The sequence below is a fragment of the Haliotis cracherodii genome, unplaced genomic scaffold (assembly GCF_022045235.1).
Source record: "Haliotis cracherodii isolate W230 unplaced genomic scaffold, xgHalCrac1.p SCAF_7, whole genome shotgun sequence".
NCBI lineage: Eukaryota > Metazoa > Mollusca > Gastropoda > Lepetellida > Haliotidae > Haliotis > Haliotis cracherodii.
The window spans coordinates 33,358,498-33,502,676 of NW_027266330.1; the positions used below are offsets into that span (position 1 = coordinate 33,358,498).

At 41.4% G+C, this 144,179-nt stretch overlaps 5 protein-coding genes across 7 annotated transcripts; 2 read left to right on the plus strand and 3 right to left on the minus strand.

Moving 5' to 3' along the window:
- Window positions 1-7,257: 7,257 nt before the first annotated feature.
- Window positions 7,258-12,250, minus strand: LOC139448309 (zinc finger Y-chromosomal protein-like). Its single transcript, XM_071229859.1, has 2 exons — window positions 12,177-12,250; window positions 7,258-10,113 (listed from the first exon to the last, which is right to left on the minus strand). The coding sequence occupies exon 2, from the start codon at window positions 10,081-10,083 to the stop codon at window positions 7,750-7,752; it is 2,334 nt and encodes a 777-aa protein (XP_071085960.1). The 5' UTR covers window positions 10,084-10,113; window positions 12,177-12,250; the 3' UTR covers window positions 7,258-7,749.
- Window positions 12,251-13,157: 907 nt separating this feature from the next.
- On the plus strand, window positions 13,158-83,127 carry LOC139449133 (glycerophosphodiester phosphodiesterase domain-containing protein 5-like). Of its 2 annotated transcripts, XM_071230617.1 has the most exons (14): window positions 13,158-13,214; window positions 15,673-15,903; window positions 55,637-55,740; window positions 56,889-56,982; window positions 58,640-58,798; window positions 60,491-60,584; window positions 65,056-65,201; window positions 65,840-65,922; window positions 68,124-68,274; window positions 69,977-70,195; window positions 71,679-71,827; window positions 72,370-72,517; window positions 73,147-73,229; window positions 75,184-83,127. In XM_071230617.1, exons 2-14 carry the CDS (start codon window positions 15,775-15,777, stop codon window positions 75,464-75,466), a joined length of 1,842 nt encoding a protein of 613 aa, XP_071086718.1. In that variant the 5' UTR covers window positions 13,158-13,214; window positions 15,673-15,774; the 3' UTR covers window positions 75,467-83,127. The 2 variants fall into 2 exon arrangements, with proteins under 2 accessions (XP_071086718.1, XP_071086719.1); XM_071230618.1 differs by lacking the exons at window positions 13,158-13,214; window positions 15,673-15,903 and adding an exon at window positions 37,618-38,335.
- Window positions 83,128-85,156: 2,029 nt separating this feature from the next.
- On the minus strand, window positions 85,157-95,314 carry LOC139447369 (uncharacterized). 2 transcript variants are annotated; one of them, XM_071228685.1, is made up of 6 exons: window positions 95,205-95,314; window positions 92,132-92,422; window positions 91,304-91,455; window positions 90,007-90,402; window positions 88,963-89,181; window positions 85,157-86,363 (listed from the first exon to the last, which is right to left on the minus strand). In XM_071228685.1, exons 2-6 carry the CDS (start codon window positions 92,415-92,417, stop codon window positions 85,971-85,973), a joined length of 1,446 nt encoding a protein of 481 aa, XP_071084786.1. In that variant the 5' UTR covers window positions 92,418-92,422; window positions 95,205-95,314; the 3' UTR covers window positions 85,157-85,970. The 2 variants fall into 2 exon arrangements, with proteins under 2 accessions (XP_071084786.1, XP_071084787.1); XM_071228686.1 differs by lacking the exon at window positions 95,205-95,314 and adding an exon at window positions 94,738-94,823.
- Window positions 95,315-98,124: 2,810 nt separating this feature from the next.
- Window positions 98,125-105,973, minus strand: LOC139448082 (uncharacterized). Its single transcript, XM_071229592.1, has 5 exons — window positions 105,689-105,973; window positions 104,418-104,554; window positions 103,339-103,737; window positions 100,088-100,306; window positions 98,125-99,570 (listed from the first exon to the last, which is right to left on the minus strand). The coding sequence occupies exons 1-5, from the start codon at window positions 105,846-105,848 to the stop codon at window positions 99,178-99,180; spliced, it is 1,308 nt and encodes a 435-aa protein (XP_071085693.1). The 5' UTR covers window positions 105,849-105,973; the 3' UTR covers window positions 98,125-99,177.
- Window positions 105,974-115,051: 9,078 nt separating this feature from the next.
- Window positions 115,052-136,936, plus strand: LOC139447502 (apicoplast pyruvate carrier 1-like). The gene is made up of 11 exons (XM_071228903.1): window positions 115,052-115,328; window positions 116,905-117,094; window positions 118,653-118,779; window positions 119,448-119,587; window positions 120,597-120,711; window positions 121,436-121,518; window positions 124,181-124,310; window positions 124,871-124,993; window positions 132,585-132,794; window positions 133,694-133,793; window positions 134,592-136,936. The coding sequence occupies exons 1-11, from the start codon at window positions 115,241-115,243 to the stop codon at window positions 134,636-134,638; spliced, it is 1,353 nt and encodes a 450-aa protein (XP_071085004.1). The 5' UTR covers window positions 115,052-115,240; the 3' UTR covers window positions 134,639-136,936.
- Window positions 136,937-144,179: the final 7,243 nt, after the last annotated feature.

The window sequence follows — 144,179 nt, forward strand, 5'->3', positions numbered from 1 at the left end:
GCAGAATTTCAAACTAGGACCCGACCGCCTGGCGCTCGGCATTAAGGGGTTTAAACAAGGACTGGTGATCTCGGAGTCAGTACACTGTGTTTGAGTGTGGTATTCATGTTAAACTGCGGCATGGTATCTCAGTGGGCTCGCAACATAACATCGGCATTAGTCCGGACTAGTACAACCAGCCACACACACACACACACACACACACACACACGTGCCTGCACGCCGCTACATAAGTGCAATAATCTTCGACGCGACGTTAAACCCCCTTTAACCTCACCTTAAACTAGGACTCAGGGAATGCCGTTCAAGGGTCCCCAGCAACCTGTGCTGGTCGCAGGAATGGACACAATGGGTTGGGTGGTGAGGCTACGTGACTTAGCCGACTGTGTATTGTCAAATCCAAACAGCGTGAACATTGCTCATCATATTGATCACTAGTTGTCAGTTTCAGATTCGTTTATTTACACAACCATCCGACCCGTGAAGATTCCGGGGTAGAATAGCAACCCATGCTTGCTGTAAAAGGTGACTATGCTTGTCGTAACAGGCGACTAACGGGATCGGGTGGTCAGGCTCGATGACTTGGTTGATGCATGTCATCGATCCCAATTGCGTGGATCGATGCTCATGATATAAACCACTGGATTGTCTGGTCCATACTCGATTATGTACAGACCGCCGTCATATATAGCTGGAATATTGCTGAGTGTGGCGTTAAACAACAAACCAACCAACAACCAACAACACAACCGTCCAATTGTTGGAATTCTGCTGAGATGAGGCCTTCAACAAACAGACAAGCAATTACATGAAGCAAATGTTCAATGTGTCATGTAACGCCCGTTTGATTGAGTATAGCTATGGACCCGTCAGATGCGGGTTAGAATGGGTCTCCAGCAACCCATGCTTGCCGTAAGAGGCGACTAACAGGAGCGGGTGGTCAGGCTCGCTGACTTGTATGGAATCCTAGAAGGGATATTGTGGCATTGTCGCCCTCACAAAAACAAGAAAAAAGTGTCAAAATTAACCAAAGCGCGACAATGCGACAACACGACATTTTGGCCATTTGTCGCATTGTCACGTTGTCGCGCTTTGAATAATCTTTCTTATTTTACCAAAAGTCGACAAAGCGTCAACGCGACATTTTTCGCTTTGTATCACCTTTCTGAACTGCTAAAATTTCGAAAAAACTTCCAACGTTAAGATTCATTTGGACATCACAGAAATTCAAAAGTATCCATTGGCTAATAATGATCATCAAAACTAAATTGAATGATATTTATCAGCTGTATATATTTGTTCTCTTTTTTTATTTAATGTGTGTTACAAACCCAAGTTCAACATCACAGTTTCTACTGTATATAACATGTACATATAATATTGTATATATACTGTATCTCTTATGCTGCCGTTTGCAGTCAAAACTATAGTCTGTTTCAGGGTTTAAAATCATTTTAAAAACAGCTAATCAAATGGCAGTTGACTTAATTACTACGTATCTTTATGCAAATACTGCGGAATACATTTATATACTAATATTCAAAATAACAAAGGCCAAATTTGGTCCAATTCAGTTTGTATGCATAGGATTAAGATCCAATGCACGTTTAGCCAATCAAAATAAACCATAATTCGATACTAAAGAGCACATACGAAAACTTGCTTCGTTTTGTAAAAGCGTGACAATGGATCGATGTGAAATTTCATCAAAATGTCGCATTGTCGCGCTTGTAACGATTACTGCATATTTTAATATTTCATCAAAATGCCACCTTGTCGCATTGTCGGGCTTTTAATAGTCACTGCTTATTTTGAAAGAAATAATAAAACATGATCTATGGTTAAAGGTGAATGCTGACCAGTGATCAAACTGAGTAATAACAATTACAATTGTGCATACACAAGTCCTCGAAGGAGCGTCCGTTTACTACAGTCTGTGGTATTAACTCCGATTAAGTATCTATGACTCAAATAAAGACACCGCAAAAACAGTATCGTGAAATTCGTAAGTGAGTGAGTGAGTATTGTTTAACGCCGCTCTGAACAGTATTTCAGTTATGGCATGTCAGCTAGATGGGGGCAGGAAAGTCAGAATTAATGTAGGTCCAAAACAAGAAACATAATCTGGATGAACCGCGAATTCGAACACACGCTCATAGGGTTCTGACACGCCTAGGGGACGCTACTCTGCACAGGTCGATTTGAGCGGGTGAATGAGTTTATTTATAATAACAGTGGATGCCCAGCTTTGCACCAACACAGTATCTTAAGCGACATGATGGAGTGGCTCGATCATTTTATTACCGTCTTCGCCATGCTTGTGATATTGACACAGAGGTCCATCCACGGTATGACCCGGAATATGTAGAGGGCGTCATGGACAATGATAAATACAAAATTCCCTGGAATAGGACAGTTTACAGCCTCAGACGCATCTAGGCCAACAAACCTGATCTGGTTCTTTTTGATAAATCAAATGAAATCATTTATATTATTTATATAAATCCAATGAAATCATTTATATCATTTATATAATTTTCTGTCCCTTTTGACACTAATGTGATTGACAAGATTCGGGAAAAACATGGCAAATATGCGGACCTTGCTTTCGAAATGTCATGCTTGCATCCCAAATACCAAGTTGTTCGACTCCCCACTGTTCTCGGTGCCTTAGGTTTGGTACCTCCCAATCTGCTGACTGACATTTGGAGAGTACCCGGGTTTGATACAAGGAATACAACCCTTCTGACAATCTGGGTAATGCAGATGTCTGCAGTGTTGGGGAGTCACATTTTCCTAAAAGTTCTTGATGGTTTTGACTAGGCAGCGCTTCCTTGGAGAAGTCCCATTCGCTGTCTGGGCTGCGTGTAGAGGGGACAAGGGCCCTGAGCTGATGATGAGCCTAACCAGACTGACTGTGCGAGGGGTCACCCAAACCCTCTTTGCTGCATTTTTAAAAATTTTAATCTGTAACTTATAATAATAACAACAACAATGATAATAATAATAGTCCATTTGTATGACACTTTTTCCATGCTGAATATCATGCTCTTATGATGTGATTTCGAACAAAGTCACTTGCCCAAAGAGACACCACATGTACTACGTGTGCTTCAGGAACGAGAACCAAGATACGCTCAGGAGTCAAGCAGCCGAACACGATTACCAATCCAAGGACTCCACTTGACTAACGTGACCTGTGGGTTAACGCCACTTTGATCAAAATCTGTACTATTTTACAACGTTTCAGTGTGATGTGTCTAGTAGTGAGTGAGTTGGGTTTAACGCCGCTTGTAACAGTATTCCAGTTATATCACGGCGTGTCAGCTTAATGTGGGAGGAAAGCTTGAAGTGATGCAGGTCTCGGACATTTACCACTTAGGTGAAAAACACGAGTATAGTGCTGACAAACCTAGAAACATAATCGGGGCGAACCGTGAGAAGGCGTACTTACCTATTATTATTATCTCCAAGTGAACATAACTATAAATTAACACGGAACATTGACATGCACTATTTTGTAATGGAGCTGGAATTTGTATCGAAATTACATTATTTCAGCTACAACTACAAAACCAGATAGTTTTGTATTTAAAACAATGAGACTGAATATTTATTAAAATAACAGCTTGCAACAATGCAAAGTTTTGTGGCAGGCAATTTTTTGTCTGTAGCACAGTTGGAGGGGAAGCCTATTGGTTAAAGCGTTCGCCCGTCACGTCGAAGACCCGGGTTCGATTCCCCACATGGACAAAATGTGTAAAACCTAATTCTGGTGTCCACCCTCGTGATGTTACTGGATTATTGATGAAAGAGGCGTAAAATCACACACACTGACACACCTCATTCTGTTCAGATGTCAAGGAAAGACAACAGTCATGTTTAGCCCGAACAACCCCCTACTGTTTAGATGTCAAGGAAAGAACACAGTCACGTGTAGCCCTGACAACCCCCTTCTGTGTAGATATCAGGGAAAGACAACAGTCATGTTTAGCCGCACAACCCCATTCTGTTTAGATGTCAAGGAAAGAAAACAGTCATGTTTAGCCCGAACAACCCCCTTCTATTTAGCTGTCAAGGAAAGACAACAATCATGTTTAGCCCGAACAACCCCCTTCTGTTTAGATATCAAGGAAAGACAACAGTCATGTTTAGCCCGAACAACCCCCTTCTGTTTAGATGTCAAGGAAAGAACACAGTCATGTTTAGCCCGAACAACCCCCTTCTATTTAGATGTCAAGGAAAGAACACAGTCATGTTTAGCCCGAACAACCCCCTTCTGTTTAGATGTCAAGGAAAGAACACAGTCATGTTTAGCCCGAACAACCCCCTTCTGTTTAGATATCAAGGGAAGACAACAGTCATGTTTAGCCCGAACAACCCCTTCTGTTTAGATGTCAAGGAAAGAACACAGTCATGTTTAGCCCGAACAACCCCTTCTGTTTAGATGTCAAGGAAAGACAACAGTCATGTTTAGCCCGAACAACCCCCTTCTGTTTAGATGTCAAGGAAAGAACACAGTCATGTTTAGCCCGAACAACCCCCTTCTATTTAGATGTCAAGGAAAGAACACAGTCATGTTTAGCCCGAACAACCCCCTTCTGTTTAGATGTCAAGGAAAGAACACAGTCATGTTTAGCCCGAACAACCCCCTACTGTTTAGATGTCAAGGAAAGAAAACAGTCACGTGTAGCCCTGACAACCCCCTTCTGTGTAGATATCAGGGAAAGACAACAGTCATGTTTAGCCGCACAACCCCATTCTGTTTAGATGTCAAGGAAAGAAAACAGTCATGTTTAGCCCGAACAACCCCCTTCTATTTAGCTGTCAAGGAAAGACAACAATCATGTTTAGCCCGAACAACCCCCTTCTGTTTAGATATCAAGGAAAGACAACAGTCATGTTTAGCCCGAACAACCCCCTTCTGTTTAGATGTCAAGGAAAGAACACAGTCATGTTTAGCCCGAACAACCCCCTTCTATTTAGATGTCAAGGAAAGAACACAGTCATGTTTAGCCCGAACAACCCCCTTCTGTTTAGATGTCAAGGAAAGAACACAGTCATGTTTAGCCCGAACAACCCCCTTCTGTTTAGATATCAAGGGAAGACAACAGTCATGTTTAGCCCGAACAACCCCTTCTGTTTAGATGTCAAGGAAAGAACACAGTCATGTTTAGCCCGAACAACCCCTTCTGTTTAGATGTCAAGGAAAGAACACAGTCATGTTTAGCCCGAACAACCCCCTTCTGTTTAGATGTCAAGGAAAGAACACAGTCATGTTTAGCCCGAACAACCCCCTTCTATTTAGATGTCAAGGAAAGAACACAGTCATGTTTAGCCCGAACAACCCCTTCTGTTTAGATGTCAAGGGAAGACAACAGTCATGTTTAGCCCTGACAACCCCTTCTGTTTAGATGTCAAGGAAAGAACACAGTCATGTTTAGCCCGAACAACCCCCTTCTGTTTAGATGTCAAGGGAAGAAAACAATCATGTTTAGCCCGAACAACCCCTTCTGTTTAGATGTCTTTTTGCTTTTTGTTTGTTTGTTTAACGCCGCACTCAGCAATATTCCAGCTATATGTCGGCGGTCTGTATATAATCGAATGATTGATATCATGAGCATCGATCCACGTAATTGAGATACAATGACAGGCATCAACCAAGTCAGCAAGCCTGACCATCTGATCCCGTTAGTCTCCTCTTACAAGCATAGTCGCCTTTTGCGGCAAGCATGGGTTGCTGAAGACCTATTCTACCCCGGATCCTCACGGGTCGAACACCGACTGACCTCACACACAGGTTGTTTCATGCTGTTCATTCCTCTACACAATGATCACAATGCAAAGCCATAATAAGACGAAATTTCCTGTTTTTATTATCGTCTATCAAACCGCAACAAAGAGTTTTCCACTTTATTACCATGGTTACATTTGTGTAGAATTGAACACACGCCATCCTACCTGCAACGAACACCATCCTATCCTACGTAATACTGCAATACGTCCATCGTACAGGCTTACATAGCACAGTGATACCAATAAGTGGTGAGGTGAAATTGGGTTTAACGTCGCGTCCAAGATTATTGCACTTACATAGCGACGTGCATGCACGTGTATGTGTTTGTGTGGCTGCTTGTACTAGTCGATTGCCAATTTATAGTGCTAGCCCATTGAAATACCATGTTTAACATGAATACCCCACTCAGACACAGTATACTGACTCCGGGCCGACCAGTCCTAACAAAAAGTACCATCTTTTAACGTCTTATGACGTCTTATGGTATGACGCGGCCGGGGATCGAACCCCGGACCTTCCGCTCTCCGGGCGGACGCTCTACCACTAGACCACGGAGGCGGTCTCTACCAATAAGTAATATTGTAATACGAACACCATATTATTCATACGTAAAACTACAGTACCTACAATTGTTTACCAGACATACGTTATATTCTAATACGCATTAATATCCATTCGTAATGCTGAATACTGTAATACGAGACCCGTCAAGATCCGGGGTAGAATAGGTCTTCAGCAACCCATGCTTGCCGTAAAAGGCGACTATGCTTGTCGGAAGAGGCGACAAACGGGATCGGGTAATCAGGCTCGCTGACTTGGTTGATGCATGTCATCGTATCCCAGTTGCTTGGATAGATGCTCATGATGTCAATCACTGGATTGTCTGGTCCAGACTCGTTTATTTACAGTCCGTCGTCATACATAGCTGGAATATTGCTGTGTGCGGCGTTAAACAACAAACAAACTGAAAAACGTATCATTGAGCAAAATGTTGGAAAGTACATTGGTTCTTCAGGGTCGCCGTGAAACCATGCACGCAAAGACGTCCTCATTACACAAGTAGATATCCAGGTACAGATCACTGCCGAGTAAGTGACCGACGATTCAAGTTTCTGGAGAGGGTCAGGAATGCAGAATTTGTTTGTTTGTTGTTTAACGCCGCCCTCAGCAAAATTCCAGGTATATGACGGCGGTCTGTAAATAATAGAGTCTGGACCAGACTGACGTCTGGCGATTGACGTCATGCACATCGATCCACGCAATTGGGATACGATGACGTGCATCAACCAAGTCAGCGAGCCTGATAACCCGATCCGGTTAGTCGCCTTTTACGACAAGCATAGTCGCCTTTTACGACAAACATATAGTCGCCTTTTACGGCAAGAGTGGGTTGCTGAAGACCTATTCTACCCCGGAATCTTCCCTCATCATCAGAGATGCAGTTAGTCCTGTTTGACAAATTTGACATTCGAAAGCACGCAAAACTTCAAAGAATATCAAAGGCTGGCACAGTTATTGATGGGTTTCCTGAGTAATGGGTTTGTGTCACTATTACGTCTGTACTGATCTGGTCTGTGTCACATGATACCGGAAGTACATCTGACAGTCAGCCTCTCTCCTTAGCCCCACAGACCCGTGAAGATTCCGGGGTAGAATAGGTCTTCAGCAACCCATGCTTTCCATAAAAGTCGACTATGCTTGTCCTATGAGGATCGGGTGGTCAGGCTGTCATCATATCCCAATTGCGTGGATCGGTGCTCATGATGTCAATCACTGGTCCAGACTCGATTAATTATATGCTTATATGTACACATACTCGGCAATGGCGTCACTCCCCCAGTCTCTCGATCTTCAGTGTCAAGTGTAAATACGAGGATGCAGAATTAACTGTCTATAAACAATAGGTCATTGTCCCTAAGGCTGTCCAGCAACTGACGTAGGTGTGGACGAGGTTATTCTTTAGACTGGTCTTCTCCTGTATCCATGTTATCCTTGTGCATCTTCTGGAGGTGTCGCTGCATCAGACTCCGCACCGTGAACTGCTTGCTACACACGCGGCAGGCAAACGCCTTGGTGAATCGAGGCACCCGGACCCGTCCCCGAGCCCGCCATTGTCTCACAGAACCAGTCTGTGTCATTGCCTGCTGTCTTATCCTGGTTGGGACAGGATTACTAATGAACTGAGTTCCGTCTAGTGATGCGAGTCTACAGTCAATTTGGGCGGTTCTGTTGACCTCTTCCCTCTGAACGTCCACTGAATGTTCAGGGTGTGTTTGTAATAATTGTGGATGTGACACTTCTGAGTTTTGTTTCTGAACTCGAAATCTTGCAGACTCGGGTATTGGGTCAACATTGCATCCAGTGAGATGATTCTCCACGTGTTTTGAAAGAACATGAACACTTGTCGAACGGAAGAAACAAAGAGCACAGGCATAAGGCCTCCTTGCAAAGTCGTCAAAGTCCGAGATGAGTCTCGCAAAGCGACCAGTATCAGGAGGATGTGTCAGTATGTCTCCTGGGTTTGATGGCACATTGTGTGACTGGTTGACATGCTTTTGCTCGCGTTGATCTACCCCTGGCGACGGGTCTTTCATCGGATCTGGAACAAGGGTCTTCATGTTGTCTTGTTGCTGTTGAAGAACAGCATCAGATGACTTAGTTCTGTTTCTTGACGACCCAGGCTGTCCGAACTTTATCCTAACTAAGGAGTTCGCCACTGCTCTCCGACAGAAAGGTTTGTGTTTGAAAAGACTGGTTTCCTTCAGGAAGGTTTGATCGCAGCATTCACATCTAAAAACTGCCGCAGAATGTTTGCTTCTGTGTTTCTGAAACGTCAAAACATTGCACGTCTGGAAGGAGCACAGACTACAGCGGTGAACTCTCTGTGGAGTCTTGGATCCAAGGCAGGATTTCTTGTGATTTATCAGCTCCTTGACCGAGGCGTATACACCATGACAGTTCTCACAACAGAACTGCCTGATAGGCACAGTAACGGTGGCCTGCTTGCCACTGTTGAGAGACAGAAGCTCTCTGACTCGGCTCTGTCTCTGTAATTGACTCTTGTTACCCACTTCCGGTGTTTCCGGTCGACTTGTTGTTCCAGTTTGTTTCGCTGACTGACCAATCAGGATGTTTCCCTGAGTGTTGCCCTTGACAACACTCGGTACTGGACGAGAATGGATGTAATCTCGTTTCTTTAGACGATCGTTAACAACATACTCCGAGACAAGTAACTCAGGGTTAGGTTTAGCTTCCTCCCGTTCATCATCATCAATAACCACACAGTCTTCGGTCACAGCATCCCCATCACCGTATGGCACATCTTCAGGTCTGTATTCAATCTGGCGTAGAACTTGTGCATCATCGAAGGCGAGTTCTGTGCTGCTTGTATCTTGGAGAAATATCACATCCGACTTCCGTGCTGTCTCAGCACTCGGTTGGTAATAGGGGTTATAGAGTTGAACCATCGAATCGTAAGTCCCTTCACTCCCAACATCACCAACATCACCGACCACAATGTTATGAACCGTCAGTCTGTGGTGGTCTACCAAGGCCTGTACTTTGAAAGGCTTAAGACATACATCACACGCAAACTCGTGTGTGTAGTGACTCTTCATGTGACGGGTCAGGTCCGACTTGTAGGATGTGGAATAGGGGCAGATCTCACAGCTCACCGTCACATTCCCCGCTGTGGGGCCGTGACTGTTCGGGCACTTCATCTGATGGAACACAAGCGTTGACTGGGACGTGAACGAGGCATGACAGTCTCTACACGACACAAGCTCTCGACCGTTAGCATGACGCCGCATGTGTCTATTGAGATCAGACTTGTAGCTGGTCTTGTATAGACACAACGCACACTTGTACTTCTTGGGGAGGAACTTGGAGTTGAGTTCCACCTCCCCGCGGGCTATGGTGTACGTGGGGAAATGGGAGTCCTGGTAATGCTTGCCCCGGGCCCCGGGATGACCCTGTTCCCTTCCCAGTAATATCTCGGACACTGCACTGTGATGTTTCTCCTGCACCGGTTTCATCTCAAGGGTCTCCTCCTCAAACTGCTGGTCGAGGTGAGCGTTCTGTAAGAAGCTCCCTGACGTCGATGCAATGATGGCGTCAATGTCGTTGTTGATGTCTCCGGCCGTGGCAAGTGGGTTGTTCTGCTCTGTGTGAAGCGTTCTATCGTTAAGGGTTTCATTCTGAATTAGCTGCATGGGAAAGACGGACCCCTGATTTGGCCTCGATGTCGCCTCTCCTTCAAGCTCCATTGGTTCCGGTTTCATCGCCATGGTAACCGGCCTTCACAAGTATAGGTATACCTGAAGTCAGAAAAGACAAACTTTATCATTCAAGATTATGTTCAAATTTGACATATGTCAACACAAGACAAGTACGTGAAAAAATAACTAAAATAAAAAGAACAGTACAGTAAACTACTGTTATAACGAACTCAAAGGGACCACTAATTTTAGTTGGTAATAACCGTAGTTCGGCATAAGCATATATTCAGCATATATACAACAAATGGCCGGGACTAAAAAATAAGTTCGTTATATCGGTAAGTTCGTTATAAGCGTGTTCGTTATAAACGTAGTTTACTGTAGTTACATACTGACGATCGTCACAGTTGATATCATCGTGATCATCCCGTGAAGAATTCGGGTTACATCAGTACCCCAGAAATATATCAATCACTGGATTATCTGGTCCAGACTCGATTGTTCACAAACCGATTGTTTAGCTGGAATATTCCCGAGTGCGGCGTTAGACAACAAACAAACAAACAAACAAACACACTCTTAATACATTATTTTTTATTAGAGACTCTAATTTTCACAATTCGTCCGTATAATTAGCCAAAAATAGCTAAAAGGATTATTCACAAAACTAGCACTAGATTGTGTTTATGTTGCAAATTGTCACTTCTGTACCCTTCAAGATTTAATGTTTGCATGGTGTATATGGCGAACTTAAATTCGCGGACACTACAGATTGTTGTTTAACGCCGCACTCAGCAATATTCCAGCTATATGATGGCGGTCTGTACATAATCGAGTCTGGACCAGACAATCCAGTGGTTGATATCATGAGCATCGATCCACGCAATTGGGATCGATGACATGCATCAACCAAGTCAGCGAACCTGACCACCCGATCCCGTTAGTCGCCTTTTACGACAAGCATAGTAGCCTTTTACGACAAACATATAGTCGCCTTTGACGGCAAGCGTGGGTTGCTGAAGACCTATTCTACCCCGGAATCGTCGCGGGTCCTATACTAACTCGGCTTCTTTATAATCAAACGGCAACTTGGAGCCATCTTCCCGAGACAAGGGAGTAAACGGACTACAAAAATCCCGTCTCACCTTTTATAATCAGTTAACTCCCTTGCCTCGGGAAGCTGCTTCGAGCTGTCACGCAAAACATTTATGACACTGTTTCATTATGGTTTCCTGTGAAAATAAATGAATGAACTGTTCAAGATTTAAAAAAAAAATGATAGAAATTGGTAAATGACAGTAAAGACAAGATATTTTGTGGATGACAACTTCTTTATTCTATTTTGGTGCGACGATTCGATATAGATCCTTATCAGATTGTTTCACAGGATTTGTACATTGTCCCACATAATATTGTGATTGGGGCAGTTGGTGATTTTGTCTCAGATGGCTGATTTTCGGTCTTCCTTGGTGGTAGATGTTTTATGTTCTTTTATTCTGACGTTCATGGGCATTGACTTATTAGATATAATTCTACACTCTGCTGTCTTATTTCACTCGCCGTCATACAGCTGGAATATTGCCGAGTGTAGAGTTAAACAACAAACAAACAAACAAAACAAACAACTTCACCCTTTGCTTGACCACGGTATAAGGGTCTATACCGAAACGTCGCATTATCATTGAATAAAGACGTAGTTATACATAAACTATCTTGTCTTTACAAATAAGTGAATTTTTGCGAGGTCAAAAGGTAAACACCACTAAAAATTGTCACTCCAGAATAAACGAACTGAACCTGATACCTACACGTGTGTTCTCAACCCTGATAGGGCCTCATTGCTGTGTCGGTCACGGTGACCCAACAAAGAGCTTTGATGGCGATATGGTTACAAACAATATAATTACGTAACAATGTAATTAAACGACCGCGTCTTTCTTCAGGAATATCCGTTTCAAAGGCACACCTCACAGCTGTTGTTACGGAGTCTTTATAGTTATACATGATGTAAAGGAACCGTACTGTTTCTAAAAGTAGGTCAACTAGGGCCTCGAGCAAAATGCTCGTGAGCACTGGCAACAGCCATTGATCGACACACCAGCAATGCTTATACCGCTTAACTACAATATTCACGTGAGAATCAATCCTTTTCCAATACATACCAATGCTTTCACAGACAGTGGCTGAATTCCTTTGGCGATTTACTCTGGAAATGTCGTTGAAGCAGCTCTTGCTTGCTTTGTGCGAATGGTAAACAAACTCGCTACCGCTCTGAAGCTTATGTCGGCACGCTGCGTGGAGCGAGCAGTCACTTTCCTCGCTTAGGGTTGTGTGGTTTGGGCTTACTTGTGAATCACCTCCGAATGTGGAGTTACAAAGAAGTAAAATCATATCAGAATGTTTTATGAATGATTATATTAAACTGTGACATTTTATAAGATGAGTTCATATTATTTAGGTATGAAGTTAGTAAACATGTTTGTGTAAATAGTATATTTGGTATTTATTTATTCTAAGTTGTAATATGTTTTGTGTACAATACAAGAAGATGAAGAATACATGGACGCAGATAATGAATTTAATCAACACCTTAAAATTATAAACTATTTTGTCTTAAAAACCCTTAAGTAATATTTTTCAACATGCATGCTGAAAGCAAAAGAATGATTTCACAAAATATGTGGCTGTTGTTATATTCGTTTCCACTCATTCATTTTGGTAATTTCCTTAAAAAATGTATTATATAAATTAAAATAAAGGTGGAAAAAAAGGATCATGAATCATTCTGATTAAACAAAAAATATAGAACTATTATCAAACCAGGATATATAAAAAATATATTTCCTGTTTGATAATCTTTCTTTTATGTTTATTTTTTAATCACATGTTGTGTAAAAAGTAGGGATTTCTGTTTCGTTTCTTCAGAGACTATTACCGGTTTCACCATTGTCTTCTTAATTCTTTCGCATGCATAGTTTGTTTCGTGAAATAACACAGATTAAGATAACTGTCGCAGCTTAAATTTTAAAGCAAGCTTCGTGATTGTAATATGTGTATAAAAACTTGTGGTTTTGAGTGTCATTGTCCGTATCCTTTGCGTCCGTGGTTTTCTATTCAAGCACTTGTCATGACGTGACCTCTGACCTCAACGACATTCCAACATGGCGACCCGCTGTGTTTGTGTGAGTTGTGATCGTGTGGTAAGTCACATTCTGTTTATTTCAGGAAACTGTGTTTAAAAAATTGTAAGGTGACCAGACGGCCATACATTTGTTAAGTCAGCATTTTAATCTCATTAAATAATATTAGGTCCTTGAAACATAGACATTCGTTTTACATCTTCGAAATGTGTTCCACCTGTCAATGTCATTGTTGTGCAGAGAGTATCGTACGAGGAGCCTTGTCAACCACGCGCCACTCAGAACGTGACTGTGAGACTAAATATAATATGACTTAGTTCACTAGGATTCCTGTCGCAACTGTGTATTCCAAGGCCCAGATAAGAGATACCTAGTATTTTACGCTGATTCATTGTTGTTACGGTAGGCCTAAGGCTCGTCGATATTCCGGGTATATTTGGTCCCTCAGTATAGACTGTTTTAATCCTTAGAATTATAATATAACACTTGGCAAGACCCTAAATATGGCAAATTTGTACTTGTCCTTATGATACCTTAACTATTGGCCAGTTTGGCAGGGATTATGAGACAAGTGCCAATGTCTAGCTGAACCTGTGTTGGTCATAAGTGGACTAAATGGATCGGATGGTCAGGCTTGGTGACTTTGTTTATTGTTGTCATTGTACCCGGCCACATGGATTGTTGCTTACAATATTGATCACGGGATTGTCTTGTCAGAGCTTGATTATTGTAGGAATTTTGCTGAGAGCCGATTTAACAAACTGAAACCAAATGTTCAATGATTTGTAATTTGTAAACAAATAATAGGATCTCTGTAGGCGTCCATGCCACCCGGGTTAGAATACGTCTTCAGCAACCTGTGCTTGTCATAAGAGGCGACTAGCAGGTCAGGCTCTCTGATTTGGTTGATGCATGTAATCGCATCTCAAATGTGTGGATCTATGCTCATGGTGTCAATAATTAGATTGTCTGGTCCAGACTCGATTATTTATAGACCGCTGTCATTTATCTGGAATATTGCTGAGTGCGGCGTTAAACAACAAATATAAAAACAAACAAAACAACATTCATGCTGACTATATAATGACCGGTATCAATGTATGTGTTTTAAGACTGTTTCTTTTAAATTAGTTGAGTACACATGCATTTACCAATACCTATGGTGCAGTGTGTGTTTGATGCTACTAATATGGTGGTATGTATCTTGATGTTTTACTTTTAAATGACAATATCCCATAGTTATTCTTGGCTCATGGCTCACCATTGCTCACAGGGACTTGGCTGTGTTAAGAATGAGTCGCCAGCACTCTGCACAGCTGGTCACAAGAGGTGAACAATTTTAACTTGGTGATCCGATTAGCTGACTTTGCTGTTTGTGTATGATCATATCAATCACTGATTGCCCAGACTTCACAAGCTAATCAGATATGGCTGGAATATTGCTGACTGATGTAAAACAGCAAGCAAACAAAAAGCAACTTTTAAGTGTGTATCTCCAGGACAGAATAGATATTGAGCAGTGTCCGAAATAACTGCCTGCCTGCCTGCCCATGGCTGGTAACTTTTCTGACAGGCTGCATGAAATTTTCCTCCGACTGTCTGGCTGAAAATTTTAAGTCTACTTACCTATTCTGTTTTGTAATAACTCCTTCTGGATTCTCAAGTACTTGTGGGCGGTCGGGTAGCCTAGTGGTTAAAGCGTTAGCTCGTCGCGGCGAAGACCAAGGTTCGATTCCCGACATGGGTACAATGTGTGAAGCCCATTTCTGGTGTCCCCCGCCGTGATATTGCTGATATATTGCTAAAAGCGGCGTAAAACCATACTCACTTACTCACTCAAGTACTTGTTTGAGTTATTTCAACTGTCTTATTCAATTTTTTCAATTCAATTATTTCAATATGTTTCTTCCTTCTTCTTTTTTGCAATTTTTCAAAATTTATGTCTTATGTGACTTTGAAAATGGGCAGGCAGAACTTAGGGGTCACCTGCCCAACTGTCTTGTTGGGTTTTAAAATTATTTCAAACACTTATCTTGAGTATCCCATGTTTGCCGTAACAGACAGCATGGATTATTGCTCATGCTGTCAGCCACTGGATTACCAGACCCAGACACTATCACCTACAGGGTGTCATGATACATCTGAATTATTGTTGACTCAGTGTAAAACAGCATCTCCTCAGGTATGGTATGTTGTTGTCTGTCTGCTGGGGTCAGCGGGGGGGGCCCAGTCGACTAACGCGCAGCGATTCGCTGTGCAGAGTTGCGCCCCTTGGGCACGCCAGAAACCTATGATTGTTGGTTCGAATCCCGGTTCGCCCCGATTATGTTTCTAGGTTTGTCAGCACCATACCCGTGCTTGTGGGTTTCACCGTATGGTAAATGTCTGAGACCTGCATCACTTCGGGCTTTCCTCTCACATTAAGCTGACACAAGCTGATATAACTGGAATACTGTCAAAAGCGGCGTTAAACCCAACTCACTCACTCACTCACTCACTCACTGTTGTCTGTCTGCAGATGTCGTGAGGCTGTGTCTCCCACCTGCCTCAATGCCTTACGTCTGTGATATTGCCTGTGTGAGCCACACCCCAACAAGTCTGTGTTGCCTGATCACCCATAATGAAAGGCAAACTAGTAAGCCACGCCAAACTCCAGTACTACCGGCACAACTATTGCCTCGTCTGTATGACGGGGATGCTGGGATGTCGGTGGCATCGATACAAACAGTCCACAAGAGATAGTCGAAAGGTAAGGAGAAAATTGTTTTATCATGTTTACACTAGGGCGGTAACGATTCATGGATACTTCGGTACACACGATACTGAATTGTCAGATTGTGGGATCAGGATACACTATAAATGGAACAGGAACTAACAGAGTCAGAGTTTGAGTTTACGGTGTCCCACATATAAAAATGTGCACTAAAAAAAACTGGGATGTAAAGAAACCAAAACCTTCACACAATTTTCATTTTATTGAAAGTTTACTTTTCGCATAACACGTTGTTGTTTTGTTTTGAGTTTCTCTTACCTCACAAAATTCATGTGATACACACATAAAGCAGACACTTAAGGATTTAAACCAGACACTTTGTTTATGCCCAGACTGGCTGAAAACACACCATTTCAGGTCTACATTTGAAATATATCTTAGGGGGGAATCCACCAAACCCTCCTAGATAGCCTAGCGCCTGCGGCGCTCGTGGCTGCAGCATCCAAGGGGACCCCCTTATTGTGGAGACCAATGCAATCACCGAGAGTTACCTCCCGCAATAGCAGAAGTATCATTGTGCCACCTGGAACCATGGCAGAACATGAGGACGTGGTGGCTGAGGACTACCCTACTTACTGTTACATTTAATAACCATCCCTTCTTTTAAGACTTGGGTTGGCCGGGTAGTCTAGTGGTTAAAGCGTTCCCGACATGGGTACAAAGTGTGAAGCCCATTTCTGGTGTCCCCCGCCGTGATATTGCTGGAATCTTGTTAAAAGCGGCATTAAACCATACACACTCACTCACTCTTTTAACATGTGTTTAAGACTGTTTTCTTCTTGTGGTTTTCTTTGTTCGAGTTTTTGAGATAAATGTATGCAGAAAGAGGTTTAGAGATGTAATTAATCATACTATTTGATGTGGTGTATCATGGTACCAGTAGTATCGTAGTCTGTATCCTGATAGCGATACTCAGCTCTAGTTTATACCATGCTTATGTATACAGTATTTGAAATTAAGCATGAATGTCAAGGGGTCCTTGTCAAAGGTTGCCTCAAAGGAATTCCAGGTTAGTAATTATTTGTATAGATCCTTAGCAACCTATGCTGGTCATAAGAGGCAAGTTAATGCATTGGATGACCAGACTATGCACCGTGGTTGTGTGTCACTGGACCATATGGTTGATTGTTTTTTATTGTATCAATCACTGGTTTATCTGGTCCAGACTTGATTATTTACAGGTCACGGTCACATGGGTTAAATATTGCAGAATGCAGCATTGCACAGCCAACACATGAACCAATGTTAGAAGATGTATATTTAATGAGGTGGTCTAGACATGCTGGATTCAAATATATTAGAAGACCTCAAGGACCCACGAATCCTCTTGATGCCATACACTGTTATATAGTACATGTGGGATTGGGTGGTCAGACTCGCTGATTTGATTGATGCATGTCGTCATATCCCAATTGCGTGGATCAATGTTCATGATTTTAATCACTGGATTGTCTGGTCCAGGCTTGATAATTTACTGACCGCTGTCATATAGCTTTAATATTACTGAGTGCGACGTTAAAAAACAAACAAACAAATAAGTGCCTGTTCCCTGTCTGCTGGGTCAAACATTGCATTGTATCTCAGGGTTTTACCATGACTTACAAAAATGGGAGTCCAGGTGACCCAGTAATAAATTTTAAGAGTCTTCGCAGGCAATATGAGGGTCCAGTAATGTAATGAAATGGGGGTTATGTATTGTATGTGTTGATATTACATTAGAGCTGGGAATGAATCAATGATCATATGGACAGTGGTCATGACTGATGGATAAAATAGCTATAACTGCTTTTGATGCGCTGTAGATGCATGGATATTATTGTGTCCCTTGGGAAACAGTATATATATATATATATATATATATATATATATATATATATATATATATTTTTGCTTCTATTCTGATTTCTCTATATTTGTGTGCACTCGATGCACATTTGTGCATTTCATAAAATCCAGGTATCTACTTTGTATTTAAGCCACAGTGAATTTAGTATTCGATTATCATTTATGGTGGGCGACATGAAGGCTGGATAGGACTACGTGTAGGGTGTCATTCATCATGTAAAGGCTCCAGGTATCAGGGACAGTGAAGTGATGTTAGTAGATCTATGATAGTCTGATGATTAATTCATGATGGTTTACCTGCCTTATACTGTCACATCGTGTATGCTGACCTGTCATTAGATGACAGGCTGCCATATATTTATGCTGTATTCACTGTACTAACTGCCCTGCTCCAGGAAGTGCCCCCTGACCTACCTTTTGACCAACCAGCAAGTACTGTAAACTACGGTTCTGCCAAACTCAAAGGGACCACTAATTTGAGTTCGTAATAACCATAGTTCGTTATAAGCATATATACAGCATATATACAGCATATATACAACAAATGTCAGGTACTACAAAATAAGTTTTTTTTATCGGTCAGTTCGTTTTAAGCGTGTTTGTTATAAACAGGGTTTACTGTAATCTGATTCTCTATAAGTGCCGCTTGGGTCGGTGATAATGCCTACATGTACATTAGACCCGTGAAGGTCCAGGGTAGAATAGGTCTTCAGCAACCCATGCTTGCCGTAAAAGGCAACTCTGCTTGTCACAAGAGGCAACTAAAAGGATCGGGTGGTCAGGGTCGCTGACTTGGTTGATGCATGTCATCGTATCCCAGGTTGCATGGATTGATTGATGCCCATGATGTCAATCACTGGATTATCTGGACTGGATTATTTACAGACTGCTGTCATGTATCTGGAATATTGCTGAGTGCGGTGCCCCAGGATTCCCTTAAGCTTGAACAATATAAGCATGGTACCACACAGGCAAACTATCCCCACAAATATTCCAGTTCCCCAGAGGGCATCTCTGAAGGCCGGGTCTGTGCTGCAGTCTGTATGTAGATATCATGGTGCCTTGTGTGAAACTGAAACAGAACCTTTGTGTAATTCGGGCAATCAGTAACCATGGAAACGACTGGTGACCGCTACATCAATATACATCATGAAGTTGGCAAAGTATGAATCACTTGACTGACAATGTCTCATGTGGCTGTGTCTCGCCTATATATCAAGTTTATGTGTCAGCCATATTATGTGTATGACTCGCACTATTGACCCAGTATCTAAATGATATGCCACAATATAGATATAAATCCGAAAACATCAATTCGTCTCAAATGACTTGAAAGTTATTTATTTGTCACCATAATTTCAGATATTTTCATGAAGTTGAGAAAAAGTTTTTTAACAAACTCTCATGTAATTGTTGTGTTTCAATGCCTTTTGTTACAGTGGGGTCTGCGCAATAAACATAACAGCTGGGGGGCATAGGGGTAGTCTCAAAACTTCTATCCTGAAATATATTCATTGTCACTGTCACTGTCAACTGAAATAATGATTTGACCGACAGTTGCATGATCTAAACCAACTCTTTTACAATATGAAGCTTTAATTCCGGTCACAACTATGTGTGTGCCCCCTCCGACGTCCAATAATCATAACATGAAATACCAAGGTTTTCAAATCACCTGTGAATTTCATCATGTACTGTATTTTATCATCCAAAACTGGCTCCCACAGGAGATATTGCTTGGATGAGATCAAGCGATATCTACACTGTAGATATCGATGCAATGAAATTACATCACAATGCTTTGCAGACCATTGTGACGTCACTGGTTACCATGACGTCACAATCAAATGACATCACTTATAGCTCTGCTGTGGAAGCTGTTTTCAGTACTTTTTACACTGAGGACACTGCTAATTACTGTCTACAAATTAAAAAAGTTGAAAGAATGATGTTGGTTGATAAATAAAATCTCACCTGAGTGTCTTTTGATATCAAATATATCAACACCCGTTGATAAAAGTGTCAAAAATCCTCGGAAAGCCTCGGAATTTTTCCACTTTTATCAACTCGTGTTGATATATTTGATATCAAAAGACACTCGGGTGAGATTCTCTATGTAATGATACATTGAGCTCGTTCTGTTTATTTTATTATCTGCTTTTGAAATTAGCTAAATAGCAATACCAAGAACATCACAAACATTGCTTTGAGAATATTTTACAGATTCTCATTGTATATTCCATTTTATAACTACTTCAGAAGGATACGCTTCTGATTTAGGCTTTTCATTTGACATGATTTTATTACAGAAAAGACAGTAGTAGGTTGCCCTAACACTCGCGATTTCACGTGCAAATGTAGGACTATTCTTTTTACAGAGCAGACCCCCTTGTAACAACATGCACTAAGACACCAGCAAGTACATGTAGGTTTGTTAAACACCTTTTTCTCTACTTCATGACAATGTCTGAAATTATAGTGACGTGTTGGTATGGACACATCGTTCGTGCCATTTAAGACGAATTGTTGCTTTTTGATTTGTATCTATTTTGGATTTCATCGGTAAGATATTGCAGCAAAGGGATTATAGTGGCTGTATCATGGTCGGCGGACTTGTCCGGGTGTGGGAGGATGTTTGAATGATCATGTAGCACACTCAGGTGTTCTGGCTGAAGGCAGTTCACTACTATTGTTATCCAAGGCTATAGGGTCATACAGATCACAGAGATCATTATTTGACGATTTATTCAACCATGAGACAGGCTACCACCTAGAGGCTCTCGGGAAAAATGCTCTACCCACACCGGAGGCGCTAGAAGGTTAACAGTCACATCATCATGTCATCCTACCGGGTACCCCTTCACTGCTGGGTGAACAGAGGCATACTTGCCCAAGGAGTCAACTTCCAGTGTGGGGCAGGAGACGATCTCTATAAACACCCTCGGAAGTCAAACTTGCCGAGAACTAAGGATTCGCGGTATTACTGGCACATCGTAAATTGAGGTTCATTCTTTCCATGATACGTATCACGATATCATGTTTGATGCTCGGTATATCGGGTGATTTCAAGTAGCTATTTTTATCATGTGTTTAATGTTATACACTTGCCTAATACCTTCGAAATGTTACCGTAATTCCAAAATGCAAGTTCGCATTCTGGAGTTCTTCTGTGGCAGTGTTGTAACACCAAGTCATCAATGTCCCGGAGCGGGCATCTTTGCGTAGTTATTGAATGAGTAAATATTATGCTGTTCCAGCATCTTGTTTTGTTGCATTTATCAAGTTCAATTCCTACATTGATTTTTTAATTTGGTTTTTAATTCAAAATTTTATTTGTGATACGCATCGCATTAGGGTCATGTGCATTGTGAAATATTGTGATACACTTAAAATATCCAATACCCATCCCTACCGATAACAGTCACTAGTCCGCCTACTCTCCACAAGTAACGTTGCTTCGGTGCCTGATTTGTGGCCTGTGTGCTCTATAAGAAGTGTGTGTTAGCTTTCCAGTGCAGTGCTTCATGCTGTTATGATCCACCTGAAGCTTAGAGAAAAGCCTTCTTTGTCAGATAAGCAGCGTATTTGAGTAAAACACCCCCCACAAATATTCAAAACCTAATTACTTTAGATTAACTTGCGGGGGCACGGGTGGCCCAGTCGTCTAAGGCGCCGCGATTTGCTGTGCAATGTTGCGTCCCCTGGACACGCCAGAAACCTATGATTGTGGGTTCGAATCCCGGTTCACCCCGATTATGTTTCTAGGTTTGTCAGCACCATACCCGTGCTCGTGGGTTTCACCGAAGTGGTAAACGTCTAACACCTGCATCACTTCTGGCTTTCCTCCCACATTAACAGTTATATACCTCTAAAACATTATTTCATTTATTTCAAATCTTAAAATGTTCACTTATTTTGGGAAAAACACAAAAGTGTGATGAATAGATAAGTGAAAAAATATTGGTTACCCAATGAAAAATGTAATAACCCAATGAAAATAGAAACCCAAGAGTATAAACTCAATTGCTCCAAAGTTATCTGGAGGTCTAGATATTTATTGGCAATTTATTCATGAGTTTTACAACTGCAATATTTCAAGCAGCCCTGTCTTTTGTCAGGTGCATGAGTTTGTTCTATTTACGGATCATCTCAAGTTTCCGGACTACCGTATTCGACGTAAAAAGCGCCAAGGGCGCTCTCAAAATTATCCCTTAACAACTTTTGGTAATTCTTCTGAAGATATGGTACATAAGTACACTGATAATTCTACGTACTGTACCTTTCAACTGACTTGCTGTTCCCATCCCCAACTGTGGCTGTGATTTTCGTTTTTTCGTTTTGTGTTTCTGGGACCAAAAATATGTACCGTATTCGATGTAATAAGCCCCCAGGGTGCTCTCAAAATTAGAAATAGGGGTCTCTTATTAGAGCCTAATTTTGGTAAGAAAAAAAAGAAAGATTGTAAATTTCGACGTTTATGCTTGACAGCCTGAAATGATACTAAAAAAAATTTGTGCGTATATACATGACAGATATATTTTCCAGAATTTAATTGCCCATACTTAAGGGTACGTATTATACACGAATAAATAAGACTTGTGTACATTGATCAATCGGAAGGGGTGCTAATTTGGATTGTTCACTAGCAAATATGTAAGCAAATATCGCTGTGGGCGCTTATTAAAGCAGGGCGCTTATTACGTCGAATACGGTATGTACACACACACACACACAAATGTGTCCCTATATTATAAGTGCAATAATCTTGGACGTGATGTTAAACCCAATTTCACCTCACCTCATCTATAATACTTCTGAATTAATTAACTTGACAACTGTAAAAAAATCCAATTTTTGAACAAAACAACAGTTTCATCCCCCAGTAGTCTGACAAGAGAAATTAGTTGGAGTCCTAGATAAGTCAGTGTCTATATATTTGTGAGTCCTGAGGAATCTTGGCAAAATATCATCCTGACATTAATTTAGATGTCTCAGATTTCCCACTGTTACCAACAGCCAATAAATATCTGTATGATGCCGTGTGCTGATAAAAGAAGAGGACTTCCTTGATTGAATTGAAACTTGGTAAACAAGTTATGGAAAACTGACTACATTGTGCATGTATTGATTTATTTTTCCTGGACAGAAATATCAGATAAATCTTATGTACATGTTTAAATAAGTTTCAAACATTCCAGCATACTATGTTGTGTCCAGTGGGACTGGGAGTAGATTTTTCTGTCCATTTTTTTGTTGGGGAATTAGTAGTGCGAATTATTCCTATGTCGAAAATCTCTTTAAAAGTGTGAGGCTCGTGAGATTAGGAGGAAGGGATATCTGTTTCAGCATAGAGTGAATCTGTAAGAATGTCTGTATTCGATTTACTAATCTAAACCAGATTAAAATTTTGATCCAAAATATGTCAGATTTTTATCCCTGACTGCGAAACAAAAGATGTTAAAAGATGATATTTGTTGTTGCTGTGCCTGGCACACAGCAATTAGGGGATAAAACAAGGACTGGTCAGCATGGAGTCAGTTATCTGTGTCTGAGGGGACCCATGTTAATCTGAAACATAGTATCTCAGCTGGACAGGAAATACAAAAATACTAGCATCAGAAAAGTACAACAAGCCATGCACCGACAGACGTCACTGTGTGACGGTAATAATTGTGAATGTGTTGTTAAACCCTGTCTCACCTCGCCTCGCCACGCCACGCCACGCCACGCCAGCTCAGCTCAGCTCAGCTCAGCTCAGCTCAGCTCAGCTCAGCTCAGGCCACGAGACAATCACTGTCTTTACTGCCTTGAAGGCCGCCATGATGTCTCAACTTGATAGTGTGTACTGAAATGTATATTTTGATGTCTATATGCTCTCAAAAAAATGATAAACCAGGTGAAAACTGTCAGGACAACTTGTATATATATGTTTGCAAGAAGAAAGAAAATATGTACTATGAATTATTGGAAAATGTCTGCAATAATATCTTGGTTGAAAAACATTGGACCAAAAGCTATTTCCTAATTGCTGATTTAGTGTAATATGCGCATCTGTTTGCTCATTCACAGAGGCAATGAAATGTATTTTGGACCCTTAAAAAATGAAATTAAAAAAACCCTGAAATTTCTAAACAAGTGAAAAAATTGTTTGTGTAACAAATGTACTCCCCTTTAAAGCTTTGCGAACATTATGAATTTATGTCTGCTGAAAGGAAGGAACATGAGATGGATTACAGAACACTTACTGACCTCATCAAGAGATACTGTCAGTTTAATGGAGTATGCATGCACACAGGAGATTTGAACACGAGGTAGCGCAATTATCAGTCCTCATTCAAGAAATTGGAGAGATGATTGGTTCGCAAAGTATCAACTGATGAACATGCACTGGATCCTGGGTCATAGGTATAAACACAAATGTGATTCAAAAGGAATATTTTTTACATTTTGCCTGACATATTTTTTTATTTCATTGTTTGAATGGCATTTCTTACAAGTTGATGGATGACAAAGTAGAACAACAACTTCTTTACTTCACTGTAATGAGGACATTTATGCTGAAATGTCGCCATTACAGTGAAGTAAAGAAGTTGTTGTTCTACTTTGTTTTTTGTTTCACTATGATAGAAGAACATCAGGGCATGTATATGATCTGCATGTTTACTGGCTGATGCAACCACTCAGGTAGGGGGCCATGGGCTGCCAGTGTAAGGGAGACTACTCTATGTGTTTCTGCAGTGTGGGGCTACTGTTTGGTTTGTTGTTTAACGCCGCACTCAGCAATATTCCAGCTGTATGACGGCGGTCTGTAAATAATCGAGTTTGGACCAGACAATCCAGTGATTGACAGCATGAGCATCGATCCACGCAATTGGGATATGATGGCATGCATCAACCAAGTCAGCGAGCCTGACCATCCGATCCTGTGAGTTGCCTTTCACGACAAGCGTAGTAGCCTTTTACAGAAAGTATGGGTTGCTGAAGACCTATTCTACCCCACAACCTTCACGGGTCTGTGGGGCTAAGGAGAGAGGCTGACTGTCAGATGTACTTCTGGTATCATGTGACACAGACCAGATCAGTACAGACGTAATAGTGAAACAACCCCATTACTCAGGAAACCCATCAATAACTGTGCCAGCCTTTGATATTCTTTGAAGTTTTGCGTGCTTTCGAATTTCAAATTTGTCAAACAGGACTAGCTGCATCTCTGAGGATGAGGGAAATAAGTTTTGGCTTTGTCTAAAGAAATGAATGTCTGAGGTTGTTGCAGGGAATGTCTGGCACTCCCCAGGATTCAGTCGGATTGGATTTGTTGCCGTCCAGAGTAGCAGGTAGCCCTGTGTGTCAGGTGACAGCCAGCACCAGCTCAGTTGGGTTTAGTTCCACGCAAACCTGTGGTTGATAACATGAACATCGGTCCGTCAGCACCAATGTTGCTTCACTGAAGTCATAAACGTCTATGATCTGGTCACGTTGGACTTCGTTCCCTCATTGATGATGTGAATGAAAAACTGTTCAATTCTTTATTCATGTACATGTGTAGGCCAGCGGCCCATGGTACAATATTTGGTCCATCATTAACATTTATAGGCTTAGTGTTTGGAGTCTAACATTCATAGCATGGTATATAAAAGTTGCAACATTTCTAATAACAGTTTCATTGTTCACCGCCATAAGCATATTGAATTTAGCAAGAGTGGTAAATACTGAAAACGAAGTTCATCATAAGCGTTACAAATTAATAAAAAATGATATTCATTCGCGACATATCTTTGATTGCAACTATTGCACAATCTCTGCTCTCGTGGAGTATTAACGTATCTACCAGTCTCATTGTGGAGAGTGTGGGAGCTACAGCGAAACTGGGCTGGTGCAACACGAAATTTGTTGATAGTGATAGCAGACAAATACAACTCTTGACTAAATGAATTTTTGAAAAGTGTATAATGGAACATTTTAGAACTATTTGCTAAAGACCAATGCCAATCCTGTTCGTAAGCAAATTTTAACCTATCTTCACATTCGGAAATAAATGATTCGGGGCAAATAACATATTGGTTCTCCCATATATATCCAAATCCAAGGCTGTATAAAAGAGTTTTGACTTTTGTAGCCCAATTAGTTTTACACTGTTCAAAGCACCATAATGAAAGTCACACATTTCAGGATTTAACTGACAGAATTGTCCAGTTATGATAATAATAATAATAATAATAATAATAATAATAATAATAATAATATGCTATTTATATTTCCACACCACTCAGGGGCATGCTAAAAGCGCTATTAATACCCTGGTCACTGGATCAATGTGCACTAAGAATCATATCTCAGCTCCCTGGGGAATATACAACCCAAGCTACCTGTTAGGCGCTTAACAGCCACATTGCCATCTCATCCTACCGGGTACCCACTCACTGCTGGGTGAACAGAGGCACATTTAAAAAAAAGTCACTTGCCTAAGGAGACTCCACAGGTGTTACATGTGATTCAGTGTGTGGCAGGACCAAAGCCCTAGAAACTCTGGGGAGCCAAGCCGCCCAAACGCGGTCTCCCATCCAAAGACTCTCCGCGACCAACGTTGCTTAGCTTCACCTGATTTGTGACCTGTGCACTGTGCCACCATGACCTTGAAAGGATTCTCTCAGGAATTTCAAAAATTGGAGGTTATTTGAAAAAAAATGAGATTCCCACTCCAACATGACCAACTGAACAGACATGTTTACTGAAGGACAATGATGGTTCTCATAACACACGACCAGCCAGGACAGGGTCCACTGACATTCCATCCCAGTGACTCCAGTTAGTCATCAGCATGTCAAGTCAATAATAGTACATGCCAAAGTGCAATACAGTCGGGACTGATAATACACTGACACTCTACTGACCAACTGATGGCCAAGTGAAACCATCTCGACTTGCCTTACTTCCTGGTTGGACTGCCGTCCCAGTGTAACAGGTAGCTCACCTGACATCACTCCTAGATTTGTGTTTAGCTTATCTTACATTTGATCAGGGGAGTCGGGGTAGCCTAGGGGTTAAAGTGTTTTCTGATTGCATCATAGACCCGGGTTCGATTTCCAAAATGGGTACAATGTGTGAAGCCCATTTTCTGGTGTCCTCCACTGTGATGTTGCTGGAAGATTGCTAAACGCGGCGTAAAACCATACTCACTCACTCACTCACTCACTGTTAGCTTACCTGGCAGCACTTTATCCACTTCTAGATTGGTGGTAGCCCACCTGACATTTGATAACCTCTCGGTTTGCTGTTAGCTCACCTGGCAACACTTTATCCACTTATAGATAAGTGGTTAGCTCACTCACTCCAGAGGGACACATCATGGGCTAATGTAATCCTGGTTCGTGTATAAGAGACTGCATGTCTACCAGATGTAGCAGCTGATGGTTGTCAATGCAGTTACTGATGTTGAAACTGAATTCTCCTCTGGGATGGACCGTGGGGTAGCCTTGTGGTTAAAGCGTTTGTTTGTCCCGGAGACCCGGGTTTGATTCCCCACATGAATACAATGTGTGAAGCCCTTTTTCTGGTGTCGCCTGCCATGATATAGCAGCGTAAAACAATCCTCACTCACTCACCCTGTGGAAGGTGAGCTACAGACCATACTTGTCTGCTGATGAAGCAGCTGCTGTGTCTAAGGTTGTCATGGCAGTGTGTTGGCTGATCACTAAATCAGCCTATTCCACATGGATGCAAATGAATGGCTTCCCACTGATAGCCATACTGCTGTGGGGAGGAAGTGGTCTGTGTTAACAAGCCAAGACGTGGTGTGCTACATCCCATGGTAATTATGGTGATGGGGATGTATTACCCCCAGCTGCCCCAGGAGTTCCTGCCTCACCCAGGTGAGGGACGAGGGGGAGCCTGGTGCTCGTGTTCATGTCCTGTCAGTCGCTTCATGTTGTAGCATGAGTAAACACACAGAACGGAACGTTCTAATTAGACATTTTTAGCACATGGGTAAATATATCATGTTTGTGTGTTTTTCATTTCAAGGCATGTTTCCTTATGACTTTCTCTGCCCAAATTTAAAAATAGTGTAGAATAAAATGTTAGTTTTTAGAATGTTTTACTTCCTTCTAAGCAATGAGGTGTGACGCGTCTCATTTTTTATATATTTTATTCATATCGCAATAGCCATGGTGTCAAATAATCTCTTACACCCCCACATGGTACGGGGTAGACTGTGACTTAGCCCATAGTCAGGTCTAAGGCATCATAATTCACTTTGCAGAGTTCTGTCCCTTTGTCTTGCCAGAAACCGATGATCAAGGCTTGAATCCCTGTTCACCTCATTATGTTTCTGGGTTTGTCAGCACCTACCTGTAGTCATTGGTTTCAATCAGAGACCTGTATTATGTCTGGCTTTCCTCTCATATTAGCCAACATGCTGTGATATAACTGGAGAATGCTGTTCAAAGCAGCGTTAAACCCAACTCACCACTCACTCACTCACTCACTCACTCACTCACTGACGGGGCACGGGTGGCCCAGTCGTCTAAGGTGCCGCGATTTGAAATGCAGAGTTGCGTCCCTTGGGCACGCCAGAAACTTATGGTTGTGGGTTCGAATCCCAGTTCGGCCCGATTATGTTTCTAGGTTTGTCAGCACCATACCCGTGCTCGTGGGTTTCACCGAAGTGGTATACGTCTGAGACCTGCATCACTTCGGGCTTTCCTCCCACATTAAGCTGACACGCTGCGATATGACTAGAATACTGTAAAAAGCGGCGTTAAACCCAACTCATTCACTCACTCACTCACTCACTCACTCACGGGGGCACAGGTGGCCCAGTCGTCTAAGGCGCCGCGATTCGCTGTCCAGAGTTGCATCCTTTGGGCACGCCAGAAACCTATGGTTGTGGGTTCGAATCCAAGTTCACCCGATTAGGTTTCTAGGTTTGTCAGCACCATACCCGTGCTTGTGGGTTTCACCGAAGTGGTAAACGTCTGAGACCTGCATCACTTCGGGCTTTCCTCCCACATTAAGCTGACACGCCGCGATATGACTGGAATACTGTAAAAAGCGGAGTTAAACCCAACTCACTCACTCACTCACTCACTCACTCACTCACTCACTCACTCACTCACTCTCACTCACTCACTCACTCACTCACTCACTCACTCACTCACTCACTCACTCACTTACTCACTGTCACGTCTTCCACTTGCATGGGGGTGGGAAGCCAACTACAAATCAATGCTGAAATGAACATATCATACAGAAAATAAAAATCTAATAAAAAGGGAGCCCAGTGATTCTCTTCATTTTCAGATACTGCAGTAATCTAGACTTGCCAAACATTATAGACTTGCATGGGCTGTAGTTGATATAAATGTATCAGGGTCTGTAAGACAGACTAGGTGGGTCAGAGACAGGGTGTGTTCCGTGTAGATACAGTGTGTGATGTCCCCGTGTCCTGTGCTGCGACCTCAACACTGATAACACTGACAACACTGACTTACAACCGCCCCACCCTCCCTGCATCACTGGAGCTGGAATTCCAGACACTGTTGTTTCCCTCTCATAGACTTGCACAAGTCTCTAAGGCAATAATGATTAGTTTCAGTCATAATTTCTAGATAATGTAAATAGTAAGAACAAGTAGTCCCTATAAGAGACTGGAGTCCTTGCCTATTAGGAGGATAGAATTACTACACTTTCATGGACTTTTCTTTTAGTACAGCCTAGGAGCAAGGCTAACCCTCTCACACTGTCACAAGTCTTGCTTGGGTAACTTTAAGTTTTCTGCTATTGTGTCTGAATCCAGGATACACCACTGTTCAAAATTAACATTAGTCCACAACTTGTATTGGGTGTTGTATACCCTTACAGTTTGGTGAGTTGGTTGATTGGGTGTTATTATACCCCTACAGTTTGGTGAGTTGGTTTATTGGGTGTCATTATACCCCTTGGTTAGTTGGTTTATTGGGTGTCGTTATGCCCCTACAGTTTGGTGAGTTGGTTGATCGATTGTGTGTCATTTTACCCCAGGTTTGAGACACTGTTCATAATATCGGCCCCTGTTTTGTCAGCTCCAGGCTCAAGTATGTACAGGCTGTCGTGGTGTAGCTGGAACACTGCTGACCCCGGTTTGAACCACCAGGCCTGTGGTTCCGTTGAGTTCACTCAGAACATTGCTTGCAAGTCAAGGATGCAGCAACATGCTTCTCATGATGACTGACAGAACTTACAACATCTCGTTTTGATTTGGAGCTCATCAGTATCCATCCCCTTGGATGCAATCAGAAGGCATAAAAAATAAATACATGTTGTGCTGTGAGACTGGTGTCAGCTTGAAGCACATCTGACAGGCTGTAGCCTGCACTCATGGTGCAATAATGTGAGTTATGTGTGTTGTGACGTGGGTGACAGTCAGCATTATGCTCAACAAAACACAGCTTAAATACCATAGGCTGCCATGAGCTGGTGTTTATCATCCATTGGCCTCCACTGGAGACATTGCTGAGTGAGATCAGATATCTCATCTCTCTACAATGGATTACATCAAATGATTTGCAGACATTGTGATGTCATCGGTTACCAGGATGTTACAATGAAATGACATCAGTAATCTCTCTGCTACTGTAAGGGCGGTGGGGTAGTCTAGTGGGTAAAGGGTTCGCTCGTCACGCCGAAGGCCTGGGTTCAATTCCCCATATGGGTAAAATGTGTGAAGCCCATTTCTGGTGTCCCCTGCCGGGTTATAATTGCTGGAATATTACAAAAAGCAGTGCAAAACCATTCTCACTCAGTCACCCACAGAATAGCTCTTCAGCAACCTATGGTTGCAGTAAGAGGCAACTATGCTTGTCTTAAGAGGCGACTACGTTTGTTGTAAGAGGCGACTAACGGGATCGGGTAGTCTAGCCTGTAGATGCATGTCTTCATATCCCAATTGCATGGATCGATCATGCTCATGATGTCAATCACTGGATTGTCTGTCCAGATTCGATTACTTACACACCGACGTCAAAAAGCAGAATATTTCTGAGTGGAAGATTGAATAACAAACAAACTACACAGTAGCAGGCAGAGGGGTAGCCTTGTGCCTTGAGCATTGGCTTGTCAGGCTGAAAAAGCTGGCTTGATTTCCCAGTGGGTGCAGCATGTGAATTCAGGCCCATGGTTGTGTCTGTCTCCTGGGGGGATACAGATAGAATAGCAGTGTAAGCCACACTCACTCACTCTTGTTAAGGAACTCATTGAAGATTTACAACAGTTGTCAAATCAGTTAGTTTCCCAATTACATAAATCATTTTGCAACCTACTTGCTTGCACCGACTGCTCCCAGGGTTAACCAGAAACTTGAAGAGGACAGTGTGGGATTCCTTGTTCAACAGAGCTGTAATGAGGCAGGAAGGAACATGCATACCATCTGTGGTGGTGGAAATAAGTATGACAGTCAAGGCTCAATCTCATTAAAATCAGACCTTAGTTCTCGATAACACTAAACAAAGGTCTGAGGACATCCCATTACGGGTCACGTCAGACCGACCTTGCGTGAACTTTGACCGACCAATGGAATGACCAATCAGAAGGCAGCTTTCCCATGCTTTACGGCACTAATTTCAAATTGGGGATTATGCTTGGAAATATATTTTGACAAATTGTTGATTATTTGAAACCTGAACAAAAAAACATTCTGGAATGGCTAATAGATTGTCTAGATTGTATGGATTCAGTCGTTAAAGCCGTAACTAACATTCAGAATACCCCGTGTTAAAGTCTTCGAGGTTGCATGATTAGAAATCACATTCCGACTGTCACTTTCATAATCTGGTAAGCGACGCTCTGATTGGTTGGATGAAAGGTCGTTCTGATGTGACCCCTAATGGGATGTCTTCAGATCTTTGTTTAGCGGTAGTGAGAACTAAGATCTGATTTTAATGAGAAGTCAAGGCTCCATGTTGTAATCTTGATGTAATGTTACATACATAGGGGTCCCTTGATTCAAGTACTACAGCAGCAGACCTTAGACCCCAGGACACTCTGTAACTTCAAACAGTGCAGCGGTAGGAATTGTCACCTTCCTGTAGTCCTTGCCGAACTGTCCTGTGTTTAAGGTATCATAAGGACCAGTAGAAATTTGCCATTTTTATGGGTTTTGATCTTTGTTATCATTAGAAGGACTAGTGGACTAAACTGTTAGTTTCTAGTGCTGCAGTGATGTATTTTGGAGCAGCTCTGATGAGGAAGAGACAGTGACAGTGTGCGATGGGGCCACATGGAAGTGGCGGCTGACTGACAAGTGTTAGGGACGATGTGGGATACCTTTAGTCCTGCACCAGGACTGTGGAATTTATTTATTTTATGAAAACAAAACCAATCTAGAGATATATGCAATCTCTAGCCAGCTAGCCAGCTCTATTATGAAGACAGCTTCAGGACAATTATTTGTTTTAAGTTTAGAGGAGAGAATTGTATTGTATAATAAAAGATTGCATATAACAAAGAGTATTGGTTGTCAACTGCTTTATTATGAGGAACACAATATTTCTGGGTATATACTTGATCCTTCATTCACCTGATGATGGATCAAGTATGTACTCTGAAACATTGTGTTCCTCATGATAAAGAAGTTGACATCCATGAATTCTCTTCCTTATGTGTATCACTTCTTAAACCTTTCAAAGGAAAGATTTCATAGACTAGATGTTAGTCCAGATACCTTGTTACAGCTCTGGGGGCGGTCGGGTAGCCTAGTGGTTAAAGCGTTCGCTCGTCACGCCGAAGACCCGGGTTCGATTCTCGACATGGGTACAATGTGTGAAGCCCATTTCTGGTGTCCCCCGCCGTGATATTGCTGGAATATTGCTAAAAGCGGCGTAAAACCATACTCACTCACTGTTACAGCTCTGATGAGCCAGGGAGAGCGAGTAGACTATGATGGTCAGATGTGACGGATGACTGGATGACTCCCTGGGTCACACCTGGGGCTGCTTGTGTGTCAGGGTATTGTCCCCTACAGGGTGAAACACAGCAGTAGATTAGGCAGCCTCAGATCAGTTACTCCAACCCCTGGTACTCCAGTGTCCAAGCCCTGATCACTTCACAGTAGTAGGGAGTAGCAACAGAGGAGGAGGCCTAGACTTGCTTAAGTCTAAAAGAGGGTTATAAATTACAGCTGAATAGGTTATAATTAAACCCAAAGCTTGTTTTGATATGTTTTAAGGAATATCGCCTATCTATATTGCCAAGATACAATAGGATTTATCATGGATTCCATTTAGTGCCCTGGACTGGCAAATTGGGAAAATTTTGTTTTGTTACAAATTAAGATTTCCTACTTGCTTAGTTTAAGAGTTATGTCAACATTGTATTTTAACATGGAATTTTAACATTGTTATATAAACATTGCATTCAATGCAGCCTATAGTCACATGAAATGGGTTTTTTTGGTTCCAATGTGGATATTTTTGTTTGCTGCAGTCTTGGGGCATATGAGTGTTCTCTGAGCACATTTAGATAATTCCCTTTACAATAACCAAAATGTTCTGAGTGTCTCCTTCAGTGTTGCCCTGGTGCAAGTCTATGATAGTCCAGGTATTCGTCAGAGGAGCCCTGGTGCAAGTCTATGATAGTCCAGGTATTCGTCAGTGGAGCCCTGGTGCAAGTCTATGATAGTCCAGGTATTCTGCATTTGAGCCCTGGTGCAAGTCTTTGATAGTCCCAAGTATTCGTTTGTGGAGCCCTGGTGCAAGTCTATGATAGTCCAGGTATTCTTCAGAGGAGCCCTGGTGCAAGTCTATGATAGTCCAGGTATTCGTCAGTGGAGCCCTGGTGCAAGTCTATGACAGAACCGTTTTTTTTCAATGGAGCCCTGGTGCAAGTCTATGATAGTCCAGGTATTCGTCAGTGGAGCCCTGGTGCAAGTCTATGATAATCCATGTATTCGCCAGAGGAGCCCTGGGGCAAGTCTATGATAGTCCAGGTATTCGTCAGTGGAGGCCTGGTGCAAATCTATGATAGTCCAGGTATTCTTCACTTGAGCCCTGGTGCAAGTCTATGATAGTCCCAGGTATTCGGTAGTGGAGCCCTAGTGCAAGTCTATGATAGTCCCAGGTATTCGTTTGTGGAGCCCTGGTGCAAGTCTATGATAGTCCCAGGTATTCTTCAGTGACAGATGCATGGAGTCACATGTCACAATCATATAAATTCACCACATGACTGGCAGTGTTGCGTTGAGGTGTATGGTAGATCAGGAATTGTTTGTTTTTTCCTTTGTGGATGAGAATTCTTTCCTGTTGACAGTATGAGGTTAGAGCTGGTGTCATTTGATAAACTTCCACAGGTCGGTTCACAGATGTGCTGCAGGTCAAGGATGGACCTGATGAGGAATAAATATATTGTGTTGTTGATGATTGTCAGCTTAGTCCTAACATACAGCAACAGTGGGCTACACATAGACAACCACCAATCACTCTCTGATCACCTTCCAGACGTACTGACTCTCATACAAATTTAACTAATTTCCTCGTCTTTGACTTCAGCCATCACTACGAAACCTGAGTCTACTAAAATGATTTCAGTCGAGTAAGTTCAGCTGCAAAAAATCATTTATAAAATCCAACTTTTACCGAAAAAAATCCCCACTACACAAGTTAGGGATGAGTAGACAAAAAAATATTTAGACAGAGACTGTTTTCATGTTTTTGAATAATTAGTGATAAATTATTAATTAATATTTATAAGTCAGAATCATGAGTTTATATCAGTGAAAGCGACATATCCTGTAAGTTTCCAATGTTTGTAACAAATCATTTTTCTGGATACATTTGTGCTTCTGTTGACTGAGTACTTTGTATTGCAGCTGACTGCCATGCGTCAACACGAGGGTTCGGAACTAAGTCAACAGATCCTTGTCATAGTCATAATGTTAATGGTTAAACATTCAGGCGGTCCCTTGATTTAAATTCTAGTGCAGCTAACCTCAGTAATCCCAGAGGACATTCCTCAAGTTTGAAGAATGTGAAATACTTTTATCATTTGTCACAATTCCTGAAAAAATTAAGTAAAAAGTTTTCAAGATCTAACAGTGCTAAATTCAGTTTGTGGATGTTTGGTCACTGTAATTAAAGGGGAAGTGTACACGCAAAAATCACTTTCTTTCTTTTTCTAAACAAAACGCAATTTTAGAATTAGTTAGTATCTGTGTTTGAAAATATACACTCATTTTTTTTCACAGTGAAAGTAGGAAGCTCACAATAGTGTGAAAGTGATATGCCGTTATGAGGCCTTCGTTTTACGAGCGAAATAGGCCTGAGTTATCCCCCTTAGATTATGACGTAATTGGTGCCAATTCAACTTGGTCCCTGTCTATTCTCAACGCAAAAGATATCAAGGACCAGTTTGCGGTAAAACAACATGGTCTACGACACACTCCGGCGCAGTGGTGACTCAGCATAACACAATTCTGGCTGGCATCTGAGATGCTAGAATCACAAAACTGTACCTACACCACGTGAAGCGGCTCTAACAAAGCATGATGACGTCATAATGTTTATCAATTGGCACCAATGACGTCATATTGCAAGGGGCATAAGCCATGGTGTTTTTGTTATGGAAATAGAACACTTGGTAAATGTGAAAAATATAAATCGTTTTAGTGCAATAAATATGTTAATTAAATATGATGTTTTTATATTTTTGTCTATGATACTTTTATGTTAACACTTTTAATGTGGAGAAAGTACAAGAAAAAATGGTTCATTTCCGTGTGAACTTGCCCTTTAAGCTACTTTCCTGATCAAACTGCTGAGTGTGTCAGTCAGTAGATATTTTATCAGTAAAGTCAGGTGACATTGTCAGTCCCATGTACTGTCAGCAGATATGGTAGAGCTGGATTTACCCTATCTGTATAGATGTGACTGACCAAATCCACATACATTAGCTGCTTATTATAAGCGCTACAGGTTTATTTATGTAATACTGCCATTCCCTTGAACAGAGCCCTGTGAAATTAGCAACATGAACATGTTGGAGGTATTTGTATGAGGGATATGCCAGACTGAATAACTGTGACTAATATCTAAGGTATTGCTGAATGGAGGTCTAGCTGTATCAAAGGTAAAACTGCAGGTGTGGGTAAAGATATGTCACAGGTAAAACTGCAGGTGTGGGTAAAGATATGTCACAGGTAAAACTGCAGGTGTGGGTAAAGATATGTCACAGGTAAAACTGCAGGTATGGGTAAAGGTGTATCACAGGTACAACTGCAGGTGTGGGTAAAGATATGTCACAGGTAAAACTGCAGGTGTGGGTAAAGATATGTCACAGGTAAAACTGCAGGTGTGGGTAAAGGTGTATCACAGGTACAACTGCAGGTGTGGGTAAAGATATGTCACAGGTAAAACTGCAGGTGTGGGTAAAGATATGTCACAGGTAAAACTGCAGGTATGGGTAAAGGTGTATCACAGGTACAACTGCAGGTGTGGGTAAAGATATGTCACAGGTAAAACTGCAGGTGTGGGTTAAGATATGTCACAGGTAAAACTGCAGGTGTGGGTAAAGGTGTATCACAGGTACAACTGCAGGTGTGGGTAAAGATATGTCACAGGTAAAACTGCAGGTGTGGGTAAGGGTGTATCACAGGTACAACTGCAGGTGTGGGTAAAGGTGTATCACAGGTACAACTGCAGGTGTGGGTAAAGGTGTATCACATGTAAAACTGCAGGTGTGGGTAAAGGTGTATCACATGTAAAACTGCAGGTGTGGGTAAAGATATGTCACAGGTAAAACTGCAGGTGTGGGTAAAGGTGTATCACAGGTACAACTGCAGGTGTGGATAAAGGTGTATCACAGGTAAAACTGCAGGTGTGGGTAAAGATATGTCACAGGTAAAACTACAGGTGTGGGTAAAGGTGTATCACAGGTACAACTGCAGGTGTGGGTAAAGATATGTCACATGTAAAACTGTGGGTGTGGGAAAAGGTATATCACAGGTAAAACTGCAGGTGTGGGTAAAGGTGTATCACAGGTACAACTGCAGGTGTGGGTAAAGGTGTATCACAGGTACAACTGCAGGTGTGGGTAAAGGTGTATCACAGGTAAAACTGCAGGTGTGGGTAAAGGTGTATCACAGGTAAAACTGCAGGTGTGGGTAAAGGTGTATCACAGGTACAACTGCAGGTGTGGGTAAAAGTGTATCACAGGTACAACTGCAGGTGTGGGTAAAGGTGTATCACAGGTAAAACTGCAGGTGTGGGTAAGGGTGTATCACAGGTAAAACTGCAGGTGTGGGTAAAGATATGTCACATGTACTACTGCAGGTGTGGGTAAAGGTGTATCACAGATAAAACTGCAGGTGTGGGTAAGGGTGTATCACAGGTACAACTGCAGGTGTGGGTAAAGTATATCACAGATAAAACTGCAGGTGTGGGTTAAGGTGTATCACAGGTACAACTGCAGGTGTGGGTAAAGGTGTATCACAGGTAAAACTGCAGGTGTGGGTAAAGGTGTATCACAGGTAAAACTGCAGGTGTGGGTAAAGATATGTCACAGGTAAAATTGCAGGTGTGGGTTAAGGTGTATCACAGGTACAACTGCAGGTGTGGGTAAAGGTGTATCACAGGTAAAACTGCAGGTGTGGGTAAAGGTGTATCACAGGTAAAACTGCAGGTGTGGGTAAAGGTGTATCACAGGTTAAACAGCAGGTGTGTGTAAAGTATATCACAGGTAAAACTGCAGGTGTGGGTAAAGGTGTATCACAGCTAAGTCTGTATTGCAGGTGAGACTGACTCCGCCCACACAGGTAACGCTTGGCTGAGGCAGGTTGCAATACAGAATGTCAGATGTCAGAGAGGCACAGCGTTGGTTCACGTCAGATTATACAGTGGGGAAGGGTTCTTGCTAGAGCTACTCCTACTATAAATCACCAGACACTGTCCTTCAGTATTGCTACAAATTTGACCTTTGTTGAATATTGGGCTTGGATTTCTCTGGAAACTTTCACAAGGATTAGATTGCATGAGGATTTATTTCAACTGGATTTCATGAACAGCTGGGATCGTTTTATTGCATGTCAATGTCATGCTAGTTAACAAAGAAAACACTCTGTAGGCTGTGGCTGAGTGTTTGTGCGTGAGATCTGTGATCAGTGTCCCCAACTCACTTCTCTCCCTAGGACATACAAACAGAGGCTACTGTTTAGGAAATGCACAATTTGTTCCTATGGTAACCAGATGTTTGAGAAAATATAACAGCCTGTAAAAAATTGTTATTATTAACCTGGAATTTAAAACCTGACATATTGAGGAGTCGGCTGTTCATATACAAGCAGGTTGGGGATGTGAGGAGTTCCAACCTGAAATGTACGTGCTGACTGACAGGCCCATGTGATGGACGGACAGCTGATTTCTGATATACCGGCATACGAGCAGCACGACAGCCCTTGGTAGTGATATAACGCTGCGGCGGCAGTGAGGACTGGAGTCCACTCATCTCTTCTATCAGTGTGCCAGCATCTGTTGCTGCGTTACTGTGCTCAGTGATGGCCGACTATAGCAAACATACTAATGGAAGCCGCACCACTAGAAAGGTATCTATGTTACAAAATAATTTAGGACAAGGGTATTTTTATTGTTCTTACTTGTTTATGTTTATTTGTCTGTTATTTATCAGTGATTTTGACAAATAACAGGTAATGTATGACATTTTTATATTTTGTCACATTTCGATACTACACTCAGCATTGCAACTTTTAAAGATTATTAAAAAATGTTGATACATTTTTTTAGAAAACTATGAACCAGTGTCGTAGAATATAACACAATCTTAAATATGTTTATACTTTTGATTTAAAAGTTTGCTAATGTATGCAGTGCTGTAATTTAAAGGGATCCTGATTGCTTGTATAGTATTTGAATATAGGCACCCACAAATCTTTAAGGTAACTTAGGGTTATTTTACTGGTGTGTTATATATAGGTATTTATTCCCTGTTGATTGCTCTGTTTGACGGGTGGAAATGTTTACTTACAGATCCTTCTTTGTTTTATAAATGTGTTAAAACTAAGTCAGCATGACATTAGGCATCGTTGCTGTATGTCGGCATGAATACCTCAGTGAATGTAAACAGGGATATACTACAAACTTGTTCTATGGTTACAGATTTGGGGAAGATAAAAGATAAAAGTCGATTATCAATATCAGGTCATGAAATGGAAATTGTTTCCAGAATACAATGGCTCCAATGATAACATAAATGATAACTTTCCAAGACTATTCCCCTTCAAACTGATAACATCACTTATAATTAGAGTTGTATGTTTTACAACAAGTCCTTTCTTTGCAAGAACTTCAGTGTGATGTTTCTTTGTATACACAGCTTGTATACGTGTCACAGCAGATGTAGAGGGCGATTGGTGGCTGGTTAAAACATGAATGTATCTGGGTAATGCGCATGTATCGTTGTTGATTGTCCTCGAGCCAAACTTGTTGTTAATGGTCTCTATACGCTGAGACAACCCTTCATTGTTGTCAAGTAATAAAGATAATGGAGGGATGTTAGCCGACTTATCCTTGATGACTTTCACAGACTTACTTTGACAGGATTGAAATATGGGGCAATTGGACATAAGTTGTGGAATTGATGTGATCGCTAGATGAGATGGAAATAATGTCTGGTGGATGATCATGATGCTGTGCCAGCAGCTGGAACACTGGAGTACTCTTTAACCCCATGTGTCGCCACAGCTTCAGACCAACATTAAATCTCAAAAATAGAAATAGTTGAACATTTTTGTGTTAAATTGTCTTTTAATAGATAATGGAAAGGAGCCCAGAGAATCTCTTCATTTTCTTAAACATGTTAAAGTGAGACATTCTAGACTTAAAGTAATTGTTGATTTGGTAGTTTCGGATAACTTTGTTTCATGGCCAATGCAAGAGACTACCAGTATTTGCTTGGCTAAACTTTCAAACCCAGGTGACCCTTGGTTTTATTTGTTTTATGTTGCAGCTTATATTCAATCATATCATTTTAGTAAGCCTCACTAAGGATCCTTCATAAAATATTACCTGTGAAGTCCCAGGTTAGAATAGGTCTTCAGCAACCCATGCTTCCCTTTTGCTTAAATTAGGCAACTATGCTTATTGTATAAATTAGACTAACGGGATCGGGTTGTCTGAGCTCGCTGCATGTTTATGCATGTCATCGAATCGACATAAGTAGATTGATGCTGATGTCAATCACTGGATTGTCTGGTCCAACCTTGATAATTTACAGACCACCGTCATATAGCTGGAATATTGCTGAGTGCGGCGTTAAACACTAAACAGACAAACAAATCATAAAAATATTCTAAGAGAGAAAATTCTCCTTTGAGTTAAGTAATTGAGGATGCTGGTGAAAGGCAGTTTTATGTACGGTGGATGAAAAATAATTTGATGTCCGTCTTCATAAAAACATTTCCGTTTCACACTTACATATGTTTAAAAATAGATGACTAAAGGAAGTTGTTTTGATAAGAATCCCAGACAGCCAAATAAAATAGTCAAACCCTAAGATGTTACATAGTAAACAGTGGTCTAAATTAAGGGGAGTCCTTAAAGTGTCCTTCTATGGTGTTTGACCCCCTAAATCTTAACAAGTAATGCCAGGGCCCTGACAAGGACCCATTGACTCAGGCTTGACACTGAATAATGGTAAATTGTGTGTGTGTGGGGGGGGTATGTGTGAGTGTCAGGGAAGGGGGATTGTTTCTGTGTGTGTTGTGGGGGACGGGGAGGTGACTGTCATGAAACAAATGATGGGGGCTTCCTTTGTGGGAGGAGGGTGTGTGTGTGGGTGGGGTGGGGTGTGGTGGGGGGTTGGCGGTGTGATAGCATGGACTTGTATATAGGTCTGTGATGATAGTTGTGAAACTGATGGGGGGGAGGGGGGAGGTCAATAGTTGTGAAACTGATGGGGGGAGGGGGGGAGGTCGATAGTTGTGAAACTAATGCTGGACTGAGAGCCAAGTCTTATATGTGTAAGACTTCCTTTGTGTGTGTGTGTGGGGGGGGGGGGGACAGTCAGTCATGGAACTGAACCTGGACTGAGTTCCAAGTGCAACATTTGTAGGACTTCCTTGGGGTGGGGTGGGGGGTGATAGACTTGAAACTGATGCTGGACTGAGTTCCAAGTGCTACATGTGTAAGACTTCCTGAAGCACTCATTGGTTCTTACTGATTGGGTCATCTGTGAGGTCAGATACAGGTCAGTCTCAATGACCAGTCCCTACATCCCGACATCCAGGCTAGCTGTCACCCTGTTCGTGACACAACTGTGGACCAACAGGAACAGTCATACTGTAAACATAGCCTGGCACAATGTGGACTAAAGTGAAAGATTTTGGAAAATATATGCTCAAGATGGTGAGTTTGATGAACTATCAGTCGATTCTACAATCTGTTAAAACTAGACTCTGATTAATCTGGATTTCTGTCAATTCTGGACCACATTTATGGTCAAAATTTACTAACCCTAAGATAAATGATATTTTATTTATTTATTTATTTATTTATTCATTCATTCATTCATTCATTCATTCATTCATTCATTCATTCATTCATTCATTCATTCATTCATTCATTCATTCATTTATCACATGAGGCTTCTGTCTACATAGGAATAAACTATCACAAAACATGCATGAGTCCTGTTTAGACTGATTCCACTGTAGAATGTCAGATGGGTTTACAGGACTTTACTGTAGTTGAGGGTTTGACACTGATTGATGATGGTTGTGTGGGGCTCCAATTGTTGTAGCGTCCTCATTACCCCTGATTTGTGATGGTACAAGTATTCTGAAATCCATATACCTAAAGACAGACCAAGATAGATTATATCGCAATAATGTTGCCAAGGCGATTAATCAAAATTTGAAACACCTGTATCTGGATGAGATCGGAGAAATAAATATTACCATCAGTGTTGGCTGCAGCCGCCTCCCCAATATCATGTGGTCGGTAATTCTTCAGTGCTTAGCGTAAATAATCTTGTATGTCTTCCTTCTTATCTGTCTGTCATCTGTAAACAATGGTTCAGCGTTGAAAACATTACAGCACAATAAAACCCTATAAAGTAAACACAAAACTAACAATGTCCTCTTCATCATTTTTGGCAGAAGTGCAGATGAGCAACATTCTCTAATTCTGAAGGGCGGTCGGGTAGTCTAGTGGTTAAAGCGTTTGTTTGTCATGCCGAGGACCCGGGTTCGATTCCCGACATGGGTACAATGTGTGAAGCCCATTTCTGGTGTCCCCCACCGTGATATTGCAGGAATATTGCTAAAAGCGGCGTAAAACCATACTCACTCACTCACTCTAATTCTGATTCTAGCAAAGCTCATCACATAGCCGAAATAGTCAACTTTGTGTATCGGAAATAGACACAATATTGTTATCTAAACCAGGGTCTACCAAGTATTATTCAGGTCAGTGTAAAATATATCTGAGCTGTGGGGACTAGTGGCCCAGTAAGCTGGAATTTGCAGTATGTCAGGTGCATCCCGTAGGTGTGCCAGAGTTCTCATTATCCGGGTTTGAATCTCAGAAATAAACCCTGATTATGGTTCATGGTTTGTCAGCAAAATACCCCATCGCCTGGTGTTTCATCAAGCAGGGTTAGAAACAACAGCTTTTGTCCACTAGTCCTTATAATGATAACATATAGCAAAACCCTTTAAATGGGCCAATTTCTACTAGTCCTTAGGATACCTTTACTATTGGGCAGTTTGGTAAGGATTACAGGAATAGTGCCAACTTGTAACGCTGATCAAGGTAGTAAATACCAAAGACCTGGGTTTCCAACCACACCGTGTCGTGATGGAATGTACATACTGTTCAAAGTCATCTTCCTGAGGCGAGGGTGTTGACTGACTATAAAAGTCCAGTTTCCACCCTTGCCGAACTAGGTTGCAGTTTCATGGCTCGATTGTAGCGCCACCAGTGGCTATTACAAGTTATGTCACTTCTATGTCCCTCCTTTTGACAAATCACATTCCACCTATCATAATACTTGCATTTGCTTCAAACAAAATGGTGGCACCCAGTCAGAATGATCTGATCGATAATCAAGATCTAGATTGTAATAAAACAAGTCTTTAACCTCCCAAAGTGCATCCAATTATTTGAGCACCTTGATTAAAAACATGAAAAGGTTTGGAAAATATCTGTCAACTCCGAGTTGACGGTACACATGCTTTGCAAATCTTGCGTTGGACCTAAATCGCACGGAAGTTTACGAAGCTGGTGTTGATTTCGTTACGCAATTTTGATTGGACTATGCATAGACTCGTTACTCCAGCCAAGATATTACTAGCAAATTGCAGCCTAGTTAGGAAAGGGTGGAAACTGGACTTTTGTAATCAGTTAACTCCCTTGCCTCGGGAAGATGGTTCAAAGCAGGGTTGTATATAATATTTTAGCCATGGTATAACCTGTCGTATATCCCCTGTGACTGCCATCCGTCTCCCGCATCCCCTGTGTGCCCGGTGTGACCTTCTGTCAGTGCAGTTAGCAGTCAGGGGGCAGAGACCACCACCATGTGAAGCTGCTGTGATTGAGGGATGTGTCTGGAGTAACCACGGATGTTGTCATTATATAACCACACTGAACTCATGGAAGAGAGAACCTTTTAATTATCCAGGTTGGGTCGTTTTTTTCTAGATTAAGGATGACATCGAGCTGTCCATAGCCTTATTCCTACTTTTAGAGATTTATTAGGAGTGTGAGATGTGGGGTCAGAAGGCACCATTTCTTCTCAGTTCTTGGGCCTTGGATTGTTTTGGGGTTTTTTCAAAATAATTTGTTCCAGAAGATACTTGAAGAAAGTAATTTTGCTTCAGATTACGAAAAATAATTGCTAGATCTCCTGAAAAGAAACGGGTTCAAAATATATTTGTTTTGCCTCAGACTTCAGTGAGTGCTGTGAAGTGGCAATTAATTTATTTGACACTGGCAGCAGGCCAGCCCATGTTTCAACTTTGATAAATGTACGGAACCAGGGTGCCACCTGGTTTTGTCTGGTGCAACTGGGTTTTAATGTCAAGTGAAATCAAGTTCCTTAAATGGAGCCCTGGATTATAATAAACAGTGACAGTATACTATGCATACATGTATATATGATAATAGCCCAATAAGCAACTCTGGCATGGGAGTGGTGTATTATGTCACATCATTATGTGGGCTATATCGGGAGGAAGGGGTGGGGGGATACAAGTGCACTGTGGGGTCAGTCCTGTACCAAAGTAGCTGTCCCCCACACAGTGTGTGTGTCAAGGTGCAAGGCATCAGTGTAGGGAGTGTAGGATACAAGGGAAACGCTGTCTCCCATTCCCATCTCAACATCTTCATCCCGGCTGGTGTCACACATTGTCAGCTCCTCACAGTGTCTGCTGTGCGGGGATGTCGATACAGGCGATATCATCTCCTCTCTACCTCGGACATGAGTGTAGATTTATGTATACAGAGACACATGATGATGGCAGCTCAGGAGGTATTGTCAGGGGACATTAATTCACTTCAGAGCTCAAAACTTGTCCCTCAGGGCAAGAGATAATATTTTCACGTGCCCTGTTCAATTTCAGAAAGTTTTAGGTTCTCAGTTTTTATTTACGGAAGAAAGGTATTGTCAGGGGACATTAATTCACTTCAGGGCTCAAAACATTTCTCAAACCCAACTTGTCCTGCAGGGCAAGAAGATAATATTTTGTACTCGTCCAGCAATATTTTCATTTACCCTGTTCAATTTCATAGTCTTATGTTCTGAGTTGTTATTTAAGGAAGACAGTGCAAAATGATTCAGAGTCCTGCCATCTATGTTCATCTCTGCCAATTCAAACTCGCTCAACCCTGTGTCTTGCAGATTTTTTTGTTTTTTTTAAATTATCATACTGTTTTTGAGACATTTACCTTTTCTTGACCTCTTTGTTAGTGAAATCGTGTTTTTTTTGTTAACCCCACCATCTCCATTTAATAACTTCCGTATGCCAGAAAATCAATCATGACAGCTGTTCACTATCGCTTTGACATTTGAGTGTCAGTAACGAGTCGCTCACAACAAAAACACTTTTTGTTAATTATCTCTTTTAACATGTGTAGAAACTAGTTTCGATACATGCTGCACAAACCACTTCCTGTTTATTTCTGTAACCTGAGTTCGGCATTAAACAACAACAAACAAACACTCACTCACTCCAATGTGGACATAGCCAATTTCTTGATGCAGTATGACTTGAATATTGCCAAAAATGTGTGTCAAACCCATATTCACTCGCTCGCTCAAAATATTCTTCATTGTTGATTTATTAAGAAATTTGTATTTGGCATAATCATTTTGTACATTCATCTTATCGACCCGTGAAGATCCGGGTGGAATAGGTCTTCAGCAACCCATGCTTGCCGTGTCGTAAAAGGCGACTAACAGAATCGTGTGGTCAGGCTCGCTGACTTGATGCTCATGATGTCAATCACTGGATTGTCTGGTACAGACTCGATCATTTACAGACCACCGTTATATAGCTGGAATATTGCTAAGTGTGGCGTTAAACAACAAACAAACACACATTGATCTTATCCAGGTTTTTGTATTGTTCTTGCTGTGTTCTGTGCGTGGTCTGCTCCTTGTCAAGAGAAGCCTAGCTTGCACCAGAGAGCTGTACTCCCTATAATGTTTAGTTACACTGACAAATGACCATGGCCGGCTCAGGGAACCCACAGCAAGGTGAAGAGTGGCGTGGAATGCTAATTGGGTGCCGCTTCATAAATCTCTCACTGCAAGCCATGATTGATGTTGTTACAAATTGAAAACAGAATTTCAAAGTAATTACTTGACACTGCCAAAGTTTCACCCAATGCAAGAGGCGGGATATGGGACTGTTTATATTATTCATCAGTGTTAACTCCCTGTGATAGGCCACTCGATGCCATACGTGCCACACAGTCGTCACCACTGACTCACAAGTTCCTTTTTCTAATTTTTCTTACCATACAAAAATTTGGAAAAGTCTCTTCAGTGCAAGGTATCTTTTTTCTTTCTTTTTCTTGGGGGCATGGGTGGCCCAGTCGTCTAAGGCCCGCAATTTGCTGTGCAGAGTTGCACCCCCTGGGCACGCCAGAAACCTATGATTGTGGGTTCAAATCCCTGTTCAGCCCGATTATGTTTCTAGGTCTGTCAGCACCATACCCAAGCTTGTGGGTTTCACCCAAGTGGTAAACGTCTCAGACCTGCATCTCTTCGAGCTTTCCTCCGACATTAAGCTGACACGCCGTGTATAATAATGGAATACTGTTTAAAGCGGCGTTAAACCCAACTCACTCACTCACTCACTCTTTCTTTTTATACTCATCAGTAAAGTGACATGTCTGTGCTGTATAGCTGGAATATTAGCTGGAGTTTTAAACAACAAACAAAACAAACAAAATGCGACTGTGACCTAAAACAAGATTCTCTCACTGCAGTGAAACGTTTGTTGCTTGGCTCTGGCTATTTGGCAACAACCCACAGTTTGGATTCAAACACCACTGTCTGCTAACTGATGAATAGCATCTCTCAAGGCAATAACAAGTACCTGGTGTTAATCACCAGGTATAGGCCCATGCTAAATGATCACATGAACAGTCCCGATAGACTCTTCAGTTCAAGGATGACTCTGCCACACATTAAGCACAACACATGGCACCCTCTGACATCATTGATAACCGGGATGTGTACCGATGACAGCTCTGACATTGATGTGGCAGGAAGTTCCTGATTGCGTAGAAGATACATACATAGTAGATATATAGGAGGATCCTGAGGGGGGGAGCAGGGATGCACACCCTCATTTTGGGAGCATGCCTAATATATATATATCGGCCAGTAAATAATTGTAAATATTTGAGCCTGGCCATACAATCCAGTGGTTGACGTCATGAGCATCGATCCATGCAACTGGGATATGACGACATGCAATCAACCAAGTCAGACATACATGCACTCTCCTGGCAGCAGTATCAGGTTCTTCAGACTTCATCTTACACGTGTAACTCCCTCATCGGATGCCTTGCCACCCGATCCATTTAGTCGTCTCTTACAACAAGGATACGCTGTAGCATGGGATGTATGTTTTTATCAGTAGCCCCAAGGGGTTAATGATAAGTAATGTGGGTGATCAGATATGCCATACAGACCCTGAAACACAACCAGATCTGAAATTCCCAAATCAGTACATGGGCCAGTCAAGATTTCTTTATATCAGTAGACAATTTGAACAGAAATCTTAAAATGTTCTCATTTCAGAGGGTATGTGTTTAGTCTATCTAAGTGTAAACATATTGCTACACAATTACAAACACATTTGACTTGGCTGGCAAACACAATTTGATTTGAGCACTGTTTGTATATAAGTAGCACCAGTCCTTAGGGCTGGGACTGGTAACCCGGGTCCCCGGGTCGGGTGGGTACCGAGTAGGACCCGGGTACCCACAGGATTACCCGGACCCGTGGTTAGTCATGCGATAATATTGTTTAATGGTAAAAATGATCAAGAACTCTATGGTTACACTGTAAGTGATAAATGTTTACATTTCTTTCTGACTTTGCACACATTCCTTCTGACTTTATATGTTTGCATAATGATAAAACATCAGTCAACTTCAGTGTAGGCATGACCAGATCGGTTTATACATGTATCTAAATTTATTTTGACAGGAGTACGGTCAATCTATTCCCAATAGGACATATATTACCTATCTCTTGAGACCTACAGCGGGTACCTGGGTAGGGTGGGTAATAGGGAGGTGGGTACCCGGGTAGTAAATTTGGACTCGTCCCAGCGCTACTAGTCCTGCACCATGACCGTGGAATATATTTATTTTATGAAAAAACAAAACAATCTAGAAACGTATACAAAAGCAAGTCTAGCCAGCTCTAGCTAGTCTATTGAACAGAAATCAGCCTAGGGAAAATTATTTTTTTTATTTCAAGAAGTCAAGAAGGGTATTGTGTAATATAAGATTTCATAGACTAAATGATCGTCTAAAGTAGCACTTGTGACAAAATACACCTCAATACACAGTGTCAATGAGACAGTTAAATCTCTGAGGTAACTCCTGTCGAGAGGGCCTCTTTTTGCAAATATATGTATCCTAAAGTACCCTTATCTCTACGCACATAAAAAATATGATAACATTTTACTTCTGGACAGTTGCCATTATTTCTTGGTGAGACACAGAACACACACAGCTGATTAGAAGCAGGGGCTTTGTTTAATGGAGGATAAATCTCGCCCTCAGGAACAGCCAGATAAAAGAAAGATCAGTGATGGCTGCCCGACCAGTCAAAGAGTGGCGTTTAAAGTATGTTTATGTATGTCAAGGGTCATAATCACTACAACCTGGAAAAAAACCATCCCACATGTTGGAGGGAGATAAGATTCTGACATGAGGCATCAGTGGGGTGATTGGGCCGCCATACACTGACCACCTGTTAATGCAGGGGAGATTGGAGTGGAATGTCCGGGGCTCAGATAAGTCCATGGGACCACTGGCAAAATGCTGGCTCCAAATTGTTTGTTTGTTGTTTAACGCTGCACTCAGCAATATTCCAGCTATGTGATGGCGGTCCGTAAATAATCGAGTCTGGACCAGACAATCCAGTGATTGACATCATGATCATTTTCCTACGCAATTTAGATACCATGACATGCATCAACCATGTCAGAGAGCCTGACCACCCGATTCCATTAGTCGCCTCTTAAGATAAGCATAGTCGCCTTTTGCGGACCTCTTCTACCCCGGATCTTCAAGGGTCAGGGGTTTCAGTAACCGATCTGGAGTATGTGTATAAACGTTCTGGTCTCGTCAATTCTTCCTAGATGTTGTTGTATGCCACATCAACAACACAGGAGCTACACTAAGTCAGGGCAAGACAAACCAGTCAGAAATAAGTCAAGGGTCCTTGTCATAACCCTAATGTTAAACATTAAGGAGGTCCAAACATTCAAACGACATTAAAATAAGACCTAAAGGACCCTGGCACCCCCCTTAATGTCAAATGCTGCAAGTTATTGTTTGATAAAAGAACGGTCCACATCATCTAGGTCCGTTGCCACGTGCAATAAACCGATACTGTAAATTCACCTCTAACGACAAGCAGAAGGTTGCTGGGTACATATTTTGATCTGAGACTCATACCCTTTATATATTGTTTTGTTTCCTGTTTGCTGGACTCTTAGCCTGTCTGGGGGCACGGGATGCCCAGTCGTCTAAGGCGCCGCGATTCTCTGTGCAGTGTTGCGTCCCTTGGGCACGCCAGTAACCTATGATTGTGGGTTCAAATCCCTGTTCACCCTGATTCTGTTTCTAGGTTTGTCGGCACCATACCCATGTTCATGGGTTTCACCAAGTGGTAAACGTCTGAGACCTGTATCACTTCAGGCTTTCCTCCCACATTAAGCTGACATGCTGCAATATAAATGGACTACTGTTAAAAGCGGCGTTAAACCCAACTCACTCACTCACTCACTCACTTAGTCTGTCTCACAGTGTCTGAACCACATCATCTTTCCTTCTGTAATACTGTGACCCAAACTCAAGCAAGTCTGGATATTCCACAGGTTCTGAAAGTCACGTGATACAGGGGCTCCGTTTCAGTTTACATGTAGTAGCTTCTTTCTATCAAAACAATACAATTTGAAAGACTGCATATTGAGATCTAATCATAATAGGATGACTACAGTATCTGGAATCTCACAGAAATGTTAAAAATGAACTTTTTACTTGTTGCACAACTTAAAAGCTTTTAGCGTAAAGAGAGTGTTGTGATAAGAGGTCATGTATAAAACGTGTCTATATCTGTAGGAAGCATTCCTCAGGAGTTTATAACTAGGTGGTGTGGAATGAGATGTGAACAGCTTGGGGAAGGCGCCTCCATGCTTGCCAGCAGTTCCCAGTCAATGTCAAGCATGCTTGGTGTTGTCAAGCTGTTCATTTTTATAGTCCATTTTTATATAGTTATACCAAGGTTCCATCCGTCCGTCTGTCTGAAAATTTTATCCGTGCAATTTCTTTTAAACTATTCAGTGGATTCATTTTGAATTTAGTACATATAATCTGTGTCATATGGAGGGGTGCAGTCAAAAGAAAAAAATTGTTTATATTAATATTCCATTTTTTTATGAATTTTTCAAACCCTAACTCTATCCATTATTTAATTTGAAACTAGGCGGGTCGGGGGTCACTCACTTTTGCCCTTGTTTAGAACTTGATTTAAATGTTTACATTTTTTTTTTCATTTGAACATTGAATAAAATGGTTCATTTCCTCAATTTACTTTTAAAACATGTAATTGTTTATCAAGGTTGTTTCGTATTTTGTTTCAAAAGTGAAAAAGCTGTCAAGAAGATGGTGTTGTAAAGTCATTAGTTTTGATGGGTAGTTGTGAAGTGTATAGCATGTCGACATCCATGCCTGAGTTGAGACACGTGTAACGCAGGATAAGATTGCGAGACCAAGTCGCCAGGGAAATGGACTTCACAGATAAAAACAACACCTCAGCAATTTTCCACAAAGAAATGAGAAAAATATGACTTGTTCCGTTTTCATCACATATGACTTAACACGTTGAAAATAACACACTTAAATGTTTAATTACTTCACTGAGGATTGGGCAGATGTGTGAGTGAGTCAGCAGCTGGGGGTGATTGCTGGCCTTTGATGGGAGGAAACTCCCTGGCGTGCACTTCCAGGCCTGGGCCTCATCTCCGCTGTGTCTTGAGTCTTACTCCAGCAGGTTAAGTTTAGGTCGGCCAGGAGACTTGTGTCAGTGTGTGTTCAAGAGGCAGGAGAGAGTGTTCCTACTGACCCAATTTCCTACTCCACACCTCAGTGGGTTTGTGAGGTCACCCAGTAGAGTGGTGTGGTTAGTTACAGGTTGGTGACTTGCTGGTCCTCCGACTCTCATGTCGTGGATTGGGTGGTCCGGTTGGTGACTTGCTGGTCCTCCGACTCTCATGTCGTGGATTGGGTGGTCAGGTTGGTGACTTGCTGGTCCTCCGACTCTCATGTCGTGGATTGGGTGGTCAGGTTGGTGACTTGCTTGTCCTCCGACTCTCATGTCGTGGATTGGGTGGTCAGGTTGGTGACTTGCTGGTCCTCCGACTCCCATGTTGTGGATTGGGTGGTGAGGTTTGGTAACTTGCTGGTCCTCTGACTCTTATGTCATAGATTGTGGCTCACAATATCCAGGAATTTATCTAGGATTCAAGATTAAGGGTCTCTGGAAGAGAAATTGGGAAAATAAATTATTTTGTTCTTATTTTCTTAAATTCAGTGGTATTTTAGACAGGTGGGAAAACATTGCATTCAGTGCAATGATGTTAACCAAACTATTGAAGCCTCATCCTCTATATTTGTCCTGTTATCAGCGAGGGGCAGGTCACCTCAACACAGCAGTACCACCATCAATAACATGTATGGTGATTAACATGAATGGGGAAATATCAGTGTGATTTCCCCTGGCCAGTTTGGTAAGTGTTCTGGCGCAAGCAAACAAAAATGGGAGGTGTTCCACATGTTTTGACCCGGGAAGATCTGGGGTAGAATAGGTCTTCAACAATTGGGATTTGGTGGTTTGGCTCGCTGACTTGGTTGATGCATGTCATCGTATCCCAATTGCATAGATTGATGCTCCTGTCATCAATCACTGGATTGTCAGGTGCAGACTCGATTATTGACAGACAGCCGCCATATAGCTGAAATATTGCTGAGTGTGATGTTAAACAACAAACAAACAAACAAACCATGTGTTGTAGCCTGCATACATAAACAAGATGGTGCGTGATGGTCACAAATGGGTTTGAAACAGTGGTTGTTCCAGGGTCTCGTCCTCAAATAACCAGGATCTGTCAGGCAACAGGCGTTCTGTACTTCACTTTGTCTGTATTATATACTGTTGGAAAAATCGTAATCAGCTGTCCATTTCTGACTGCAGTTATCAGTGGAAGTCGTTTCAGTAGAGTGGCAGGTTGTTGTTCAACTACTTGCAACAAAGATCTACTTCCCTTTTCACAGGAAGTGTGCCCTCCCAGCAGAGATTGGTATCTGTGATTGTGTGAAGTGAGCCCCAGTCCCAGTCCCATGGGATCAAGACACTTGTCTGAAGATTGCTGTACATCCCTTGTAGGCTAGACTCACATTTGGTCTATGGAATCTCATATTACACAATACCCTTCTCGACTCTAAAAATAAAAAAAATAATTTTCCCTATGCTGATATGTGAGCTGGCTGGACTTGCTTTTTTTTATTTTATAAAATAAATATATTCCTCAGTCATGGTGCAGGACTATTGTGCATTGTAATGATTAAAGTATGTATTCCGTAGTTTGGTGGCTCTCTGGAGGTTTTCATTGGTTAGGCCTGATTATGAACTGCAGGCCTCTTGCCCGACTGTCGATTACTGCACCATGCCAGCTGGCTGTCAGACAGGCCAGCCGGTGATGTTTAATCGCAAATTCCACATTTTCATTGACAAAGTTTGTTATGGTGTTGTTCCTTCACCTGAAGCGAATCAATGTTTTTTTACAAAGAGAAAAAGAATTTGATGAAAGATTAACCCATACATAAGCCGACCCTTTTCTACAGAATATTTTACTGGTCCTCAATATTTGGCTTATCTGCAGTCATAAATGGTAGCATTTGTCACCACCTTTCTGTAACCTGCAAAAAGACTCATCCATATGCGAAAATATGACAAACCAATCAAAATGTGCGTATGATTTCATGTTCTTTGTCAAAGAATCCCTCAGAAATAATTTTTGATTTTACATATGTCTTGCATCTAAAAATGTATCCAAGACCCAGTTAAGTGTGTTCAGTCATACTGTATAATTCCACATGTCCTGATGTGCTTTTAATTGCATCTGAAATACATATGATATATGGGGAAATATATGTGAACCATTAAGCAAGTTCATTGCAATGAGTTGACAATTGTTTTAAGTATTGCCTGTTTACACTAAGACGGAACCTGATCGCAAAAATGGCCATGAGAAGGGCACACGTTGCTATTCGGCTTGTCATGGAATAACACGAGTTGGTCACAAACTGATATGGTAGGTGGTCTGCACAGGGCTACACGCTGTTATGATACAGAGGCTATTGATGCTGGAGTTGATGTGAAGTTCCTTCTGTGTGATGGGCTTGGAGGGTCCGAGCAGTCTATCAAAAACAGCAAAACCAACACATAAAATACACAGCAGCTCCTGAGGGCTGCTGGACGGGAGGGCCCGATTCTCTTGGTTAATCATTCATCTGTGCCTCATCCTTGTCAGACGAGATTACCATGTGTAGCAATGTTGTTATATAGTAACTTAATAACTTTTTCGTCTCTGAAATGACACCATTTATCGACTGTTAATTATCTTTGTATATATAATTTCTACTCCACACTGCAGACAGTGGAGCAGGGTTGATTGTGTACAGTTGGGTATGGTTATCTGGCTCACCACAATTGAGATCGATGACATTCATCAACCAAGTCAGCGAGCCTGACCAACCGATCCTGTTAGTCGCCTTTTATGGCAAGCATGGGTTGCTGAAGACCTATTCTACCCTGAATCTTCACGAGGTGTGGAGCAAGGTTGATTGTGTACAGTTGGGTATGGTCATCTGACTCCCCTGGTGTAAATTCAAGATTCAGTGTTCCAGATTCTTCAGTACAGTATTGGAGGACTCGTGGCCCAGAGCCAGGCCTCAAAGTTGCCACTAAAACGGTCGCCAATGCGACCTAAATTTCAATTTGTCTACTGTCTAAAATTCAGATGTAGCCAAATGCCTACCTGAAAAATATCTTGTGGCGACTAAATTCTATTGCTACACAATAGTAAACACAAAAATAAACATGTCTGCTACTAATTATACTCACAAATAAATCCTCCTAAAGTCAACAATGAACCGAAATACATCAATATTAATTTAATTAGTATTTTATTTAAGTTGATAGTTTATTGGATAAGCAAGGATATACCTATAATCTATTAACATAAATTGCATCATTGTTCGAGTCATAAATAACAAAACTCATGTACAGTTTCCACTTCTATACAATTACAAGACTAGTGCTATGACCTGTGCATTTAATAGTTATTTGATAAAAGATCATTTCCAATGCTTTGGGCTACTTACAATATTGGCTCGACCTCTTTAATTTACCACTGGCTACCTGGAAAAAAATATTTGTAGCCATAACTTGGTAAAAATTTAAACTTTGAGGCCTGAGAGTACAATACAAGTTTGGTTTATCAGAGAACATGCAGTATGTAGGCATGAAACAGGTAGAATCCAGTCTGTGATAAAAGCTTTTGAGTCTGTCAGGCAAACACTCACAATTTTGTTCAGATCGGTCTTTGTACATGGACCTTTAATAGTTGAGCTGGTACCAAACGGAATATTCGTAGATTCCGCTCCGGACTAGTGGCGTGCGGTAGAAACTAACGGTTTTAGTCCACTAGGCAAAAGGGCAATTTTCAACTCGTCCTTAGTATACCTTAACCATTGGGCAGTTTGGCAAGGACTATAGGACTAGCGCCAGTTTCTATCACTGGCTTTAGGTTCATATTATATCCCTAATTTTGTTTAGATCAGTCTTTGTACATGGACGTTGAATAGTTGAGCTAAAACCAAACCTGAATATTCGTAGATTCCGCTCCGTACTAACGGCTAAATTCACAATTGAGCTTTAGGGTCATGTTATATTTTGTCCGGAATGGGTCCTAGCTGTCCAATGTCCCACCAGGAGGAACACGTGCACATCAGTTGTGAACATGCACTGTAGCTGGCTATCTGGAGTTGGTATGGAAAGTGGTTTATGGGCTGTCAAGTACTCAAGTGGGTTGATGTAGAGATGCTTTTATACCTGTAAGTGTTTGTTTGAAACTGTCTCTTGTTTCACGGCGGCACAGCTCTTTTACACCATGATTGTGGTGTGTTGGAGATAGGGTGTGTTTCTGTGACCTGGTCTTGTGTTGGAGGTCTCTATGTCTGGGAGGAAAATTAACCAAGAACGTCCACTATCCTGATTAGTGATAACACATAGCAATTCCCCCTCCCATAAAATAATTGAAACAGGTCTTAGGATATCTTTAACATTAACAAGACTGGTCGGGTCTAGTGCTGATATCCATCCCGGTGTCTGTGTTTCATAATGACCAGTTCCTTTCTCTGAGACAGCCCCATGGGGGTTCTGCCAGACATGAGGGCGACTAATTGATCGCTCAGTGACTTGGTTGATCGTGTGTCATCGTACCCTGATGGTGTGGATCGTTGTTCATGATATCAGATACTGGTTTGAATGGGGCGGTCGGGTAGCCTAGTGGTTAAAGTGTTTGCTCATCACGCCGAAGACCAGGGCTCGATTCCCGACATGGGTACAATGTGTGAAGCCCATTTCTGGTGTCCCCTGCTGTGATATTACTGGAATATTGCTAAAAAGGTGTAAAACCGTACTCACTCTCTCAATGTTTTGAATGAACCAGACTCAATTGTTCACAGGCTGATGAGTGCAGTGTTAAGCAGCCAACGAACAAAACAAAAGCAAAATCCTGTTCTTGAGATTTATGTTTCAGTTTCACTGTGATCTGTTCATGAGATTCGTGTTTGTGTTTCAGTGAGACTGTAACATGTGTTTGAGATTTACGTTTGTGTTTCAGCAAAACCGTATCATGTGTTTGAGATTTACGTTTGTGTTTCAGTGAGACTGTATCATGTGTTTGAGATTTACGCTTGTGTTTCAGTGAGACCGTATCATGTGTTTGAGATTTACGCTTGTGTTTCAGTGAGACTGTATCATGTGTTTGAGATTTACGCTTGTGTTTCAGCGAGACCTGTTCTGGTTCAGCCTCTTCTGCCTGACATTCCTCTACATCATCTTCTACTTCTACTTCTGGCTCATCGTCAAGAACAGCTTTGATGACCTCAACTGGTGAGTGACCACAGCCATACCTCCACACTAATTGCACAATATATAGCCATGGGCCTTGATGTTGAAATGGAGCTGGGTTGAGTTTGTTTTTCCACAAGTGAAAAACGGTATTTATCCATCTACTACCTATGATGAATAGACAGCATCTGTGGATAGACCCGTGAATATCCGGGTAGAGAATAGGTCTTCAGCAACCCATGCTTGCTATAAAAGGCGAATATGCTTGTCATAAGAGGCAACTAACAGGATTTGGGGGTTTGGCTCGCTGACGTGGCTGATGCATATCATCGTATCCCAATTGCCTGGATCGATGCTCATGATGTCAATCAATTGATTGTCTGGTCCTGACTCGATTATTTTCAGACAGACATCATACAGCTGGATTATTATGTGGCATAAAACAACAAACAAACAAACAAACAAACAAACAAACAAACAAACATAGACTTATAGAAAACATGGATCACTGGGGAGCCCAGGGGTCACATTGCAGGTTCTGGTTTGGGTGACAATATGACTTGACAGTTCTGTGTGAAACCTCCATAGTCCGGACCCGATCAACTTTTCAGCATTTATATATACTTAATTAAATATATCTATGTACCAATAACATGTTGAATTGGAAATTGTTTATGCAGATGATTTCCATGGGAAGGTTACTGTCTGGAGTAACACTGTCTATGGTTTCACTGTATGATTTCACTGTTTATGGTTTCATGGTCTTTGGTTTCACCAAATGATTTCACTTTATATAATTTCACTGTCTATGGTTTCACTATGATTTCACTGTCTCTGGTTTCATCGTATATGATTTCACTGTCTATGGTTTCACTATGATTTCACCATCTCTGGTTTCACTGACTATGATTTCACTGTCTCTGGTTTCACTGTCTATGATTTCACCGTCTATGGTTTCACTATGATGTCACTGTCTATGGTTTCATTGTCTATGGTTTCACTGTATGATTTCCCAGTCTATGATTTCACTCTATAATTTCACTGTCTATGGTTTCATTGTCTATGATTTCACTGTCTTTGGTTTCACTATGATTTCACTGTCTCTGGTTTCACTTTCTATGATTTCACTGTCTATGGTTTCACTGTCTATGGTTTCACTGTATGATTTCACATATGGTTTGTGGTTTCAGGCACATGTTTGGGCTGCTGAGGACATGGGTTCCCTGGTACAGAATCATCCTGGGGCTGACCTGCGCCGTGTTTGCCTACTTCATTATAGTCATGGTGGGTAGCTATACAGGATACCAGCCCCCCACCACCGCCCTTACCATGCTGACACTGGGTTGTCATGGCCAGGGTCGTGTAGTGGCTAGAGTGTTGGCCTACTTCATTATAGTCATGGTGGGTAGCGGTACAGGATACCAGCCCCCCACCACCGCCCTTACCATGCTGACACTGGGTTGTCATGGCCAGGGTCGTGTAGTGGCTAGAGTGTTGGCCTACTTCATTATAGTCATGGTGGGTAGCGGTACAGGATACCAGCCCCCCACCACCGCCCTTACCATGCTGACACTGGGTTGTCATGGCCAGGGTCGTGTAGTGGCTAGAGTGTTGGCCTACTTCATTATAGTCATGGTGGGTAGCGGTACAGGATACCAGCCCCCCACCACCGCCCTTACCATGCTGACACTGGGTTGTCATGGCCAGGGTCGTGTAGTGGCTAGAGTGTTGGCCTACTTCATTATAGTAATGGTGGGTAGCGGTACAGGATACCAGCCCGGCACCACCGCCCTTACCATGCTGACACTGTGTGTGAAGCCTATATCCGTGATATTGCTGGAATATTGCTAAAAGTGGCGTAAGACTCACACACTCCCCACACGTGACCCGAAAATGTTGCCTGCCCATCTTCAAAGTTATCTGCCGCATTCAGATATTATAAATGTTGAAAAATCACGAGAAATAAGAGGCAAATCGCGTCTTGATTCAGTTGAAATAATGCAAACAATTAGTTGAAAATCTATGAGCAGTTATAATAAAACTGAATATGGAAGTAGTCTTAAAATTATCTGCCAGACAGTCAGGCAGGTGGAGGAAAATTGTATGCGGCCCGACAGAAAAGTTACCAGCCGCAGCCAGCGGGGCTGGCGGTTACTTTGGACAGTGCCGATTCCCCGACCCTGGTCCTACCTTCAGCAAGATAACAATGTCCTGTGTTTTGAACTAATTGTTCTACTAACAATGTGGTACTGTGGTCCTTGATATCTTCTCCCATAGTTTTTGCTTCAAGGGAACTCTTTATATCTTTAACTTTTTTAATTTTGATTAAGCCAAGGACCCCTTGATTTCCATTCATACTTTGACTACTGCTGTATGATCGAACCTGCATCCCATTACTCACACATCCAGGTAGACCCGTGAAGATCCGGGGTACAATAGATCTTCAGCAACCCATGCTTGTCTTCCTGTGAAGATCAGGGGTAGAATAGGTCTTCAGCAACCCTTTCTTGTCTTCCCGTGAAGATCCAGGGTACAATAGGTCTTCAGCAACCCATGCTTGCCGAAAAATCGACTATGCTTGTCATAAGAGGCGACTTATGGGATCAGGTGGTCAGACTTGCTGACTTGGTTGATGCATGTCATCGTATCCCAATTGCATGGATCGATGATCATGATGTCAATCACTGGATTGTCTGGTCCAGACTCGATTATTTACAGACCGCCGTCATACAGCTGGAATATTGCTGAGTGCAGCGTTAAACAACAAACAGACAAACAAACAAAATACATACTAGGATTTCAGGTACGATGTGTTCAAAGCAGCATAGCCCTAAGCCACTGACCCATTGCTCCACCTCTAACCATGGTAGTCATCTGTGTTTTGTGCTATTTTCTGTTCTGACTGCTGTGTAACATCCTCTGTGTTGTGCTGTACTTGCAGTGCCTGGTGTTGTGCCACGTCCTGCACGGCCACCAACTCTACATCCACCCGGTCCACATCGCTGTCATCCTTTTCAGCCTGCTGGGCTGCGTTGCCATCACGGTTGCCGTGGAGTTGATGTGGCGCTCTGAATGGACACTAGTATTACTCTCTCTCAGGGTGAGTTCACCTCATCAGCTCAATATTTCATGATGTGCAAGGCCGTATTGTGATACGTATCACGATACATTGTATGATTCTACATTTTAAATTCAGAAGCAATTTGAAACACCAGTGTATGATTTGAAGTTTAGAAATGGAACAAAAGATGCTGGTACTGAGTGGTACAACATTATGTTTAGCCATTCAATAAATAGGCACTGATGCATGCTTGTGATGCACGCGTTGGGTATTTGGCAAGTGTGTAACATTAAACACACATTACAAAATCGGCATTTTAAATCACCCGATATACCGAGCATTAAAAATGATATTATGATGCGTATCGTGGAAAGAGTGAACCTCAATTTTCCGACTTGGTAATAACACGCACCCTTAGTAACCAGCACCCTATGCTTGTCTAAAGAGCCGACTAACAGGATCAGGTGGTCAGGTGGTCAGGCTCGCTGATTTTCTTGTCATCATGTCCCAAATGCATGAGTCAATGCTCATGACGTAAATCACTTCATTGTCTGATCCAGACTTGATTTTTTACAGACGCCTCCATATAGCTGGAATTTAAACAACAAACAAACAAACAAACAAAAACTCATTGGTTGAAAGCCTGGTTACTATCACCTGAACCGCCTCCGTGGTCTAGTGGTAGAGCATCATCCCAGAGAGCGAAAGTTCCAGGGTTCCATCCACGGCCGCGTCATGCCAAAAGCCGTTAAAAGATGCTACTGGTTGTCACTCTCGGCTCGGAGTCAGTATGCTGTGTCAGAGTGGGATATTCATGTTAAACTGTGGCTTGGTATCTCAGTGGGCTAGCACTATAAAATCGGCATTAGTCTGGACTAGCAAGAGCAGACACACTTACACACACCTGCATGCACTTTCCTATATAAGTGCAATAATTTTGGATGCGACATCAAACCCCATTTCATCACACCTCACTACTCACTATGCTAACCATGCAATTTTGTGTTTTTGGGGATGGTGGTTTACACTTGCTGTAGCACCCAATGTACTGAATCTAGTCTCGCAGTTATACTCACCACCAAAAGAAACGCAAACCATAGAAACATATACTGATATAGAGAAGAATGTAGTTAAGAAGACATGTTTCCAATGTGTTCCACTTAATGACAAGACTGACAATCAGTTACGTGTTACCACAAAGTGTCTTTATTCGTATCATGATATGCTCCACGTGATTTCTAATCTTCACACGCTAATCCTGCATGAGCTAAACAGTGCATCTCAAGTCATGGATCTATATCCTCACATGGGATGTACACACAACATACCAGTATGTTAGTTTGTGCATTGAAACAATCTTTTATCTCTTGAGTGAGTGAGTGAGTGAGTGAATATGGTTTTACGCCGCTTTTAGAAATATTCCAGCAATATCACGGCAGGGGACACCAGAATGGGCTTCACACATTGTACCCATATCGGGAATCGAACCCGGGTCTTCGGCGTGACAAGCGATTGCTTTAACCACTAGGCTACCCGACCGCCCCTATATCTCTTGAATATGAGTAATTCTTCATATATTTACCAAAATGCATGGTAATCATGTTTCTTTTGTCGGTGAGTATATCTGGAGTGTGTATCAGTGTTGTGTGTATCAGTGTTGTGTGTATCGGTGTTGTGTGTATCGGTGTTGTGTGTATCAGTGTTGTGCAATGTTGTGTTCTCTGGTTGCAGATCACGGGACCCTTCCTCCAGATCGGTGCAGTTGTGCTGATGACTCTCATGACCTGGGTTATCTCCCTTCAGTGGTTTAAACTCTCACATTGGGGTAGGTAGGCACTTCTGTTGACGCAGATCGGAACACCACTAAACAGTGAAGTCACGGTTCATAAGGGTTAAATTATTAATTTAGTGATGATCCTGAAAGGGTCGGGTGTCACTGAACATCAACGCCAAGAGACATTGACTGTAATATCAACCACTTATAGATCTTACAGATTATCTATAAGCCACCATTACATGACTGGAATATTGATGGCTATGGCATGAAGAAACAAACTGTTGGTTCGAGTTGTTCTGCAAAAAGCTGAACCATACTTGCATTGTCTAATAGGAGCGTATACTGGTTCTATATTGGATCGCATTATTTTTAAGTATTAGGGTATTAATTTTTTTTGAAAATCGAAATAAAACGAAACGTGCGGCAGACTTTATGATGATGCGGGCAGTGCCTGAGAACCAAGACTAGTATTTTTTTTAGCCTAATATTTATTATTAATCTCATGATACCATGTTCAACGTGTAATATTATTATTATTAGGCTTAAAAAATAAAATAAAAATTGGTTCTAAGGCAATGACTTTTGAAAATATAGTGCGGGCAGTCAGGGTTTTTTTTGCTTGTTCAAACTAGTTTGTAACCAAATAAATAGTTGTCTTCTATCAACCTGGGAAAGGGCCTCCCAACATAAACAAGCATACAAATTCCTATTGCTACCGTATCACGAGATGCGCAGTAATAGGAAGTAACTGCGTAACTTATGATTTTTTGATTTTTTTGGAAAATGGAAATTAAAACAAAACGTGCGGCAGATATTATGATGATGCAGACAGTGCCTTAAAACCAAGACTATTACTTCCTAATACTTAAACACAATGTGATCCAAAACAGCACGCAGTTACTTCCCTTTACATGTGCACTGCTTTACTGCTAATCTCATATTATGGTCATGGCGGAAATAGGAGTTTGTATGCTTGTTTATGTAGGGAGGCCTTTTCCCAGGTTGATGGTACGCAACTGTTTATTTGGGTACATACTAGTTTGAACAAGCAAAAAAAAAGACAAAAAAACGCTCCGTGTCCTCGCTATGTTTTCAAAAGTCATTGCCTGAAAACCAGTTCTTTTATTTTTTTAAGTCTAATTTTTGTAATTTTTTGTTTTGTTCCTTTGGCCACACTGATGGGTTCTTAGCTAAAACAATGATGACAGCCATCATGATTTATGCCATCTGTTGAAAAACTGATAAAGGTTTTAGTTTGGGCAGCACTGCAATCATCGAATGTTTCACACAAATCACATCTGGGAGGGCCTCAACAAGGGTTATCTCCCCTTTGCAGGCTATTATTGGGCTCATTAGTTGCGTGACCACTGACCTGTGGGTGTGATGAAAGGAGGGCAAGCAGTGCTCGTTTCACAGATGTGTCTCATTACGTGCACTGGTATCCTAATAATGACACAACTGATTCAGCTGTTGTTGAACCTTATCCTCTCACCTTCACAGGAAATGTTAACCCCCTCAAACCAGGAATACACAATGCTGTCAAGAACGGGGTCGCATGTAACCAATGTTATATTTGGGATAACACTTTCTTAGTAAAGTACAGATTCTAGTACTTTTTTGGGTTGAGTCCCATCTGTGATTTAAGCCCGTACTTGCCAGAGTGAGGCACCCAATCGCCAGCACACAAAGTCAGCCATCTAACCCACTCAGCCACCGAGGCTTCCACAAAAGTGAAAGCCGGGCAACTGGTAGTCTAGATCACGTACTAGGAGTACCCCTCTGACATGTAAATTGGCACGGCCTCAGTGGCTGAGTGGGTTAGATGGCTGACAGGACTAGCTACAAACTCGGAGGACTATTGACATAAGGTTTCACTAGTCAAGGACTAGTCTTATACAAAAATGGAATTGCAATGTTCCATATTAGGGGTTGACGGGTCATTGAGGTCTTCTATGGTATTTGAATCTAGGGACCTCCCAGGTCCTCAACTTTTAACATTAGCAGAGCTCGAAAAATCCACTCGTCCGCTCGTATTGACGAGTGGTAACTGATGTCGGGCAAGCTAAAATTATCAAATACTCGTCCTGACGGACAAGCAGATACTCACAGCAGTTTAATTTATATTTGTTTTGATGTGCGATATATTGACACGGAAATCGATATTTATGTTGCGTATAGCATTAACAATAAGGCCGAGGTTTGTCTCTTGATATATCTTTGCGCAGGCTTTGCGCTGAAACCAGTCTTTATTTATTGATGTAAGCGGCCGGTTGCTAACTAAACCAAAATGGTGGATATGAGAGAATTATTCTCGTCGGACGGTCGTGCCGACAAAAAGTTGACTGCACAGGCGGAGAAACGAAAACTTAGTCGAAAACAATACGATACACAAAAGCTGAAATGTGTTGTACAATCTGCGTGGTTGAGTGAATTTGAATAGGCAAAATTTGGCGATGATGACAGCGAGTTGTATTGCACTGTCTGTCGAAAATACCCCAAACTATCTGATCCCAAATGTGGACTCAGAAAAGAAACTTTGAAATTTCACCCTAAAAGTAGGAAGCATATTCAGTGCTGTGAACATGATAAATTTTATAGACAAACCCCTTACTGCGCAGTTTGCCAAGTCAATGCAAAAAGTTGACGAAAAAAACAGTGAGGTTTATGAAAAGCTATTCACAACAGCCTACGATGTTGCAATAGAAGGGGAACCATTTTCAAAATTTCCAAGTTTTTGACAGTGACAGACTGATGTGTCTTTCATCATAACTTAACTGTTCAAAATAACTTAACTTATTATTCCTTAATTTATTCAATATTGTCTTACTGTGGAAATAAAAACACAAAATAAATCTTGAAACAATTTATTTACTTTGTTTTCAGTGGTTGGTACACGATGCATGATATTGTCTGTTCAGCATTGAGCAATAGGGCAAGTGAAAATTTGGCAGGACGAGTACAAAATATAAAGTACTTGCCCTGCAGGACAAGTAGGGTTGAAAATTCTTTTTCGAGCCCTGATTAGGGCTGTGACAGGTGCCCCTTGACTTCCATGCTTAGGTTTCAACACAGTTCTTGGGTCACACTCTGCCTGCACGTACTCTCGGTGTGACACGATCACTTGACAGTGGTAGTGCTTCAGTGTAACCCTGCCTGTCTGTGATTGCAAATGCATGTCAAAGGTCCTGATCCTGCCCTTGACATGAGAGGTTATTGCTCCTTCACAAACAGCTAATTGGCATTAACATATATTGACTTGCAAATGTGATCAGGTTCCAGATTTACTTGGATGTTTGTGAGAGTCCTGGTCCTTAGTTCGTGATTAGAATTTGATAGCTATTCATGAGTTTATTTCATGACATAAATGTTGGCATGGATGAGTCACTTTGCTCAGATCAGAAAATTAGGACAGATTCCTACATATTTGTGTTTGTTTATTTGTTTGGTAGTTTCTTGTTTAATGCAGCACTCAGCAATATTCCAGCTATATAACGGCTGTCTGTAGATTATCAAATCTGGATTAGACAATCCAGTGATTGACATCATGAGCATTGATGTACGCAATTGGAATACGATGACATGCATCCGCCAAGTCAGCGAGCCAGACCACCCGATCCTGTTTGTCGCCACTTATGACAAGCATAGTCGCCTTTTATGACAAGCATGGGTTGCTAAAGACCAATTTTAACCCGTTATCTACGTGTAAATCATCACACAAAGTATGTAGAAACAGTATACCCCTACATGACCCTGTGGGAACTGTCCCCAAACGACCTCTGCTTCTTGTATGAGGAAACTTAATGGATCCAGTAGGCAGACTTGGTGATTTGGATTATTGCATTATACCCCGATGGCGTGAATCGTTGCTCATGATATCAGTCACAGGTTTGTCTGGTCCAGGCTCTTTTAATTATATGCTGCTGTCATATAGCTGGAACAGTACTGATGGTGCAGTTAAGCAACAAAATACTCAATGCAGAATTAAGGCCAATCTCGCTCCCGCTAAACAAAGATCTGAGGACATCCTCACGGGTCACATCAGACCGAGCTTTCACAAACTTTGACTGACCAATTGAATGACTGACAAGAAGTCGACATTAGCCAATCAAGAGGGCAGCTTTCTCGTGCTTTATGGCACTAGTTACAAATTGGCGTCTACGCTTCGAAACATATTTTGACAAATTCTCGATTAAAAATTTGAAACCTGAACAAAAAATCATTCCGTAATGACTTATAGGTGGTCTAGATTGTATGTGACACCCGTAACTATTGTTCAGAATACCCCGTGTTAAAGTTTTCGAGGTTGCATGATTAGAATTCACATTCCGACTGTCACTTTCATGACCTGGTAAGCGATGCTCTGATTGGTCGGATGAAAGGTCATTTGACGTGACCCCTAATGGGATGTCCTCAGATCATTGTTTAGCGGTAGCGACAACTAAGATTTGATTTTAATGAGATTAACTTAAGGCTCACATATTTTTTTCAACCTTCAGTGAGTTTTTGTGTCCTCTTTCAGCGTTGAAGCTGTTGTGGCTGACCGTGTATGTTGCTGTTATGATCGGACTGTACATATCCCCGTACTTCATCAATTCCCCGTGTGTCACTCACGCCGACAACTTGCCTAGTAAGCCCCTCGTACTAGCCCACCGAGGAGCATCAGAGGTTAGTGTTACATGGCTCCACGCTTAATGTCTCCACTCTTATCATGCCTTGGACCGCCTCCGTGGTCGAGTGGTAGAGCGTCTCGTACTAGCCCACCGAGGAGCATCAGAGGTTAGTGTTACATGGCTCCACGCTTAATGTCTCCACTCTTATCATGCCTTGGACCGCCTCCGTGGTCAAGTGGTAGAGCGTCCACCCGGAGAACTGGTGTTCGATCCCCAGCCGCATCTTACCAAGAGAAGTTAAAAGATAGTTACCCTTACCTTACAAGAAATTAGAGAGGCTCCTGTAAAGTAATAATACGGTGGTGTTTACTTTACTGTAAGATTTAGTAAACACTTTCATTAATGGACCTTTTATTTCTTGTCCAGAATTTGTTACACTGAATATTACTGTGCATCCTGAGGAACACACTTTAATTATTTTTGTGTCCTGTAGAATCCTGGCCCCTTTTCACGTTGGTTTCACTAAAGTGGAATATCTGTTTAAGTTGACGTAAAATCCAACTCATACACTCATCTCCAGCAGCTTGGAACTGCTACAGGTCTCTGTGTGAGATGTCCAGTGTAGCCACCATGGGTGGTGAGTTGTACAACTTATTGTTTAAAGTTGTTATGATGTAGCTGTTCTGTTTGTAGATTTTACCCGAGAACACACTGATGGCGTATGAGTTTGCCTACCAGGATGGAGCCTATGGTGTGGAGAGCGACGTGCAGATCAGGTGAGTCTGACATCCTCCTCTGTAGGTCCGGAGGCTGTAGCTGCTTGAACAGTTTCACAGTACGTCATGCTCACAATAAGGGACTGTTTGAATAGTTGGGCGGTTGGGCCCAGTGGTTAAAGTGCCCGCTCGTCACACCCAGTGCCTCGGTTCGATTCCCCACATGGGTACAATGTATGAAGCCCATTTATTCCCCGCCGTGATATTGCTGGAATGTTAAAGGCTCATGCTGGGTGGGGATTCCCTGTTTTGTGTGTGTCTGGGGATTCCCTGTTTTGTGTGTGTCTGGGAATTCCCGGGTATTGTGTGTGGCTAGGGATTCCCTGTTTTTTGTGTGTGTCTGGGAATTCCCGGGTGTTGTGTGTGGGTGGGGATTCCCAGTTTTGTGTGTGGCTGTGGATTCCTGATTTTGTGTGTGGCTGAAGATACTGGGTTTTGTGCTGGTCATGTGATATACAGGGGTTGGTTCTTGTGATCAGGCATCATGTGGGAAATGTTGCCATTTGTTGTGGGAGTGCTGCTTTGAGTTTGCGTTGCTACTTCTTGCAGGGGGGGAACTTTGACAGATTTGTAGTACATGCTGGAAGTGTTCTGAGGGGGGGCCTGTGTATCCTCGCGTACTGTGTCCTGCGTACTTCTCGAGCTCCGAAAAAAAATTTCTGATGCCTTGTTATTTTTATAGTGATAATGCCTCGCCTAGCAAGACGAGCCAATCAGGCGCCATCTTGTTGCCGTCGCATAATTTTGAGCCCCTCCATTACAGTCAAGTTAAAAATAGATGTACAACATGGTCAGTCACATGACGTCACAGGCAGGAAGTTTACAAACAACAGCCTATACATCATAGGTGCATACGACTGTTCTGATGCAAAATTCTCATTAGTTCAAGTGTGATTATAATGTGCACTGGTGAAAATTTCATTACTTTTCATTACTTATTGAATATCTTACCTCATGTAGCTAAATTCGTAACTTCAGCGGCAAGTGGCGAACACTTTGATGTCTTAGTGGGCTTTGAACCATCTACCTTAATTACATGACCCGTGAAGATCTTGGGTAGAATAGGTCTTCAGCAACCCATTCTTGTCGTAACAGGCAACTATGCTTGTCGTAAGAGGCGACTAATGGGATCGGGGGGTCAGGCTTGCTGACTTGGTTGATGCATGTAATTGTATCCCAATTGCGTTGATCGATGCTCATGATGTCAATCACTGGATTGTCTGGTCCAGACTTGATTATTTACAGACCGCCTTCATATAGCTGGAATATTGCTGAGTTTGGCGTTAAACAAAAAACCCACCTAAATTACGTTATTAGGCTTGTGGTGACCTATTGTTTAAGGGCTCGAAAAAAGGTGAAGCTCGAAAACGTTTTGTGGAGATATGAGGATTAGTTGTGCTGGATGACGTGGGGATATGAGGATTAGTTGTGCTGGATGATGTGGGGATATGTGGATTAGTTGAGCTGGATGATGTGGGGATATGAGGATTAGTTGTGCTGGATGACATGGGGATATGAGGATTAGTTGTGCTGGATGATGTGGGGATATGTGGATTAGTTGTGCTGGATGACGTGGGGATATGTAGATTAGTTGTGCTGGATGATGTGGGGATATGAGGATTAGTTGTTCTGGATGACATGGGGATATGAGGATTAGTTGTGCTGGATGACATGGAGATATGAGGATTAGTTGTGCTGGATGACATGGAGATATGAGGATTAATTGTGCGGGATGACATGGAGATATGAGGATTAGTTGCGCTGGATGACGTGGGGATATGAGGATTAGTTGTGCTGGATGACGTGGGGATATGAGGATTAGTTGTGCTGGATGATGTGGGGATATGAGGATTAGTTGTGCTGGATGACATGGGGATATGAGGATTAGTTGTGCTGGATGACATGGAGATATGAGGATTAATTGTGCGGGATGACATGGAGATATGAGGATTAGTTGCGCTGGATGACGTGGGGATATGAGGATTAGTTGTGCTGGATGACATGGGGATATGGGGATTAGTTGTGCTGGTTGACGTGGGGATATGTGGATCAGTTGTGCTTAGTTAGCTGTACCTAAACCGCATGGATAGTTGCTGACAATATTGATCACTGGTTTGCCTGGGCCAGACTTGAGTATATAGTTGGAATATTGGTAGGTGCAGCGTTACACAACAACCACTGATGGCTGGTGCCTGTTTCAGCCTGGACTGTGTGCCCTTCATCCTCCATGACAAGAGCTTAGAGAGGACCACAAATATCAAAGATGTTTTCCCAGACCGAGTAAATGATGACCCATCGTCTTTCAACATGTCGGATTTAAAAACTTTGAATGCTGGTTCCTGGTTTATACAAGTGAGTACCACAGAACATTGAAGGATGCCCTTGCAGGATGTATCTTTGTGGGGAGTTGAGGTTACTCTACCAACTTACCTCCCTTTCCTTATAGGCATAGCATACACACACACTAAAAGGGAAATCTAATTTTAGTTCGTTATAACTGAGTTCATCCTAGGCACACAAACAGTTCCTTATATTCATCAGTTTGTTATAAGCATCTTCGTTATAAATGTAATTTACTGAATATCTATACACCAGCTGATAAACGGCAACTTGCAACCCCTATTCTAAAGTCAGAGCCAAGTATACTTACTTCTAGTCTACCAAGACCACCTTATACTATTCGCAAAACTGCCGACACAGATGGGTTTGACCCATGGTTTTTTTGCACTGCCTGTATATGCCAGGTCTATCTATGTGGGTGACGGTCGGGTAGCCTAGTGGTTAAAGCGTTCGCTCGTCACGCCGAGACCCAGGTTCGATTTTCAGCATGGGTACAATGTGTGAAGTCCATTTCTTGTGTCCCCTGCCGTGATATTGCTGGAATATTGCTAAAAGCGGCGAAAAACCATACTCACCCATTCACTCACTCACTCTATGTGGACTGACAAGATGATGATGTTGAACTCATTGGACTGACTTATTCTTCATTGACTGTTTTGTGATTTTAAAAGATTCTTTAAGTCTTGAAATATCAAAATTCATAAAGAATTTACGAAACTTTTGAAAAAAAATCAGATGAATTAGTTAAGGGTTTGTTTTGGCCTCTTTAGGAATTGTTTTGTTTAATGCAGAGGTTCAGTGTTATATACAATGAAGTGACACCCTGTTAATTAGATGGTAGTCTCCCAATGAAATTGTCCCAATTAATATAAATGTTAGGCTAAAAAAAAATAAAAGTCTTGGTTCTCAGGCACTGCTCACATCATAATTACGTCTGCAGCACGTTTCGTTTCCATTTAAAAAAAATGTAAATAAATTCTACTACTCACAAACAATGCGATCCAATATAGCAGTTACTTCCTTTCACATGCTCACAGCTTCAATGTGCATCTCCTATTATGGTCATAGCGGCAAATAGAACTTTGTATTCTTCTTAATGTATGGGGGGACACGGGTGGCCCAGTCGTCTAAGGCGCCGCCATTCGCTGTGCAGAGTTGCGTCCCTTGGGCACGCCAGAAACCTATGATTGTGGGTTCGAAATCCCGGTTCGCCCCTTTTATGTTTCTAGGTTTGTCAGCACCATACCCGTGCTCGTGGGTTTCACCGAAGTGGTAAACGTCTGAGACCTGCATCACTTCGGGCTTTCCCCGCAACATGACTGGAATACTGTTAAAAGCAGCGTTAAACCCAACTCACTCACTCACTCACTCACTCTTAATGAATGGAGGCCCTTTTCCAGATTCCCATATTGTTTGTTTGGTTATATACCAGTTTGAACAAGGAAACAAAAAAAGCCCACTATATTTTCAAAAGTCATTGCCTGAGAACCATTTCTTTTATTTTTTTAAGTCGTCATCCTGAAGTTCAGGTTCCAGTTTACTGGGGTTGAGACTAATGAGAGAGGAAGGGTTGAAACTGGACTTTAATAGTTAGTTAACACCCTTGCCTTAGGAAGATGATATGATCCTTGGTTTCTCGGGATATACCTATTCTGATGGGAATGTCGTACATTGAAACTGTATGTCCTGACAACCATGTTCACCCTCTCCTCAGAATGACCCTTTCTGGACTGCCGGAGACTTGACCGATGCTCAGCGGAAACAGGTAGCCAATCAGACGCTGCCGACATTGGAGGAGCTTGCACGATTGGGCCGAAACTACAGTGTGTTGATGTTCGACCTGCTGGCCCCGCCACAGTCACACCCCTGCTTCAAGCTGAGCGTCAACTACACCATACAAGCCCTCACGAGAGCAGGATTCCCACTACAAAACGTAAGAATACGGTGTGAGTGAGTCAGCTGGTGTGATTGAGTGACGACACGGTTGGAAATATGCCATCAATATCATGGCAGACTCTCACCTGTTGTGTGTGTTATGAGCGGCGTCTGTAAGTAATATAGTCAAGTCCAGACAATCCAGCTATTGCCATCATGATTGCCCTCAATGGAGAATACCAAGACATAGTCAACTCAGCCTCGCATCCCGATTCATTTTCTAGCCTCTTATCGACCAACCATTTGATATTCTGATGAAGATCTGGCATTTTAATTGATTCGGAAAATCCTGACAATAAATAATTTGGGCTAAAGTTTTAAAGAGAAAAAAAGCTGGACATGATGAAGGCCCTGAAAAAACCCATGTGTTTTGTGTTTAAAAAGTGTTACATTTTGGAGCAGTAATCAAAAGCACCCTCCGACAATCCAGACATCCCAGACACAACCAGACAACCCAGACTTCTTGGGCACCCACCGGCACCCCTAGACATTCCAGACACCCCGTGGCCCACCAAGGCATCCCAGACTCCCCCGGGATCCCGAGACATTCCAGACACCCCGTGGCCCACCAAGGCATCCCAGACTCCCCCGGGATCCCGAGACATTCCAGACACCCCGTGGCCCACCAAGGCATCCCAGACTCCCCCGGCACCCCTAGACATTCCAGACACCCCGTGGCCCACCAAGGCATCCCAGACTCCCCCGGGATCCCGAGACATTCCAGACACCCCGTGGCCCACCAAGGCATCCCAGACTCCCCCGGGATCCCGAGACATTCCAGACACCCCGTGGCCCACCAAGGCATCCCAGACTCCCCCGGCACCCCTAGACATTCCAGACACCCCGTGGCCCACCAAGGCATCCCAGACTCCCCCGGGATCCCGAGACATTCCAGACACCCCGTGGCCCACCAAGGCATCCCAGACTCCCCCGGGATCCCGAGACATTCCAGACACCCCGTGGCCCACCAAGGCATCCCAGACTCCCCCGGGATCCCCAGACAACCCAGACATTCCAGGCATACTAAGCATACTAAGCACCCCCAGACTCCCTCAGGCATACTAGACACCCCCAGACACCCTCAAGCATGCTAGACACCCCAAGACACCCTCAGGCATACTAGACACCCCAAGACACCCTCAGGCATACTAGACACCCCCAGACACCCTCAGGCATACTAAACACCCCCAGACACCCTCATAGGCAAACTAGGCACCCCCAGACACCCTCAGGCATACTAGATACCCCCAGACACCCTCATAGGCAAACTAGGCACCCCAAGACATCTCAGACGCTCTATGACATACTTGGCACACACTCAGACATCTTTGACACCCCCAAACACCCTGACACGCCATGCATCCTAGGTGTCCTCAGGCAACCCCCAGGACCCCTGGGCACCTCCAGGCATCCAGGCACAGTGGAATGCTGGATCGGTAATATGTCTACCAGTGTGAGTTACAGTCATATCTCTGCTTCAGGTCTGGTGGCTACAGACCACATTCAACAACAGCCGCCCCACCGGCGTCACCGTCGTGGGCGAATACTACAACCCCGTCAGCAGTCTCAGGAAGGCCAACATGTCCATTGTCAATGTCCAGTACACGGAGCTGACCGACGACCAGATAGAGTGAGTCACAGAACCAGGCATTTCCTGCAGTAGGCATCACACGATCAGTCAGTGTGGACCAGTTTGTCACGTGTTGAACATGCTGGACACAATATCAGGCCAGCACAATGGAATCAGAATCCCATAATGTCTGTAGCACCGATTTGATTACAAAATAAATATGCAACCCCAAATAATACAAGTCGGCTGTTCTACTGTTGCACAGGAAATTACCAGTAGGGTACATGTTCTAATAATATTTGGTAATGTAAGGGACATAACTCTGTCTTATTTCTTTCTTATAACAGGCCAAAAATGGTTTCATCATCTAAGCACCATAATTTCATAATTTGCTGTGCAGAGTTGCTTCCCTTAGGCATGCCAGAATCCTATGATTTGGGCTTTGAGCCCAGATTTGTCCTAAATTGTCAGCACTGTGAAACATCCCACTTCATGCTGTGATATCATATACACACTGTTCACAGCAGTGATAACCTCAATTCAGTCACTGACTCTTCCTTAGAAGTTCCAAGCTGTTACTATGACAACTGTTTGTGTTTCAGGGAGTACCAGGCCTCCAACATCAGCATCAATATGTGGACGGTGAACTCCGAGTGGATGTACTCCCTGTGTTGGTGCATGGGCATCTCCTCCGTCACGGCAGACAGCTGCCACACGCTCAGGCACGTCCAGGCGCCCATCTGGCATCTGGTGAGTGAATCACTCAATCACTCACGCACCCACACACTCAACCATCTACGCATGCATTATGAGAACCAAGGCAGGAAAACCCATGCACCCACGGACTTACCCAATCATTCACTTATCCTCATGATTAGAATCAAGCATTGATGGTTTTATCACATATTGTGTTTGGAATGAAACTTTGTCTGTTCTGTTCTGTTCTTATGGTGCAAGATGTTGTTTCCATTGGTGTTACTGACTGCCTCATTTAGGGGTGGTCGGTGGTAGTTCGCATCGTCACGCCGAAGACCCGGGTTCGATTCCCGACATGGGTACAACATGTGAAGCCCATTTCTGGTGTCCCCCGCCGTGATATTGCTGGAATATTGCTAAAAGCGGCTTAAAACCATACTCACTCACTGCCTCATTTTTTATTGTTTCTCTCTTTCTTTCGCTTTCGTCTCTCACTTTCTCTCTCACTCTCTCGCTCTCTGTCACTCTCACTCTGTTCATTAATCCTCACTCAGGCTAAGTAAGGATAAGATATATGGATGAACAACTTCTCATTCAGTCTCTTCAGAAAATGGGGGATGTGTGTTGAATGTTGAGAGAAGTGTCCATCACTTTGAGTTAACGAATGTGTTTGTTTGGTACAGGTGCCGTCCAGCTACCTGATCCTGTGGGTGACCGTGGACGTGTTGTCAGCCGTGATAGTCATCACGGTGTTCATAGTACAGAGGTATGTACATCACTCAAGGTCCATTACCTTGGTCTCATCCAACAAAACATGGTCTGTCTCCGTGGTCTAGTGGATAGTGCATCTGCCTGTAGACTGTCTCTGTGGTCTAGTGGATAGTGCATCTGCCCGTAGACTGTCTCCGTGGTCTAGTGGATAGTGCATCTACACATAGACTACTTCAGTTCGTTATATGTTGTTTGTGATGTACGTTTTCGCTTGGAAATGTCCGCCATCATGATCTTGGATAAAGCAAAATACAATATACATAATTGTAGCATTGACTTGTATTGGCAGTAATTACGTCATAGCGTTCAACTGATAACATTTGATAACATTTTAAGTCATATCATTTTTAGAACCTTGTTTATCAAATACGTATTTAGCATTTCACGATTTACATATGGAGAGATGTGTAGTCGGCGATTTTGCTCTGGCCTCGTTCTGCAAACTGCAGTTGTGAAATTACAAAGATTTAATGTTTGTTTTACAGACAAGATTAGTCCAATTACATGAACGGGTATGAATACTAAGATTAACATAAAGCATAAAGTTTAACAAGGTTGATCTGCCGTTGATTGTGTTGATTTGCCGCTGATTGTTTTGATACGCCGCTGATTGTGTTGATATGCCGCTGATTGTGTTGATTCGCCGCTGATTGTGTTGATTCGCCGCTGATTGTGTTGATTCCCCGCTGATTGTGTGGAAATCGCCGCGATTGTGTTGATACGCCGCTGATTGTGTTGATTCAAGGTTGATTGTGTTGATATGCCGCTGATTGTGTGGAAATCGCCACGATTGTGTTGATACGCCGCTGATTGTGCTGATTCACCGCTGATTGTGTTGATTGAAGGTTGATTGTGTTGATTCGCCGCTGATTGTCATTCACAGCTGATTGTGTTGATACGCCGCTGATTGTGTTGATTCGCAGCTGGTTGCATTCATTCGACGCTGATTGTGATTCACTGATGATAGTGTTGATTCACAGCTGATGGTGTTAATTCGCCGCGATTGTGTTGATTCACCGCAATTGTGTGGATTCGCCGCGATTGTGTGGTTTCGCCGTGATTGTGTGGTTTCGCCGCGATTGTGTGGATTTGCCTCGATTGTGTGGATTTGCAGTTGATTGTGTGGATTTGCCGCGATTGTATGGATTTGCAGTTGATTGTGTGGATTCGCCGCAATTGTAGGGATTCGCAGTTGATTGTGTTGATTCACTGCTGATTGCGTACAGCCAATTGTTAGTGACACTTGACACTGAATGAGATTTCTCAGTTCGCTATACATGTCACTAATTTGTGGTACTTCGGCTTATCGGGGACCAGATATCAGTTCAATAGGTACATACGTAAATTTGCTGAAGAGAGTTTGTCCTGTACCTAAATTATATGGTAATATATAGGAGATAAATCATGGATTTTGTGACAGGTAGTTGTATCCCTTTGTTCGCTCTATCCCGGTTCGCTCTATCCGTGTTCGGTATATCTGTGGTCTACTGTAGTGTTGTTTCATGAGATACATTACACGTTTTAACTTGTTTCAAGACCCGTGAAGATCCGGGGTAGAATAGGTCTTCAGCAACCCATGCTTGCCATAAAAGGCGACTAACAGGATCAGGTGGTCAGGCTCGCTGACTTGGTTGATGCATGTCATCGATCCCAATTGCATGGGTCGATGCTCATGATATCAATCACTGGATTGTCTGGTCTATTATTATTTTTACAGACCGCCGTCATATAGCTGGAATATTGCTGAGTGCTGCGTAAAACAACAAAGCCAAGAGTGTATTGTTTTGATTTACGGGGGTTATCTTCAGTCCAGAATATCTTAAACATACAGGGTTGAAACAGCTATTCAATTAGAACACTGATTAGATCGTAATCACACTCAACACTTACAAAAATGTTGGATAAATAAAAGATGTACCAGCCTATGACATGTGACATTCTATTTACAGAATCCGATTATACGGGACTTCCTTCAGTCCTGAGACCATCTCACTGAACAGCGCCGCCCGCAGCGCCCAGGGCCACCGATCTCGCAACATGAAGGAGAAGCTGCTATACAACATGACGGACGGGGACCTCGTGGAGGAGGTGGAGGCGCGTGCTGCCGGGCACGGTGGCGTGGTCAACCAGCCCGCATCATCCTACTCCATGGCCTCCATCAACAACGACCCCTACTCCAGCCGATACCACAACGGAAACACCTTCCCAGACAGCAAGTATGAAGTGGAGTAGAGCTGGCCGGGGGTCAATGTGACAATAGTCTTTCTTTGTGACACTACAAGTTTGGATGCAATATTTTTATCTGTGTATTATGGTGTATTTATTGGTACACAGAGCCTTGTGAGCTTACGTCACTTTGTCACGGAACGTCTGGTAGTCGTCTTTGTCAAAGGCAGGTAGTTGTGGGTGTCTCTCTGGCTGTGTGTGAACGTGTTGTGACATTGGATCATTCCAAGAAAAATGGGTTAATTGCTTTGCTCCTTGTCATGAAACATGAAAGGCTTTGCAACAAACAGAGGACTGCTGTATCAGTAGACTTCTTGTCAGATCGTCAGTGAGGTACGGATAGGGAAAGTGGAAATAAAGTTTCTCATCCCGTATCATTGAAATTTAAAATTTTGGTTTTGGCCAGCAAGAAATTTTAGTCTAAACTATACAGAAACACTTTGAATACATAGAGTTGATTTTGACTCTTTCAAGTAAAGTGTTACGGGAAGCTTATGTCCGGGTATGACAACGGGAATGAGGATTCAAACTCGGACAACATTACGTAGCATGCCCTCAGGCCTCACAGACCAATTTCTTTGTTTTTTGTCATTTGGCTGAACATTATTTAGTGTGTCAATATATAATGATGCCATCATTGCTTATGAGTTTATTAAGATTGTGCAACTGAGAGAAACTTTATTTCATGTTTTCTTAAGCTGATGAGAAACTTTATTTCATGACCAAATGTGAAGATATGGAACGTACCTTGAACCACAGTTTGTGAGTACTGCGTGTATGGTGGAGCTGTTGCCCTTTGATATCACTTGCTACAACGTATATGTTATTTTTCCTACCGCCTTGGTCAGTGTGTATGCAGGATGACCTGTCGGAGTGACGGGGGGTAGGGTGGCCACCCTCCAGTTAACCCTAGAGGTGCAGTCCTTTGGTTTTATCAGGTATTGTGAAGGTGAACTTCAGAACCTGGTTCATAGACAGTGTTGGTGCTACCACAGGGCCTTTTGTTGTCTGTTGGTTGGTTTTTGTGATTGAATGACTTTAAAACACCAGAAGAAAAGAAATTACTTTTGACATATTTTGCAATGGGGAACTGAATTTCATTCTGTGTCACCATGGACTGTGTTATTTGTGGGCGGTGAGAGGATGAAACCACTTCTGTATTCAAACTGATGCAGAGCTTGAGATAAGCTGCGTATTTGCGTAAAATACGCATTTAATAAACTGAATTTTGCGGACAAATCAAATCCTGCGTTTAAAATACGCAACAAAAACTATAAATACACAATTGAAATAAAAATAATGTGTATATTACAACTATTTGATAAAACCGTTGCGAACATTACAAATGTTAGAAAAAATTATTGTGTATCAGACGATCACCAAATTCACTTACCGACCGATACATTCGGAAAAGCATGTTGCGCCTAGGCAATGTACATGTTGTATCTCAATTAGTCGCAGATTGGTAATTAAAACAATAGCACCTGTCTTACAATGTCTAAACAAAAATTGTCTTCCCGGGGAGGCAGCCGCAAACAGACGCAGGCCGGTATACTACTGTTCTCATAGTTTTAAACAGGATTGTTACGAAACAGGTTTTAAGTTAAATTCCCAAATGCAAAGGAATAGGTCGGTAAAAATGTTTTGAATACCATCTAAAACTTGTGGATACACACTCAAAATTAAACCCCTGAATAAAATCCCAAATAACCCAAAGCTTATCTACAGCGCTGCTGATGGCTTCAGAAACTGTTACAGTCAGCAGTCTGAAACCCAATACACAGTTTGATGTTCTCAACTTCCAGGGCATGGGTGGCCCAGTCGTCTAAGGCGCCGCGATTCGCTGTGCAGAGTTGCGTCCCTCAGGCACGCCAGAAACCTATGATCGTGGGTTCGAATCCTGGTTCGCCCCTTTTATGTTTCTAGGTTTGTCAGCACCATACCCGTGCTCATGGGTTTCACAGAAGTGGTAAACGTCTGAGACCTGCATCACTTCGGGCCTTCCTCCCACATTAAGCTGACACACCATGATATAACTGGAATACTGTTAAAAGGGGTGTTAACCCAAACTCACTCTCTCCTTAACTTCCTTTGCTGTTTGCGGGTGTCAACGAGGACAGAATCAGCTGGAACTGGCAACAAATCGATTACGTACCAAACTTGTTTCTTTTGCGTCCATTCATAGAAACTTATACATGATTTCTTTGTTTATCTTTCCACCACCCCCATTAAATTTAGGCCCAATTTGTTTAAAACCAACTTATGCTAAATCCAAGGTGTTGTGTGCGTGGTGGACCAAGACTGCCAGGGCTTGATTTAAGGAACTTGATTTAACTTGCACCAGGTGCATGTTGCCACGGAAACCTAGTTGTACCAGAAAAGAAACCTGCTTGCACCCTGTACCCATAAATTTATCGAAGTTAAAACCTGCACATTATCTTGATGTACTCCCATTTTGACAACATCAAGCCCAGAGATGCAATGCAAATAACACATTATAAGGGAGGTTATTGATTTAGTATGGAAAATAAGCTCTCAAGTATTGAATGTGTTCAATTCTCAATGTATGGACATGTAAGGGTTAGACACAAATTGGAAAAAAATTGATACACATTTAGACATAAATATTAGATGCATGTTACAGTCATAGGTTGCACTGATGCATGTTTTTTTATAGCTAAATCAAGCCCTGAATGGTGATGTAGAGACCCTCTGTGCCACATCGACTCATCGCTGTATTTGTATGATGCACATATTTCAGATATTTATGAAGTTTTATTAGTTAATATGCATATCATACAGTTATTCTATATTTTTTTACTGTTTGAAAAGGAGACTAACCAATAGTGAATATTAACATGAACATTGTACCCAGAGGAGTGGGGGCGAAGTGTGCTGACAGGGGGACATCTAGAATCAGCCTGGGATCTCATTCCTTGTGCATTGTTATGGACGTTGTAGTTTTGTTGAAGGTTGTTCATGATGTAAGCTATCACTGGCAAGGAATCTCTTTTATTCTGTTTTATTTTGTCTGCGGATGTCACTGTCACTGTCCAAATATCGTTTCACATGTTTATTAGGTTGACAAAAAGGTTTAAAATCAATTACTGGTAGTCCTGGAGCAATGAGTGTCACCAGAGCATTGTCCAAGTGTCAGTGGTTTGTAACTAGTGCATAACCAGAGCTTCACCAGAGCATTTTCTCACAGGAGTGTGACTGATGCATAACCTGTGCTTCACCATCTTCCTGAGGCAAGGGAGTTATCTGACTGTAAAAGTCCAGTTTTCATCCTTGCCAAACTAGGCTGGAAGTTCTAGGCTTGATCGTAGCGCCACCATTGGCTATTACGAATTATGTCCCTTGTATGTCCCTCCTATTGACCAATCAGATTTCACCTCTGATCGATAATCAAAATCTATATTGTAATAAAACGGGTCTTACTTGCATCAAATGACGTAAGCACCTTGATTAAAACAAAATATTTGGAAAATATGCTTTGCAAATCCTGTAATCGACGAAAATCTGCATGGCGGTTAACGAACCGAATGTTGTTTTCGTTGAGCGATTTTGGTTGGACTATGCATAGACTTTTACAGTCAGTTAATTCCCTTGCCTCAGGAAGATGGAGCTTCACCTGAGCATCATCAGATCGTCACAGGTGTAGTCAGTGACTCAGAACTTACACTATGTGTACGTAATCCATCATGTGACAGCAATTAGTTTGTTATCAGCATTCATCTTAACTGAATTTTACACTTGGTTGTCACCTCCACAGTTTTATTTCAAAGTCTCTAGTTGTGATTGCTTGTTTTATAGCCGGTATCTCAATCAGCATTCATTGTTTTATTTTACAAGGAAGATCTTTCCTCATATAAACCTCTGTCCCACGGACATAATATTCTGCCACATCACCTCTGTTGGGAGCCCAGGAGCCCAGGAGCCCAGGAGCCCATTCAGCAACGCAATCTTGGAGCCACAATTGTCGTTACTCCCTTACCTGGACATAGAATTACTTCTTAACTCTGAGATGGCTTTGTTGAATGGAACCCTGATATATACATAATAGCTTCAAATTACTTTAAGACATTGCCCATGTCAGATGCCAGCCTTATTAGAAGGTCAGCACTTATTCATGTCACATCAGCGATGAAAAGGGAGGCTTTGTTTTGTTAACTGTATGGTTGTAAAATGCAATGGGGAGAAATCTTTAACAGTCTACGTCTACAGTGACAAATGCCTACTGTGTTAATGATGCAAATTTATGTATCAGTAGTGTTCTCAGTTACTACTTTCAACCTTGAAATCAAGCGGTATTGTCATGTAACTCTCAGAGTCCTGGCTCTTATTTTAAAACCCATACATGCCTCCCTTTATAAAGACTGACTCTAACAGAGGAAATGTGCAACAATGTTTTAACTCTAGCTGACAATTAGTTGTCTGCCATTTGTTTTCACGGACTCGCCAGTCTGACAGTCATATTTTTCTCAGTCATATTTTGTTGTTTTATTTGTGTATTGACAGGAGAAACAAGTTTGAAAAGATGAATATCACTTGTGTCCTAATGTTTGTGTTAATAATGTTCGATTTATTTAAACTACATTCTCCACATGTGCGGATAACGGATAGATTTTGTTAACCTGTGGATGAGGTATCCTTTTGGTACAGGTATGTGTCAGTTATCTCGTTTACATTTGAAAGAGGTTAATAATAATCTCAAGACGTTAATGAGAATCTCAAGACAAGATTTGAGTGATCCTATATTATAGAGACACCTGGCTAGGTAATATACAAATGTCTACACCTGTTGAGGGTATTGTTCGACCACCTCATTGATATTTCATTACGTAAGTGTTTATTGAACTTACTTCAATATATTTCTTAGTTGAACAAAACCAAACTCTCCTTTGTGAGGGTTTAAGACTAAAAGTCCTTGTGAGTGGTGTGATAGGACTGTGAAGTAGATGTTATCTGATATGTCAGTAGGAATGCAAAGTAATACAGAGAATATATATTTATATTTCAAAACGTTTATCAAGAAAACTGTTTATGCACAATTTTTAGTACCTATTCACATAACAGTATTTTCAGTATGTCAAATCAAACATGATTTAAAATTAACAAGCATACACTTTGTATGCTAAATTTCACTCAGCGGATCGGTATGATGTATAATATTTTAGCGACAACGTGAACATTGTTCTTTAAGTTTGTTCCAATGTGTGTAACAAATGCTTAATGAAAATACTCACTGTTTTTGCAATGAAATTGTGTTTAGTTGATGTGTTAGCAAGCTTGTCCATGTTACATGTGATTGTCCTGCACACAGACCTCCCAGCAGAGCACACAGACCAAGTAGCTAATGCATGGAGTACAAGACATGTGGTCTCTGTCCATCTTACATTTGCAGATCTACAGCAGGCATGTGCACCCACACCAACACACACCCACACCCACACCCACACCCACCAACTTCTGAAACGTACTAAACATTGATGCATTCAGATGATTGCAAAAGTTCTGTACTTTCAGAGGACCGCCTCCGTGGTCTAGTGGTAGAGCGTCCGCCCGGAGAGCGGAAGGTCCAGGGTTCGATCACCAGCCGCGTCATACCAAAAGACGTTAAAAGATGGTACTTGTTGTTACCCTGTCTGGCGCTCGGCAGAAGGGGCTAAAACAAGGACTGGTCGGCTCGGAGTCAGTATACTGTGTCTGAGTGGGGTATTCATGTTAAACTGTGGCATGGTATCTCATTGTGCTAGCACTATAAATGGGCATCAGTCCGGACTAGTACAAGCAGCCACACACACATACACGTGCATGCGCGTCGCTATATAAGTGCAATAATCTTGGACGTGACGTTAAACCCCATTTCACCTCACCTGTACTTTCAGAATACCCAAACTCACTTGATGATAGATATTCAACAAAATTACATGATAACCAAACACAAATTCCCAAAACTTTAAATGCTCCCCAAGAAGCTGTATCCACTGCCTAACTGGCGTGGACTGCTCTGTTCAATGTTCCCTCTGGTTTGTATACAGTTAAACCTTGTTACTCCACCTTGAAGCTGTATCCACTGCCTAACTGGCGTGGACTGCTCTGTTCAATGTTCCCTCTGGTTTGTATAAAGTTAAACCTTGTTACTCCTCCTTCCTTGAAAATTGACAGGTGTTGGATGAAACAGGGCACCACTGCACAAGAACCACTTCCAATTCAGGTATAAAATAGAAATCATGTACAGGATTTTATTTCAAATGGTTTGCCTTAGCTTCCACTGGAGATAGAAATAAAATGTGATGTCCTTTTTCCCCCATTCTCAGTGTTTCATCCCTGAAAGTGTCTTGAAATATTCCTGACTCTTGTGGAGGCACGGGTGGCCCAGTCGCCTAAGGCGGTGCAAGTCTCTGTGCCGAGTTGCATCCCTTGGGCACGCCAGAAACCTCTGATTGTGGGTTATGTTTCTAGGTTTGTCAGCACCATACCCGTGCTCGTGGTTTTCACCGAAGTAAACATCAAGTACCTGCATCACTTTGGGATGTCCTCCTACAGCTCCTAAGCTGACACGCTGTGATTCAACTGGAATACTGTTAAGAACAGCGTTAAACCCAACTCACTCCCCCATTCTTGTAAGCTTGGTGGGGGCACAAGTGGCCCAGTTGTCCAAGGCGCAGCAATTCACAAGGCAGAGTTGCATCTCTTGGGCACGCCAGAAACCTATGATTGTGGGTTTGAATTCCGGTTCGCCCCGATTATGTTTTTCAGCACCATACCCGTGCTCGTGGGTTTCACCGAAGTGGTAAACATCTGAGACCAGCATCACTTCGGACTTTCCTCCCACATGAAGCTGACACGCCGTGATATAACTGAAATAATGTTAAAAGCGGCGTTGAACCCAACTCACTCACTCACTCACACAAGTAAGCTGGCCACACATCTGGGAGGTCTCTATGTATGTCCGGCTTCTGCCAAAAGTCTTGTAATATTGTATGCGATGATACCAGGTATGGTTTTTTGAAGCATTTGTGATATCATACATTCCATTCACTGGTTGTTTTTCATACTTCAGATCAAATGGTGTACATACATTGTGTGTAAATGTCATGGAGACAGATCTAGGAGGTGAACCCTCGGCCAAACTGACCCTAATAATCAAGCAATAGTATAGGTGGATTTAACTAAAAGGTTTCTAACATGGTACAATAACTATTTTGTGTGGTTGTATTCAGGATGTAGGAAATTTGGATAAATTTAATGTTTGCACACGGACCCGTAAAATACGAATGTTGCTATGCAAAAAAAAATTGAACAAGACCTGTTGTGTGCTGTAATACAGGATGTGTGTTCTGACTGGTAATACATGGTGAACTTTATTGGGAGTTCATCTCGGTAACAGGAATACATGCAGTCTGTCTAAACCAGTAAGTCTTCACCTCTGCAGAATGCTACATTATTATATTGTCCCTCGGGTGAGTTCGAATCCCGGTTCGCCCCGATTATGTTTCTAGGTTTGTCAGCACCATACCCGTGCTCGTGGGTTTCACCGAAGTGGTAAACGTCTGAGACCTGGATCACTTCAGGCTTTCCTCCCACATTAAGCTGACACGCCGCGATATAACTGGAATACAGTTAAAAGCGGCGTTAAACCCAACTCACTCACTCACTCACTCACTCACTATATTACTATATCATGAACATTCTCATGATCTGCCTAAACAGGCCTTAGGAACCAAACATTTAATATTCTGATGGAAACTGGGATCTTTGCTAGAAACAGGATACTATTGCCGTTCCGTCCAAATTATCTTCTTTCATAAAAGAGATGAAACAAATATTAAGACATTTTCTTTCAGGACAACCAGCATGTTTAGTGAGCAGTGGACTTCTGGTGCTGAGTCAAACATATTTTTTGTGTTTTCCAAAGTTTCTCAAGCTGCAAAACTTCTAAGAAATATAGTTTTGGTCCACAGGAATGGTTTAGACAGGATGCATTGTAAGGGAAAGCTCAAATTGAGACCAGTCTCCATCTTTGATTTATGCTAGTCGTAGTTTTAAGATTAAGCTGGCATGATGTATACTGTTGAGGGAATGTGCCACCGGCACTGGTTTTAGGAGCATGTATAATGAATGCTGTTGTGTTGTCAGGGGTGTGTAGAGAGACTGTAGTATGGATGGTTGCTGTGATGCATCATTGCTGCAAATGACCTACACTTGAAATGTGCTTAAAAGTTACATGCAGATATAGGAGATAATTTCTAGCTATTTTTCTATGCCACAAACTGACACTCTGTGCATGTGCAGAATATGTGTTGTACTGGAATAAAATACATTAAGACATCATGTGATATTGGTTTTTTTTGTTGCCATTTTACCCAGTATTTCATTCAGCTGCAATATGTAGAAGAAGAAGAAGAAGAAGAAGAAGAAAATTGTTTTATTAGAGTGTCACATGCTGCAGTACAAAGTATATAGACATATAAACATTTCATTAAGAAAAACAGCACCTGGCCAGTTGGCCTATGAGACACTAATTACATAATGGTACATTTAAAATATAAAAAAGAAAAAAGAAAAGAAAAATTAGTTATAACTTTGTATATTACTACACCCACACCCACACAGTTTGTGCTCAATTTTAGAGATAGTTTCAATCACCTTGGGTCGAATATCTTCACTTTGTAGGAATGCTGAATTGAGTTTTTCTTGGCACTATTGTTTCGCTATAGCTGTAGGATCGGGAGTTGTATCTGAGCTGTTGGTCTGTCCACTGGGTTCAACCGGGAGCTGGAGACTCCAGGTAAGTATGGAGTGGTCCGGAAGACTGTCAGGTACATTTGTTCCATCGATCAGACTTGTCACTCTTGTTACGTTGAAGTCTCTGAAGGTGAGTAGATTTTCATGGGGGGGGGGGGGGGGGGGGGGGGTAATGACATAATCCACGACAGAGGACCCATTTTTCACATAGGTAAAGTCTTGTTTTTCAGATCGGCCATTGAGCATGCACATGTTGCTATTCACTAGAAACTCTATGAATGCTGCACCATTCGAGTTTTCTTGATAGTCAATGACTTCTCTCTCGGGGACGTCGTCTACTCCCTGTATGAAATCACTGTTTCTACCCACCCTCGAGTTGAAGTCTCCACATATGCAGACAAGACCTTCGTTCTGGTAGGTATACAGGTTACTGAGAAGTGTGTGAAAGAAGCGTTCAGAGTCACGTATCCTTGAAGAACACGATGGGCTAAGATAGTGCACACATGGCACCAAGTTGAAATTATTATTCTTTCGTGATGACAGTTTAATGAAGAGAATGTCTTCGTTTGAGGCATCCAACACTTCCACAATGAAGTCACTAGTAAGGGTCTAATATGTCTCCAGGAATTATTTGTGGCACGCCCCTGTGGCAGCCTTTATGTCCTCGTCATCCTGGAAGCGTCTTCAACATAGGGCAGATTTCATTTGCCGGAACAGGATATACAGTAAAGTACGGTTATAACGAACTCAAAGGGACTACTAATTTTAGTTCGTTATAACCGTAGTTCGTTATAAGCATATATACAGCATAACTACAACAAATAGTCGGGACCAAAAAGTAAGTTTGTTATATCCGTCAGTTCGTTATAAGCGTGTTCGTTATAACCGTAGTTGACTGTAGTCACTGGGGGCTAAGTCTGGGCTGTACAGTTAAATCACCCACCCTACAGCCCAGACTTAGCCCCCAGTGACTATTTCCAGTTGGGACAAATGAAATCTGCCCTACAGCGAAACAGTTTTTTCAATTGGATCAAGTTTATGTGGATATACTAGTACCTAAATGACATCAAGTACACAACAGACGATTTCACTATTACGAAATTCCTTCTGTGTGAGATTCAGAACTTGTCAACCAACCCATCATATTATGAACTGAACATCAAAGATCGATAGAGTTCAGGCCTGCTTATGGGGATGAATTTCGGAAAGTTAGTCTAAAAGAAATAATAGTCTTGGTTCTCAGGCACCACAAGCTTCATTATAAAGTTCACCGCATGTTTTTTTTTTTTTTTCAATTTTTAAAAAATATATGTAAAAAATCCTTAAATATTCCGGTATTTTACTCATCAAGGAATACATTTATGTAGGGAGGCCCTTTCCCAGGTTGATTGTACACAAACTTTTTTATTGGTTACATACTATTTTATACAACCAAAAAAATAACTAAGACACCGAACTATATTTTCAAAAACCATTGCCTGAGAACCAATTCTTTTATTGTTTAGGCCTTATCAAAAGAGCCCAACAAAAGCATGGGATGTCTTTATTTTTGGTGCATTGAGATAAAAAGAAAAACACCATCATAATTTACGACATGACAAATACAGCAGCATGCAATAATTCATCATCGCCATGATTCAAAGCACCATTTTACATCTTGCCTGCACGGTCATTGACCTATACAACAGATAAAATGTCACATATCTGCCCCCATCTGACACACCCAGGGCTGTATTTTGCCTGCCTGTCTGTCTGTCTACAGTTTAAACTTGCTGACAGCCCCACATGCCTTGTACTTGACAGTCTTGTTCCCCAGATCCTTAAATGCCTCAACAATCTTCTCCTTATTATCTTCTGGGGGGGTTTTCTTCTTAAACAATCGGAACAGTTGGCAGAGTTCCGGCCAGTAGACGATCAGTGAGTGAATGTTTCCCCTAGGCGTCCGGACGTCAACAGTGGCCTTCGCATAGCTCACCTGGTCCAGGACGGGAATCATGCGCAGACAGGACTCACAACGCATGTCAGTTAGTTGGAAATGGAAACATCTAGGGTTTGGACAGGACATGTAAAGAGAGATGTCGATTCCCAATAGCTTTCCTTTTTCATAATGATCCTTCCGGATATGTTTAAGTTCTGAGGAGCGTGGATACTGGAAATACAAATAACAGATGGTTCAATACATGGCAGCTCATGTGCTAAAACTGGTCATACCAAATGAGATAAGGATGAGTTGTTGTACAGACAGTTAACATCGTCCAAATAAAACATCTAGAAATTTAAACCAACAAAATAAAAACTAGTCAGTCACACATGTAACGTATATGTCCGCAGATACGCCAAATTTTGAGGACCAGAAAAGAGATTCCATAGAAAGGGGTCAGCTTATCCACGGGATACACGTTCATGATTGTATTTTTCTGATCGTGATCTGTCAGAAACATCGCCTGAATGACGGTCTGATAGATTACAACTTCCTAAAAGTTTGGAAGTTGCCACGACTACAGCCATTATTGTTATAAATTATCAATAAAGTTATTATCATGTTGTCATTATTAAAATTTGTTATGCATGTTAACTATTTCCGATCATAAGTTTTCTGTTGATTGTTTAAGGTTTATTGTTCTTCATAAACTCTACAATCTTAACATATAACAATATAATCCACAGATGAAATCACCAATAGCTATTACGAACTTTTTGCAAAGTTTATAAATTGATAGTAAACAAGTATCTACCTTTATTGAAAGAGGCAAATAAACAATTGACACAGCGAGTTATTTTGTTCGCCATTTGCAAAAACATATGGTATTTTATTTTGACCTTCCAAAACTAAAGCTTGTTAACCACAAAATCAATTAAATTATGAATAAAGGCCATCATGTGCATTGAAACCTTACATCGAAAAGGTATTTAAAGACCATCATCAACGGATTCTCCATTTACAAGGGCTGGTCAAAAAGACAGATGTATTACCATTGCTGAGCTTGAGGAAGACACAGGTCTAAACCATGGATCCATTGAAACTATTATTCATGAACAATTACACATAGATAAGATATCTGCTAGTTGGGTGCCAATGTTTCTAAATTCTGATCTTAAGGAGAAAAGAACTGACATTGCCAGAGAAAATTTAGAACTAAATGAGGAGGATTTTGTTAAATTCAAAAAGAGATAAATAATGGGTGATGAAACATGGGTCTACCACTATGATCCCCGAGTCAAAACATCAATCCATGGAATAGCACCATTCCACATATCTGGTACCACAGAAATTCAAATCTTCAAGACCAGTGAAGCAATTATGGCCACAGTATTCTGGGATGCAAAGGGTGTGATCCTTGTTCATTACTTAGAAACTTAAAACACGGCTACTGATGCCTACTATGCTCATTTGCTTAATCGCCTGAGAGATTCTATCAAAGAAAAGCATTGAGGAATGCTGACAGCTGGAGTTCTACTCCTTCATGACAATGTCTCTTTCCACACCTCTCGACTTGCAAAGGCTGCTGTGCGATAATGTGGATTCGAAGAGCCTCCGCACCATCCATACTCGCCAGACCTGGCACCAAGTGATTGCCACCTGTTTCCTAAACTGAAGGAACACCTTTGTGGAAAGGGCTATGACGACAACGATGACCACAAAGCTGCCGTGAATGGGTTTTTAAGGGTGGCTTCAGAAAACATCTCCCTGGCTGGAATTGAAAAGCTTCACTATCGATATGAGAAGTGTATTGAAAAGCAGGGGGATTATGTTGAAAAATAAAAAAAACACTTTCACAATTTTGGGTTTTGTTTGTAAGGCTTAGAACTTTTTGACCAGCCTTCGTATCAATGTCCGTGCAACAGTTTATATATTGAACATAGTCTTTTTTTCTCCTGATTGTTAATAAAATTGGGACAACTTATGGATAAGAACTAATTTAATGACAGTAAAGGCGATGTTTCGGTATAGATCCTTATACTGTTGTCAAGCAAGACACAACGGTATAAGGATCTATACCAAAACGTTGCCTTTACTGTAATTACAGAAGTTATCCATACATTGTCCCTACTTTGTCACCCGTCAACTTCTAAGTAATGCCTATCAAACAATTGATAGGTTATAGTTTTACAATGGTGGCATGGCCAGTGCTCACAGAAATGCACATGGCAATGAGGTAGAAGCACATGCCATTGTAATGTTTTTAAAATTCCCAAACTATCAAAAGGCCCCAGTTCACCACTAGACCTATCTGTGTGCCAAGTTTGGTTAAGATACAGCTCATGGTTTTTGAGTTCTGCTTTGGAAATGAAACATGACGGATGGCAAGACGAAAGGACGGACGGACAGCACCCATTCCAATATCCCTCTTCAACTTCGTGGTGGGGGATAATAAAACATATGCTGCAACATGGAACTAAACCTGAAATGTTTACTGGCCTGAAGAATGATCAAATACAAGTACCTCCCTAACAAGCCTTTAACTTTAGACAAACTGACTCAGTTTAGCGGGCTAACAGCAATGTGATGCACTCTGTGTCTCTTTAACTGTGTCGCCTATACGATGCAAAATATCATGACATTTGACCACTTTACCAGAGAACGTACTATACGCACCCCTGTGTAATAGACGGTCCCTTGTACCAGTGCACATACCTGTCCAATACTTGTTTGGTTTTTGTCATTTCACGCTGATTCTCTCAAGTAAAGTGATCGGACAGATTGGACTCTGTTCTTGTTTATTTCCCACCAAATCCCAAAAGGTTACCTTCACCGAAGACTTCACTGTTGTGGTTACCAGTGGGTCATCAGGACTCAGCGGTGGTCGCTTCTTGCAGGAGTCGACCTGGATAACCCTGCCCAACTGCATGTCCTCTGCAATGCTGGCCCAGGTGTCCACATAGACGGTGCCAGTGTCGTCCTTCAGCTTGACTTGGCGATACAACAACACCTTTTTAAAGAACTTCCGTCTTGTGAGAGGAGATTGCTTGAACAGATATTAGGGACAATTGAGGCTGCAAGACACAATGTGTTCTGCGCAATAAATATTTCTGTTTTAGTGAAATAAACTACATAAAACTTAATATTATGACGGCTATAATGACTGCCTGATCAGTGATGCAGACTTTGACAAAAAGAGTTCTTGGGTCATAAAGTGACAAAATATATCACTCCTTGCAACACATTTGGTCAAATATAATATGCCTCAATTCTAGAGATGTAACGATATGCTGATGCACCAGACATTTGCAATATAACTTAACAAATATGACAGACTGCAATACAAACTTCTGAACAACGTTTCTAATACAAACAATTAATAAACAAAATAAAATTGCAAATCGGTTAAAAAAATAGAGAATAATCTCTAAAATTCCAACAAAACTTCCAAGTTGTTTCACGTAGCTGCTAATATTGCAAGATCTCTGCTTTACATACCGTATTCGACGTAATAAGTGCCACGCTCTAATTAGCGATATTTGCTAATATATTGGCTAGTGACCAATCCCAATTAGCACCCCTTCTGATTGATCAATGTACAAAAGACTTATTTATTCGCGAATAATACTCACTGGTGTGTTATATGCACCATTAATTATGGGCAATTATATTCTGGAAAAATATATCTGTCGTATATAAACATTTCAGGCTGTCAGCCTAAACCACAAAATTTATCTTTCAACTCAATTTATTTTTTCACCAAAATAATCTTCTGATAAGAGCCCCCTATTTCAAATTTTGAGAGCGCCCTTGGCGCTTATTACGTCGAATACAGTATATTACAATAAAAACCTCCGAAAGGTCCACCAACCTTTACTACCTTCCCTCTCAAAGTAAACCAGCTCATATCAGGCAGAGTGAGGACCTGGGATATTGGCACTGGTTCTCCTTCCCCAAATGCAATGGCAGTCATATTTTCTGGCACCAGAATCTCTGAGGCAAAGGTTGCCGTGGAGCAGTCCTTTGTGAGTAAAACCTTCCCGTTCCAGGTCACATTTCTCAGAATAATGCAGGCTTTCGGCTGGAACTTATCAAAGAGTGTTTCTTTTCTCACACAAATATCGACAGCTGAGGTAGCATCGGCTACAACGGCCATGAACTGTTTCTGGTTCGACTTTTCCTCCACTTGTTCCATCGTCATGACCTTGACATGTAAGGTCACATTCTGCTCATTGGGGGCCATCTTGAAATCCTTTATCCGCTTCAGCTGAGGGTGGGAAAAATGTCATTCAAATTATCTGAAATATCAGATATTGTGTGAAAATGATTTGTAAAATACTGTTTTCAATATACATTTTCTGAGTTTTGTCCCTCTCTTCTACTGACACATTCACTGCTAGTTGTATTTTTTCTGGAGCCGTCTTGCAGGGTTAGAAACTGGCACTAGTCCTGTAGTCCTTACCAAACTGCCCAATAGTAAAGGTATCCTAAGGACTAGCTGAAATTGGCCCACTTTAAGGGTTTTGCTATATGTTATCATTGTAAGGGCTAGTGGACAAAAACTGTTAGTTTCTAACCCTGTGACTTGGTATCTTTAGATTACCTCTGGCATATCGAAATGAAATAGGCTGAACATCTTATCACAAGTTTCATGGGCTAAAGAAATGTTCCCTTACATTACCACTGCAAAGTGATTTTGTTTTTGCATGCGTCATTACATTCTGTTTCCGTGTTTCATCTTGCCATCTTGTATTAATTTCACTGACAATTGAAAACTGTTTACAGGTTGCAAGTGGAAAATGTAAAGCACTTTACTATATGCATAGCAGAAAGGTGTTGGTTGCAGTGTATGTGGTGGTGGTTTGTTGTTTAACGCCGCACCCAGCAATATTCCAGCTATATGACGCCGGTCTGTAAATAATCGAGTCTGGACCAGAAAATCCAGTGATTGATATCATGAGCATCGATCCACGCAATTGGGATCAATGACATGCATCAACCAAGTCAGCGAGCCTGACCACCCGATCCTGTTAGTCGCCTTTTACGACAAGCATAGTTGTCTTTTACGGCAAGCATGGGTTGCTGAAGACCTACTCTATCCAGGATGTTCACGGGTCTGTGGAGTGTATGTTCTGCAGTTGGGAAGCAATGGATTAAACGGGACTCACTGGTTGACCGCTGGCTTCCTCACTGTCGTCCTCACTGTCAGAGCTTTCCTCTTCATCTGTGTCACACTCACTGTCTGGTCCAGTGTCCTGGTCCATAGATTCATGGTCTTCTGTCATTTCTGTGTCAGTCATAATGCTTTCCTCTGAAGATGCTATAAAAATATTCAGAGCTACAGATAAGTGGCGTATTTGCGTAAACTGCCCCCCCCCACCACCAACAAAAAAAAAGTTCAAAACCCATTTACTTTCCATTCAATTGCGTACAGAAACGCATGCATTAAACACGTCAAGTGAAAAACTCAAATGTATAAAAACAGCATGTGTAAATACCCACAAAAGCTTTTTCAGCATGCGTTCAACGGAGCTAATTTCCGAAGCACAATTACGATCTGATTTACTTTCCAAGTTAAGCCTATAGTTAGAACCGTAATATACATCTAAAACATTAATTATTTTTAGATTTCAAAATGTTTACTCATTTTGGGAAAACCCCAATAGTGTATTGAATAGATGAGTGAACAATAATTGGTTATTTTCAACGAAAAATGGAATAAACCAATTAAAATAGAAACTTTTGAGTAAAATCTCAATTGCTCAAAATGTTATCTAGAGCTCTATAATATATAATGACTGGTAAAAAACTACATAGCATTCAAACAAATAGACTGCATGTCAACAAAATATGTTATTTTCTGATGGTTGAGATCGTCTACTTCCTGTATAGACTTAGATATGGTTGGAATTGTATAACAGACAGATTTTGGCAGCGATTTCAAATAATTATGGAAATGATTTTGTCACCTTTAATTATATTGACAGGCTACTTACCCTTCTCCAAGCATTCTTGAATATGATCCTTAATGTGATCTTGTTCCCCTTCAAGTCCGTCCATGAAGTGTTTGAAATCACAAGGTGGCCTTTTCATCATCAATGTAACAAGTTTTTCAATTTTCTTGCTGTTTTGTGAAACATCTCCCAAATCTTCCATTTGTCCTGGGGTAAGTACACTATTCTCAAAAAGATGGTCTATGAGTTTCGTACCTTTTAGTACTAGGTTAGCTTTCAGGAATTTAAATTCCGTTTGGAGTATCCGAAAGGGATCTTTGCTTGACATGTTTCCTGAAACAAAGACCATTTATTAATAATTGTGGGACTGGTCCTACTTTATACTACACTGAAAATATTAGAAGTGAATCTCACTTAGTCCACCACATACTGTTTGTGGTCATTCCTTTCATTTATAGTCCAAATTTATAATTTTTTATAATAAAAGTGTCTCCAATGAATATTCCACAGATGCGCTGGGCTGCTAAAATAGTCAAACTATATATTCCGTCTGGAGTACCCTAAAGGGACTAACATGTTTCCTGACACAAAGATGATTTTTTAATAATTGTACCAAAAACAATGAGGACTGGGTCCTGTTTAGAAACTTAAGGTTACGACTGTCGTAAATCTTGGGGGTATAATTATCTTTGCGCTAAGATCACTTTGGGGAACAGGTCCTTGGTCCTGGTTGGTTTTGGTTTGGTTTGGTTTGTCTGTTGTTTAACGCAGCACTCAGCAATATTCCAGCTATATGACGGCGGTCTGTAAATAATCGAGTTCCCATGGACCAGACAATCCAGTGATTGATATCGTGGACATCGATCCACGCAATTGGGATACGATAACATGCATCAACCAAGTCAGCGAGCCTCACCATCCGTTCCTGTTAGTCAACTTTTACAACAAGTATAGTCACCTTTTACGGAAAGCATGGGTTGCTGAAGACCTATTCTAACGGAATCTTCATGGGTCACATGAGTGAGTGAGTGAGTGAGTGAGTTGGGTTTAACGCCGCTTTTAACATTATTCCAGTTCTATCGTGGCGTGTCAGCTTAATGTGGGAGGAAAGCCCGAAGTGATGCAGGTCTCAGACGTTTACCACTTCGGTGAACCCCACGAGCAGGGGTATGGTGCTGACAAACCTAGGAACATAATCTAGGCTAACCGAGATTCAAACCCACAATCAAAGGTTTCTGGCGTGCCAAAGGGACGTAACTCTGCACAGCGAATCACAGAGCCTGAGATGACCGGGCCACCTGTGCCCCCACATAACCGGACAAAGAAATATGTCCGTATACACATGAAACAATTGTGAATGACCGCAATGAATTTACCATGTTTACATGTGGCAGCTCATTAAAACTACTGATAAGCATGTTGTATACAACTGCCATTTCTGTTCTGATAAATAAAAGTGACAAAACGTAAAAATGTTTGGAATTCGTTATCATAATAATGCAGATAGACATATTTTTCAGTCAATTTGTAAAATAACTGAATATTCAGGCGTTTAGTAAATTTCTTTAGTGAAAACTTTACACATTTTGACTGTAAAAATATACACACGATAAAATAAGCAATGCTAAGGTGAAATATTTACTTTGTGTTGCAAGTCAAAATAATCTAAACAAAAACTGCACAATTACCAAGCAAGTGACTTATCAAAACTTCGTCACCATTACCGAAGCTCACAACAAAGATACCTACATTTCCTTATTATTTCCAAAACTGTATTTCATTTTGTTGATCAATGTGACCATACACACTTATACTATCAATAAAAGTGACTATTGCGTTTACGAATGGCGCAGCACAGGTCACGAAACAGACATAGATTTCTCCTATACCATCCCCTTACTCGCGGGGAAAAAACAATAACAAAGGCAACAACCAGTCCCAGGGAATTGCTCTAGATCAGTGCCCCTTGAAAGAAGTTGTTATCCATAAATTGTGTCTACCCGTACTTTGTCATCTGTCAACTTGTAAGTGATGCCTATCAAACAATTCATTTACAGAAGTGAGGTGAGGTGAGGTGAGGTGAGGTGAGGTGAGGTGAGGTAAAATTGGGTTTAACGTCACATGCAAGATTATTGCACTTATATAGCGATGTGCATGCACGTGTGTGTGTGTGGCTGCTTGTACTAGTCCGGGCTGATGCCAATTTATAGCGCTAGCTCACTGAGATACCATGCCACAGTTTAACATGAATACCCCACTCAGACACAGTATACTGACTCCGGGCCGACCAGTCCTTGTGTTAGCCCCTTAATGCCGAGCGCCAGACAGGGTAACAACAAGTACCATCTTTTAACGTCTTTTGGTATGACGCGGCCAGGGACCGAAACCCAGACCTTCCGCTCTCCGGGCGGACGCTCTATCACTAGACCATGGAGGCGGTCTTTTCAGAAGCGGTCAGCTTATTTTCTGGAGAGTGAAAATGGCTTCCATAGCGTGAGGGCTGCAACAGAGAAGGATCTACGTATCTCCTAGTTTCCTTCTGGTCTCCGTTTAATTCATATGTGAGGCGACATTTTTTTTATCTCTTGGTATACGGATGTGCCGCTCTTTCAAAGTCCAAATGTTAAAAAAAATTATATGAAAATTACCCTTTTTTCATTACGGCCGATGTTTTCGCCAAAAAGTTCAAACAAATAAGATTTCATTTCCTCGTCGAGTGTAAAGCAAAGGGAAGTCACTCTGATATTTCTCGCTGGGATCAATCCTTTTCTAATACCATCAAAGCTTGTCAATGCAAAGCGCAGTGGTGACCAGTTTAACTCTTTCAACACTGTTGGCCGGTTTCAAGAAAAGGTGAATGGGAGAGTGGACCGTGACGTCACACGCATGAGCAATTCATAGTTTACTGAATTACTCATGCGTGTTAATGGGGTTAGCTGACCCGTAAAACGAGCACAAATTGCATGCGCTCGTGGTCCAGCGTCGGCTAATGAATGCGGTTCAGCCGGCAAGGTGCGTTCGAGCACCCACAGCTCTAATTACATATGGAAAAGTGCCCCCGGTAAAGTGCACTACTCCTCACTCACGCCCGTTCAATGCGCTGCTAAGTACTTACTTGACACTTGTACTGATTGCAGTTTTCAAACAGAGGTGAACAAACCAATCCACTCTGTTACGAGAGAGTGCATATGCGTTCCTCTTTCCTGTGCAGTTTGCATCTGCAGCGGGTTTTTCCCACTTCGTCGGAGAGAATGCTTCTCTGTGGCTCATTGAGTATTTTCAACACTATAATGACCAATGAGAGAGGTCCACTTTATTCGGCACCAATTGCAAAATTTCGGAAAATTTCGGTTGTTTTCGGCTTACCGCGTCAGATATTCTCACATGTGAAGGTCACGTCGACCAGCACCGGCTAGGTCCATGTCATAGAGATTTTATGTACGCATCAGGCGGCTGCCAAACGTACTTTTTCCTTTTGGACTGGTCATATATCGAATAGTGGGTGTCGGTGAGATTGGCCATAGGACTATAACATATATTTTTCTGCATATAGTTTTATCTATAACATATTTTTCAGCACCCTAGCTATAATAAATGACTATTTCCTAAATTATGTTCAAATCTATAACTCAATTATTTGAAAAAATAGAACTGTCATGTTTTCGCACGGATTGACGTACCGTATTTCCTCTATTAGACGCCCGGACTTCTATTTATTTCGGACAAGCCTTTGACCCGGCGTCAATTAGAGGCCCGGCTTCTATCAATACCCCCATTTCACTGTGACCACGAATGTCCCGAATCATTATGTCATTTAGGTCCCCAAAAGGGATCATTAATTGTATCAAATCATCGACCCGGCGTCTATTAGAGGCCGGGCTTCTATTTTTTGCACTGAACAATTGACCCGGCTTCTATTAGAGGTCCGGCATCTAATAGAGGAAATACGGTACATACCCTCCCAAAAGTTGTCATAAATATTGGCACCCCCACTGCTTTCACTGCCTCATTTTCTCCTGATCCGACCTTTAATGTCGCCCCCTCTCCCTATAATAAAGTACCCGTCCCTTTTCGCCATATTAATACATCGGGTGTTTCTTATAAATGTTTGTATTTTCCAAATTTACACAACTTTGAATTCACCACCATGTATAGTGTGTATCGTTTTCCTATGATGTAATCAATCCATTCTTACTTAAAAGATATCTTAGGGCGATCCCTGAATCAACGAAAGTCCCCTCGTAAAATCCCGCGTACTGATGACAGTGAACACGCCATTTTGTAAACGTCGGTCAACGTGATGTCATACGTCAACATTGTTGCACAGATTAGGTAATTTCTTTGAGGTGAAGGCCCTTGAATGAGAGTGCGCTCGATCATTGTACCATGCTGTTTACAGTTTCAGTTATGATGTAGATTTTGCACATCTTTTATAGATTTTTTCATACAAATAATTTCACTTTGGATATTTGTCAATGTTCAAAGTGATATCATACGTAAATATAGGCCACAACATGTATGAACGAACCTTTGATAATCTCCTGTTTGTTTGAACATTGTTTACATAAGAATTGATAAATTTATAGTGTCAAATACGATATTTCTTTCCTTTGGACAAGTGTTACAAGATGAAGTGTAAATGTAACTGCAGCATGTACGCATTTCTTGGGATGTGTAATAGTCAATATTATAAGTTCATATAACCAATTTTAATGTCTACGAATAACCGTTTCATTTTATTTTATAACTAAAACTGAATATATTACTGTAATATTTAAATAGATAATATTTTTCGTTAAAATATATGCACACATCTCTGAAAGAATTGTCTTGGTCTTGGAATTGTTTTTTATGTCGTTTGATACACAGAACAGTGATATCTAACGATTCGTCAGGTGCGCGTTAGTCACAAACAATTGACGAATTATTCCTCTCGTTTTGCATTATATAATAAATGGGTTCATTCTTTTTTTCAATATTGTGATCACAGAATATCAAACTCTTTACTTTATTTCTCCAGGAATTGTAAAAAGTATAAAAAACAAAACCCATGCCAGGTACCCCCTTGGTTCAACTTTTTACGATGATCCTGATAATTCTATACTAATAGAGCTTCTTCGCATCTTTTATTATGTAATTCTGAGACGAGATGAAGAGAAATAATAACTTAATTAAGAAAAAATATATGTCCAATATTGAATATAATCTTGGTTGGTTTGAAATATTCTTTTATCAAAGACGTTATCAAAGACATAAAACCAGCCATGACGTCAAAAGGAAAGGTGCTATTTTTTGTGGTATTTCATTACATTTGATGATAAGGCTAGTGGTCCATTAATAATGGTGCAACATAAGTCAAATTACTCTTACACAATCATGAGAATGTTGGAATCTAAGGACAAAGTTATAGGTTAGATAGGGCCATCCATTTCTCTATTACCTCATTTTTATGAAGTACGATAACTGATAACACCAGAGGTTTAAGAAGAGAAGACCCCCTTTGCAGTGATCTAGTGAAAAGAGTAGAGTAGTCAGCACGTTGCCTGTCTGAGGTAAACATGTTGGACGTTGCCTGTCTGAGGTAAACATGTTGCACGTTACCAGTCCGAGGTAAACATGTTGCACGTTACCAGTCTAAAGTAAACATGTTGCACGTTATCTGCCTGAGGTAAACATGTTGCACGTTACCTGTCTGAGGTAGATATGTTGCACGTTTTCTGCCTGAGGTAAACATGTTGCACGTTATCTGCCTGAGGTAAACATGTTGCACGTTACCTGTCTGAGGTAGATATGTTGCACGTTTTCTGCCTGGGGTAACCATGTTGCATGTTACCAGTCTAAAGTAAACATGTTGCACGTTAACTGCCTGAGGTAGATATGTTGCACGTTACCTGTCTGAGGTAAACATGTTGCACGTTATCTGCCTGAGGTAAACATGTTGCAGGTTACCACTCTGAGGTAAATAACACACAAATGGTAATACTGAATGAAATTTATTCAGAATCGTCTTTAGTTATTTGTTTCATCACCTGATATATATGTACAGTTGTTCACGCAATGTTCGATAAATAAACCACCATGTGCCTCAAATTTTACAAAGGGCACATGTTAGTGTTCATATCACAATGGGTGCTCTCCTTTAAGTCAACAGAAGCATCCTGAAGAACCGATTTCTGTGCTTTATTTGATCTCTCTGTTTCATACATTTGACCAGCTGGTTACAGCCTGCGGTGATACTGAACTATCATTTTCAAATTTATAGACGTCTTTCAGTTGTCAAATAAATCATGCCTTGCGCTTTTGATCTCTCCACCATTTCTGATAGATTTAAACTCAAATATAAGTAGTAATGCATTTGTTGTCTGAAAAGGATGCATAGCGCCTTAATTCTGACCTCCACTCTTTAGAAGATTCCGGGGTAGAATAGGTCTTCAGCAACCCGTACTTGCCGTAAAAGGCGACTATGCTTGTCGTAAAAGGCGACTAACGGGATCGGGTGGTCCGGCTCGCTGACTTGGTTGCTGCATGTCATCGATCCCAATTGTGTGGATCGATGCTCATGATGTCAATCACTGGATTGTCTGGTCCAGACTGTTCTCAACTGCGAGAGTAAAACCTAAGCTAGTTTGAAACAACCGTTCCAAAATCAATCACCATTATAACTTAGATATTCCAGTTCATGATATGTAGAGGCTGTGATATGGCAGGTTTTACATCATATCCCATATCAACCTTATCGTTATTTGAGCAGTTTCTCATCATAAAAAAACTCATTTTCTCTAAATGTTTCAAAAATCTGAGGGACGGTCGGGTAGCCTAGTGGTTAAAGCGTTCGCTCGTCACGCCGAAGACCCGGGTTCGATTCCCGACATGGGTACAATGTGTGAAGCTCACTTCTGGTGTCCCCCGCATTGATATTGCTGGAATATTGCTAAAAGCGGCGTAAAACCATACTCACTCACTCACTCAAATATCAGAAATCAAAAGTTTTATTTTTCCTATTCGAATACCATATCATCCAAGCTGTCTAATTATAGGAATGTGTTGCAGTATGTTGACTTGGCAACTCATAATGTAGTGTATTTTTTTTAATGCCTGAATTTTATGACATTTCCACATGTCTGATACCGAACAGAGTTGCCCTGCAGGTGCCGAAACTCATCTTCAAGTGTAGACATGCTACTCCTCAAAGATATGCTTTTGCCAAACAATCCGTATAGTTGACGTAGCTGTGGCCAGAGGACTGTCAGTGATCGGATCTTGTTCCTGGGTGTGGTGACAACGACGTCAGCAGTTGTGTGCAGGACTGGGTCCGGGATAGCACAGGCACATGATTCGCAATAATTGTTATCGTCAAGTTTCCAATGATAACACAGTGGTTTGGTGCAAGAAGTGAAGATTTTAACATTAATTCCTTCAAGTGTCCCTCTCTCAAGTCTGCGTTCCCGATGTATATCTTCAAATTCTGATTTATGAAGTTTCTGAAAAATAATTTATACTTTCACTAAAACACCTATCTTTTAGAAAATATATTTTCAAATTGAAAATTATCCATTCAAACACCATACAATGCTAAACATTATGCAAGACATAAAATTTCTTAAAAAATAAATATATTACCACCCATTTATTTCATTTTCGAGTTTACGTGATGTTTGCGTGTATGGTGTATTGTTTATTACACAGTTTGAATTACGTCAGAATTATGCAACCATGACAATTTGTTTTGGTAACCAACCTGCTCATGAATCCTTTGAGCGTACAAAATATCGATTTAAATGTTTTGGTCAACGTTTTGATAATCAACGAAAACATGCTACAGTAAACTACGGTTATAACGAACTCAAAGGGACTACTAATTTTAGTTCGTTATAACCGTATTTCGTTATAAGCATATAGACAGCATAACTACAACAAATAGTCGGGACCAAAAAAGTAAGTTCGTTATATCCGTCAGTTCGTTACAAGCGTGTTTGCTTTAATCGTAGTTTACTGTACCTGGATACGTGTCTTCCTTGTGGTTGTCACTTCTGGATCATCGACAGAATCAGATTTTTTTATTTTGCATCCTGTGATTTTGATGGCGTCCCCTGCTTGAAGGTTGACAGCTACGTCCCCCCAGACGTAAACATACACAAAACCTGTGCGGTCTTCAAGTTTGATTTGACGGTGTGTCAGCAACTCTGCATATGGGCGTTCTTTAGTAAGAACCGATTGCTGAAACAGACCAATACATAACACATACAGCTTATAACAACGACAACAGATCAGATCGAAACGTTGGTGTTGACGTGGATAGAATGCTATCAGTTCTCTGTAATATTTCCAGATCGTAAAGAATATAATTATTTTTATAAGAAGATTACACAAATATATGTAGCTTGTAACTTTAAAGGATTTGCAAAATATCTTCAGGACCTGTTCCTGTGTCCAAGATGCCACTTGTATGATAACTAATGCATAAAAACTGTTTTATATCAAGGGATATTGTGAAAGAAGTTCAGTTTATATGTGTAACCAACAAATGTTATCAGAACATGTGGCAAAGCTTGCCAATCCTAAGTGTCACCTATTATAACTATTATCAGTGTCACCTATTATATAACTTTCTATCTGCAAATGTCCATCCATGATTTTTGACATTATAGTAAAAATAACATTATGATTTTGAACGTTTCAGTCAACTTTAGGGGAAATTTCACTATTGACAGCAGCTTTTATCGATCACTGAATGTTCGTGCTAGAAGCACTTGCTAGACATGATCTATTTGATATATCCCCCCCCCCCCCCACCCCCCACCCCTCAGTATATAGTCTCCCCCCTGATTATTCGGTTTGTTCCAATGTCTTTAAGTACTATATTCTTTAAATAGTTATCTTTAATGTAAGGAGGGTTACTTTAAAAAATAGATTATGAAATATGGTCATAATGAATTGATATTTCAGCATATTTTATTTGGTAACTGTACCTTCCATCCTAAAATAAATATAAGACATTATCATACCAAACAAATTTGAATGAAATGACTAAATGTAACAAATACACGTAGGTTACTGTTGTAACTAAATTCAGAAATCTGATTAATCCTCGCAAACATTCGGTTTTAACACCAACTACCTGAAAAAAAACCGACTGTGGCTCTCGCGTCACGGATCTCGCTTGTCTCTTCGATCCTGAGGGTGAGTTGTGTTAGGGTTAAGGTGCATGCAGGTTACCCCCAACTCCGTTCTTAGCCCTTGAATCCCCTTTCCAATCAAACATCCTTCACGATCCTTAGGGTTAGGCATCACGATCACGGTTCAAGTTCTAAGACCCTTTACGTGATTCTAAAACCTGACGACATGGTCATTCCTCTTTTGTACTGGATTCCAAAGCTCCATAAAAATCCCTACAAAGAGAGATATATTGCTGGGTCCAGCAAATGTACCACCGAATCCCTGATTCAAAGACTAACCATAATCGTCAATACAATCAAGGAAGGACTTTCTATATATCACAGAATGTATTTGAGACAAGCGGAATTAATAACATGTAGATTCTCAAAAATTCAAAGAATTTGCTTGACTTTTTTGCAATCTCAGAAAAGAACCAAGTTCCATTCTGTCAGAACATTTACTTTTTCAACTTTGTACACCACTATCCCACATGCCACAGAAAACAATATGTGAAAAGCTGAACTTCCTCATTGATAACATGAACGTAAAAGTTGGGGGCTAGACATTAAGGCAAGAAGTAGGCATCCCCATGGGCACCAATTGTGCTCCCCTTCTTGAGGATCTGTTTTTATCCAAACAAGGTAATTTGGCCAAGAAGGTTAACTATTATAGCTTAAGGTTAAACCGATGATCTGATATCGTTTAATAACGGTCAAATAGCCAATTCCCTTCCACTGATTTACCCACCCGAACTAGAAATAAAGGAGACCAATGAGACCGCCTCATCTGTTTCATATTTAGATCTCTGCATAAAGATTCAGCTTTTCTTGTTTTGTTGTTTTACGCCGCGCTCAACAATATTCCAGTTATATGACGGTAGTCTGTAAATAATCGAGTCTGGACCAGACAATCCAGTGATTGACATCATGCGCATCGATCCACGCAATTGGGATACGATGACATGCATCAACCGAGCGAGCCTGACCATCCGATCCCGTTAGTCGCACCTTACGGCAAGCATGGGTGGCTGATAATCTATTCTACCCCCGATCGTCAAAACTCTTGCTCAGAAGTTGTTAGATCAAGGTTACAACATTCAAGGCCTCAGTAAAACTTTCACAAAGTTGTATGACCCCTCTACACGCGAATGGGACTTATCCCATGAAGCGCTGCCTTGTCGAACCTACCCAGAAATTCTGAGAATGTGAAGACACCCCAACACTGCAGTCTTCTGCATTACCCAGATTATCAGAAGAGCTGTGTTCCTTGTACTCTCCCAATGTCAGTCAACAGATTGGGAGGTACCAAACCTGGAAGGCACCGACAATGGGGCGTCGGACAACTTTGTACTTTGGATTCGAGCGTGACATTTCGAAAGCGAGGTCTGAATATATGCTATGTTTTTCCTGAATCTTGCCAATCACATTACTGTCAAAAGGGACAGAAAATTCAATAATATAATGATTTCACTGGATTTATCAAAAAGGACAAGATCCGATTTGTTAGCCTCGATTCGTCCGAGGCTGTATTCGGGCCTATTCCAAAGATTTTTGTATTTCTCATTTTCCATGACGCTCTCTACATATTCTGGGTAGTACCATGGATGGACCTCTGTGTCAAAACCACAAGCATGTCGAAGACGGTAACAAAATGTTATTATTATTATTATTGTTTTATTATTCACTACCACTAGGTATATGTATTTACACACATTTAAGGCCATCTTTAGAAAATCAATAATTATTCTTGTCACACCATTACACACAATTACATTTTGCCCTCCAAAACAATAAAGTAATTAAATATTACTTCTTTTGAGACTGAGCCATGTTAATAAATCTATAGAGATCTGATAATATCTGATCAAAACGGGGGTATATATCTGAGGTTACTGATTTACAAATCGCAATGCCACAGAACATAATATACATGTAGGATGAAGTCGTTAGGGAAATTCGGAATGCTATCAAGTTGCAGAGACCCGCAGATTTGTGATAATAAGCGGGCATTTAATGATAATTCTATCCATTTTAGCTATAATACGCGACATCATTGACTCGAATAGTCCATCACCATATCAACATAATACTTACCTGTACCACCTTCCCTCTCAGGGCCACAAATGACTTAGCCGGACGAGTACGTGCTTTTGATATGGGAACTGCTTCCCCTTGTCCAAACGCCTCGTCAATGACATGCTGTTTGATATCGATTGGAGAAACAGTGATAGCTGTACATTTTTCATTTGCAAACAGAACATTGCCGCTCCAGTCAACATTTACCAGGATAACTCCACCTCCAACAATGAATTTGTGAAACAAATCTTCGTTCTTTCTAACACAGACGTCAACAGCAGAGGTATCATCTGCCACTACTGACATAAACTGTTCCTTGCCAGATTTGTCTTCAGTTTTGCCCCTCTCTACTACCGTCACGCGCACGGCGAGGTGTTGCATGGCTTCAGCCGTCTTGAGATATTTTAATTTTATGAGCTGAAATATCAAGTTCATGTCAACATCCATTCTAAAGATAAAATAGAAAGATAAAATAGAAACGTATGATTTTAAATAATCAAAGATAAACAAATAATCATTGTTACATGTGCAGATGAAATGACCCCTTAAAGTTCCCTTTGGAATGGAATGTTTTTTCATGGGCCATGCGGCGACTGTGGTGGCTTAAACACCTGTAATTTGTTACATTCTGTTTCTGTACATATTTGTATCTGTATTTATTTCCCACACTGACAATAAGCATTTTCATAAGCGTTTCATGTAGAAAAGTAAAATCACTTTACTTTCGGCATAGCAGACAACAGATGTCTCAAATGTTCATGATATATGATACGTTGGGATGTTGGTTGGTTGGTTGGTTTTTACGCCGTACTCAGCAATATTCCAGGTATATGACGGTGGTCTGTAAATAATAAAGTCTGGACCAGACAATACCGTGATTGACAACATGAACATCGATCCACGCAATTGGGATCGATGACATGCTTTAACCAAGTCAGCGAGCCTGATCACCCGATCCCGTTAGTCGCCTCTTACGACAAGCATAGTCACCTTTTACGGCAAGCATGGGTTGCTGAAGACCTATTCTACCCCGGATTTTATGGGTGATACGATGGAAGGTGTTCTGGGATGGGTTGTTCTCCAGAGGGAGTACTCACTTGATGTCCACTCCCACTGTCTTCATCTTCATTACCACTCTCACTGCCAGTGCTTTCCTGCTCATCGCTCTCTACATCAGTGTCTTGGTCCATAGCTTTATGGTCCTCCATCATATCCGTTTCAGTAGTATTTGTCTCTGAAGATGATATACAGATCTTATATATTGACTTGTAAATGATTACATAGTATTAAAAAAACCATATTATGTTATTTTGTGGTGGTTGGGGTCGTCCACTTACTGTAACCTTCACAGATGTAATCTCCGTGAACCTATTCGGGGAACTTGTTTTATACAACACTGATCACCTATCACATCAGTTTGAGATACTTGAAAAGAGTGAGAATGCTTTCACGCTGCCTTTATTAATATTCTATCAATATCACAGCTTCTTAGAGATAACTATCTAATCACCGCTTACACCTAATCATGTTTATTATAGAACGATTTTGGTAACAAAGTCTTTAATCATCCAAAACTTGCTCCCACAGGAGATATCGCTTAGATGAGATCAAGCGATATCTACACTGTAGATATCGCTGCAATGAAATTACATCACAATGCTTTGCAGACCATTGTGACATCACTGGTTACAATGACGTCACAATCAAATGACATCACTAATGGCTCTGCTACTGAAGCTGTTAGCAGTACTTTTTACTGAAGACACTACTAATCACTGTCTACAAATTGAAACATTTGGAAGAATGATGTTGGATGATAAATAAAATCTCGCCCTCGTGTCTTTTGATATCAAATATATCAACACTTGTTGATAAAAGTGGCAAAGATCCTTGGCAAGTCTCGGAATTTTTCCACTTTTATCAACTCGTGTTGATATATTTAATATCAAATGACACTCGGGTGAGATTCTCTATATATCTAGACATAGATTTGATATCGTCGGAATCGGACTATGGACTCTTTTGGTTATGCAAAAGGTTCTGTCGCTTTTCTTCAAATAGTCGACCGATTACCCGTCAGCAAGCAGTCTTGAAGATAAGCCTTAATTTGATTTTGATCCTCCTCAAGTCCCTACATGAAATGCTGGAAATCATTAGCTGACCTTCTCATCAACAACACAACACAGTTTTCAGAAGTTCTGACTGTTAAGCGATACATCAATAATGTCTTCCATCTGTTCTGGGGTGATTACATCATTTTCAAAAGGCTGTCTATGAGTTTTGTACGGTTCCAGTAGGTTAGATTTCAGATTTCAAATAATTATGGAAATGATTTTGTCGACTTTATTTATATAGACAGGCTACTTACCCTTCTCCAAGCATTTTTGAATATAATCCTTAATGTGAACTTGTTCCCCTTCAAGTCCGTCCATGAAGTGTTTGAAATCACCAGGTGGCCTTTTCATCAACAATGTACGAAGTTTTTCAATTTTCTTGCTGTTTTGTGAAACATCTCCCAAATCTTCCATTTGTCCTGGGGTGAGTACTTTCTTCTAAAAAAGATGGTCTATGAGTTTCGTACCTTTTAGTTCTAGGTTAGCTTTTAGGAATTTATATTCCGTTTGGAGTATCCTAAAGGGATTATCGCTTGACATGTTTCCTGAAACAAAGACCATTTATTAACAATTGTAGGACTGGTCCTACCTTTTACTACATTGAACATATTGGAAGTGAATCTGACTTAGTCCACCACATACTGTTTGTAGTCATTCCTTTCATTTATAGTCCAAATTTATAATTATTTATTATAAAAGTGTCTTCAATGAATATTCCACAGATGCGCTGGGCTGCTAAAATTGTGAACTATTGTCTCTTTATCAACTAGATCTACATATGTATAGCCAATTTTGTTGTTCGATGCTCATGATATCAATCACTGGATTGTCTGGTCCAGACTCGATTATTTACAGACCGCCGTCATATAACTGGAATATTGCTGAGTGCAGCGTTAAACATCAAACAAACAAAACATATGTATAGAGCCTTTTAGGGTGATATATTATGGAAGTTTATTAGATAATTAATCTGTTCGTGAGATTATATATAACGTTATGCTTTTGACGTCGTAAAGCATATGACGTCATATCTAGTGACAATAGTGGGAGGCATGAATACATTAAGGTGTGAATGCACGAATACACATTGAGCTACCTGTGGAAGATTTGAAAATTATACTTTTGAATTAAGTTAAGGTTTCAAAAGCCTCATGAACATCTGTTCCTTTTCCATTCGTAAATGTTTGTCATTATTAAATAATTTATGAAACGGAAAGACAGTAAAATGACCACTCCCGCATTCATCAATGTGTTTGCTTACATTTATACAACATACATTTGGATCTAGAATTTGCCTTCCACTATTATTACTAGCTATGACGTCAAAAGCCGAACGTTGAAGGTCGCCCAGGTTGAAAGTGCAGACTAATATGCAGTTACCGCCTCCATAACACCTTTCTGGGGTCAGACAAAGTGGGACGTCCAATACAATGCTTTGGAACATTGTCAACCTCGGATTTATCTGATTAGTGAGTATGTTTTTTACGCCGCTTTTAGCAATATTCCAGCCATAGCAAGGCGGGGGACTCAAGAAATGGGCTTCAGACAATGCACCAATGTGGGGAATCGAACCCAGGTCTTCGGCGTGACGAGCAAACGCTTAACCCCACAAGGCTTCCCCCACCGCCCCAATTTATCTGGTTAATTTGTAGACATATTATAGTTGTCCAAATTTAAACACGTAACTCACACATTCACGAACATTAAACACGTAACAAACACACACACACACACACACACACACACACACACACACACACACACACACACACACACACAAACACACACACACACACACACACACGCAGGAACATAACACACACATGCACACACTCACACAAAATAATAATACACGCGTTGATAAAAGTTTATACCAAACCACGTCACCCTAAGTGCAAGCCGTGAAACAAACGTGAAGCAACTAATTCCCCCTAAGCAAAGTGCTACCTATTCAATCAGTTGTCAGTGTGACGGTAGAGTCGTACTATTCAGTGAATTTATTTTGTTAAACCTTTTAATAATTGAAACAGTCTCACAATAAATTAAGTTCAACCTACCTGTTGTCTGCGGACGCTACGCTATGACGTGGCTCTATTTATAGACAAACTGGTTTGATCTGGTCATCGGGGTTTCTTTCAAAACGCGTAAATGAATTTAAATGTTCAAAATTTTAAATTCAGAAATCAATGACATACGTTTTCCAAAGTCTCGTGTTTGATTAAAGGTATCACAGACGATGTGTTTTTCATGATTATGAAATATAAAAATACCCACGACAGTCACCATTATACTACAAAAGCTGATCTCGTAAATTGATCATGGTACTCTCACAGTAATACGTTGATACTGATCATAATAAGAGGTTATGAAACATGTCTTGTATACACAGATGACATGTCGAGTGAACAGATCAACCATACCTATGACCAACTTTAACGTATCAACTGTTACGTCATATCACAGGCTATACTGCATCGAGATCAGCACACATTCAATTGCAAAAGAAACAACCGGTTTTCAAGCATGTAGTATATAACTATTAATAAAGTAAGATCAAAGAACAACTGTCTCCAGTTATAGTGTAGAAATATTTCAACCTGTAACAATTACATTGCACGGCAATTAGCTCTCGCAAGGAGGCTTGGTTGACCTACATTCCGGTGTTGCTGTGCACACGAGTATTTTGCTGTTCGTGAAGGCCGTTAAAGCAGTAGTGCGCATTGGATCAACACGGATTGCAGTCATTATAAGCCCTGTGAATCTAATATCAGTAAATACGTGTGATATTCCCCCCTCATAACGCATTTGGTGAAGGAGTACATGCCCTGACGGTGCAAAATCATCTGCACATATGGCATGTGTGTGCACGACGTCCACGTGCCATCCCACAACTTCCTGCACGTCATATGAAACAGAGGCGTCAATGGTGTAGGCAACGTAAGCACTGGGATAATCGACGTTGGGCTTACGTCAAGTTTTCTGACGTATCGAAGTTTACTCTTGGCTTTCATGGCCGAAGGACTCGAGTTTTGAGACGTCCTCATGATCATCTTATGGACGTTAACGTCGTACACCATGATCACCACTCGTGGTGCCATTTGCACAATGTGTTGGCTTACGTTTCATCTTTCAAAATCAAAATGCACGGTGCTCATCGTGCCAGGATTGTTACCTTATTCCTCCAACACCAAACCATCCATGTCATGCTATGGACAGCACTCAGGCTGACCTTTCCTCCATTGAACACGTCTCGGACGCCATTGGCAGACGTGTATGTCACCGTTAAAACCAACCCACTCAATGAACTCGGTGTTGCTCACACTGATGAGAGGAACAGCATGAGTCAAGCTGCCATTGGATCGACTCATCAAAAGTCGCAATACAATATGGCAATAAAATATAGAATATATAGTAGTTCATGCCTCTCAGATTAGCTTAAGTGATAATGCATAGGTTTGTGATGCACTTCTTATTTTGTATTTATTGACAAGTAAACGGTACATTGATTTCATTATATAATTAGGTTTAGCCTATTTTATATATGTGTGGGGCGGTCGGGTAGCCTAGTGGGTAAAGCGTTCGCTCGTCACGACGAAGACCCAGGTTCGATTCCCGACATGGGTACAATGTGTGAAGCCCATTTCTGGTGTCCCCCGCTGTGATATTGCTGGAATAGTGCTAAAAGCGGCGTAAAACCATACTCACTCACTCTTATATCTGTGTTTGCTGGACTATGATTTGACTCTATTAATACATGGCTTGATCTGACTAAGATTAATAAGGTTAGCCTATCTTATGTCTCTGTTTGCTGGACTATGTACATGAATTGGCTCTCTTAATACATGGCGTGATCGGTCCAAGGTCACAACCTGCTACGTGTCGAGTTCTCCATCCTGACAATTCATGACAACAGCTTTAGATGACAGACGTGACCCGTCTCTAACATAATGCACTCGAAGATATCTGTGCAGACTGACACGCTACAAACATTCAAACACCATGGGATGCACACCACATAGTGTGAGGTACGATGGACATGTCACTTAGAACGGGGTGTTTGAAGCAACGAGCTGACTGGCAAAATATCTGGGTTCGGCGTGACGAACGAACGCTTAACCCCACAAGGCTTCCCCCACCGCCCCAATTTATCTGGTAAATTTGTAGACATATTATAGTTGTCCAAATTTAAACACGTAACTCACACATTCACGAACATTAAACACGTAACAAACACACACACACACACACACACACACACACACACACACACACACACAAACACACACACACACACACGCACACACGCAAAAACATAACACACATGCACACACTCGCACGAAATAATAATACACGCGTTGATAAAAGTTTATACCAAACCAAGTCACCCTTAATGCAAGCCGTGAAACAAACGTGAAGCAATTAATTCCCCCTAAGCAAAGTGCTACCTATTCAATTGATTGTCAGTGTGACGGTAGAGTTGTACGTACTATTCAGTGAATTTAATTTGTTAAACCTTTTAATAAATGAAACAGTCTCACAATAAATTAAGTTCAACCTACATGTTGTCTGCGGACGCTATGCTATGACGTGGCTCTATTTATAGACAAACTGGTTTGATCTGGTCATCGGGGTTTCTTTCAAAACGCGTAAATGAATTTAAATGTTCAAAATTTTAAATTCAGAAATCAATGACATACGTTTTCCAAAGTCTCGTGTTTGATTAAAGGTATCACAGACGATGTGTTTTTCATGATTATGAAATATAAAAATACCCACGACAGTCACCATTATGATACAAAAGCTGATCTCGTAAATTGATCATGCTAAGCTCACAGTTATACGTTGATACTGATCATAATATGAGGTTATGAAACATGTCTTGTATACACAGATGACATGTCGAGTGAACAGATCAACCATACCTATGACCAACTTTAACGTATCAACTGTTACGTCATATCACAGGCTATACTGCATCGAGATCAGCACACATTCAATTGCAAAAGAAACAACCGGTTTTCAAGCATGTAGTATATAACTATTGATAAAGTAAGATCAAAGAACAACTGTCTCCAGTTATAGTGTAGAAATATTTCAACCTGTAACAATTACATTGCACGGCAATTAGCTCTCGCAAGGAGGCTTGGTTGACCTACATTCCGGTGTTGCTGTGCACACGAGTATTTTGCTGTTCGTGAAGGCCGTTAAAGCAGTAGTGCGCATTGGATCAACACGGATTGCAGTCATTATAAGCCCTGTGAATCTAATATCAGTAAATACGTGTGATATTCCCCCCTCATAACGCATTTGGTGAAGGAGTACATGCCCTGACGGTGCAAAATCATCTGCACATATGGCATGTGTGTGCACGACGTCCACGTGCCATCCCACAACTTCCTGCACGTCATATGAAACAGAGGCGTCAATGGTGTAGGCAACGTAAGCACTGGGATAATCGACGTTGGGCTTACGTCAAGTTTTCTGACGTATCGAAGTTTACTGTTGGCTTTCATGGCCGAAGGACTCGAGTTTTGAGACGTCCTCATGATCATCTTATGGACGTTAACGTCGTACACCATGATCACCACTCGTGGTGCCATTTGCACAATGTGTTGGCTTACGTTTCATCTTTCAAAATCAAAATGCACGGTGCTCATCGTGCCAGGATTGTTACCTTATTCCTCCAACATCAAACCATCCATGTCATGCTATGGACAGCACTCAGGCTGACCTTTCCTCCATTGAACACGTCTCGGACGCCATTGGCAGACGTGTACGTCACCGTCAAAACCAACCCACCACTCTCAATGAACTCGATGTTGCTCACACTGATGAGAGGAACAGTCAAGCTGCCATTGGATCGACTCATCAAAAGTCGCAATACAATATGGCAATAAAATATGGAATATATAATAGTTCATGCCTCCCAGATTAGCTTAAGTGATAATGCATAGGTTTGTGATGCACTTCTTATTTTGTATTTATTGACAAGTAAACGGTACATTGATTTCATTATATAATTAGGTTTAGCCTATTTTATATATGTGTGGGGCGGTCGGGTAGCTTAGTGGATAAAGCGTTCGCTCGTCACGACGAAGACCCGGGTTCGATTCCCGACGTGGGTACAATGTGTGAAGCCCATTTCTGGTGTCCCCCGCCGTGATATTGCTGGAATAGTGCTAAAAGCGGCGTAAAACCATACCCACTCACTCACTCGTATATCTGTATTTGCTGGACTATGTACATGATTTGGCTCTATTAATACATGGCGTGATCGGTCCAAGGTCACAACATGCTACGTGTCGAGTTCTCCATCCTGACAATTCATGACAACAGCTTTAGATGACAGACGTTACCTGTATCTAACATAATGCACTCGGAGATATCTGTGCAGACTGACACGCTACAAACATTCAAACACCATGCGTTGCACACCACATAGTGTGAGGTACGATGGACATGTTACTTAGAACGGGGTGTCTGAAGCAACGAGCGGACTGGCAGAATATCTGGGTTGACAGATCTCTGATGTAACTGTACATATTTCAAAAACTGCAGGTTATGATTTAGGAGTGTAGTGAGTAAGTGTTATTGTAGGCTGTCGTGAATTTTCGAGCATGTGTTAGGCAAACGAGAGGACGTTAGTGTAACCCTTTATACGCCGTTGGCGTACATATCAGCCTACCACACATTGTTTTCAACCGTACTACTTTCCTACGATACGGGTTAGAAGTGGGGATCGGATTGTGGGGATCGGGTTCTGAGGCTCGCAGATTTGGTTGATGCATGACGTCATATCTCATTTTCTTATATCGATGCGCATGGGTGTTTGCCCAAGGCTCTATTTTGTACTGTCTGCTGAAATATTGTTGAATGCAACTTAAAAAAAATCCACCCCACATCACCCACCTGATCTCTCTTAACGAGCTATTCAAACATTCTGAACAATATGGACGATGCCTACATAATACAGCCTCAACAATTCGCACAACACTTTCCGTACTTACAGGATGAATGTAGACCAAATGTGGTGTCAACTTTATGGAATGATGCTCTTTCCTTTGCTACTGTCAAGAGGTCGGCTGCTGAAGGGAAAAGATCGAGTCTCGAAGATGATCTTAGATCAGGAAGACCTTCAACTAACAACACTTACAAACATGTTTATTTTGGGTTTTGGTTTGGTTTGTTGTTTAACGCCGCACTCAGCATTATTCCAGCTATATGACGGCGGTCTGTAAATAATCGAGTCTGGACCAGACAATCCAGTGATTAATATCATGAGCAACGATCCACGCAATTGGGATACGGTGACATGCATCAACCAAGTCAGCGAGCCTGACCACCCGATCCCGTTAGTCGCCTTTACGACAAGCATAGTAAACCTTTTATGGCAAGCATGGGTTGTTGAAGACCTATTCTACCCCCGAATCTTCACGTGTCCAAAAATGTTTATAAAGTACTAGATCTGATTATGGATGATCGCCGACTCACCACACGTCACATAGTCAATACAGTAAGCATGCCTCAGGACAGAGTTGACGACATTCTGTTGAGGGATGAAGTGGGGATGACAATGTTTTCAGCATGCTGGATTCAAATGCTTCTGATTCCACGCAGACACGCTCCAGGTTCATCATTTCGTGGGAATTGTACGTCGTTTTGAGACAGACCCATCTGCTCTTGTTGGGCGATTTGTTACCATGGTTAGGTCATGGGTTCACCACTATCAACCCGTGACTAAACAGTCAAAGCTGTGGAAACATAGAACATCTCCGATGAATACAGCAAAGTTTGTTCCATCAGCTGATAGTTCGAAATGATTTTGTGGATTAACTCCCAAAAGGTCAGACCATTAATGGCTAATATTGTGCGAACATGCACGGACAACTGCTCGGGAAATCCATGGCTTAACGTCGTGGAACACTCACTGAAGGTAGGACAAGGCACTTGTGCACAATTCTGTTGTCACCTTGGTTGCAACACTTGACTGTGGCTACGAACTCACTGAACATCCTCCGTACTTACCAGATTTGGCACCGTCAGATTTCCACTTCGTCCCAAACTTAAATCAAGAGCTGTCTGGCAAACGTTATGAAAATGATGTTGAGGTAGCTTAAGTCAGTGAGATCCAGGCACTCCAGTATTGTTGGCAGGAGTGTGTGGACCTCGATGCAGATTATGTTAAAAAATAATTAGCAACCAACTGCATGCACGCAGTCTATCGTAGTTTGGCTTGCTATTACCCACATTTTGGTAGACAAACATTCATGGCTTAAAACACCGACCAAAAACAATGGCAATTTAAGAGCTGTTTTTCACAATAGTTTTTCAACAACAATAATCGTATTTGAATATCTAATACGATCAATAATTCCAGGGATAGAGACTCATTTTGGGAAAAAAATGTAACGATTGCATTTTCCTTGGAGGACTTCTTTGAACTCACTTTGGTCCACGTGTTGCAGTATGTTGTGGAAGTTTCATCATGAGGTGTCACTGTCTGTGGTCCTTTCACATGCTCAGAGAATGTCCCATTGTTAACATGTATGTAACACCCCCAATATTAAGATACTTTCACCACATCAGTATGACTCAACGTAGGTAACCCATTGAAATGGACGAAGAAAAATAAGACATTTTCATTGACCCATGACTAATAAAAATCTATACCATATCTTCACTCAACTTGAAACAAATTGCATGGAATATCAATACACTGTTATTCTCTGGTGATATATTTGAGTGATTTGAACTTCTCCATTGGGGCAAACAGACCCTAGGTTTCGTGAAGAATACTGAATCAATTGCATAAATCAATTTCCAGATTGATGTTTTCAGGAGTATTTAGGAGCGTTATGATCCCTGCTTGTATGATATACAAACCTGTCCAATTTAGTTTGCACACTAAAAGCAAAGCTGTTGCAGGTTATCACCATGGCATTAAATACACAGTGAAGTCGATTTTCGATTAATTGTTTGGTAATTAACAGAATCGGAGCCCTTGTTTGTGTAAAATCTGTATATGTACATATGCACTGTGCAATCAAACAGATGACACATTTTTTCCATGTATTCGTCGGCATGATATTTCTACAATAACGCTTTCACATCCCAGTTTAACATCCGAGTTCACTCTCTTTCCTCACAGCAGTGGAGTTGTCCTAACCTACTTTTCAATACAACATTACTTCGCTGACGTCATAATTACCTATGGCCCGATGTTTGGAACTGGCGAAGGCACAGCATATTGTGTTCCGATGAATTATGCAATGATGGTAAGAGGTTTTGTTTTGTATTGTATCCAAATCAACTATAGAAAGTAACCGTTACTTTGGTAAATATATTACTCATACACTGCTGAAAAGGCAAACGGACCCAGCTTCGATTTGAATGTATTTAGCTGCACATACCTCTTGAGATTAAAGAGAACACGAATCTTACATATCAGCAAGATAAACCGTGCAGGATACATAATGTGAACCGACATATCTACTTGTAATCTTTGTACGAAGATTCATCATCAGATGCACATACAGCAGATTTATTTAGGTTATCACCGTTATCAAAATATTTTTTTATTGTATCATCCCTTTTCACCATGTCATAACTAGATGTCATTCACGAAAAGGCGATCAAGGATATTGTTGGATGCCCATAGAGATTCAATTTCTTTCAACAAATGTGCTGACTTTACTCAATACCCTGTTAAAACAAAAATCAAGGGAACTTGCTTGATCAACTTGTGTGACGTGCGTTAGACATCAAGCGGGCCAAAGAGTACTTTATCTGCTACACATCTGGTCAAGATGGCGTGCTGGATCGGCTGGCCTGCCACGAGAGTGATCATTGGCGGTGTACTTATTCACTTAACTTTGGGGACATTATACACATTTGGTAAGTCAGTGTTATCTTGTCGTTGATAAATTTGCCTTTATATACTTTCAAACATAAACTGATGCTAGTATAAGCTCGATTCATGTGATCCTGTTGGCACCTACAGGCTTCCGAACACATAGGGATGGAACCAGTATTAATTATACCATGGTAAACAGTGGTGGCACAAAAAGTTTACGAAGACCACTCCCCATGTTAACACAATCTATATTATAAGTATATGACATCATATGCTATATTAAGCAACAGGGGAAAGTCCATAGCATTATATTCTATAGATACGGAATCTTAGGAAGCTATGTAGCGACACTGACGTCATCGTACTGTGAAGTGATTGGTTGATTAAACACAATCTGAAAGACAAAGACAACACGAGAATACAATGTCTGTATATATGCATTTTTTATTCCCATACATTCAGATAGACACACGTCGGAGACCTATTCTATGTCTCCCTTTACAACATAAATGGTTCATTTTATATCATGTATATCAGAAGACTTTATCCATGAAATAAATTTCGTAGGCCAAAGCAACTACTTAAAACAATATTGCTCTTGGAACTTTTCCCTTTTGTCTTCAGGGGGCACGGGTGGCCCCTTCTTCTAAGGGGCCGCGATTCGCTGTGCAGGATGCGTCCCTTAGGCACGCCAGAAACCTATGATTGTGGGTTCGAATCCCGGTTCGCCCCAATTATGTTTTCAGGTTTGTCAGCATCATACACGTGCTCGTGGGTTTCACCGAAGTGGTAAACGTCTGAGACCTGCATCACTTTGGGCTTTCCTCCCACATTAAGCTGACACGCCGTGATATAACTGGAATACTGTTAAAAGCGGCGTTAAACCAACTTACTCACTCTTTGGTCTTCAAGCTTGTCCCCACTTTCCACATGCTCTGTTCTCTCACATCCACGTTCTGCAGTTTGGATTGGTAAATTGATCCCTGAATGTTTTCACCTTTGAAATCTTTAATGCTCTAGAGATGCAGATCTCCCCGTGGTCTTTCGCGGGAAATGTTTAAGATCTTCCCTGACCACCTGTCATTATATTCTCGGGAAAATACATTGCTAAAATGAGTCAATCTGACCTTTTCGCCCTCCTTGAAACGGAAAGGTTTTCGAGCCGTCTTCACTATCACATTCTTCTTCGGTCAATACAAACGCAACCAGGTGGTCGTTTCTTTGTCTTTGTGTACTTTGGGTGAAGGCAATCCTATTATTCTGTGGTAAGTTTCATAACTATCAGCATACGTAGGTTGTTGTTTCACATATGAATAAGTCTCTTTATAGGTAAAATATCGATACAACCTGGTCTTCATAGTTTTCAACACTCGTTTCTGCACTTATGCCTTTGTTACATTGTGCGTCAGTAGATGCTACAGCTGTAAATCTGGTCAAAAGAGATTGGGCCATTTGAGCTGACCTCTATCAGGAGGAATTGGAACGATTGCCACATACAGATATTGTAACTTGGCGTGGTTCAGTGTTGACAGAGGCCTTCAATTGTTTCGAAACTGTTATTTTCAGAATGGATTTACGCCATTGGACTAACATTTTTGCTCATTTGTTCCTCCACAGGCAATATGAACCCATACATCACGTCTTACCTACGGTACAAGTTTCCTGCATCGAATACCGACTACTCAGACACAGCATGGGTCTACTCGGCTGCCACCATGGGCATGGGGTCCACGATCGTCCTGGCGGGCGCGATCTATGACAGATTTGGCCCTCGCAAGACTGTGTCTTTTGGTTGTTTGCTGATGAGGTATACTTAGATTTATCCGAGTGGCATCTCCTTCTGTGAACCTATTCACATTGACAGCTTTAAGTTACAAGTGCTTAATAATAATTTGATGTTTGTGAGTCCATTACCCATGCCAGGATAAGGGTCTTGATCTATAGTTTACTGTTCATTGAGGGGCGGTCGGGTAGCCTTTTGGTTGAAGCGTTCGCTCGTCATGCCGAAGACCCGGGTACATGGGTACAATGTGTGAAGCCCATTTCCGGTGTCCCCCGCCGTGATATTGCTGGAATATTGCTAAAAGCGGCGTAAAACCATACTCACTCACTCAGTCACAACTGTTCACTTTGCGTGCGTCCATTTCCCGCCCAAGGATTAGGGCCTTGATCTTTATTCTACTGTGCGCTGTGCGTGCGTCAATTACCCTTGCTAGGATTAAGGCCTTGATCTGTATTCTACTGTGCGCTTTGCGTGCGTCCATTACCCTTGCCAGGATCAATGCCTTGATGTGTATTCTACTGTACTCTGTGCGTACGTCTATTAACCGTGCCAGGATTAAGGCCCTGATCTGTATTCTACTGTGTGCTGTGCGTGCGTCATTTAACCGTGCCAGGATTAAGGCCCTGATCTGTATTCTACTGTGCGCTGTGCGTGCGTCATTTAACCGTGCCACGACTAAGGCCCTGTTCTGGATTCTACTGTACGCTGTGCGTGCGTCTATTAACCGAGCCAGGACTAAGGCCCTGATCTGTATTCTACTGTATGCTGTGCGTGCCTCTATTAACCGAGCCAGGACTAAGGCCATGATGTGTATTCTACTGTACGCTGTGCGTGCGTCTATTAACCGAGCCAGGACTAAGGCCCTGATCTGTATTCTACTGTCTGCTGTGCGTGCCTCTATTAACCGAGCCAGGACTAAGGCCATGATGTGTATTCTACTGTACGCTGTGCGTGCGTCTATTAACCGAGCCAGGACTAAGGCCCTGATCTGTATTCTACTGTACGCTGTGCGTGCCTCTATTAACCGAGCCAGGACTAAGGCCCTGATCTGTATTCTACTGTACGCTGTGCGTGCCTCTATTAACCGAGCCAGGACTAAGACCATGATCTGTATTCTACTGTACGCTGTGCGTGCCACTATTAACCGAGCCAGGACTAAGGCCCTGATCTGTATTCTACTGTACGCTGTGCGTGCCTCTATTAACCTTGCCAGGACTAAGGCCCTGATCTGTATTCTACTGTACGCTGTGCGTGCCTCTATTAACCGAGCCAGGACTAAGGCCACGATCTGTATTCTACTGTACGCTGTGCGTGCCTCTATTAACCGAGCCAGGACTAAGGCCATGATCTGTATTCTACTGTACGCTGTGCGTGCCTCTATTAACCGAACCAGGACTAAGGCCATGATCTGTATATTGCTGTTCACAATGTATGGTGCTTACCTGCCAAGCTGTCTATCCAAAGAATCGGTTTCCCCAATGCAAGTCACTCCTCTAACGATTCACTGTCAAGCTATCAAGCTATTTACTCATAATTTCCACCTATCACGCTTCATTCACTGTATCTTGTGTTTTTGCTTCAGCGGAGGCATCGCACTTACCTACGTCACAATAAAACACTCGCTGGCCTTAGTGGTTTTGACGTATGGGCTGATGTTTGGGCTCGGCATCGGGATATCATACGTTGTGCCCATGAGCTGTGCAATGAAGGTAATGATAAAAGTCAGTACTCTCATTGATGATCGTTGTATGAAGAGAATCCGATTAAGTTGATATCATTGTATGATCTCACCGTCGCAGACTGCATCTGCAGAAGAGGCAAACCATATAGATTTGAGTTTTTTATCGAGTTTGGACCAGAGGATCAAGTGATTGACATCATGAGCTCTGATATACGCATTTGGGATACAATGACATGTATCAACCGAGTCACTAAGCCTGACCGCTCCTCATTTGTACTGGAATCAAAAGCGTCATAAAACCCAGAACAGAGATACATAGCTGGATTCAGTAAATGATCACCCAAATGCCTGTCTGGAGGATTAACCATTGTCCTTAATAAAATCAAGGAATGACTTCCTCGTGTGTTTTACAGGCGACCAATTGATTTGTCTTTGCATGTGTTTGTGACGGATGCCACCGGTAGAGCAGGATAGGCTCACATTGTCGCCAACACCTGGTATTATCATGATCTGATAGTGGTTCTAAAATATATGTTCATGGTGTAGTCGAAATCGAATAATCGACTCTGCTTTGTTTTGATGCTGTCGTATATCGACACTGACAGCTACATGGCTATGGTTGTTGACATTTTAATCTTTTTAATATATATGAATATGAGCCAAAGTGCCGTAAAATTATTTGTGTTTTATTTACAGTGGATTCCCGACAGAAAAGGGCTTGCCTGTGGATTAACCGTGGCAGGATTCGGGGGTGGTGCCTTCATCTTTGACTACGTTCAGACATGGTTCATCAACCCAGACAACGATCCACTTCCGTATCATGTCGACGACAAGTAGTAAGTAGTTAAAGCAGACACGTTGTGCTATCCCTGGAACATGTTCACGGGGGTGCTAAACCCAACTGACTCTTAATACATTGGCTGCTTTGTGGTCGTTGTTACTCAAATATGCCCCGTGTTAAGATATGTTAACATGTTCCTCGACAGACATTTACTCGAAATTCAGTGAGTTGGATTTAACGCCGCTTTTAACAGTATTCCAGTTATATGACGGGATTTCAGATTAATGTGGGAGAAAAGCCCGAAGTGATGAAGGTCTCATGATCAGACGTTTACCCACGAACACGGGTATGGTGCTGACAAACCTAGAAACATAATCGGGGCGAACCGGGATTCGAACCCACAATGATAGGTTTCTGGCGTGCCCAAGGGACGCAACTCTGCACTGCAAATCGCGGCGCCTTAGACGACTGGGCCACCCGTGCCCCCCACTGTGAAAGAGAATTTAAATGTGATGTTAGAGAATATTTGAGTCGATTTTATATACCAGCCAAAAAATACCCCACCCAACTGATGTCCCCAAAGTTCTGAGAAAGGCGATCTATTTATGGCCAGTGCCATCCACGTTGTCCGTCACCCCAGCAACGCTATTGTTTCGGATGACAAGTAGTGTTATGGTGACAGAAAAAAAAGATTTGTTCATCCACGAGTGAGTGAGTGTGTAGGGTTTAACGCAGCTTTTATCAGTATTCCAGTTATATCACGGCGTGTCAGCCTAATGTGGGAGGAAAGCCCGAAGTGAAGCAGGTCTCGGACGTTTACCACTTCACGAACACGGGTGCTGACAAACCTAGAAACATAATCGGGGCAAACCGGGATTCGAACCAACAAACATAGGTTTCTGGCGTGCCCAAGGGACGCAACTCTGCACAGCCATCCGTGCCCCCTGTTCATCCATGTCGGTTTTTAACATAAATGGATATGTGTATCAGATAAAATAACTTTGAAAATACAACATACGTTGATAGTGTATTTCAGTAATAGGTTTTGATCTTATCTATTGCAGCTACTTCACGCAAGAGGAAATTCTGTCTCAAGTCCCTCCCGTGTTCTGTGTTTTGGCTGGTTGCTACGCAACTCTACAAGTGATTGGGATAATGTTACTAAGGGACCCGCCCGAGGTTAGAATATAGTTCAGCGATAACACACAGAGCTTCACCGATGTAGGGAATTGTCACTGGGTCCATCACAATCGAAGGCTCCAATTATATAGGCTATCCTACAGTCTCATTTATTGAGTTCTTATGTGACAACGACCTCAAATATATATATTTGCCGTAAAAGGTGACTATGCTTGTCGTAAAAGGCGACTAACGAGATCGGGTGGTCAGGCTCGCTGATTTGGATGATGCATGTCATCGATCCCAATTACGGTCGATGCTCATGATATCAATCACTGGATTGTCTGGTCCAGACTCGATTATTTACAGACCGCCGTCATATAGCTGGAATATTGCTGAGTTCGGCGTTAAACAACAAACCACCGAACCAACATTCAAAACGTCAACGCAAGGGAATATTCAGTGTTCAGCAAAGACATTCCTTTGTGCGTAAAAGGCAAAATACCGATTACGAGTCATATGATGAAAGGGCCACTAAAAGTCAGTGAGGTTACATTGCGCTCCCGAAGAGGGTACACCCGTCACTCACATAATTTTCGAAAAAAATAAGTGTTTCTTTGTTGCAGAACGCCGCCCCCAGCGAAATGCCAGTTTTTACTGAAGTTAACGCTTAGAATGGGATCTACACACGTCGTAGCAATGGATGCGACAAACGAATTTGTGTGATTTAATTAACAACTACATCTCTTCTCTAGAGTTAAAAAAATCTTTTGGGGGTTGGCAGATGAGGCTCGTGGCTAAGGAAGATGATGAGGAAGAGGAAGAGTCATCACTCACAGACGTAGGGCAGCTCACGTCCATGAACAGGTACAGTTACATATCCAGGTCATGCAGAGTATAACCATCTTGGGTTTTGTTATTTTTGTGTTGCGTGTATGCCTACTTCTCATGGAGTGGTCGTGCAGTGCTTCAAAGTATCAACAATGTCGGTTGGTTGGTTGGTTTGTTGTTTAACGCCGCACTCGGCAATATTCCAGCTATATGACGGCGGTCTGTAAATAATCGAGTCTGGACCAGACAATCCAGTGATTAATACCATGAGCATCGATCCACGCAATTGGGATCGATGACATGCATCAACCAAGTCAGCGAGCCTGACCATCCGATCCCGTTAGTCGCCTTTTACGACAATCATAGTCACCTTTTTACGGCAAGCATGGGTTGCTGAAGACTTATTCTACCCCGGAATCTTCAGGGGTCGTATCAACAATGGTTTAGCAAGGTTTATCAACATTGTGGCAGTAAATTCAGGAGTATTGGGGTCTTGCTCAATGTCTGGTCAGGATGATCTATAGAATGTTGTTATCGAGTGTGACTTTAAACAGCAAACCAAGACACACACACACACACACACACACACACACACACACACACACACACACACACACACACACACACACACACACATCTATATATATAGATGCAAGGGCCAGGGTCTTGATTTTCTAGACGCTGACAAAAGCAATAACATGGAGAAGTGACACGGGATTGATGATCACATTGGTCGCATTGTCTGACATGCAACTATTTGAGTGACATTTCGTACAATCCTATATATATCCTACATGTAGACGTTTTGTTCTTATGACAAATGATGCCGTGACTACCTTAACACAAAAAGCATTCGTGTGCCATGCAAAGGCATTTTTTAAACCCAATAAATGTTATAGTCAATAAGTGTAGTGTTACAACAATAGAACTATTAGCTGCAAATGTGTGAAATCTATTCCCGTGCGGAGTCATTTACTAGTATTTGTCCTGTGACCCTATCTTTTACAATGATTTAATTGTCTGAATGGTCTCACGTTTTTTTAACATTAAACTGAAAATATACACTTACATAACATTTATTATTTTAAAATCGGTCCATTGAATATTTTGGTGAAAATGTCTGTTTCATATTGATCAGGACATTTCATTCAATAAACGTTTTCTGCAAAAATGCATTGGAAAGTGAATTTCGGACAATCTTCAAAATATGCTATTTTTTTACGAGATTTCAAAACCCAAACGAGCATGGGAACCTATTTTCTTAATTTGAATTTTCAAATCGCCATTCTCGAAAATACTTTTGCTGTCAAAATTTAAATTAATTGCTATATTTAATGGAATACATCTATGCCGTTAATCCCATGTTTTTAAAGAATGCAATTATTCAACAGATAACAATAAATCACTTCTTATCAGCTATTTGTCTTATAATAATATAGATAACCTAGGTGTTGTTTTTAATACGAAACAAAATAAAATTACTTTTTCTGGAAAAAATTAAATATACTCCTTATGCAAATATACTTAACAAAATATTGAACACATGTATTTCCTTGTTAAATCAAGAAATACTACACTGTATAGTTTAAATTCAATTGTTAAAACCGCTCGTCACACACCATTTTAGATATCAACACTGATGAGAAACGCCTATGGTTTTGCACTTCGTCACATATGTAGATTGATAAAATTTTACAAGATGCGAAAATATAGACTAATGCATTGTAACACATGCGATCTAGAACATATAACAGAGGAACTCTGCGCTTTATGAAAACTGTAACATTTAGCAAGGTCTTGCCGGGCGAATACAAAGGGAGATCACACTCAACTTGAGTATGAACTGAGATTAGCTGCCCCTGGGTTGTCAATAAGGTCACGGTCATTACTATAGTCTGCGAACAACTTCGTATTCATCCTTCCAAAACTGTCGAAGAGGTATGTTGTTTGAACTTGTTTCACACTTCGTCAGCACGGACTCGGAAAGAAATATATTGTAAGTTATCAGCTCCATACTTATGTGGATCGCAGTCGCGATTAAGGACATTTCTGACGTTAACTCTTTGATGCGTTCTTCGTGTTTTCGAAGTGTAGAATTGAATCACACAGTTTAAAAAAAATGAAACGTAATGTCAATGTTTGAACGTAAAGCAGACTATTTGGTTGGGAAAATATCTATGGCAAAGTATGCCGCCATCTTGGATGAAGATAAAATAAACTTACGACAGGTATGGGTCTATCTTAGATTTACGACAAATTTAAGAGTGAGTGAGTGAGTTAGGTTTAACGCCGTTTTTAAAAGTATTCTAGTTATATCGCGGCGTGTCAGCTTAATGTGAGAGGAAAGCCAAAAGTGACGCAGGTCTCAGACATTTTACCACATCGGTGAAACCCATGGGCACGGGTATGGTGCTGACAAACCTGGAAACACAAACTTAAGATATCTTAGCGCTACGATAGTTTCAAAAATAGGGTACGATAGCATACGATTTCCTTACGATAACTTTACGATAATTGGGCCTTTGACGCTAATAAATCACACGATCAGGTTATTATTGCAGCCGGGCGGTCGGGTTCGATTCCCGACATGGGGACAATGTGTGAAGTCCATTTCTGGTGTCCCCCGACGTGATATTGCTGGAATATTGCTAAAAGCGGCATAAAACCATACTCAACTACTCACTCACTATTATTGCAGCCAGGGCAGAGATGAGAAGGAACAATACGTGTCATGGAAGCACAGCTGTAAGATCAAGGACTTCTGGCTGCTGTGGTTCTCCCTGTTCTTTAACAGTCAGGGTCTTGTGTTCTTTTCAACTTTCTGGAAGGTAAGTAAAGGTGCCGAGAAATAAGTAAGTCACAACACATATATAGAGGATATTTTATGAGTGTTCATGTCATACTATGTTTACGAGACGAGTGTCGTAGGAACCACAATTTGTCGAATGACGTCAACAATCTTCAGCTATGTCGTGGTTTCTAGTGTGACGTCATTCCGACCTCACGTCACAATAATATTCAAATGACGTCAACAATGCTGTCCGGATGACGGAAACAATACACTGTTGTCTCGTGACGTGAGAGAGTGGGTTTGCTGTTTAACGCCGCACTCAGCAAAATTCCAGCTATATGACGGCGGTCTGGAAATAATCGAGTCTGGACCAGACAATTAAGTGATTGATATCATGAGCATCGATCCACGCAAATGGAAAATGATCTTCAGACATTAGTGTAATAAAGGCCAAAATACAACTCAAATAACATGAACTATCTTAATATACATGTCTCTAGACATGACATTTGATACCCATATCTTTAACTGTTAAAATGTGTGAATGTTAACGTGATTTATTCTAAGCGCTTTCATATTTTTCAATGATTATTTCAGGCATACGGACAGACTTTCATCCATGATGATCAGTTCCTGGCCGTTGTTGGAAGCTTTGCTTCCTTATTCAATGCAGGAGGCAGAATCCTCTGGGGATATTTAGGCGACAAATTCTCCTTTAAGGTATACGAAACTAACAATGAAACGTCTGAATTGCGAAAAATCCATTTCCACGCATTGGTGAACAGTGATTCGAAGAAAAAAGTAATATTGTGGCTGTACAAAAAATCGAATTTCAGCCAGAAATTGCAGATCTTATTTTGCAACATGTAAGATTACATGCTTATGTTCCCGTGTGTACAGGTGACTTTCCTTTGCATGTATTTGTGACAGGTGCCACCGGTGGGTAAGGATAACCTCACCTTTTCGCGAATACTTGGTATCATCACTATTTGATAGTCCTTCATACACACATGCTTATGATACATTCGTCACCACTCGCTCCTTTCCGTAACCTGCAAGAAGACTCGTTCCCCTATTGATGAATGTTATGTGCGAAAATACGACAAACCAATCGGAATGCGCGTATGAATTCAAGTACTTCGGTAAAAGAATCCACCAGGAATACGATTGTTATTTTACATCTAAATACATCTTGCATCTAAATATATACCCAAGATAAAGCTAAATGTGTTCAACCATATTGTATAAATACCGTAAGTCCCGATGTGTTTAAATAGCATCTGGAATATATATGGAAATATCAGTGAATCATTACGCAACGACTTCTTTCAGTGGCATTTAGAAGTTGGAGTAATGAAGTAAGACGAGTTCTATGGATGAACAACTTCTTTATTACAATTAGTGCGACGTTTCGGTGTAGATCCTAACACCTTTATCAAGCAATAGATGGATAGGGCTTACTTACTTACTTATATTGGAGATTTAACGTGCGCTTTCCGACTGCAAGCGTATGTCGCACACGGGCCCGGCCAGGCCTTTTAATGTGTTTCCAAAAAGGGGAAAAGTGAGTTTGTGCAACCCAGGAGGGGGGCTTTAGGGGTTACTTATATAGTAATTTTGAAATTTTGAGATTTGGAAAGAATGCCAAGAGTGGGTGGGGGACGAACTAAGGGAGCTGTGTGTGTTGGGTGGTTATCAAATAAGGTAGTTTTGGTTTTAATATTTTATTTGGGGTTTAAATGCGGCTAATTAGTCCTGTTTTTATTAGGTATATGCCTAAGGCTTTGAATTTTTCTAATTTATTTTATGGATTTAGGATTGATTCTAGTGTAAGTCCGGTTTTAAGATTTAGGGTGGTCTGTAGTGTTGTTCGGTGTGTTTGGTAGTGTGTGCAGTGAATGAGTACGTGTTCTGGTGTTTCTTGTTGTTTGCAATGTGGGCAGTTTCCTGTTGTGTGTAGTTTAGCTATTTTACGGTGATTATTTAGTTTGGTATGGCCTGTTTGTAGTTTGGTAATTATTCTGTCGATTTTTTTGGATGGGTGTAGTATTTTGGGTTTATTTAGGTTTTTTTTGAGTACTTTCCTGATTTGGCTATTTGAGTTTTGGTGGATATTTTGCCATTTTTTGTTGATTTTTTGTTTAGTGACACTTTTGATTTCTGATTTTGAGCTGGGTAAGTTTCAGCTTATTTCTGGGAGTTTAAGGGATAATTTTGCTGCTTTATCTGCCTTTTCATTTCCAAAGATTCCTACGTGGGCGGGGATCCAAATGAACTCTATTTGTTTACCTACCTTAGTTAAGTTGTTTGAGCTATTGAGTATTTGATTTATTAGTTTGGGGCGGTTTTTAGAGTTTTATTTTTGAGGGCTTGTAGTCCACAGAGAGAGTCGGTTAGGATGAGGATTTTTTGGTGTTTTTTAGATTGCTGATTGTGTAGTGCTGACGCCATGCCCATTAGTTCGGCCGTGAATATGGATTGGTTGTTTGGGAGTCGGTAAGATTGTGTGTCTTTGGTTGGTTGTGCGATGTGGACTCCAAAACCTGTGTGTTTTGAGATCGGATCTGAGGATCCGTCTGTGTATATGTGACACCAATTTGGCCAATTTTCATGTATGTATGCTAGTGTGGTGGTTTTAGCGATGTTAGGATCGGTCTGTTTATTTAGTGTATCGGCTAGTGTTGTGTCTATTTTTGGTATTTTAAGTTTTGGAGTGAAGATATTGGATGATTTATTGTTTTGTTTAAGATTATTTATTTTGTGTTCGTTTAGGTAATTGGTTATTCTTTGGGAAATTGGAATAAGTAGTGGATGTTTCCGGGCTAGGGCTTGGTTTCTAGGGCTAATATTTTGTTTTATTAAGTTTTCGATTAGTGGGTTTGATTGGGACGCGGCCCAGAAGTTTAGGGTAAGTTGTTCCCTACGTAGTTTAAGTGGCATTTCTCCTGTTAAGGCCTGGAGTGAGGTGGAAGAGGTGCCATGTTGAGTTCGTGTGATTAGTTTTAGGGCCTGATACTGGACTGAGTCTAGTTTTTTAATGAGAGAGTTGTTTAAGGTGTCGTAAATGGCACTGCCATAGTCTAGTTTGGATCTAATTAGTGATATATAGAGTGAGAGGAGGGTGTTTTTAGAGGTCCCCCAGTTGGAGCCGGTTAGGCATCTTAACGTGTTTAGGTCTTTGCTGCATCTGGTTACAAGGTTTTTAATGTGAGCATCCCAGGTGAGATGTTCATCGAAGATTAATCCTAAGAATTTGGTTTGTTTTTGGAATTTGATTGGTTTGTTGTTCAGTTGGAGGTTAAGGGTGGCGGGTTGCATATTTTTGTGTTTAAATACTATTCCTGTGGTTTTTTCTGAGTTTAGGGAGAAGCCCCATTTGTCAGCCCATTTTTGTATTTTATTTAGAGATTTTTGTAGTAAGTTTTGGGCCATTTTAATGCTTTTAGTGCGGATCCAGAGGGCTCCATCATCCGCGAATTTTGATGTGTTTACTTTGGGGGATAGTCCCTCGAATAGATCGTTCATCATAATATTGAAGAGTGTTGGGCTTAGGATGCTGCCCTGGGGAGTGCCATTTTCTAGGGGACATTGGTCCGATAGCGTTTGGTCTATGCCCACGGTGATTTTGCGGTTTGTTAGGAAACTTTGGATGTAGTTAATTATTTGACCTTTAAGTCCTATTTTTTGTAGTTTTTGTATTAGCCCGTTATGCCAAACCATGTCGAATGCTTTGGAGAAGTCTAGAAAGATGCCTGTAGTATATTGTTTGTTAAGTTGGCCTGTTTTAATGTCCTGCTTTAGTCGGGCGAGGTTATCTAAGGTTGAGCGTCCAGGAGTGAAACCGCTTTGGTCTGGATTTATTATGTTGTTTTGTTCTAAGTAGTGTTGTAACCTGTTTTTGGCCATTGATTCCATTACTTTGCATAAGTTAGAAGTTAGGGAGATTGGTCTGTATGAATTAGCCTGGTCAGCTGGTTTATTGGGTTTGGGGATGGGTATGACCAGGGCTTGTTTCCAAGGTGATGGGACCTGTCCGTTTAGATATATGAGGTTATAGAGTTTCAGAAGAGTTTGGAGTAGTTTGGGTGGTAGTTGTTTAATTATCTGGTATGAAGTAAGGTCTAAGCCTGGGGCTGTGCCCTTTTTCCTATTTTGTAGGACGTGGAGTAGTTCTTCCATTGTGAAATGGAGATTAATTTCTAGGTTATTATGTTTTAGCTCTTTGGTTAATTTGGTTTCTGCTTTTAGTTGTTCCTGGAATTTTTGGTTGAAGTTGCTATTGCTACTGACGGCCGAGAAGTGATTTGCTAGGTTATTAGCTTTTTCAGTGGGGTTTGTTGAATTGTTTACGTTGGGAGTTTTTTTATGACGTTTAATGCCCCTAATGGCGTGGATTTTGCGCCAAACTGTTCTGGCGTCTGTAAGATGGTTAATTTCTTCGCAATTTTTTTTCCAGTCTCTTGTTTTAGCTGTTTTAACTAAGCTTTGTACTTTGTGATTTAGTTCATGTGCTATCTTTAGGTGTTTGAAGTCACGTTTGGCTTTATTGAATGCGGATTTGCATTTACGCCTAGTTTGTTCTATCTCCTCGTTCCACTAAGGAACCGAGGGTTTGCCAATGCTGGTTGTTTTGAAAGGAATGGAGTTTTTAGCTGCGTTTATTATATAGTCAGTGAGGTTTTTACAGTAGATTTCGGGGTCGTTACTTTCTAGGTCAGCTAGGTTAGCCTGGTTGCAAATGTCCTGAAATTTGTCCCAGTCGGCTTTGTTGTAGTGGAATTTAGGTTCCTGGTTTGGGGCTGGTGTTGGGATGTTTACGTCTCCTATAGTTATATTTATGGGGAAGTGGTCACTACCTAGTGGTACCCCGTGTACTTCCCATTGAATACTTTGGGCTAAATCTGGGGTGCATATGGTTAAGTCGATAGCCGACATTTTGTGGTGTATTTTGTCGTATCTAGTAGGTTGGTTGTTATTTAGTAGTATTAGGTCATTTTGTTCTATCCATTCTGAGATGAGTTTTCCGTGTTTATCTATTTTATCTTCTATACCCCAGGTAGGGTGGTGAGCATTAAAGTCTCCTAGGAAGATTGTAGATTTATTGCCTATTTGCCGGCTCTACCTGGGTTTGTTTTGGCTCGGTCAGTTCTTATTGAGTTATAGTTTGGTAGGGTGAATTTAGAACTGCTAGAGAATTTAGTTTCCTGTATACAGACTATGTGTGGACCTTTGTCTCGTTTGAATTTAGCTTTTAATTCCTGGCCGTGGGAGGCTAATCCGTTGGCGTTCCACTGAAATATATTTAGTCCTTCCATTTTGGGGGATGAGAGGTTATTAGTTTGTCTTGAGTTTTAGGTTTTGTTTAATTGGTAGCTTCCCTAAGTTGGGAGAGAAATAACTCAAAGGAGAGAGTTGTGAGTTTTAGTTTTTGCGCTACTGAGTGAAAAGCTTTAGTACTAGCATTTGGTGAGTTTTGCTTATGCATGTAGGCTAGGAGTAGTGTGAGGTTATTAAGAGTTTTAGTGCTGGTTAATTGAGGATTTTTGCGCCTGAAGTTTTTGTTGGTTTTAGGGGCTGAGAAAGTGATTTCATTTATTTCCTCGGTGGAAGAATACTCGTCTTCGTCGGTTAGGTTGGTTTTTATTGTTTGAGTTTTCATTGGGAAGGCTTGTGGAGGTGTTTGTGGTGTGGGGTGTTGAGTTTGTGCTTGCGTGTTGGGTGTAGCTGTGTTTTCCTCAGTGTTTGAGTTTTTTTGTTGTGGTTGCTTGTGGGGAAGTGTTGTTGCCTTGTGGGCTGTAGAGTGTCTGGCTGAGGGTCGTTGTGTGTCTGTGGTTTTGCTGTTTGCTTTGCATGCGGGTGTTGATGTTATGGGGGAGTTGGTAGGTGGCTGTGTGAGGTGATGTGTGGAAGTGGTGGGTGCGGTTTCTATGTGGTTGCCCCAGATTGAATCCGAGAGTTGGTGTGTGGTGTTTGAGTGTGGTGTGGGGAGGAGAGGTTTGGATGTAGGTGGTGCATATTTTCTTGTTTGGATTTTGGCCGAATCTATGTTTATGTGTTTGTTGGCCTGTTGTGTTAGGGCATGTCTGTGCGGACACTGGTTTGAGAGTGATGTATGTTTTATGCATTTGCAGTGGATGCACCAGGGAGAGCATGTACCTGGGCAATCGGTTTGGGCGCATTTTTTACATTTAGTTTTTTTGAATGTACATTGGGTGGCCGTGTGGTTATATCTAAGGCAGTTAGAACATTGTTTGACCTGTTTGATGTATGGTTTAACTTCTAGTTTAGTGTGGGCACCGAAAGAGATGTGATTAGGGGCTTCAGGAAATTTAGCAGTTTTTTTTAAGTTTACAATAACGATTGATGTAGGGACCGTTTTGCCGTTTCTGTTGGTTGTTAGATAGGGCTTACTTACTTACTTACTTATATTGGAGATTTAACGTGCGCTTTCCGACTGCAAGCGTATGTCGCACACGGGCCCGGCCAGGCCATTTAATGTGTTTCCAAAAAGGGGAAAAGTGAGTTTGTGCAACCCAGGAGGGGGCTTTAGGGGTTACTTATATAGTAATTTTGAAATTTTGAGATTTGGAAAGAATGCCAAGAGTGGGTGGGGGACGAACTAAGGGAGCTGTGTGTGTTGGGTGGTTATCAAATAAGGTAGTTTTGGTTTTAATATTTTATTTGGGGTTTAAATGCGACTAATTAGTCCTGTTTTTATTAGGTATATGCCTAAGGCTTTGAATTTTTCTAATTTATTTTGTGGATTTAGGATTGATTCTAGTGTAAGTCCGGTTTTAAGATTTAGGGTGGTCTGTAGTGTTGTTCGGTGTGTTTGGTAGTGTGTGCAGTGAATGAGTACGTGTTCTGGTGTTTCTTGTTGTTTGCAATGTGGGCAGTTTCCTGTTGTGTGTAGTTTAGCTATTTTACGGTGATTATTTAGTTTGGTGTGGCCTGTTTGTAGTTTGGTAATTATTCTGTCGATTTTTTTGGATGGGTGTAGTATTTTGGGTTTATTTAGGGGTTTTTTGAGTACTTTCCTGATTTGGCTATTTGAGTTTTGGTATATATTTTGCCATTTTTTGTTGATTTTTTGTTTTAGTGACACTTTTGATTTCTGATTTTGAGCTGGGTAAGTTTCAGCTTATTTCTGGGAGTTTAAGGGATAATTTTGCTGCTTTATCTGCCTTTTCATTTCCAAAGATTCCTACGTGGGCGGGGATCCAAATGAACTCTATTTGTTTACCTACCTTAGTTAAGTTGTTTGAGCTATTGAGTATTTGATTTATTAGTTTGGGGCGGTTTTTAGTGTTTTTATTTTTGAGGGCTTGTAGTCCACTGAGAGAGTCGGTTAGGATGAGGATTTTTTGGTGTTTTTTAGATTGGATAGGGCTAAACAACATAGGCATATATACACTTATTGACACTTATTGACATCTAAGTTGTTACAGTGACTAGTTGATGGACACAGAGAGGTGATTAAGCTAATTGGAAGCCAGTGGATGACTAATGAACACAGAGTAAACAAGGAGACAGATGGAGATGATGGAAGCCACTGTATTAATTGGATGGACAAAGGGATTTAGCAATTAGGTGATGGTAAGCAGGCGAGATGTAATAGCCTTGGTTTCTGTTCATTGCTGGCTGGATCCTTTTGATGTAGATGGCTTCTAGGAGTTTCCTGATTTTGTAGTCTGATTGGTTGTTGGCCAGGATCTTGATGTTGTTCCACTGGATGTTGTGATCGGGGTGGGTTTGGGTGTGGTCGGAGATGGCTGATTTTGAGTCATTTTTTTTGTACTGAGGTCTTGTGTTCTTTTATTCTAATGGGTAGGGGCCTGGATGTTTCTCCTACATAGGAGTCGCCACAGTCACATTGTATGTGATATACGGCTCCAGCTGGGTCTTCTTTCATTGAGATATATATGTATATATACCTATGTTGTTTAGCCCTATCCATCTATTGCTTGATAAAGGTGTTAGGATCTACACTGAAACGTCGTACTAATTGTAATAAAGAAGTTGTTCATCCATAGAACTCGTCTTACTTCATTACGCAACGAGTTGACAATTCTTTTAACTATGCCCGTTTGCGCTTAAACGTAACCCAGCCGCAAAAACGGCCGCGAGAGGGGCACGAGTCGCTATTCGGCTTGTCCCGGAATAACACAAGTTGGTCACGAATGGCACATGATATAGTCGGAATCGTACAATCTGCTTTTGGCAGATATTTAGCAGATATTTAGCAGATGAATGTGGAAAGGGTTTTGTCGTGTTTTTTTTCACAATGGTGCATGGTTGATCTTTGTTGTAGGTTGCAATGCTGAGTTTGTGTGCAGTATTCACAGTACTGATGGCCACCTATAAGTTGACCGAACTGGCAGGAAAATCTTTATTCTTCATCTACGTGTGTCTAACGTTCGGAACTTTCAGTGGAAACTATTCACTGTTTCCAGTGGCTACGGCGCAGACATTTGGACAACGCTACTTTGTACAGAACTACGGACTGCTATTCACTTCTCAGGTTTGCGCAACAAATTCCGTTGACATTGCATGAGAACATATAACATGTATTACTGGAGCATAGGGGGCAGTTGGGTAGCCTAGTGGTTAAAGCGCTCGTTACGCTGAAGACCCGGGTTCGATTCCCGACATGGGTACAATGTGTGAAGCCCATTTCTGGTGTCCCCCGCCGTGATATTGCTGGAATATTGCTAAAAGCGGCGTAAAATCATACTCACTCACTCACTACTGGAGCATATCTGACCCGAAAGGAGATCTGAGTTGGGTTTAACGACACTTTAAACACTCTTTCAGTCACGGCTCGTGTCAGCTCGATGTGGCAAGAAAGTCGTAGGTGATGCAGGTCTCATACGTTCACCACTTTAGTCAAATCCACGAGCAAGGGTATACTTCTGACAAACCCAGAACATAATCGGGCGAACTGGGATTCAAACCCACCAACATAGGTGTCTGTCACGCCTAAGTGATGTAATTCTGAATAGTGAATTGCGGTGCCTTGGACGACTGGGCCACCCGTGCCCGCAAGGGATATTTGAGCATAAACTGAAAAAAGTGACCTGTACCATTTACATTTTGAAATGCCCCAGTATGTTCTTTTTTTCTGCAAGAGACAAATACGACTTTTTTGTTAGAATATCATAATTTTGTCAGAACGAGTTATTCTTTCAGTCACTTCTTCAACACATACAATTTTGTCTTGAAAAGGAGGAGTCGAACAATATCTTTTCAGAAAATATTTTTTAACAACTCCTCCGTATCCATCTTCCCATGACACTCAAATGCACTCGAAATCATATAAGTTTGAACATTTGAAAAAAAGCGGAAGGTTTTTTAAAAGTTTTCAGTAGTTTCTTTCTCTGCATTTTTTTTATCAACAGATAGATATGTTGTATTTTGCAGGTCATCATGTCCGTGATCACTGCATTCACTGCTCCCTACATCCAGAACGTCATTGTGTGGTATGGGTTCTTCCTCCTGTCAACAGGGTGTTCATTCTGCAGTACGTATAGTTTAATATTAAACTTGTATATAAATGACATGTCTCCTTTTGGAACCTCCCAGAAATGTTCCTTGTCAACTGGGTGTTCTTTCTTAGTACGTATGGTTTATTATAAAACTTACATATAAACGACATGTCTACTTTGGGAACATCCTAGAAATTGTACTTGTCAAAAGCGCATTCATTCTTCAGTATGTATGGTTTAATATAAAACTTGTATATAAACGACATGTCTCCTTTGGGAACACCAAAGAAATTTTCCTTGTCAACTGGGTGTTCTTTCTTCAGTACGTATGGTTTAATTTAAAACTTGCATATAAACGACATGCCTCCTTTGGGAACATTTAAGAAGGATTCCTTGTCAACTGGGTGTCCTTTCTTCAGTTCGTATGGTTTAATATAAATCTTGTATAAAAACGACATGTCTCCTTTTGGAACCTCCCAGAAATGTTCCTTGTCAACTGGGTGTTCTTTCTTTAGTACGTATGGTTTAATATACAACTTGTATATAAACAACATGCCTCCTTTTGGAACATCCCAGAAATGGTCACATGGAGTATCATACATTTTCTGACAACTAAAAAACTAGATTTGGTTATTTGTGTTTGCATTGTATTGGTGTTAGGTGTTACCTGGACTAACATTTCATCGGTTATGCACTTTCTTGTTCATTATATTTACTTGTTTGATGTTTTGATATCATGTTTATTTTTTACTACTGTCTGCAAGACGACTGCAGTTGTTATAATAGCAGCAACTACTCAGTTCTTGTCTACTAATGTTTTACTCCCTTTCCAGGTTTCATACTGGTGTTAGCTTTAAAACAAAAGCGACCGTTCATCTGAGAGACGAGATTTACAGCCATGTTCCATCTGAAACCAATGCTAGTTGAACCAAGTATGCAAATGCACTTACTTTCGAAGAGGCGTCGGCCGAAGAGTAACAACAAACCGAAGATATAACTGAGTGCAGAGATTTCGGGCTCCAAGCTCACCCATTCTATCTGAACGTTGAGATAGATTCCCAAGCACACCCTTTCCATCTGAACGTTGAGATCGATTCCTATTCGCATGGCCTCCCCTTTGGTTCATCAGAAACAATGTTTTATTAAGGAAAGTCAACATCTATCTTTTGTAAGTGCACTTGGCACTGTTTTTGTATATTGACTACTTGCAGTTTCGGAAACACATGCTCTCATTATAAACCTGAAAATTCCATGGTTGTAGATCGTTCTTCAACAAAGTTATTAGTATTTGAATTTTGTAACTTCAGGTTTCAGAATTTACTTCCGTCCTGATTTAAAACCTTGATCTGAAAGTCCTACCTATCCCTCTCAGATTGCAAAAAAAGTTATTGCCATTTTCTTTAGTTTTGATTATGAAACTTCATGTTTCAGTAAACTGTCTCCGTGGAAGGTCCCGGGTTCGATCCCGGGCTGCGTCAAACCAAAAGACGTTAAAATATAATACTTGTTGTTACCCTGTCTGGCGTTCGGCATTCAGGTGCTGAAACAAGGACTGGTCGGCTCGGAGTCAGTATACTGTGTCTGAGTGGAGTATTCGTGTTACACTGCGGCATGGTATCTCATTTTGCTAGCACTATTAAACTTGGCATTAGTCCGGACTAGTACGAACAGCCAGACACGCACGTACATGCACGTCCCAATATAAGTGCAATAATCTTGGACGGGACGTTAAACCCCATTTCACCTCACTTCATGTTTCATTAACCACTTCCTCATTTATTCAGAACTTTATGACGGAATTGGCATGCTTCTGACTTAGTTCATAACAAAGTGTTGTGTACTTCTGATTTTGATATTGTGTTTGGGGGGTTTCGGGAAATAGGGGATGTCTATATTAGTACACTTTTCAGAAGAAAGTTTTATCACTGTCGCTTTATTCATAGCATTTACTTTTCTGACCTTAAGTATACCATTTGATGTTTCGGAAAACATATGAACCTCAAAACAAAAGAACCCATTTCTCGAGCACAGTCAGCAAGATTGCACAAATGTTGCTTGAAATGATAAGGTACAACGCTCAAAGTAATAGTAATTACTTTGTAACAACAACCAGAAAAAGTATGTTTACAACCATGGACTTTCAAAGATATATATATCATGTACTCGTTCTATTACAAACCAGTGGTGGGTGGTGCGGTAGTCTAGTGGTTAAAGTGTTCGCTCGTCACGCCGATAACCTTGGTTCGATTCCCCACATGTTTAACTTTTGTGAAGCCCATTTCTGATATTCAAGCCCACCGTGATATTGCTGAAATATTGCTAAAAGCGGCGAAAAAAAACCTAACTCACTCTGTCGATGTAAAGACACATCGTCTTAATGGGTGTATTTCCCATATTAAACTTCCTTTTTTGTGAAATCAATTCACTGCCTTTACAGCCACAGAAGAACTGGTGTAAGCTGAACAAAAACCTTTGTAGCGTTATATTTGAATCTTCATTACTGTGGCACTACCATGCGACATTGATCAACATCTAATAACGGACGCTGTTTGGCCAATTGCCTCTGAGATATGTGATGTTTTATGCCGTTTTATGAACTAATAATGTGGCTCTATGATCATCCACCTCGTAAATGGAATCTGACGCATTATGAATGTATATTTATTATGATTATGATTATGATGATGATGATGATGATTATTATTATATTATTATTATTTACAGATTAAAATAAAAAATGCAGTCTCATTAAATTCATTACATAATCTACATTTCATATTTACATTTTGATGCAAAATCACACACTGACGGTTTCGAGTTGGAAGTGACTGGTCCTAAGCAGCAAACAGAAAGCCTTCTGTTTCAATTTTCAGGCCAGACGACTTCATCCACGCAAGGACTCTGCAGGATTGCTTATCTTCTCAACACACTGCACATAAACTCGATGCAGTGGTCGTTCAGATAGCCTCTCCTTGAAAAACTGAGTTTGGGCCGATACGTATAGTCCTGACCTTCCACGAGATGGTCAATAACTCCTCCTCCAAGTAAACTGACTGATCCTCCCTCTTCTACCTTGCCACGTTTCAGATTAAGAATGTTGCATATGTCAAGTCCAAAAGACATGACGATGTCATTAGAAGAGGACTCGACAAGGAGAAAATAAATTCTTCTTCTTCTTCTTCTTATTATTATTATCATTAATGCATTCAGACAGTCTTCAATACAATATGGCCACCAAACGACGCGACAGTTGACATCAACAAAGAACACGAAAATAATGTTCAGCGTCTAATGATGACCAATCACATTGAGACATGCATTACAAAAAACAAAATATGCAACATATGATGTTATTGCCAACTTGCTATCAATTCTATGTAAAACCAATGAAGATACGATTTTTAATTGAAACTCTATGTGAAACTTTCGACCTGATGTAAAATCCGAGCTGGTCGTGACCAATTGAGATAAGACACTTTTGATCTTGAAAGTGTGGAGACAATGGGTGCAAAGTTTGACAGTACTGCACCTCCCATATTCAGAGGAGGCGATTGCAAAAGATGTCTACCCTACAATAATAACATGATTAGTTTCCATGAAAAGATATCACAGAAATTGTAGCACTTATTATGGCGACCATCGCAGACATATTGCATTATGTTTTCTGGTAACTTTGTAGTTAGCTTCATGGACACAGTGTATGGAGAGTTTGGAAGCGTTTCATTGCATGGTTTAAGAAGAGCACGTCTAAAACTCAACTATTGTTTAGCTTCCTTCATTGACCAACAACATCATAAGAATGCACTTGATATCAATGTATTATCAATTTAAAATGAGAGCAAACCTAACACGTCAATGAAGAAATGGAAACATGTACCTTTATATTGTGTATTAGCGTTTTTACCATTCTATTTTGAATACTATTCAAATATCATGTTCGTTTGTTCCTCTTCCCTGTGTCTTTCATGATGACATGTTCTGCTTTCGTCGCTGTCGGTGAATCAGATTTGTCACACAGATAAAACGGTCCTGCGCTGGAGTAGCGAGCCTCGGCCGTCCAGAATGAGGCCGGTCTTGGACACTGCCTGTCTGCTGATGCCGTACGACCAATCTGGTGATGGTAGACACATGACATCCAAAGTGCCTCGCTTCTGTAGGTGACGTTGATCCAGACTGTAGCCTCTCTGGAGATCAGTTAATCGAACCATGTTTCCTGTCCTTTTTCAAAGTCGAGACTGAAATGCTTGGTGTTTTTCATATGTGGCTTATAAAGGATGGACAAGGTGGAAACTGCACGCATTTTTGCACATGATATGTGCTGCACGTGCAAAAAAAGTAAAACGAAACGACTGTGTTCCTGCGACGTGCTCAAAATGAATTATGTAAATAGTGAACAGTGTTTCTTCAATGCGCCTCTTTACGTTTGTTTACATTTCTTTTCACAAATTACTATTTTGTGCATTTCACAAACAAAAAACTTGACTTGCGTTTCATTTGCGGTTGAGTATTTTTGGATAACCACAGGTCGTCAATGTAGAATGTATACCCGACGGATGTGTATATGTCAATACATGTATTATAATGTCAATATATTATATGGATATTATATATAGTATTTTATTTTCCTTTCTCCAGCGAGTAATCCTAATACCCTGATGTAGTTGCTTCAGTGTGAAGAGGGCTCAATTCGAAAAACATTGTCATAAATCCTCGGGTTTTGTTTTAATGCCATGACATACATTTATCAAAGTGATTTACAATTATGGCTAATTGGCATCAAATCTATTTCTGCAAATTGCAACACTCTGAGTTGCTGTTCATTCATATTACAACAAGGCATGTTGGCTTGATATGAGATGGAGTGCAAACGAACTTTGGTTGTATTGAGTGATTGAGTTGGGTTTAACGCCGCTTTTAACAGTATTCCAGTTTTGTCGCGTCGTGTCAGCTTAATGTGGGCGGAAAGCTCGACGTTATGCAGGTCTCAGAAGTTTACCACTTCGGTGAAACCCACGAGCACGTGTATGGTGCTGACAAACCTAGAAACATATACGGGGCGAACCGGAATTCGAACCCACAATCATAGGTTTCTGGCGTGTCCAAGGGACCCAACTCTGCACAGCGAATCGCTGCACCTTAGACGACTGGGCCTACCGTGCCCCGCCTTGCGTTGTAAGCGAGCCTACTACACCGTCAGCCAATCGATTTTCTTTGTTTCGTTTTTCTGTTGTTTAACGACGTATATAACCTATATGGTGGCGAAGCGTTGTAAAAAGGTTGATGAACTGAAACATTCAACACATCGTGCATTATATACTACTCAAAGTTTGCTAAGGATCATCACTTTAGAAGGTAATACGTCAAATAGTGTGCACCTGTTGAAATTGCCGAAGACAATATTGCGTAAAGACATGTTTAATGAACAAACCAAGTCCTTTGGCATATGCCACACTATGCCAACAAACAACATGTGACCAATCATCATGATAGGTCAGATCAGCCGTTCAAATAAAAGCATGTGATAAAAACTCAATCGTAAAAATAGATCACGAATTCGAACAATTTCATGATACAAAACACAACTCTCAACGTGATGCAAGGACAGCCTGGCACCAATACGTGTCTTGGTGGTTGTCAAGGGAAGACTGATTCACCCTTCAGTTTGTTCATTGCCGAGCTCCATTAGAGTTGCCGGGGCGGGGCGTCGTGAGAGGGTGTTGTGCCAGTCAGTTCCACATTTGTGCGATAGAGCGAGTGAGTGAGTGAGCTGGGTTTAAAGCCGTTTTTAACAGTATTCCAGTTATATCACGACGTGTCAGCTTAATGTGGGAGGTAAGCCCGAAGTGATGCAGGTCTCAGACGTTTACCACTTCGTGAAACCTACGACACGCGTATGGTGCCAACACACCTAAAAACATAATCGGGGTGAACCCGGGTTCGAACCCACAATCATAGGTTTCTGGCGTGTCTAAGGGACGCAACTCTACACAGCGAGTCCCTGCGCCTTAGACGACTGGGCCACCCGTGCCCCCTGTACGATAGAGTTTAGGTCTGGTGACCGGGCTGGCTACTCCATGCGGACAATGGTCTCCTGCCCCAAGAAGGCATTAACGACCCTGACATGGTAAGGTCGCGCGTTATCGTCGTCTCACATACACATCCAGAGTGTCATCCCTACAGCGCACACCTGTCATCGTGCCCCGCTGACATGGATATATCTACTGATCCCATCCAATATCATGAGTGACCCCCACCATTGCGTCGTGTACGGCTTAGCTGGAATCCTGAAATATTTCTACTGTTCGGAGACGATTACGCACTGGCAAATTAGAAACGTTAGCACAACTGATGTTCCACAGGTCATTTCTGGGCGCGGTGGCAGTCACGAAGTGATGGCGTCGTGCTGCAATCAGGAGAAACCTGCCTTCCCGCTGTGTGGTGCCACGCTCGACCACCTGCATGTCACTGGTTAGCTGATTGAAACGATATATGGTATCAATTCCTAACAGGGGTGAATAGTTATTGTTATTGAATTGTGCTTTGGTATGTGCGATTGAGTACATGGTGAAGCTGTCATCAATGGACGCTATACTTCGGCGAGAGGCATTTTAGTCAATGTAGAAGTGTCCTTGAAATGCCTGGTTGATGTTCAGCTTTGAATAGTATCTGTGGGCATTTCCTTCCATCAGTTAGCGTTGTCATAATGATGGAACATGGTGCGTCTGTGTGATTTTATCCTTCCAAGGGCTGATATTTTGTCAAGGCAAACGTGAGGATGAGACCTTGAGAGGGATAAACACAAGAAATCACGAACTTGATTACTAATGATAAAGATAATAAGAAGACAGCAAAACCTATCAACGGATCAACTATCCGCTTCAAAATATAACAATTGCAAACAGGTCTTCGGCAGATTTTGTGATTGGCTGGTACTTTCGCCTCTTCAGAGCCTCTTCATGTACATTCGTACCTGGCGACTTGTATTCATTTTTCTTATAATACATTATTCCAAAAGTCCTTGTATTACATGTTATAGCAAAGGCTTGTTTGGTAATCCCTTTGTAAAAACGTAAAATGAGGTTGTCGTATTGAAACAATTGAAACCTTTGTGCTGCAGAAGAAAACGTATCACTCAATGACGAACTGGATGTGACGGCAATGATCACTGACATGACTGACTGCAAAACACAACACATTCGTCCACTCATCCACATGTTCACTAAATGTTTCTAACTGCATTAAAGTGGCATTTGCAACTTTGCCACCATCCTTGGACCCATCTGTAAAGATGGACCTGTTTGAATTATATTGAGTTCGCAATTGGTTGTAAGCTTGTTGATAAACCATAATGATTTGTTTCGGATTTGTTTAGTTGGGTAAGACAGTAAGATGATAGTATACTGAACCGCAAAAGAAACGTCACCCCATGTAACTTTGCATGAAAAGTTGTCATTTAAATATCTGGGTAATTTTTGGCAAAGTTTCTAAAATTTAAAATTACCTTGTCCGGAAAAATGAAATTTGATGATAAAAAACAAATCAACCGATCGCCAAAACGCATCATGGCAACGGCCATGGTAACCTGATGCACGTGAGTTCCGTGCAAATTGAAATGTACATGCGTTCCCCCATTTCGTACCCTATAAAAGTCCACCCAGATCGGATCACATCTTCATCATCGCTTTGTTACTGCTGCGGAAACTGCTCGACAGACCATGGGGACTCACCAGCGACACATTAGTGCGGACACCGTGCGTCGACAATTGACGAGCAGACACCTCCACTGTCACAGGCCACACCGAGAACCCATTCTGACACCACGTCATCGCCGGGACCGTGTTCAGTGGGCAACACAGAACCAACATTGGCGCCACAAACAGTGGAGAAGAGTCCTCTTCTCAGACGAGAGACATTACTGTATCTAAACAGCAGATGGCAGAGAGAGAGAGAGAGTCTGGCGACGACGTGGGGAACGTTATTCGGATGCTTGTGTTGTTGAGAGCGACTCGTTGGTGGTCCGAGCAACATGGTGTGGGGTGGAATTGGTCTTGCACAGAGGGTCGGCCTTGTGGTCTTCCAGAACATCGGTCCAGGGAGAGGCAATGGTGTCACAGCAGCACGGTACATTGATCAAATCTTGAGACCACACGCCATACCTCATTTCGCACGTCGCCGCATCCACGAGTGTCAGCATGATAACGCCTGTGCCTTCACTGCGAGAGCAACAAGTGACTTCCTCCAGCAGAATGGCATCAGAACCGATGCAGTAGCCTGCCCTCAGTCCCGATTTAAATCCCATTAAGCAGCTGTGGGACGAGATTCAAAGACGGCTGAATGTCGTCCGACCAAGGCCGACAACTGCAGCTGAACTGCGTCAGGCATTCCTCAGAGTGTGGGCTCAAGTGTCTATGGCCTTCATCAATCGCCTCACCCATTCCATGTATCGACGTTGCATGGCAGTCACCAATGCACATGGCGGACACACGAGATACTGACTTGTGATGCCATTTTCTCAGCGACTAGTGTTGTGTTTCACTTTAAGAACATTTGACACTTTAATTTCATTCTTGATGATCAGTTTTGCCAAGTTTCATCTTTTTAATATGTCTCAAAGTATGTTTACACTGTTTGCAAATAAGGTTTCTCAGATATCTATCCACGGTGACGTTTCTTTTGCGGTTTAGTATATATTTAGATCAATTTTAGCTGCGGTGATGTGTGGTTGAATTCTGATTCCAAGTGGTGGAACCAGGTTTGATAGATTTCGAAACAGGTTTTCATTCTGAGGGTGGAAAACACAATTGTATGCTGGATTCGATTTATTTGAGTGCAATTTCGTGATGTATTGCAGTGAAATTTTAATGCTGAGCGTATTAACGATCTGTACAAGTGAAGGAGGGTGGTTTGATCCCCTCCCCATTCGGAATTTGAAACGACAATTGACACTGATCTTAACAGGGTTTATGATTATATAAAGTTTGTGTAACAATTAAACGACCTGCGGGACATGAAACTTTCTCCGCAGCCAGTCGATACTGAAACATGTATATGTCCTAAAATGCCAAACGAAAAACCGTTTCCAGCAAAATTCTTTATTTATACACACGTATATTAACATGGACGAAACGAGTAAACAGACATGCTAATTGAATAATCTCAATTTGGTAAATAAAACAATCAAAGTAAATTCGTGAACAGCGTTACCGGATGAGATGAGAATTATGCATTCATTAAGTTTTCTTTGCACTGAATCGTGATATCAAGGTTTGACAGAAAGTCATTAAAAGAACATACATGAGCCAAGGCTGTTTCAGGATAATGTCAACCCAACATTTATATTTTTCCAAAAAGACGGCCACACCGACTATAGGTGACACAAAATAATGCCACACGTGTCAATACACATTATATAGATTGTAAACGTTATACCTTATATGGGCGGTCGGGTAGCCTAGTGGTTACAGCGTTTGCTCGTCACGTCGAAGACCCGGGTTCGATTCCCGACATGGGTACAATGTGTGAAGCCCATTTCTGGTGTCCCCCGCCGTGATATTGCTGGAATATTGCTAAAAGCGGCGTAAAACAATACTCACTTATACCTTATATGCAATCACCATGTCAATCAATAATTTTATGAAAACTACGAGTGAAATGGAAGGAAAGGGATCATCTGAATGGTGTTACTTTTTAGTGGATTATTGATTTTTTTTATTTAAACATATTTATTTACAAGGAGTGAACGGGATTGGGGGACAAGTTCTTCCAACTTAGAATGCCCTCTCCCTGGTATTTACAAAATATTCACAATTTCAAATTCAATATATATGCATAAAACATAAAACACTATAGATGAGAGAGAGAGAGAGAGAGAGAGAGAGAGAGAGAGAGAGAGACAGACAGACAGACAGACAGACAGACATTGTTGAATGAACAGTTCTTTACACAAATCTTTTAGTTGTACATATATAATGTTGTACTGCCTTAAATATAGCTTCATTTTCTGTAACAACGTGATCTGCATTGCCGTGTAACAGTAAGTGTACATCAATAGGTATGTTATGAACAATATGTTTAAGGCTGTTTAACATAATTTCACGCTGATGACTAACGAATGGACATTCCATGAGATAATGATATGCATTTTCACATGTATTCGAACATGTACAGTTCGGGTGATCTTTTATACCAATTCTATATAAATCATAATTCAATTGACTGCACATGTATCTCAGTTTTGTGTGTAAGATATTATATTTTCTTTTTCCATAAGCGAAGTACGCAGGTGACGTGGGGTGGTGCTTTTGTAGCGAATTTTTAAAACAAGAAATCGTAGAATTTCGATCTGATAACGGAATAGAGTTCCACAATCGGATAGACGATGGGTAAAAGGATTCACACGAATGTCTTTTCAGAGTTTCTGA

What these genes read in the sequence shown, in the direction of transcription:
- LOC139448082 (XM_071229592.1), bottom strand. Translation starts at nt 105,848, where the DNA reads ATGGAAGATTTGGGAGATGTTTCACAAAACAGCAAGAAAATTGAAAAA. An exon ending in ACAGTGGGAGTGGACATCAA is followed by an intron (nt 103,738 to 104,417) that starts GTGAGTACTCCC and finishes TTGATATTTCAG; the next exon opens with CTCATAAAATTAAAATATCT. An exon ending in TGAGAGGGAAGGTGGTACAG is followed by an intron (nt 100,307 to 103,338) that starts GTAAGTATTATG and finishes GGTCTGTTTCAG; the next exon opens with CAATCGGTTCTTACTAAAGA.
- LOC139447502 (XM_071228903.1), top strand. Translation starts at nt 115,241, where the DNA reads ATGGCGTGCTGGATCGGCTGGCCTGCCACGAGAGTGATCATTGGCGGT. An exon ending in TCTTTTCAACTTTCTGGAAG is followed by an intron (nt 124,311 to 124,870) that starts GTAAGTAAAGGT and finishes TGATTATTTCAG; the next exon opens with GCATACGGACAGACTTTCAT. An exon ending in AACAGGGTGTTCATTCTGCA is followed by an intron (nt 133,794 to 134,591) that starts GTACGTATAGTT and finishes CTCCCTTTCCAG; the next exon opens with GTTTCATACTGGTGTTAGCT.
- LOC139447369 (XM_071228685.1), bottom strand. Translation starts at nt 92,417, where the DNA reads ATGTCAAGCAAAGATCCCTTTCGGATACTCCAAACGGAATTTAAATTC. An exon ending in TCAAGAATGCTTGGAGAAGG is followed by an intron (nt 91,456 to 92,131) that starts GTAAGTAGCCTG and finishes ATATTTTTATAG; the next exon opens with CATCTTCAGAGGAAAGCATT. An exon ending in AGGAAGCCAGCGGTCAACCA is followed by an intron (nt 90,403 to 91,303) that starts GTGAGTCCCGTT and finishes TCCCACCCTCAG; the next exon opens with CTGAAGCGGATAAAGGATTT.
- LOC139449133 (XM_071230617.1), top strand. Translation starts at nt 15,775, where the DNA reads ATGAAAGGCAAACTAGTAAGCCACGCCAAACTCCAGTACTACCGGCAC. An exon ending in GTTTAAACTCTCACATTGGG is followed by an intron (nt 60,585 to 65,055) that starts GTAGGTAGGCAC and finishes GTCCTCTTTCAG; the next exon opens with CGTTGAAGCTGTTGTGGCTG. An exon ending in CTGGTTCCTGGTTTATACAA is followed by an intron (nt 68,275 to 69,976) that starts GTGAGTACCACA and finishes CCCTCTCCTCAG; the next exon opens with AATGACCCTTTCTGGACTGC.
- LOC139448309 (XM_071229859.1), bottom strand. Translation starts at nt 10,083, where the DNA reads ATGGCGATGAAACCGGAACCAATGGAGCTTGAAGGAGAGGCGACATCG.